This window comes from Hyperolius riggenbachi, chromosome 7 (assembly GCF_040937935.1).
Source record: "Hyperolius riggenbachi isolate aHypRig1 chromosome 7, aHypRig1.pri, whole genome shotgun sequence".
NCBI classification, from domain to species: Eukaryota; Metazoa; Chordata; class Amphibia; order Anura; family Hyperoliidae; genus Hyperolius; species Hyperolius riggenbachi.
This window is the reverse complement of record NC_090652.1, coordinates 119,073,987-119,218,165: the sequence shown is the minus strand read 5'-3', so window position 1 is coordinate 119,218,165 and position 144,179 is coordinate 119,073,987. Positions and strand designations below refer to the sequence as shown.

The 144,179-nt window shown below is 44.1% G+C and overlaps 2 protein-coding genes across 3 annotated transcripts in view; one reads left to right on the top strand and one right to left on the bottom strand.

Annotated features, from left to right (window-relative positions):
• The window catches only part of BAIAP2L1 (BAR/IMD domain containing adaptor protein 2 like 1), a 149,787-nt gene extending 87,614 nt beyond the window's left edge, over nucleotides 1–62,173 (top strand). For both annotated transcript variants that reach the window (XM_068244575.1, XM_068244576.1), the window contains exons 4-14: nucleotides 20,292–20,353; nucleotides 31,278–31,349; nucleotides 35,916–36,053; nucleotides 36,911–37,063; nucleotides 39,298–39,459; nucleotides 41,327–41,477; nucleotides 46,506–46,713; nucleotides 51,551–51,622; nucleotides 52,864–53,053; nucleotides 60,252–60,304; nucleotides 61,895–62,173. In XM_068244575.1, coding sequence (XP_068100676.1) covers nucleotides 20,292–20,353; nucleotides 31,278–31,349; nucleotides 35,916–36,053; nucleotides 36,911–37,063; nucleotides 39,298–39,459; nucleotides 41,327–41,477; nucleotides 46,506–46,713; nucleotides 51,551–51,622; nucleotides 52,864–53,053; nucleotides 60,252–60,304; nucleotides 61,895–61,970 — 1,337 coding nt within the window. In that variant the 3' untranslated portion in view covers nucleotides 61,971–62,173. The remainder of the gene's footprint in view (nucleotides 1–20,291; nucleotides 20,354–31,277; nucleotides 31,350–35,915; nucleotides 36,054–36,910; nucleotides 37,064–39,297; nucleotides 39,460–41,326; nucleotides 41,478–46,505; nucleotides 46,714–51,550; nucleotides 51,623–52,863; nucleotides 53,054–60,251; nucleotides 60,305–61,894) is intronic.
• Nucleotides 62,174–93,218: 31,045 nt separating this feature from the next.
• BRI3 (brain protein I3) lies at nucleotides 93,219–139,367 on the bottom strand. The gene is made up of 3 exons (XM_068244574.1): nucleotides 139,102–139,367; nucleotides 116,285–116,387; nucleotides 93,219–93,865 (listed from the first exon to the last, which is right to left on the bottom strand). Exons 1-3 carry the CDS (start codon nucleotides 139,256–139,258, stop codon nucleotides 93,733–93,735), a joined length of 393 nt encoding a protein of 130 aa, XP_068100675.1. The 5' UTR covers nucleotides 139,259–139,367; the 3' UTR covers nucleotides 93,219–93,732.
• Nucleotides 139,368–144,179: the final 4,812 nt, after the last annotated feature.

Here is a 144,179-nt window from a genome sequence, read left to right as displayed (position 1 = left end):
CATCCAGCTGAAACAATAAAAACATTAAATCTACTTTTTCATCTTTTAAAGTGTACCCGTGGTGGATTTATTTGTGTGAAATGGGACACAGAGGCATATTCCCTACTAAAAGACATGCCTCTGTGTCCCCACCAGTGTTGCCAACTCATCCCTTTAAATACGGACGCTTATGAATTATACATGTCTTGTGGCTAGTTAGAAACATTGTAGGAACTGATTATCTGTGAGAACCTGTATAACTTAGATGTGTCAGTATTTAAAGGGATGAGTTGGCAACCCTGGTCCCCACTCTAAGCCCCCTAAGCCACGCTGCCCCCCTCCCCCCGAATCTAGCGACAAGCAGCTTGTCGTCAACTTAAGAGGAGAGGCTATTCTGTAAAACACCTTCTTGCATTAAGAATGCTTCTTCCCTGTTCCTCCCTGGCTCTTCACTGCATTCTCCATGTCTCTATACCTCCTCTCCCCCACCCCATGCCCTCTTCTGTATGCTCTGTGCTCTTGGATGGGAGCACAGAGCTGTGTATGCAGCGCAGCACAATAGAATAAAGCGGCCGGGCACCTCCAGTAAAAACGCCAATTTATTAGGATTCCATTAAAAATACATACAGCACAGACAGGCACAGCTGCATGGAGAGAGCACAAGCATGTACAAAGGTCTGTGTATGCAGCACCATGACCCTGGGGTTGTGACCATTTTTATTTTCCTAATACTAAACGATTATGGGAAGTAGGAGCGGTGGTAAGGCATTCTACCTGATCTGGCTGACCCTCCAGATCAGGTGGTGTGGGGTTTTTTTTTGTTTTTGTTTTTTTTCCTGGTTGGGCACTGGTTTGGGATTTAAACGGTCTGTGATTAAAAAAAAAAAAAAAAAAAGTCATATTTAGGAGTATGGAGAATATTTCTCTTCATTTTTCAGTTTAGGTTTGCTAAGTTCTCTTCATTGATGTGATGCTGGACATAGTACATGTACTGATGTCTAACACTTTTTTGAGGCCCCTTGTAGGCAGATGGTGCCCAGGATGATGTGTTGGAAATATGATATGGTGTAGGCCCAGAGCCAATATTTGTTGAGTGCTGTAGCGGAAACTGTATTTTGCTTTAACAAAAGACCTTTGGAACAGTTAGTAAGAAATACAATGCACAGATGACAGGCTATAGGTGCTGATGGCGAGAGGAAGCTAGGATTAGTTTTATTCATTAGGGAGCCATTCTTCACTAGCAGTGTTTATGTAATCTGTCAGCACCTTTATTAAATATGGTGTTAAGCAAACTTATTTTAGTACCCACTTAAGTGAAGAGGGATATAGCTGTAACTAGATCAAATAAATTATCCTCTTTCAGTCTATCAAACATTACTATTATATGTGGCCTCTTATCAGGTACACAACCAATATCTGAAATTGATGGTTCTTCTGGATTCCACCGTGTACACTTGATATTACATTATATTAATTAGATGCTTTGTCATTCTGACCGCTGCTAGTGCTATATGTGTACTGCTCTATGCAGTGCAAAGTGTGTACATGTAAAAAGACCACTGGAGAAGGCTGCTAGTAGAATGCAGTATCTGTAAAATTATTGATACTACCTACTACTTAATACCAAAAGTAAAATATCTGTAATCTTTACCAATATTTTACTATGACCTAACCCTAGTCTCACACAGAACCCTCCCTCTACCCTCCCTCTACTGATGCCTAACCCTAAGACCCCTTTCCTGTGGTGCCTAACCCTAAGGCCCCCCCTTATGGTGGTGCCTTACCTTAAAGGAGAACTTCAGCCTAAACAAACATACTGTCATTAAGTTAAATTAGTTATGTTAATTAGAATAGATAGGTAATATAATCTCTTACCCACCCTGTTTTAAAAGAAGAGGCAAATGTTTGTGATTCATGGGGGCTGCCATCTTTGTCATGGGGGCAGCCATCTTTTTGGTAGAAAAAAAGGAGGTGACAGGGAGCATGAGACACAGTTCCAACTGTCCTGTGTGCTGATCACCCCTTCCAGCTGCACACACTAGGCTTCAAATGTCAAATTCAAAATGTAAAAAAAAAAAATTGCACCAAAACAGCAGAACAAGAACAACATCAGAAATCCCATCATGCTTTGCACAGCATAAGGGGAAAACTGCCCGGGCAGTTTTCTTCTGTGCAGCTAAAAATGAGGCTTTTATAAGAGAAACAAAGTTCTGATGCTGTGAAACTGTTAAAGAAACACCAGGCCGTTTCAGTGCTGCTGAGTCGATTTTTAGTCTGGAGGTTCACTTTAACCACCAGCCCCCGTTATCCCGTGGTGCCTAACCTGGTGTGAATGGGTCACTCAGAATGTGTGGTTAAGAGGTAGTGTTGCAGGTGCCATGTGACCAGGGCTTTGGTGTCAGAGCGATTTTTGGGTACCTGGAGTCGGAGGTGTCATAAACTGAGGAGTTGGAGTCGGGTGATTTTTGTATCCACTCCATAGCCCTGCAAGGGCTGTGGAGTCAGTCGAGGAGTCTGAGCAATTTTGGGTACCTGGAGTTGGAGGTTTCATAAACTGAGGGGTCAGTCGGATGATTTTTGTACTGACTCTGCCTGTGACTGCAAGATAGCCTGCCGGCCTTGTGATAACAAGCAGCAGGGACAGGGCACTCTTGAAAGTGTAATTTTAGGTCTCTTTTCCAAGTAGTAGCTTCCTTCATTGCTGGTGCACATCTCAGTGCACACTAACCCTGTGGCAGTAGGCCTCCGCAGACTCCTATGGCAGCTATGCTGACTGTAATCACAAATGCAGAATACCCAAACTGCCCTTATCAAAACTATTTTCAGCCATTGCTTCTATGGAGGTATTAATTACAGTATATACCCAGTCCTACCTTCACCATCACATCCATACCACACTGTGTAACGCTCCTCTGTAAGTTTCTAACCCAGAGGTCCCCAAACTTTTTCTGTCAAGGGCCGGGTCAACATACTTCAGACTGCCGGGGGAGGGGGGGGAACATGCATAAAATGATGTTGAAAAACATTACATTGAATCTAGGTATTCATTCCCCCCAATTATGCCCGGAGGAGAACTCCCAGCAGCAGCCATTCAGTCATGTGGCGTCCGAAGAAGGCTTTTATGCACCAGACAGTGAAGCATACCCAGGTGACAACCTGCCGTCCAATTGGACAGCAGTGTTACCTGAGGCAAAATTGGATTGGAAGCCAGCGAATGACTCCTCACTGGCTTCTACAGTATGTGGATGGGTGATGCCCACACTGCTATTCTATATGCAGGCTGCTGATATTCAGAGGAGCAGTGGGACACATCTATAAGTTATACATTTTGTGTTTGGGGGGCCTGTGAAGAAACCTCAGCAGGCCGCATTCGGCCCACGGACCTTAGTTTGAGGACCACTGTTCTAACCAAACCTTGCCTAATTTATTTGTTTTCAATCCAGCCAAAAATATTCTTGTAATAATCTAATAGACTGAATTGTGACATTTTTTTTTAGCCTCTTGGGGATTCAATTAGCATGATCTCCCCACTTTAGTTCCCGACCCTATTCCAACCATGGATTGTTAATCCTCTACTACAGCTCACAAGTTCTTCTGGATCTTAACTCTCTCTTTGGCTTTCTCATATTTAAAAATAATAAACTAAACCTGTAGATTGCAACGCCATCCTTTGTTACTCCTACAGAAGTGGAACTCCAGTCAGAAATGTAGTAACTTGACATACCTGCCTTACAATGACACCAGTCACCTGACCATCCAGTCTCCACCCTCTTAGTTCTGGATGCAGCAATCCTATTTCACGATAATGATATATTATTCATCTCTGTTGGCGGAACAAAATGTGCACAGAATGTCGCAGAGCATGCTATTCTACGGCTTTCTAGAAACTATTCAATCATCTCTGCTGGTATTTTCAGAACAAGCCCTTCCAATTGCATGCTATGCATGTTGGGTTTTAGAAGTTTAACATCGAAAAGTTCACCTTTTCTTCAAGTTGAAATCCAGCATTTATATGGCAACACGTGGGATTCTTTCACAATTCCCTTCCATTCTAGATGCCAGTGCAACAGACAACCATGTCTTTTTGGAGACAGGTGAGGCCTATGCTGCCTATTCCTTATGAAAGAGGGCACATCAAGGGCTGCTACTCTCCCACCTCTAAGCCTTATTAGTGGGAACAAGGTTGGACAGCCACTTATCCTCTGTCCTGTATCTGACTATGGAAGGGGTGTGGCCCAAGGAGGGAGTGTGGCCCAAAGAGGGGGTGTGTTCGATACAGCTAGTCTAATGGAGTATGTAGGAGGGAGTCGGGCAATAGGCTCTAAGGGGTGGCCCAGGGTTAGGCTTCAAAGGACAACTGAAGTGAGTGTGATATGGATGCTGCCATATTTATTTCCTTTTAAACAATACCAGATGTGTCTAACTAACACCAGAAACAAGCATGCAGCTAATCCTGTCAGAAACACCTGATCTGCCTATGCTTGTTCAGGGTCTAGGGCTAAAGGTACTAGAGGCAGAGGATCAACAGGATAGTCTGGCAACTGGTGTTGTTTAAAAGAGAGTAAATATGGCAGCCTCCGTATCCCTCTCCTCATTTGTAAACACAGGATGGTAACAATGTCTGCTTCCATGAAAGCAGGAAATAGACACGCTGCAGATTTATTGCAGGATTTGTATCAGCTGTAACAAAGAAATGTGTTTTTCTTTAAAGCTTACTATGCTTTTGCTTATCTTTTAGAGCAGAGGAAGTTCTGAGTTCAGGCTATACTCCATGCTGCATGTAGGACAGTATTTCCTTCTGAAACCTGAATAGATCTGTGGTGTTGGGGGCAGTATATTGATATCGGACAGGGTTAACAAAGCTTTGTGTAGAAGTAGATGAATGGCAGGTAGTGGAACATTTTACACCCTGCTCAAAATGTTAATCTGATGAAAGATTTTAATTCCCATTCTGACTGTTTAATCTGATTATAGTCTGCAGGTTATTCTAGAAGCTGCATTGTTCATTACGTTGCTTCCCAGATACTGAACTGTATCACACTTTGTAGTGTTCCTACCTCTTTTTTTTTGTTCACAAAATCATTGTTTCAGTAGATATTTGCTTTTGGTGATTTTCCTCGGAACATCCAGACAATGCAAGGCTCTCCGTTTCCTTTACCAGATAGAGATCGCATAGACTGTTCACATAGACTGTGCTTGAGAAACCGCATGCTTGGATGTGGAGGATAACTAGGTTGACAAGAGGGCAGGGAATACTAGAGTTGCATCTGCAGGCATTGTCTGTCCAATGATTGGGTCTCATTGCTGTTCATTGGCAGGAGATCAGTGGTCAGGATTGAACTGACACTGCGGATTCTTGTTAGATGAATTGAACACTAAACCTTCCTTCGTTCCACAGTTTTTGTTTTTTTTACGATTGCTAATACTGGATGGTGACTGGAAACCTGTTACTCAGATCATTTTCCTCTAACTACATACTATGACAATTTTAAAGGGTTCGTACACCAGACTCTGGTATTTCAATTTTAGCTGGCATCTGAGGGTTGGCTTTCTAATAGAGTCCTGTAACTTGGGGACTCAAGCGGTGAGATATTCTCATACTTGAGCGAATAAATCATAGTTTTCATTCTGCTTTCATCCTCCACAGAAAATTCCTCAGACTGACTAAAGTTGCCCATACATCAGACTATGTATGGGCAGATCGACCAAAACTCTGTCTGATCAAATCTGATTGGAGAGAGATCTGTTTCCTGTCCATACACCACAGGCCGATTCCCAATTGATGTCATGCTGCATCTGCCGCCTCGCCTCTGTTCCCACAGTGCATAAATGTACGTGTATGTGTGCATTTATAAATTGTGAGGTCACACCTCCCCCCCCCCCCCGACATGTGCCAGCAGCATGTGTGGGGCTAAGGGAAGGACGGGCACCGTGACACAGGACAGGTAATGTATAAATGCACACATACATGTAGGTTTATACACTGTGGGAACCCCGCTCGGGGGGTTCTTCACGTTCATCCCTCGTCCCCATATCACTCACCTTTACCACTGGGTACCCGATCAACCACAGCAGCTCGACATCTCGCAGCATGTCCGATCGACGTGCTCGTCCGAAATTGGTCACATCGTCGATCAGGCATGCACTTGGCCGCACAGATTTTCTTCTGATTGGATTATTATTGAATTGGATGGTTGATCAGCCTCTAAGTTGCTAGATGTATGGGTACCTTTAGGCTTGTATGCAATATTGCTTTAAGCAGTATTACAATACATTACTTGCAATGTATTCTACTCTACTCATCGTACAGTAAAACTTTACACATGTTGTTCTGCTTAACCCAGTTTAGTGCATACACCTGTATGACCCTTAAGGTGCATACATGCTTCCAGTTTTGATTGGCCAATCACAGTCCAATTTTACCACTTCCATGTGGTATCAGGCCCTACAGACTTAATGAGCAGATTGTGCAGGTAAACCCTCATATTCCATGGAGGTGGTAAAATTGGACAGTTGAAATTGGATGTGTGTAACAGGCAGCTAAAGGTTTGCAGGCCTCTGATTTCAGACAAGAGTTGAGGATTGGAGACCGTGGCCCTTCTCTTTTCTCCCAAGATTATATATTTTACTTCCTACTTACAAAATAACTTCACAAGAGAGCCATGTGTCACAATTAAGTGTACACAAAATGTGATGCTTAATACTTGTGCACATTGTCATCTCAACCTCATAATATCCTTGAACTATTGCAGGCATGGTGGCACAGGTAGTCCCCGAATTACAGATGTCTGACTTACGGACGACCCACAGTTTTTGAGAAAATAGATTTTTAAAAGTTCAAGTATTAAATGTTTTTTAAACTTGGCAAAATGACATTTTTCTGCAATACACTATACTATTTGGCGAGTTCCGAGTTCTGCATACACAAGTTATATATTTTAAAGCAAACCTGCGATACAGCACTGAAACCCTCTGGAAGTTTGCGTGGATTACGTAAAATCTGTTCAATTTCAAAATTGTAATTACATATAACATAACATTACATATAATAATCATAAACGTGAGCGAAGACATGAGAGAAATTAGCACATTGCTATCACTAGGACAGAAGGAGGCATAAAGTGGGACGGGGGAGCAGCGGTGACACTGGAGGCACAGGACGACACAGAGGAGGTACAGGGGACAGAAATGGCACACTGTTCCAACTTAAGATCCTATGCAGGTTAATGCTGTGAATATTATGAATAAAGGTGGGGTTGTGCATCCCTAAAAACATGCTGCAATTGACTGGTTAATCGCTCAGGCATGCAGCACCTATATTAGGCTGAAAATACATGCCCTGCGTCCAAACCAAATGCTACATTTATTATACTATGGAGGAACTTTGGCTTCCACCATAGTTTGCATGCAAAGTATAATATACTAGACACTTGCACCAGGGTGAGGCAGACCTCCGGGCGAGTGGCCTAACCAAAATTAAAAACAAAATATGTATAACCTTGGGAGCAGCTAAGCAAAAATGTGTAACTTACATTTTAATGGACAGCGTGGAGAGGGCCAGCGCATACCACAAAGGCTGCATCTGAAATGACCAACAGCTCACATGTGCAGCACCTCAACTAAGCTATCGGCACACTTTGCATTCAACTCAGATGCAAATCATATGCATAACTACTATTACTTACCATGCAAACAGGAAACTCAGGAATACGGGCTAGAGGCGGGAGCAGCTAACGCGGTAGTTACATACTAGCAAAATTAGGAAAAAAGGGGGGGTTGCGCATCCCTAAAAACATGCTGCAATTGACTGGTTAATCACTCAGGCATGCAGCACCTCAATTAGGCTGAAAATGCATGCCCTGCGTCCAAACCAAATGCTACATTTATTATACTATGGAGGAACTTTGGCTTCCACCATAGTTTGCATGCAAAGTATAATATACTAGACACTTGCGCCACGGTGAGGCAGACCTCCGGGCAAGTGACCTAACCTAAATTAAAAACAACATATGCATAACCTTGGGAGCAGCTAAGCAAAAATGTGTAAGTTGCATTTTAATGGACAGCGAGGAGATGGCCAGCACATACCACAAAGGCTGCATCTGAAATGACCAACCGCTCACATGTGCAGCACCTCAACTAAGCTATCGGCACACTTTGCATTCAACTCAGATGCAAATCATATGCATAACTACTATTACTTAGCTGCTCCCAAGGTTATACATATACACCGTGGCGTAAGTGTCTAGTATATATACTTTGCATGCAAACTATGGTGGAAGCCAAAGTTCCTCCATAGTATAATAAATGTAGCATTTGGTTTGGACGCAGGGCATGCATTTTCAGCCTAATAGAGGTGCTGCATGCCTGAGCGCATTGCAGCATGTTTTTAGGGATGCGCAACCCCCCTTTTTTTTCATAATTTTGCTAGTATGTAACTACCAGGTTAGCTGCTCCCGCCTCCAGCCCGTATTCCTGAGTTTCCTGTTTGCATGGCAAGTAATAGTAGTTATGCATATGATTTGCATCTGAGATGAATGCGAAGTGTGCAGATAGCTTATTTGAGGTGCTGCACATGTGAGCTGTTGGTCATTTCAGATGCAGCCTTTGTGGTATGCGCTGGCCCTCTCCTTGCTAATGCTGGGAATACACCATACAATTTTCTGTTAGATTTTCTGTTAGAATGCATAATTAGATTATTTTCTGTAGAGAATGGTCATTATCTCTGGTGCATTGTCTTCTGTTTATCTCCTGCTGAGTAGAACAATGCCTAATTGCTCGGCAGATAGATACATTTCCAACATGTTGAACTTTATCTATCTGGCAGGTAAATCTAACAGAAAATTGTATGGTGTATTCCCAGCATAAGAATAAACCTACAGTCCCCATCTCGTTTAACTGGGACCTACCTGTATTCATTTAAAAAACTTGCCTGTCTCCTGAAACTCATACTTTGCTTCCTGACTGTCTTGACTTATGCTTTTGAATGGTTGGACATTTTTTAATAACGCTCATCCCAGAGCAACTTAATTGGATTGAAGACAAGTGACTGGGTAGGTACCCTTCTCACATCTTGGAATTATGTTTGAGATCATTGTCTAGTTGGATTTAAAATTAGCACTGACTTGACATAGACCGGAAGGGAGTGGTTAAGCGCTGCAATTTAGATTGACAGTCATTCCTGTTTAGTTTGCCATTCACATGAATCACCAACTTTCTCTGCTCCAAAACAATGCCAAACCCTAAAGCCTCGTACACACAGTAATGGGTTCTCAGCTGAGCCAGAGCAGTCTCTACCAAGAATCTAATGTGTACAGCCACCTCAATGCATTGCCGAGACATCGGGTGCAAGAGGGGAATGGTCCTTTCTTCTGGGTCTCGGATCTTTTATGCTGGGCATACACGGCGAGGTGCGCTCTTATCAATCAAGCCGCTGATGGCTTGATTGATAATATCCAACAGGTCCGATGACCTGCCAGATTCCCCGCTCGATCACCGCTGGCGGACAATAGTGGGGAATCGAGCGGCTGATGAGGAGCGCCGGCGGGGACGAGCGGGAATCGATCCGCGCGGATGACACGTGTATGCCCAGCATTAGACTAGACTGCGTAAACAAGGTGATGCCTCTCCTAGACTTTATAGGTGCTCACCGAAGGATACATCACTTACTTATGACAAAGCATTACAGCCAACTCTTCTTTCTCAGGACCCTGTGACCATGTCTTATTTTTATACCTGAAACTTTTTAATTGAAGCAGCAATGAGAACCCTTGTTTCATTCTTTCCCAATGTTCAAACCAAACTCCTGGCACAAATGGTCCTTGAGTTGAGTGCTGAATGTGAAACTGTGTATTAGAGCTAAAAATTGATACCGGATTATCTTTCAGGAGCCTCTCCCGTATTGAATAATCTTAATCTGCTCCCATTCTGGCAGGTAGGTCTACACCACACTGGCTTTTGAAAGTGGGAAGGCACATTGCATCTGATGTACGATCCACTGTCCATCCATGCTAGTATTTGTTGGTGTCCACCTCAGAGCCCTATGAAACCCTAGCAGTCAAATCCATACTCAGTTGGGTGTCCGGAAGAGTCATGTAGGACAGGGCTTTGTGTTCTGTTACTGCAGCTGAACCATTTAAAGTGGACATGTGTGAACAGATCTTGTAGATTACACAATTCATCATTCTGCAAAAAATGTTCCGGATTGGTCTCTAGTGTGGACCTAGCCTTAGTGGTAGAACTTCTTTTGCTTTTTTTGTGTGTAGAGGCTTCTTGGTTAGCCTGTCACATATATTTTGTTTTATGGCTGGTCGGTAGCCCTTACCCTGCCACTACCTGCAGCCCAGATTATTAGAATTTGTAGCCAGAAATGTTTGTCGAGAGTTCAGTCCGTGTTGCTCAAACTCTCCCCTTCCCCCTCTACCACAGGCCTAATGATGCTCGCAGGGGTGTAATTGAACTTAACAGGGCCCCCCCTGCAAAAAATGGTAGCATGGGATCCCCTTGGTCCCCGAAACCCCATGCATGTCACGTGATCAAGAGCCAGCGAATGGTAGCAGGGAGAGTTCTGCTGTTAAGCGGCCTCTGAAAGCAGGAAACATTTTTTTACATGTTTGGATTGTGGTGTGCGGACCCTTCTCACTGATGTCTGGTGTGTGGACCCTTCTCGCTGATGTCTGGTGTGTGGACCCTTCTCGCTGATGTCTGGTGTGTGGACCCTTCTCGCTGATGTCTGGTGTGTGGACCCTTCTCGCTGATGTCTGGTGTGTGGACCCTTCTCGCTGATGTCTGGTGTGTGGACCCTTCTCGCTGATGTCTGGTGTGTGGACCCTTCTCGCTGATGTCTGGTGTGTGGACCCTTCTCGCTGATGTCTGGTGTGTGGACCCTTCTCGCTGATGTCTGGTGTGTGGACCCTTCTCGCTGATGTCTGGTGTGTGGACCCTTCTCGCTGATGTCTGGTGTGTGGACCCTTCTCGCTGATGTCTGGTGTGTGGACCCTTCTCGCTGATGTCTGGTGTGTGGACCCTTCTCGCTGATGTCTGGTGTGTGGACCCTTCTCGCTGATGTCTGGTGTGTGGACCCTTCTCGCTGATGTCTGGTGTGTGGACCCTTCTCGCTGATGTCTGGTGTGTGGACCCTTCTCGCTGATGTCTGGTGTGTGGACCCTTCTCGCTGATGTCGCTGATGTCTGGTGTGTGGACCCTTCTCGCTGATGTCGCTGATGTCTGGTGTGTGGACCCTTCTCGCTGATGTCTGGTGTGTGGACCCTTCTCGCTGATGTCTGGTGTGTGGACCCTTCTCGCTGATGTCTGGTGTGTGGACCCTTCTCGCTGATGTCTGGTGTGTGGACCCTTCTCGCTGATGTCTGGTGTGTGGACCCTTCTCGCTGATGTCTGGTGTGTGGACCCTTCTCGCTGATGTCTGGTGTGTGGACCCTTCTCGCTGATGTCTGGTGTGTGGACCCTTCTCGCTGATGTCTGGTGTGTGGACCCTTCTCGCTGATGTCTGGTGTGTGGACCCTTCTCGCTGATGTCTGGTGTGTGGACCCTTCTCGCTGATGTCTGGTGTGTGGACCCTTCTCGCTGATGTCTGGTGTGTGGACCCTTCTCGCTGATGTCTGGTGTGTGGACCCTTCTCGCTGATGTCTGGTGTGTGGACCCTTCTCGCTGATGTCTGGTGTGTGGACCCTTCTCGCTGATGTCTGGTGTGTGGACCCTTCTCGCTGATGTCTGGTGTGTGGACCCTTCTCGCTGATGTCTGGTGTGTGGACCCTTCTCGCTGATGTCTGGTGTGTGGACCCTTCTCGCTGATGTCTGGTGTGTGGACCCTTCTCGCTGATGTCTGTTGTGTGGACCCTTCTCGCTGATGTCTGGTGTGTGGACCCTTCTCGCTGATGTCTGGTGTGTGGACCCTTCTCGCTGATGTCTGGTGTGTGGACCCTTCTCGCTGATGTCTGGTGTGTGGACCCTTCTCGCTGATGTCTGGTGTGTGGACCCGTCTCGCTGATGTCTGGTGTGTGGACCCGTCTCACTGATGTCTGGTGTGTGGACCCGTCTCACTGATGTTTGGATTGCGGTGTGTGGATCCTTCTCACTGATGTTTGGATTGTGGTGTGCAGACCCTTCTTACTGATATTTGAATGTCCAATTGGACTAAATATTGCCCAGCTCTATGCAGGTAGTGTTAGTTAATGGAAGAGTAGCTGGAGAAGGTATGTAGACTATCAGTAAATGTAAGCTTTGCTGCTGTGCTGGTGCATGGTAGCTCTAGTCCTAATAAACAGCTGATGATGGGAGGAGGCTGTGCAGAGCTGTAAGCGTGCCAGAAGACTCTTAAATATTCATCTTGCATTGAATTGGAATGGAAAAGTACATAACCGGGTAAACAAGCACGAAGCAGCTCAGCAAGTATGAGCAACTTCTCTTCCTGATGGTTTGGTCACACCTTTCTCTTTCTTCAGCTGAGGGACAAGACAAATACAAATAAACAAATGTCATATCCATTCTACCAGTCTAGGCAAATCATCCCTTTTATTTACTATATGCTGAACGGCAGCACTTGTCTGTATTGAGAAATGGAGATGTATTACAATATATTCTGTCAAGTGTGTTAACTTCAATTAAGTTGGATACAGACACTACTGATGTCAGGTTGATCATCAGTAAGGCCAGGTAACTGGTGTTGTTTAAAAAAGGGCTGGGTATACTTTAAGCGGCCCGGACTGTGCGCCTTAAATTCTAAACCCACCCCCCCCCCTCCTCCCTCCAGAGTTGCTAGCGGGCAGCGGGGCCAGCGTGTAACATAGTGGCACGTCCTGTCATGTGACACCTTGTTACCTTGGAGACGTGACGCGGGAATCTGCGATCAAGGTGAGTTTCAATCCCGTGCCGTCTGCTCACAACTCTGCAGGGGGGGGGGGGGAGGAGGTAAATCCGGTCGCCTGTCAGCGGGCCGGTGATGCAGCACACGCGGGCCGTAGTTTGCCCAGCACTGGTTTAATAGAAAATAAATATAGCAGCCTCCATATCTTTCTTATTACAGGTTCCCACTAAGCCAGTTTGTATTTATACTATTGTAATTAATAATATACCCACCACTTTTGATCGGCTCAGTAGTGCTTTCTTATGCTTTCTAATGAATACTAGTTTCAGCTAAGGCTCCGTTTTTAGTTGGGGAATTGACTTGAAAGTGAAACTACACTAAATACATATTCATGGCTTTGCCAATGATTGCACCTTGTTGCTTGCACTTGCAGATTAGGCTTAGGGTTAACATGTATGGCCACCCATCATCTCTGCACAATACCGAGTGGCAACACAGAGACATGGTTGTACAGAGCACGCTGAGGATGGTTCATGATTGGCAGATTCTCACTAACATTGGCCCCAACCTCTGCGGCGATGCAAGTGGCAGAAACAGTCTTGTACGTATAGAGGGCAGCTCTGACAGCACTGTCGTGTGGGGGTCAGGGTCAAGCAGCAGTCTTGGAACAAGCAATCATGTGGCAACTGAACTTATTTCCTGTTGCTCCCACCAAAGCATAGGGCAATCGAGTATTTTCTTCCAGACCTGTCTGTCTTTGGTTAAGACCCCCTCTTCTGTCCAGGTCTCCCCACCACTCCTAGCTACCGTATCTGCAATATTTTTCTAAAGCATCTGCAAAGTGCAGATCTCTGAGACAGCAGCAATTGAAAACAAGGGAGTGGAGCTTAGAAGAGATTTATGGCAGGTTAGTATGCATGGTGCCAGTGCCCTCCCTGCTAACCCTTTACTGCATTGCACCACGAAATGAGGAGTATTTACCTGGTCCTTAACCACTATCCTAAGGAGGTAAAAATGTTCAGAAACTAGGTCATTTAAAGCACACCTTAAAGAGAAACCGTGACCAAGAATTTAACTTCATCCCAATCAGCAGCTGATAACCCCTTTTACGTGAGAAATCTATTCCTTTTCGCAAATGGATCATCAGGGGATCTGTATGGCTGATATTGTGGTGAAACCCCTCCCACAAGAAACTCTGAGGACCATGGTACTCCTAGCAGTTTCCAGTCTGTGAACCTTTGCATTGTGGGAAATAGCTGTTTACAGCTGTTTCCAACTGCCAAAAAAGCAAGCAGCAGCTACATCATCTTCCAGCAGTAAAAATGTCACCATATGATAAATGTCAGAATGTAAATCAGGGAGAGGAAAGATTTTACAATGGGCAAACACTGACTAAATCATTTATACCTAATTATTGTAAAAATGAAGCACATTTTTTATTGCATTATTTACACTGGAGTTCCTCTTTAAGTAAGAGGAATATGGAAGCTGACATGTTTATTTCCTTTTAAACAATGCACACTGCCTGGCTGTTCTGCTGATAATCTGCATCATATACTTTTTAGTTCACAACTAAAAATCGCAAAATGCTAGCGATTACCGCTAGCGTTTTGCGGGAGTGATTTTGCTGCGATTAACTGAGAAAAATCACTGGACACAGTAGTTTTGAGAGCGATCACGATTAGTGGTTCTATACATGCTAATTGTGATTGCTCAATCACCGCCAAAACTATGCAGGTAACTCATTTGCGATTATTGCTAATTGCAAAACGCCCGTGATCGCGGCAATGAGAACACTGCCATAGGATAACATGTGCTAAGCGGTTTAAAAAATGCTGGCGGTTTGCAGTGATGTGAACGGGGCCTTAGCCATAAACCCTGAACAAGCATGCAGATCAGGTGCTCTGACTGGATTATCTGCATGCTTGTTTCAGGTGTGTGATCCAGATATTACTGCAGCCAAAGAGATTACCAGGACTGCCAAGCAACTGATATTGTTTAATGCTGGGAATACACAATGAGATTTTTCAGCAGTTTTGCTGATCAGAAAAAAAACGATCGAAAATCTGATCGGACATGGCGTAAATTATCTATTGAACCATCTATCTGCCAAAAAAAAAATCTCATGGTGTTTTCCCAGCATAAAAGGAAATAAATATGGCAGCCACAATATCACTCCTCGTTCAGGTGTTGCAACTACTCCGTGTACTAGAAATGATCACTGGTATAGGCCACATTATGACGCATAGGCACACCATAACAATACGACTACTACACCCCCCCCCCCCCCTCCTCGTGCCTTCACTAGTAGGCTTCCTGAGCAGTGTGATCTAAAGTCTGCTATTGTAATAACTCAGCTTGGATGAAGAACTACAGCTGCTAGGTGTAACATATCCATGTAAATTGTGCCTAAATACCATTGTAATTTCTGGTTCAAACCAGGGCGGCAGAGCCAGTACAAAAATTCTGACTGCTCAGTTTATGAAACCACCAACTCGGAGTCCAACGCTAGGTACCCAAAATGACTCCAAGGCCTCGACTACAACACCACAGGCCTTGCAAGGAGTGGGTACAAAAAAAATCATCTGACTCCTCATTACATGAAACCTCCAGTTCCAGGTACCCAAAAATTGCTCCAACTCCCCTGGTCCAAACTATAATAAAGACCAGGCTCGCACAATAGCTATCATTTAGTTTTCAAGTTTACTCTTTAAAGTAGTGGCAATATATTTCCAAAACTAAAATGTCAGTAACTACTCTTTGTTACATAAAAGAACATTTAAAACGGGCCAACACTTTCTGTGTGTAAAAAAAAGTATACTCTCACTGCAGAGAGCTGGTCAAGATAGCTTAGTCTCATTGGCAAAGGCAGAAGACACTCTCTGCCACTGTTTTGATTCTGCTTCCTCTGCTGAACAGACACATCACCCTTCCAATAGCTGAGTCACTTCAGCAGAAAAGAAGGGGGGCAGAGTGAAGGCACATGCCTCAGAAAGCTTCAGACAGCAGTGATTACATTCGCCATTAACTCTCTGCTGTGAAAGTATGTTTTTATACGCAGAGAATGGTGGGATTGCTTTTTTTTTTTTGGCCAGTTTCATTTCTGTGTCTCTGAGGGTTCTCCTTTAACCAGTAAGTTATAGCTAGCAGAAAAAATGTCAAAACCTTGTGTTGAAGTTTCACCAACAAGCCATGTAGCTTCCTTGGCTGAATTCAGTCACCTTATTCTGGTTGAACTCGATGGACACATGTCTTTTTTTAACCCAAATAACTATGCAACCACGTAACTATTCCTGACACCAAGATGCCGCAGACTGAGAAAGCCTAGGTAATAAATAATGTGTGTGACTAGAAGACTCCACCCATAAAGTATAACTGATGCAAAATATGACTAAAAATAAAGAAGACTGAGGAAGCCGCTTGGATTAGTGGCAAAGCATAATCTTAGAGTACTTAAGAAGTCTAGTTGAATTTGACTTCTTTCCTTTAAATATGTCTGTATGTGACGGAAGAATAGTATTACACGGTCCGTTCACTGGAAGACCTTCAAATCTACAACTCCAAATTTTCATAAACTGGTTTATGTAAAAGAGGCTTCACTAGTATTAGTGAGTAAATATAAGAAAGGCTCAGGAGATTACCAGTGCAGGATATATGTTAAACCACCTTACCATAGGAGGGATTGTGTTTTTCAATGCAAGGGTCACGTTTCTGTTCTACAGTCATTCATACAGTCATTCATTGTCATTTTACTGGCCACTGTCTATTAAAGGGGAACCTGAAGTGAGAGTAATACAGAGGCAGCCATCTTTATTCTTTGATAAATAATGCAAGCTTGCCTGCCTGATGGCCAGGCAACTGGCATTGTTTATAGGGGAATGAAGATGGGAGCCTCTGTGTGCCTCTCATTTCAGGTTCCCTTTAATTGTATGGTCTGTACAGACTTCTGTTGGGTGCTCGGTTGGAATCCAGTAGTGAGGCTGTCTAATGTGGCCCCTGTTGGTAACAAAGGCTCAGCCCTCCTCCTTATGTTCTTATTCCTACCAACATTGGTCATCCATGAAAAATACTGTAATTTTAAAAGTGTGTTATAAATGAGCCTAGGTAATTGATTTACTTTATTTCTGACATACGAACTCTGCAGTGACAAGAGGCAAGACAGGCAAATGAAAAGACCAGTTATCTCACAGGTAAAATGTCATTGATAAACGGGCATAAGAGGGAATTTAGCTTTTAATGGTTGTTCAGTGTTCTTTAAACACATTGGGCTTGATTCACAAAGCGGTGCTAACTGTTAGCACGCCTGTGAAAACCCCCTTAGCACGTCTAAACGAGTTTTCTTTGCGCGCAAAGCTTTATGTGCGCAAAACTGTATGCGCGTAAAACTTTACGCACGGACTGCACAGAGCGCAGGGCGCTCTGCATGAAGTGCCCATTAAAGCCTATGGGACTTAGCGTGCGCATAGGACTTTGCACGCGCGCGATCTGATTGAGAAATCCGGTGCTAACCTACTAAGCACCCTGGTTAGCACGTCTAAAGACTTTAGACGTGCTAAGTAGGTTAGCACCGCTTTGTGAATCAAGCCATTTGTAGGCTGCATAGCAGAGCTATATTAACATCATATACTTTCCTTTCACTGAGAACTTCTACCTACATAGTTCTGATTTTTTCAATAGACCTTTCACATGACTCTTTTTTTATTGTTTTTTTTTATTTTGCAATACAGAGTTCTTTTATAGCATATCTACCATAAAAACAGTGTAATGTGGCATAGTGCATATTAAAGCAGGAAGCATAAAGCACACACGCATATCTTGCATTTTTATTTCCGGGCTCTGGAGGACTAGACAGGAAAACTTTAGATAGAAAATGTATTTTGGCTTATTCAGGTTGTATTGTATATACCGTACTTGCATATTATGGAAAACACTTATTAGAGCAGGATTACCCACCAGGCAAACTAGGCAGGTGCCAAGGGGCTCACCTGCCACCTTCTCTGACCTCTCTCCTCTTCAGCTTACCAAAAGGACCGCAAGGAGGCCCCAAATCTACAACTTGCCTAGGGCCCCGCTATTAATTATTCACCTCTGCTTATAGGATGTCTGAAATTAGGTCTCTCGTTTTGAAATTACCTCATAAACCTGGCTCCACATATAGACTTGTGTGTTCTGAAGACAGCAGCATTGCTTGACTAACTCTGCAGTGTAAACAAACCTCCAGCAGGGGAGCAACAGAGACTGGAATAACCATTAAATGTCTGCAGCAGCTGTCTGCTGTCACCCAAGAACACTAAGAAAGGTGAGGTAAGGTCATTTTCAGGATTGCAAAAGAAAGAAATTGTGACCACAGCTCTGGCCAACAAAGTGAGATGACCTCACTTTACAAACACATAGTGTTATCTTGGTTTGTAGAACATGGCAGAGGTGGGAGGGTTAAGGTAGAGAAAAGTTTCGCTCAGGTTTTCTTCAAAGCCAGCCTATTGCGGTTTGAGGTTGCAATGCTGTCACTTTTATTACTGCTGTTATTGTTGTACTAGTTATTGGTGTCCACAAACCTGGTTGCCAGGCCCATTAATATCAGCTTGCTAATGTTATACCTTCTTTTTAACCCTTTGAGCACAACAGTGTTGCAATGTGTGGTAGAGGTATTCATGATTAGAGCAAGTAGAAGGAGAATATTAGCACAACAAAGTAAGTAGCAGGAGAGGGAGGTAATCAGATTTGGGAATTGCAAATCCATTATATTAGAAGCCCGAATGAGGAGCAGTTAGTGATGTGAACTGTTCAGTTACTTCATAAAATTCTGATATATGGAATGAAATCCACCCTTTAGTGATGCTGGGAAATGCATTTTCTTTCTTCTACCTTAGGCCAGTTGACAGCATACATTTTGTATAGATGTTAATGAGTTTACTGTGAGTAGCTGATAGTATCAATATTGGTAATTTTAGATTACTGATACTATTCATCACTACTACTCACATCAAACACATCTCCTAAACCCTCCCTTCACTCTTACACTACTAACACTCCTTTACAGCTAACACTCAGGAGCTGAGCACACTAACTCTCTTCTATCCCCTTGTGTCCACCTCTCTCAATCTGTGACATTGATGTGTGGATGGAAAGTGTGCTCAGGTTCTTAGGCTTAGTTCACACTATGGGCTTGATTCACAAATCTGCACTGCTACAACAGAGCAGCTTAATGAGTCTAGAGAGAGTTATAGTTGCCTGCGCACACTATGCAGCCATAGCGTGTGCAGTGAAATTACACTGTGATTAGCTATTGTAAAGGGCGCTTCGTTACTCTTAACGAGCACTTCATTGAACCCACCCAGAGCCCGACGGGTGCAGTAGGCAAAGTGCAGGAATCTAGTACTTTGAAGCTACTGGACCCGCCAGCATTCAAAATATCAGGCTATGGTACTGCCAAGCACGCCACTTGCCGCCTGCTCTCCAAAAAAGCACTTTGCAGATGACCACCCACTGGTCTAGCATTTGGACAGCAGTTTCCTACTAAGTGGTTAGTATTTACCACCTTCATGTTGGTCGTACCTAATTATGGCTCGAGTGACTGAGAGGTTTGTAAATTAGCGGTTATATGGTTACAGTTGTATGTAGCATCCACAGTAACATGTACATGAATAAACCTGTGACAGCCTGTGTTTAAAAAAAATGACAAATAATACAAATTCTCACAATGGGTACTAGGGTGAGTTTGTAATGACAGTGTCCGACTTTTTTAGGTACTCCCACACAGTATTTTTTTTTGTTCCACAGATGAGATCTGCAATATTATACCACACAGTAGCTTGCTATTTTAAATAATCCAGAACAGATTTCCTGGTCCAGTCAGTGCATTTCATTTATGAAGTAATATTGCACTGCAGTATGTATTTCTGTGTATTGCCCCCTTCACTAAGGTTAATGGGGTAATTGTCTCAACAAACAGCCTCACAGATGGCTGTGCTCCAGGAAAAAAATGATCAAAAAGGAGGGAATTAAAAATCTTGTATTTGGGACTTTGAATTGGTGAATGTTTAGTATTTCTTATAAGTCCAGAACAAGTTTTTATGTGTTGACTGTCAATAAACTGCAACTAATGACAAACACATTCTAACATGGGACATTTCTGAAACTAGTCATGTGACACTGCACTGCTCCAGATAATTTCATGACATGACCATTGCTTTTACTATAAGTTGTGTAATGTGCACGTTATCTAATCGTACACATGGAGATGTGACGTGTGCTGGCGCCATGGGTTCACAGCCCTTTGTTCTGATTAAGGCTAATGCTGTCCGCGAATAAGAATTGCAGTAAGACTAACTGAAATGTCACCTGTCTGGAATTTCCCAGGAAATATGGGAATAATATTCAAAAGCTTGTGTATTAATATACAGGTGGAATGGTTTGCTTTTCCTGACAGCAGCAGTCAGTAGCCATTTGCTTTGTTTCAGTATTAGTTCATGTTCTGTTTCTTTTGCAGGTACAGTGCTGCAGGATATTTCAGCTGTACACAAAAAGCTAAATGACAGCTTAGAGGAAAATGTAAGTATACTGATTATATCGCATGCATAAAACTACTACTACAGCCCAACATTGATACCTCAGAGGGAGCATTGCACTCTCTGATGCACAGAAAACTTGTATGATTTCTCTCAATGTGCGTTTACAGTCAACCTGTTTTCAGCATTTGTGCATTATATACCGTATATACTCGGATACAAGTCGACCCCGTGTATAAGTCGACCCCCAAAATTTGACCCTCACAAGGTGGATTTTTCCAATTATTCAAGTATAAGTCTATAGGTAAGTCTATAGAGTCTATAGGTAAGCCAGCCAGGTATCTGCCTCCAGTATAGGTAGCCAGCATAGGTAGGCAGCCAGGTATAGTTGCCCCCGGTATAGGTAGGTAGCCAGTATAGTTGCCAGTAGCATAGGTAGGTAGCCAGTATAGTTGCCAGTAGCATAGGTAGGTAGCCAGTATAGTTGCCATTAGCATAGGTAGGTAGCCAGTATAGTTGCCAGTAGCATAGGTAGGTAGCCAGTATAGTTGCCATTAGTATAGGTAGGTAGCCAGTATAGTTGCCAGTAGCATAGGTAGGTAGCCAGTATAGTTGCCATTAGTATAGGTAGGTAGCCAGTATAGTTGCCATTAGTATAGGTAGGTAGCCAGTATAGTTGCCATTAGTATAGGTAGGTAGCCAGTATAGTTGCCAGTAGTATAGGTAGGTAGCCAGTATAGTTGCCAGCAGCATAGGTAGGTAGCCAGTACAGTTGCCCCCATGTATAGGCTGCAGCGGTGGGGAGAGTGGGCATGGAGGCAAACATCTCACCTTCTATCCTCCATCTACTTCCTCTCCCAGGCATCCCATGCGTTGATACCAGCGTTTCCTGTGATGACATCATCACAGGAGACGCTGGTATCAGCACAAGGGGATGCGTGGGAGAGGAAGTAGATGGAGGATAGAGGCTGTGGAAGGTGGGATGTTTGCCTCCATGCCCGCTTTCCCCGCCGCTGCAGCAGTCTCCTCTCACCATCCACCGCTGAGCGCAGTCTCCTCTCTTCTGCTCGCTTCTCCTCCACTCGCGCGGTAACTTCCGGTCCCGACGTCATGTGACATCGGGAGCCGGACCATCTCTCTTAAGGGGGCAGACGCGCGAGTGAGGGAGAAGAGAGGAAAAGAGGACACTGCGCCCAGCGATGGATGGTGAGTAACCCCTCCACACACACACACCCCACATCCATGACACACACCCTCACCCCACTCAGGCTGTAAGTCGCAAAATTTAGGACTATGCGACTATAAGTCGACCCCCCCACTTTTTTACTTTGAATCAGTCCTAAATTTTGCGACTTATACCCGAGTATATACGGTAGTTACATAGTTAGTCCATCGAATTCAACCAAAGAATAAAGTACAACACCAGCCTGCTCCCTCACATATCCCTGTTGATCCAGAGGAAGGCGAAAAACCCTTAGAAGGCATGGTCCAATTAGCCACAAAAGGGACAAAAATCCTTCCTGATTCCAGATGGCAATCAGATAAAATCCCTGGATCAACACCACTGGGAATTACCTAGTAATTATAGCCATGGATGTCTTTCAATGCAAGGAAAGCATCTAAGCCCCCTTAAATGCAGATATAGAATTTGTCATAACTACTTCCTGTGGCAATGCATTCCACATCTTAATCACTCTTAAGGTGGCCACTAATGATCCAATCTTTTTCATCCAATCTTACCATTTCTATGTAATATAAGGTAACTGCTTGAAGTATCCATTTAGTATATTCACTCCATTTACCCTTATACTACATAGATTTGGTAAGATTGGATGAAAAAGATTGGATCATTAGTGGCCACCATTACTATAAAGTATCCTTTCCTAAATAAATGGCTTAAACATTTTTCCTCCATGCGCAGATCATGTCCTCTAGTCCTTTCAGAAGGCCTAGGGACAAAAAGCTTATCCGCCAAGCTTTTATATTGCCTTCTGACGTATTTATGCATGTTAATTAGATCTCCTCTAAGGCATTTTTTTCTCCAGACTAAATAAGCACAGTTTATCTAACCTTTCCTGGTAACAACAGAGTAACCAAGCAGCTCAGGGTGACCCAAACTACTAGGAATGTATAGGGGGATAAAAGGAACCCCAAAGCCCTCCTACTAAAAAAGCAAAGCTTGGTGTAATTGCCTTCTTAAAACAGAAGGAAATTTGCAATAATTCAGTTATAAGTGAACATTTGTGGTTACCCACAATGCACTACTACTAAATATGCAAATTATCCCTTTTCACCCTTGTTAAGCAAAGCAAGCTTTCCTGGTAAGTGAGACCTTCCATCCCTCGTATCCATTTTGTTGCTCGTCTCTGCACCTGCTCTAAAACTGCAATATCTTTTCTGTAATGTGGTGCCCAGAACTGAATTCCATATTCCAGATGTGGCCTTACTAGAGAGTTAAACAGTAGCAATATTATGCTAGCATCTCGAGTTTTTATTTCCCTTTTAATGCATCCTAAAATTGTATTTGCTTCAGCTGCAGCGCCTTGGCATTGAATACGATTATTTAACTTGTCGATTAGTACTCCTAAGTCCTTCTCCAAGTTTGATGTCCTCATCTGTTTCCGTTTATTTTGTATGGTGCTAGACCATTGTTAAGACCAAAATGGGTGACTTTACATTTTTCAACATTGAATTTCATCTGCCATTTATGTGCCCTTACAGCCATCCTATCCAGATCTTGTTGCAATATGTCACTATACTCCTGAGTAGTTGTTTCTGCACAATTTTGGATCATCAGCAAAAATGGCAACATTGCTTTCTACTTCATCTACTAGGTCATTAATAAACATATTGAAGAGCACTGGACCCAGTACTGACCCCTGTGGGGCCCCACTGCAAACAGTCACCCAGTTTGAATATGATCCATTGACCACAAGTCTTTGTTTTCTGTCCATTAGCCAGTTCTCTATCCATGCAGACTTTTCCCCAGTCCTTGCATCCTCAACTTTTGCACCAGGCTGTTGTGGGGAACAGCATCAAAGGTCTTTGCAAAGTCTAATTATATCACATCAACAGCATTCCCAATATCCACACTAGCGTTCACCACCTTAAAAGCTGAGCGTGTTAAACAGGTCCTTAGTAAACCCATGCTGATGTTGAGAAATACGTTTATTTTTTGCTATGAAGACTTGAAGACTTAGTTTCCCCTCAAATAGTTTGCACACAACTGACGTTAAGCTTACAGGTCTATAATTTCCCAGATCCAATTTTTTTTGCCCTTCTTAAATAATGGGAAAACGTGAGCCATACGTCAATCTATTTGAACTCTGCCCATTGAAAGAGAGTCACAAAAGATAAGATACAGTAAATGGGTTTATCGATAACTGAACTTAATTCCCTTAGGACCTGAGGATGCATGCCATCCGGGCCAGGTGCCTTATCCATTTTTATTTAGCCTTTCCTTCACTTCTTCCCGCATTAAGTATTTAATATTACAATTGGAAGATTGAGGCCCTTTCTCATCTGTAATTTGCAACAGTGATGTTTCCTTTGTGAAGACAGAAGCAAATAAAGCATTTAATAACTCTGCGTTACCTTGGTCATCCACCATTGGTTTCCCTCCCTCATGCTGTAGGAGTCCAATATTGTCTACCTTTCTTTCTTTTTTTTTTTTTAATTTATTTATTTATTTTTTTTAGTTGATGTACTTGTAAAACTTCTTTGGGTTAGATTTGATATCCCTAGCGATTTGATTTTCAGCTTCAATCTTTGCCAGCCTAATTTATTTTTTACAATTTTTATTGCACTCCTTATAATTGCTTAACCTCCCTGGCGGTCTATTAGAAACCGCCAGGGGGCAGCGCAGCACTATTTAATTTTTTTTTTTTAAATCATGTAGCGAGCCTAGGGCTCGCTACATGATAGCCGCTGTACATGGGCAACCCCCCACCCGCTTCGATCGTCTCTGCCGATCTTTGATCAGGAAATCCCGTTCAAAGAACGGGATTTCCTGAAGGGCTTCCCCCGTCGCCATGTCGACGGGGCGGGATGACGTCACTGACGTCTAAGGGTGTCCCGATCCACCCTTCAGCGCTGCCTGGAACTGATTGGCCAGGCAGCGCACGGGGTCTGGGGGGGCGCGGCGATCGAGCGGGAGCGGCGGCGATCGGAATGCACACGCAGCTAGCAAAGAGCTAGCTGCATGTTGCAAAAAAAGTTAGTAAATCGGCCCAGCAGGGCCTGAGAAATCCTACTGCGCGGCATAGCCCGAGCTCAGCTCGGGCTTACCTCCAGGAAGGTTAATACAGCCTCGGCCCCCTCCTGTTTTAGGACCTTATAGGCATTCTTTTTCCACTTCATTTTATCTCCAACCTTTCCATTCATCCATAGAGGCCTTTTTTTATTCCTAGACTGCTGCTTAAAGAGAACCTGAGGTGGAGTAAAATAAGAGATACTTGCCTAAGAAGAGGGAGCTCTCTGGATCCTCTAGAGGCTTCCTACATCCTCCTCCAGGCCGCTGCCCAAGACCCTCTAGAAGTTTTGATCCACGCTCATCTTTGTGCACAAACATGGCCGTTCAACACCCATGCGAGTTTGACCATGCCACGCCAAACAGTAGCACAGGGCTGCATGTTATAGAGAGTCTGAGGTGGGATAAAAAAAAAAATGGGCTACCTGATCCGGGGGGGGCTGAGTGGATCAGGTAGCCGCAAAAAACGCCGCTCTCAGCCACTTCTGTGGGGCACACTGGCCCACTTTCACTTTCGTAACCTCTGGGTCACGACGCTAGAATGAAAGATTCATACTCTCATTCAGCGTGCAGGGAGGCGGGGGAGTGGCAGGAGGCGCTGCCAGGGAGAGTGAAAATCCTGTAAGAACACCCCTGGTGGCCAGTTTGAACAGGGAATCCTTCTCCCTGTGTTTACCATCGAGATAATGTCTCCAATCTCGGGGGGCTATAGTGCGTGGGGGGGGGGGTGGAGAGCAGCAGTTGGGGGGGACACAGAGGCATGTCATGAGGCAGAGAAAATGCCTCGGTGTCCCATCTTCCCCCATCTGCCTTTCTTTAAAGAACATCTCCGGCTTACTGCTCAGCAGAGGCTATACCCATGCAGGTGCAATACGACCTCGCTCGTGCATGAAGAGGAGTCCATCCGTAAGCCACGATAACGTATCCAAGAAGCTCTTGTCGGATATGTTCCTGGGGTCTGCGTGCGGTAATGGTGGGGGCCAGGAGGACATAGGAAGTGTGCAGGATCCACAAGCTTCCCTCTTAAGTGTTTTTCTTTTGTTTCCTTTGGGTTTGCCTCAGGTACACAAGAGAACTCTAGTATGCGCTAAATAAAATCACCTACCTAGTTATGCCCGTTTTATAAATATTTCAATATTGTTGTCTCTTGCTGATGGCATATTTTAAGGTATTGCTGAAAACACTGAATCGTTGAGGGTGTTTAAATGAGGGTTATGGAGGCTGCCATATTTATTTCCTTTTGAAATAAAGTTGCCTGGCTGTCTTGCTTTTCCTCTTCCACTAATACTTTTAGCCATAGATCCTGAACAAGCATGCAGATCAGATGTGTCTGCCTGAAGTCTGACTGGATTAGCTGTATGCTTGTTGTGGGTGTATAATCCAGATACTACTGCAGCCAAAGTTATCCGCAGGATGGCAGGCAACTAGTATTATTCAAAGGGAAATATGGCAACCTCCATATTCCTCTCAGTTCAGGGGTACTTTTAAATGGATTGTTAAGTCTCCAGTTGAGAAATAATCTTTGATTCATGGACAGATGCTGTATGGCTTTGGCCTTCCTGTGTTAGAAACGAGTTGGTACAATTTTCTTACTACTAGACTGGGAGTAAAAATTAGGCATGGTATAGCCAAACAAAAATCAAATTGTTTCAACTTTTAAACCTTCACAGTGTTTACTTTTGGTACCATCATTAAGTTAAAGCGGACCTGAACTCAGAACTTTCTCACTGCTCTGAAAGATACGCAACAGCATAATAATCTTTAAACAAAAATATTTCTTTGTTACAGCCGACACAAATCCTAAAATAAATCTGCACTGTTTTTTCTTCCTGCTTTCATGGAAACAGACATAGGGTTAACATCCTGTACTTTCAAATGAGCTTATCTGCCATCTCAGTCATGGCAGTCAGGTGACACAGGAGAGATCAAATTACAACTTTTGATTATACACAGATGAGGGGGAATTAAACAGGCTAAACTCTGTAAATACAAACAGGGTGCATTTCTCTCGGTTTTCCTTCTGCCCTGTGAAGAGTTCAGGTCCACTTTAATGACTTCAATAGTGCAGACCAGACCAATAATAGCAGGGGAGTTAATGTGGATAAGAAAAGTAGGACAGGTGGGTTAAAACCTGTCTAATGGGGAACTTGCTCAATTGAACAAAGCAGTCTTAGCCCAGAGATTAAATTTGACTTACTTTAACACCCAGGCACATTTCATTTGGGGATGTATTCTGCTGCTCATATTATTTATGTATCAGTGGATTAACTCCTCCACCTGAATTTCTGCAATTTTAGCTAATGCTAAAGCACATCTGCTAAACTGACCATGTAGAAAAGGGAGGCCCTAACATTTCTTAGAAGGGGGTCCTGACATGACCATCCTAGCAGTACCAAAGGAGAAATGCAACGTGCTTAAAGAGACTCTGTAACAAAAATTTCAGCCTTATTTCTTCTATCCCATAAGTTCCTTTACCTGTTCTAATGTGGTCTGTCTTACTGCAGCCTTTCCTAGCGGCACAGTGGCTGTATTATCTCTGTAATCTAATCCTCTTTCCTTTGTCGTCTTTTTTTCGGGCTCAGGCACTCAGGCAAGAATGTGCTGCTCTGCTCGTTATAGGCAGAAGCTATACACACCCTCTCCACACCCCCTGCAGGCTCTGTATGAGTCACAGACTGAGCTCCTTTCAGCCTATCACATGCTGGTTAGCAGCCATGTCTTTTGTTTGTAAACACTGCCTAAAACTGGCAATTACAAGCCAGGATTGCAGCAGGGAGTGGCAGAAACAGCACAGAGGGGACCAGGAGAACATAATGAATAGAATGGTATGCTTTTTATTGTAAGAATTTTAGAGTACAAATTCTCTTTAAAGAGAAACCGTAACCAAGAATTGAACTTTATCGCAATCAGTAGCTGATGCCCCCTTTTACCATGAGAAATCTATTCCTTTTCTCAAACGGATCATCAGGGGGCTCTGTATGGCTGATTTTGTGGTGAAACTCCTCCCACAGTCTGTCAGCGCCTCACAGCTCTGAGGTCCTGACATAACACTGTGGGAGCCTTGTTGCATTGTGGGAAATAACAGCGGTTTCCGACTGCCTAGGGGACTGTTTCCACTACACGCAGATTGGATGCAGAATTGATGCAGAAAAACTGACTCCAATGTATGCCTATGGGAATATCTGCATCAGAAAAATCGCGTTTAGTGGAAACAGGCCCATAGGCTTTCATTGGAGTCAGTTTTTCTGCATCTAATCTGCATGTAGTGGAAATAGGCCCTAAAAAGCAAGCAGCAGCTACTTCCAGCGACATCACCTGCCAGCAGTAAAAATGTCACCATGTGATAAATGTCTGAATGTAAATCAGGAAGAGGAAAGCTTTTACAATTGCCAAACACTGACTAAATCATTTATTCATAATTGTAGAAATTAAGCACTTTTTTTTACATTATTTTCATTGGAGTTCCTTTTTAAAAGGAACTTGAGGTGCGAGACCTATTGAAACTGCCATATTTATATTATTTTAAACAATACCAGTTACCTGGCAGTCCTGCCGATCTTTCTGGTCAGTAGAGTGTAAATCACACACCTGAAACAAGCATGCAGCTAATCTTGCCTGATTTTTAACTGACATCTGATCTGCATGCTTGCTCAGGGGCTATGGCTAAACTGCTTTCGGACCAGCTCAGTTAAAATCTACGCCCTCTATATGTCTGCCTAAGCCCGCCAGGGCATGGATTTCAACTTACACATTCCACGCGCCAGTCGTTCGCCCCGCTCTCTTGACGCTGCAGCCCGCTTGCTCTGCTGGTATGCTGACCGCAGAGCTCCGTATCATGGGCAAGGAGCTCCTGACCTCGTGATTACTGAGAGCCAAACACAGTAATCACCACTTACAGAGGGAAAGGGCGGCTCTGGTCCATCCCGAAGTGCTTAGAGTATTAGAGACTGAGGATCAGCAGGGCAGCCAGACAATGTGCATTATTTAAAATAAAATAAATGTCGGCCTCCATATCCCTCTCACCTCGGGTTCCCCTTAACTTTTTTAAATATCACTCCAAAATGACGGCACCCCCAGTATTTCAAGCACCTACAAATTAAGTAGGGGATATATGAGCATACCAAAAAAAGTATTTGAATCGTTTCTGAAAAGAGCAAAATGTGTACAAACCTAGTGACCAACTACAAAAAGACACCAGTAAATACCAATATACAACACAATGGCTTGGAAAGTGAATTGAGAAAATACAAGAGCTGTTTAGCATGACCTGTGCCATTTGAAACAAATACGGTAGATGGATTTAGGACCTCTGATGCAGGCTCTTGTCACTGTTGTCACTAGTGGTATGAGTAGCTGCTATGTGCACCATCCCTTGTGCAAGATTTCTGGGCTAAAATGTAATTTGTGCAGAAAATGCTTCCTTATTTGTACTTGTCTCACAATTAGAGGGAAGTTCACGATTCAACCTTGAAGCTCTTTAACCACTTCAGTCTTTCAGTCTTCAGTCGTTTTTCACCTTGTGCATCCGAGCAATTTTCACCTCCCATTCATTCGCCAATAACTTTATCACTACTTGATCTATATTTGTTTTTTTTCCGCCACTAATTAGGCTTTCTTTGGGTTGGCACATTTTGCTAAGAATTATTTTTTTCTAATTGCATTTTAACGGGAATATTGAGCAAAAAATGGAAAAAAAATTTTCGCAGTTTTCGGCCATTATAGCTTTAAAATAATACATGCTACCATAATTAAAACCCACGTATTTTATTTGCCCATTTGTCCCCGTTATTACACAATTTAAATTATGTCCCTATCACAATGTATGACGCCAATATTTTATTTGGAAATAAAGATGCATTTTTACAGTTTTGCATCCATCACTATTTACAAGCTTATAATTTAAAAAATAATAGTAATATTCCCTCTTTACATGCATCTTAAAAAAGTTCAGGCCCTTAGGTAACTATTTATGGTTTGTTTATTGTATTTTTTTTTATTTAAAACATTTATTTGGGTATTTTTTGGGGTGTGGGGGTAAACTGTTAATTTTAAATGTAATAAATTGTACTTCTTTAAAAAAACAAAAATGTGTGTAGATGTAGTTTTACTAATTGGCCACAAAATGGCAACAGTCCCCAAAAAACTTTTTAGTAAAGGGAGGACGGGAAACTTTTTTTTTTTTTTTTTAAGAAAGATCATGGCTTCTGAAAGAAGCCTGTCTGTCTTTCTAACGGGGACTTCGATCAATGAATGGGAACTGTGTTCCCATTCACTGATCTCTGGGCTAACAAGCGGCGGCACGGGAGAGTGCAGACGCCTGCAACAGAGCAGCAGCAGCCTTTTGGACGTAATCGCAACGTCCAAAAGGCGAAAGTAGTTAAAGTGAACCTGAGGTGAAAATAAAATTGAGATAAACAATTACATTTATCCTCCTGCACCTAAAAATGACCTTTAAGTATCCCAGGGTTTCCTTTAATACTTAAACATTTACAAAGTAGGTTGAATGTTTTACTGTCTCCCAACAGTGGCAGCCTATTAAGTGTCTCAGAATTAGAAAAAAGTCAATAGTTCATGTATTTTATCTCTCCCTGCCCTCAGAAGTTGTATTCTACCAGGAAAACTTTTATGGTTGTAATTAGCTTATCCATGATGTTTACTGTATTTCCACAAGGTACAACAAGATAGAAGCTGTCACTTCCAAGCCTAGAAATTAACGCTTTCAGACAGCAAAATAAAACAAGCACAACAGCCTGGTTATTAATGTTTTGTACTTTATATACACTTTTATCTCATCATGTCACTTATTGCCTCGTACACTTTAAAGCCGACCCAAACCAAACATTTTTTTAATTGAAAATATTTAGTTGCACCACTCTGACACATATAAAGATAAACACTCCTTCAATCCTATTAGCATTTCAGTGCATGCTTTTCACCCTTCTCTTTTCATAACTAGGGTTATGCAGTGGGCAGCCATTAGCAATTCCTCCTTTGCTGGACACCATCTACTCCACCAGTTTGCCGGATTCTGTCCCGGCAATATGAAAGGAAGGGAGGGTTCCTCCAATAAATGTAAAATATTTTATATTTGTCATCATGCAGCTCAAAAAAGGCTGTTATTTATTATTATAATTTAGAAAATAGATTTTATTTCTGAAATCTTGTATTTTTAATTTGGGTCCACTTTAAGAACACATTCACACTTGTCATTGTGATTACTGCATGTGATTTCCCAAATGCACAAATTTACGGTTTAAAGATTTTTGGGGTGTATTTATCTTTGTTTTTGTTTTGTTGGTGCGTACTGTTTACCAAATTTCATTTTTACAATCAAATTCGTTTTAATTTTTTTGTGAATATTAATGAACTTAATGTACATGAATATGTATCAAACATTACAATCGTGCATTTTTTTTTTTTTTATGCAAGTTTTCTATGTTGCCATTGACTTGCATTGAAACATGATTCACATATTGCACACACAAAGAAAGCAGGGCTGCCACATGAGTTTTAAACGCAGAAAAATTGCAAAACACAAATCCTATACGAACACATGACAAATTGTGATGCCATTGAAATACACTAGATGTGCCGCTATCCCAATTTAAAAAAAAATTGCTTAATTTTGTTTAGTTTACTGTTAAATCATGACTTTATGTAAGATCCATTGAATGTTTTCATGTGCTCTGAAATTATTGTAATTTTTATTTTAATCCAGTTCAAAAAATTCCACAGAGAAATAATAGGAGAACTAGAGAAGAAGACAGACCAAGATATTAAATATATGAATGTAAGTAACAAGTTTTCCATAGCCTTTGTGAGAACACAGCATGCAACCTCATTACATATTCACATGTAATCATACAGTCTCTCCTACTGTATTCGACATGTTGAACTAAACTTTGACTGCAGGAATTCTTTGTTTGTTTTAATGCTCTTTGATCTTGTTCCAGTGTATGCTATGCTGTTGTGTTATAGAACTAATCATTGTAATGTTTGCTGGGAATTTAAAAGAAGGTCAGAGATACCTGAGAATCCAGGCTGTAAGTTTAGCAGATGGAGCGAGTAAGGATATGCATATGTGTGTGTCAGAACACTGTGACCAATGGTGTATAAAAGGCAGGTACTTAGTAAAAACAGTAATACAGTCCTTTAGTTGGCAAAAAGGATACATTATTTAGTTTCAAAAAGTGTCCAGCAATTTCTCAAGTAGTGGCTTGGTGTGCAGACAAATATATTCCAACAATTTTAACAAATAGTTGGGCGGCACCAGTCCATTTCTGGCTTCCACTAGCCATTTTTCAAGCACTTTCATTAGTACAATGTTGATTTGATGACGAATCAGATTCCCATTTGGGTTGCTTTCACAGTGAGACGTTACAGGCGCACGTTAGTGCAGCCTGTAATGCACCCCACCACACAGCAATGAAAAATCAATGGGCTGTTCACAGGGCCCACGTTGCGTTACATAGTAACGCTGCACGTTCGTTTGAAGTGCAGCATACTGTGCGTTCTAGAGGCTTAAGCCGTGTTAGACTGTTTGCACATGCTCAGTATGTGTTTTTTATTTTATTTCAGAGGCGGAGAGGAGGCTGGGAGAGGCCGCTACGTAGCCAGGCACATGGCTACTTGACATTCACTGCACTTGCAGTGTTTACTTCTTAGAGCGGCCGCTGATTGGCTGGCGGGACCACGTGATGCGGAGAGCTCCGCTCGCGTGATCTCTGCAGCACCTCCGACAGAGCAGGCACACCAAGAGCTGCTTGTAACGCGGCTCTTGGTAGCGTCCTGCTCCAACACCACCAGGCGTTGCGTTAGGGGCACGTTATGTGCCCTATAACGTCCCCTAAACGCAACGTCTTGGTGAGAAAGCAGCCTTAGGCTACATGTGAAGCAGTAGTCAGACCTGATTAGTCCTCCAGTCACCTGATCAGAACACCTGCTTTTCCACAACAGTTAATGCAGAATGAATTGGTCACGTGCATTGAGTTTGGTTCAAGGTAACAATGTGGTGGGTTCCTTGCACCAAGTGTCTATGGCAGTATATGGAGAATTCCAAGCTGCATTGTTGATACCCTTTGCTTGAGTACCTTTTGAAACAGAATCCGCACAACATGCCACATGGTTTCCTTGGGCTTTTTGGCAGTGCAAATGGTAGGCCAACTTTAGGTGGCTTCTGCCTTAGCAACTGCAGACCAAAGTATCGTGTATCCATGGCCAGCTTTGTTCTTCTTTCTTCAGAAAGATTAGAGATTCAAACTCTCCTAAATGATTGGCTAAACTTTCTGAAGAGAGCTGCCACAACAGGGGCGTCGCTAGCCCTATTTTTTTTTTGGGGGGGGGGGGCGTGCCCCCAATCTGTCCTGGGGTGCCACGGATCTCCCGGCCGCCGCTGCCCTGCTCTGCCCTGCTGTCCCCGCTGCGCTGCCATTCAGACCTCGATCAGCGCCGGGCGACCAGATAGAGCGGGCGCTAGGACCTAGCGGACACCGCTGATATGCGGAAGCGACATCACTTCCGCATATTTGTGCCCGGCGCCCGCTGTATCTGGTCGGGTCGCCCGCTGATCCTGAGGTCTGAAGCGGCAAGGTAGGTGAGGTGGGGAGCGCGCCTGCCACTCACTACCTAACGGGGGTCCCTTTCACTCACTCACTACCTAACGGGGGTCCCTGCTGTCACTCACTACCTAACGGGGGTCCCTGCTGTCACTCACTACCTAACGGGGGTCCCTGCTGTCACTCACTACCTAACGGGGGTCCCTGCTGTCACTCACTACCTAACGGGGGTCCCTGCTGTCACTCACTATTTAACTGGGGGTCCCTGCTTTCACTCATTAACGGGGGTCCCTGCTGTCACTCACTATTTAACTGGGGGTCCTTGCTGTCACTCACTATTTAACTGGGGGTCCCTGCTGTCACTCACTACCTAACGGGGGTCCCTGCTGTCACTCACTACCTAACGGGGGTCCCTGCTGTCACTCACTACCTAACGGGGGTCCCTGCTGTCACTCACTACCTAACGGGGGTCCCTGCTGTCACTCACTACCTAACGGGGGTCCCTGCTGTCACTCACTACCTAACGGGGGTCCCTGCTGTCACTCACTACCTAACGGGGGTCCCTGCTGTCACTCACTACCTAACGGGGGTCCCTGCTGTCACTCACTACCTAACGGGGGTCCCTGCTGTCACTCACTACCTAACGGGGGTCCCTGCTGTCACTCACTACCTAACGGGGGTCCCTGCTGTCACTCACTACCTAACGGGGGTCCCTGCTGTCACTCACTACCTAACGGGGGTCCCTGCTGTCACTCACTACCTAACGGGGGTCCCTGCTGTCACTCACTACCTAACGGGGGTCCCTGCTGTCACTCACTACCTAACGGGGGTCCCTGCTGTCACTCACTACCTAACGGGGGTCCCTGCTGTCACTCACTACCTAACGGGGGTCCCTGCTGTCACTCACTACCTAACGGGGGTCCCTGCTGTCACTCACTACCTAACGGGGGTCCCTGCTGTCACTCACTACCTAACGGGGGTCCCTGCTGTCACTCACTACCTAACGGGGGTCCCTGCTGTCACTCACTATTTAACTGGGGGTCCCTGCTGTCACTCACTATTTAACTGGGGGTCCCTGCTGTCACTCACTATTTAACTGGGGGTCCCTGCTGTCACTCACTATTTAACTGGGGGTCCCTGCTGTCACTCACTATTTAACTGGGGGTCCCTGCTGTCACTCACTATTTAACTGGGGGTCCCTGCTGTCACTCACTATTTAACTGGGGGTCCCTGCTGTCACTCACTATTTAACTGGGGGTCCCTGCTGTCACTCACTATTTAACTGGGGGTCCCTGCTGTCACTCACTATTTAACTGGGGGTCCCTGCTGTCACTCACTATTTAACTGGGGGTCCCTGCTGTCACTCACTATTTAACTGGGGGTCCCTGCTGTCACTCACTATTTAACTGGGGGTCCCTGCTGTCACTCACTATTTAACTTGGGGGTCCCTGCTGTCACTCACTACCTAACTGGGGGGTGCCTGTCACTGCCTACACTGGGGGGCTCCTATCACTACCTAAACTGGGGTACTCCTGGCGCTACCTAAACTAGGGGGCACCTGTCGCTACCTAAACTATCCAGGCCAGCCAGCCCAGCATCACCACCAGCCAACCAGCCCAGAATCACTATCAAAAAGGCCACAGCATCACCACCAGTCAGGCCAGCATTTACTTCAACCAGCCAAGCACAGCCCAGCATCACTGCCAGCCAACCCAGCCACAACATCGGCCACAGCATCACCGCCAGCCAGGCCACAGCATCACTGCCAGGCCTTTCAGCTCACACATCATCCCCAATCCAGCCAAAAACAGTATTGCCAGGTACAGCAGCCAGTAGAGGAGAATTCAGAAGCCAGGTGAGAGGTGGCTACCATATTAAGGGGCATTCTGCCTATTTATGTGAAATGCTGTCTATTTATGTGCCTCATGACTGCTGAATTTGTCTTGTTGGGGGCCTCATGATTGCTGAATTTGTCTTGATGAGGGCCTCAAGATTGCTGAATTTGTTGGGTGCCTCATGATTTGTTGGGGGCCTCATGATTGCTGACTTTGTCTTGTTGGGGGCCTCATGATTGCTGAATTTGTCTTGTTGGGGGCCTCATGATTGCTGAATTTGTCTTGTTGGGGGCCTCATGATTGCTGACTTTGTCTTGTTGGGGGCCTCATGATTGCTGAATTTGTCTTGTTGGGGGTCACATGATTGCTAACTGCGAGACTATGGAAAAAAAATGAATCATCATCATATGAGACAATAGCATTAAACCTACTTTTTTAGCTTTTTAAAACAGAAAATAAAACTGTGAGGTTCTAAAAAAAATGAATATATTTTTTCAGGAGTAGGATGGATGAAATTGTTTATCTTTTCAGTTTTTCAACTTGGATTTTCCATAATGTTCATGTATGTGCTAAAACGTTTGTATAGTATTTAGTTTAAATTGCTGTTGCCACTTTGCGATAGATAAGTGACTTGTGGGTTGCAGTTTGGGCCTCCAAAAAGTTCGCCACCACTGTTCTAATCTAATGTACGATTGGCCCCACCCATGGCCATGCCCACTCACTGCATGACCACGCCTATTTTTGCTGCGACGCGCTGCGTGCGCCGCACATAGCCCCCACCTAGTGCCCCCAGGTGCCACTGATCTCCAAGGACCCTAGGAACGCCCCTGCGCCACAACTTGATGTTTTTATCACCAGCAGTTCTTTCACCTGATAAACAGAACCACAGCCTACCATTAATTCCAAACTTGAGATATCCCTAAACTGGGTTAATATGTTGAAATATATGATTCTGTTTATCTCCAGGCTACACTAAAGAGATTCCAGACAGAGCACAGAAACAAAGTGGATTCTCTTGAAAAGTCTCAGTCGGAACTGAAAAAATTAAGAAGAAAAAGCCAAGGGGTCAGGAATGCTACCAAGTATGACATGAAGGAGACAGAGGTTTGTGTGTAAATATTTTCCGTTTGAAAAGAAAGACTTACAACCTGCTGTACACGTGTGAGACAACACCCTCTTCACTCACTCAGCTTTCTCTCTGCTCCATGTGGTTATGCTCTGTCATTCATTGCCCTCATTTCCCATCATCCAGGGGCTACATCTCAAAAACCCTGATAAAAAATTGCTAAAGGAGTTTCGCCAATTTAACCACCTTGCACTACTTCATATCAAACCATTTCTAGCAAAAATCTGGTCAACTATTCATTAGAACGTCACCACCACTAGCATTATACCACTGATAAAATACAAAGCTATGGATTTATTGATCCCTCCTGCCTGCAGCCTTTTCACAATCAATGATTGATAAGATGAGCAAAAGTTCCTAAAGTGGACATTGATTAACATAGGCTGTCATATCTGATGCAGTTTACCATGTGGGAAAACCAAGTGGGATTCCTCCAAGTGTGACCTCTGCCTTATACAGATATGCAGTATTGTATAGTAAGTACACTTTATATACATCAAAGCAGATTCATTTTAAGTGGAAGACCTAAATCCAGTAATAGGCTGAATTAACAAATAGGGCAGCACCATTGTGTCCTGAGAACAAAATACGGTAAATATTCATCTTCACTCATATGATTGTTTTTTTACTGCTTTCATTTAATTACTGAGTGAAAATGACCATTGTTCAGCTTAATATATATAGAACACAGCTGACTTGATTCTTGCCTGAAACAGAGGTAAAGGCTCGTACACACACGCTACTTTTCCACACGATCAACCTAACGACATGATCGAATGCACAACCAAGCAAGCCGAACCACATTAACATGTATTTCTTCCCTGTCTACACACAGTACATAGAGACCATCACATCCCGCCAGAACGACATGCAGAAATTCATAGCCGACGGCTGCCGGGAGGCTCTGCTAGAGGAGAAAAGGCGTTTCTGCTTCCTGGTGGACAAACACTGCAATTTTGCTAATTATCTCAATTATTATTACATACAGGTGAGCTCTCCGATCGTATGATGTTGTTGCTACTGTTAGGGAACAGGTCAAAGGATTTGCAAATTTCAATTCTGTTGAGATATCCTGGGAATAATTTGTTGAAGGAGATCCATGTAAACAGAAAACATTTTTTTGACACTTCAAAGGTTTATAGAGTTTTGTAGCCAGCTTGGCTGCTTGAATGATCAGTAGCTAACCATAGAAGCATCTGGGTGGATTTACAGCTATACAGACAATAGTGTTATTGTTATACACAGTAGAATGAATTGCTTCATTCTGTGAGGAGCTGCTTATCAATGTTAGCGTTACAGGAGGTGCTGATATGAAGCCAACATGCAATAATTCTGTATGCATACTGTTGTCATTACCTGGACCTCATCGCACGCTGGAGTAAATGAGTACAGAGGACAGCTAGTCAGGAGATAGCTTCTCCTGGTAACTGACTAAAATGAATAATGCAGTTATGTTGCATGATTTATCATTTAGTTCTATTCAAAGAATTGTATCTCAAAGATCAATTCCAGAATTTGTACTTGCCTCCCCATGCATAATCAGTTATTGAATACTTGTAAAAAGTCTTGCCAGTTAAAAACTGGCGCTAGGCCACAGTCGAACAAGCACTACAGAGAGGGAGAGTGGTAAGATTATGGACTGAAGTTTTACCCTATAACATTTGAAAATCCTTGACACAGGTTTGCTTTGAGTATGTATCCTAGCATTACAAACAGATTAATTTTAAAACGCAAACCATTCGCCCAAAGGAGAATTTCATGACATTCCATTACATTTGTCAGTAAATAAGAAATATTTCCGATTAAAGCCTTCTTATATGTGTCCTTTGTAAGCTATTCGCTTGGGAAGTTTTAATTTTCTTCAGTCACCGTCTAGTCAGCTGTAACGGCTACCTCAACTGGAGCTAGTCAGATCTCCTCAAGCGATTGATAGACAGCAGACATAATGGTAGGGTCATGTTTGCCTGGGCGCTGTCAAGACAAAACTCCGTATTTGGGTAATGATATTGTCAAGATTTCTTCCAGGTTTCCTTAAGATCCTGATGGTCAAAGAGATTAGGCTTGGCTGCCGGCTGGGATCCAAGAGGGGTTTGGTGGTCAACCTGATGATGTAATTACCCAAACACGGAATTACTATTGGCATTAATCTCCCTGCAAATGGTGTTATTGGCATTGTGACATAGGATCATTAATAAAAGTGCCAGTAAGTATATGCACCCTCCTGTGATCTATCTACAAAGCTGAGGCCTAATCATTATCACTTCTCTATACAAGAGGCAGTGATGATGCCATGGATCTGGTACTGCTTGCATATTTTAGGCAAAAGAGATCCAAAGTTGAACAGCTCAACTGTTCTGGTAGTAGCTGTATGGATGATTGTCAAAACAAAAATGCCATCTGCACTTTCATTTAAAATGGTTGGAAAACCAATTGCAGTGCAGACATAGAATTGTTTTAATGGTGCACTGCACAGCTCTGTATGCTGTAAATGAAAACCGTAAAACGTATGCAAAACAAAGGGTAGAAATTGTTGAAGACTGACCTTTAAAACTGTACTTAAAAGGCAATAAAGCACTTACTGCTTGACATATCAAGTTTACGGTGTCTCTACTCAGCTGCATATTTTTCACATACTTGTGTTACTGTAAGACAAATTCATAACCATGCTAACAGGTAAGAAAAAGTAAGTTGTGCTTCAAAAAAAAAGGGCACAGATATCACACCAGGAACAGTGTGCAGTGAGGAATATGTTCATCCTATAGTAATGCTGTATGTTGATGAGACATGATATCGAGGGCTACTAGTACTACCCTACCTAACAAACTGAGATGATCATGACTCCAGCATGGTGTTGTGTTGGCTTGAAGTTTTTGCTGTAGTAATGATTGGTTCCATTACCTGTGAAGATTCTCCAGCATTTAGATGGTAACTCTATATCCCTCAGGTGAAGTCTATTGCATAGCAGGGAAACATTTTTATTGATGTAAAAAGAAAATGTCTAGTTAACCGTCCAACCCTTTGATTACTTCTTACTGTGGCAATATACTATTTATAGACAGGAGGGAAGTTTTTGTAAATGACTTTTTATGATTTTACTGCACATGCCAAGTTGAAATATACATATAAAAACATGTTCCTGGTAACTCTCTGGTTGAACGTGATGGACGTTATGTCTTTTTTCAACCAAATAACTATGTAACTATTTTTTCATATCTGTGACAGAGTTCTGATTTGCTCACCACCAAAATACCCAAATGGCAGGAAACGTGCACAGATGTCTCACCAGAAACTATCAATAATGTGATTAAAGATGTGAAGATTCCTGGAACCACTCCGATTTCTGGTACTCCTGAACCATCTCCTCTCATGGACAAGAAGGCACTGGTAAGACGCTTGCAGGGCACCCTCTTTCCCGCTACTGGGCTCCCACTGGTTTCTGGAATATAATTTACAGCAATGTTCTTCACATTTCTTTTATATCATACAGCGCTATCTTCTATGTACAACACGGGACTCAAAGTTGCTGCCAAGGTACCAAACTCCACTCTGGTGCAAACACTATCCAATAAATTCCTCAGCGCTACAGTCCCAGCGAAACTCCAAATTGGTGGTCTTGGCAGTCACCCCGTGCTCATAGAAAAAATAGGTGACCACCACTGTGAGTTGTACATTCCTACCTCCTCCCCAGCTTCTGTACTGTACTCGGTACAGTACGGAAACTGGGGAGTAGCTAGGAGTTTACAACTCAGTGGTGGTCACCTGTTTTTTCTATGACTGCCGAGACCACCAATTTGGAGTTTCGCTGGGACTGAAGCGCTGAGGAATTTATTGGATAATGTTCTTCACATGTCATAGATGGACACAGAGTGAAGGATTGTCTGCTCTGTCATTGGTCACTGTAAATCCTAGTATTTCAGTACACAGTCTTGGAAGGATGCAGTGGAAGGCATTACCGCTAGACTGTTAAACACAGGTGTATCTCAAAAACCTGTACACGGGTTGTAAACACTTGCACTCACTGAACTGACCAGCCCAGCATAAGGATAGGTACTTCAGTGGGAAAACAAGCTCATATGAAGGATGAGATAAAAACAGCCAGTCTTTTGGCATGGCACCCACTTGTCTGATAGACCACTTTTTGTACCTTTGCATATTTCTGTGATCTTTGGAGACCACAAAGCACCATTGACGCTGTGACTGCGCCTATTTTTCTCACCATCCTTCAGAGCTGGTACCCAATAGAGCAATTTTGGCTGTGTTTTTGAATCCCTGACAATCGCCAGCGGTTCTAAAAAAGGCTTTGCTATTGTATTTCAATGGTGGGTAACCCACTAGTAGGACTGAGATTAGGGATAATCTCAATCGCAGGACGTGCAGCATTTTGGGAGTGTTTGTGCACCAATGCAAACTATACGAACACCGCAAAATTGCTTATGAATCACTTTTTAAAGCGATTTTGCAGTGATTTGGGACCCAAATGTTTTTTTTTTTAATAAAGTTTTTAATATACTCAGCAGGTATCCCAATGTCCAGCTTCTGTCGGTAGCCCCGTCCCCCAGCAGAAGAGGTCACGGGCACTTCTTTGATTGGAGCTAGAGCAGCACCTAGCTTTGCTAGGGGGCAGGGCTATGGACGGAAGCTGGACATTGGGACACCTGGTAAAAATATAAAACTTTCAGTGCTTCAAAACAATGCAAATTGCAATTGCAAAACTCCTAGGAATAACTGCACACAGCACTTGTGCGATTTCAAAGTGATGCATCGATTCTTAGCCGGTTCCTGGCCTTGATCTCTGAATTATGATTGTATTTAAGGTATTCCCCAGCCATTATTAAAAAAGCAACTTCAAGTAGAGAATCCGTGGATGATTGGAGAGAACAATGCTCAGGGGAGGAGCCAATGCTCTTTGTTGGGACAAAGTTTCTCTTCAGAGTTGCATTGTGGACCTCATCGTGTATGTCCAACGTTATATTCTTACGTGTTCTAAATATTGGGGCAGGTAATATGTGCTGATAATCATACAATGTATGGGTGTGCTGACATTTACTTACTATTGAATTCCAGTACCAGTGGTGAGGCTGGGGTCTGTCACACTTTGCCTTGAGCACTGATTGTGAAATGTTATTTATATCACATTGGGCAAGATGCAGTTGTCAGCAGGACTGAGCGACTTAATCATCAGCAGATATTTTTGTGGCCACGTTCTCAGCCTCAGTGTTTTTAATGCAATGTTTTTACCCTTGTTTTGCAGGTGACGGCAGACTATGACACCATCTCCAGAAATACACTGAGGATGCCTCCAGCTCCCCCAAGCCGGGCACATCCCAGTCGCCTTGTAGATATGTTCACTAATCCAGCAAATACTCAAAAGACCACATTTGACAGGGTAAAAGTGACAAAAGGTAGGGAATGCTAGATGTTATATCTGATGTCTAATGCACTTTTTTTTCTCAAACACTCATCCGCTATAATCGCTTTGTCCCAACCCTAAAGTGGCTTCATCAGAACCCTCCAAATGTTGGGAAATTGTTGCATTATATACTTAATATTTATTATTGTCACATGAGGTTACACCACTTTTTAGTTCATATGCGATTATCAAGTAATTTACCACCTATCAATTTATAGCTGAATAATATTTTTTTATTTTAAACACGGTTTTATTGAAAAATCTACATAATAATATGCAAGAATGTCTACCATACATTGATAAACAAGAAGATGGACATTAGTCAATGTGCATATCCATCAAGCATACACATAAAAATACAACTGTACTTGCAGAGCATTATATTAGACCAAATTAACAGCAATATGTCAACTGGACATATTAGTAACATGACTATCATATCTGAAGAAAAAGATACAGCATCACAATGGAGGTTATCAAGAACATTGCCATAACGAGGAGAAATCTACATAACTGTTAAAGGTGACAGTCTATTTACCCCACACCTTAGTAAATTTGCCAGGGCAACTCCTGTGTTGATAAACAAGCTTAATAAAGAGCAGCACTTTGCTAACCTGAAGCACCCATTCCGAAGTTACTGGGATTTGCGGAGTAATCCAACACATTGTAATGGTTCTACGTGCATATAGAAGTGATTCTCGTAACCTAATACTCTAAAACTTTGTAAACTGGTACTCGGGAATTAGTCCCAGCAGACAAAGCGTAGGGCATAGGGATACCTGCTTCTCCAACACCTCAGTGCATCCTAATAATTTTAACACTTCTATTTGCAACCAATCTTACAAAGAACCTCACACCGACCAATTTCTCCTCCCTCTTGCTTATCCACACACACATGTAACCATCCTAGTCCCTCCAAACACTCTTCACCACACTCAAACCCATTCACCTTGCTCCCCCTATCAGACCCCCCATTAAACCCTCTCAGATCCACCCTTGACACACGAACTTAATAGCAATGAGAATAATGGTGCAGTCTGGCAGATGTCTAATGCTGGGCAGAATAATTTACAATAGCATTTAACCCCAAATGGGTATATTTATTAAAATTCGATTGTTGCGCATATCTCCTTTAAAGGACATCTGTCACAAAAAATTGTCAAATGTAAAATACATACTTATAATTGTATATTTTTCCCAGAGTAGAATGCATTATATATATTATATATATTTTCTCCTACGAGTTTTGCTGTCACAGTAGGTTGAAAAAAATCTGACATCTTTCAGGTTTTACCTCATAGGGGATTCTCTTTTACTTCATGTACAAAAGAACTTACTGAACGGCAGTTGCTCAGTAGAGATGGCCCGAACGGTTCGCACGCAAACGTATTCGCGCAAACTTTATGGCGGTTCGGCCCACCTCCTATACTACATCATTAGGGTCAACTTTTACCCTGTACATCACAGTCAGCAGGCACATTGTAGCCAATCACGCTACACCCCCTCCTGGAGGCCCTCCCCCCCCCTCCCCACCTTATAAACGGCAGGCAGCGTCGGACTATTTACTCACTCGTGTGCCTGCAGTAATTAGAGAAGGGAGAGCCGCTGCAGACTCACATAGGGAAAGCTTAGTTAGGCTCTTGTAGGCTTGTTAGCTTGCTCCTTGCTAATTCTTATTGATAAAAAAAGCACCCCTCAACCGCTCTTTTGAGAGCTAATCTTGTTCTTGTGATATTTTTTTTTTTTAATTTATTTATTTATTTATTTTTTTGTGGCCCACTTGCATTATATACAGCCCTGTCAGTCAGTCGTAGCTGGCCTTTGGCCCCTTGGTGGTAATTCCTACTGTGCCACTGTCAGGCCCAGCACATTCAGTGACTACCTGTGTGTGTGACAGGTGCACATTTGTAATACCCATCACTGCATATACCTACCTGTGGTTCAGTGCACCCACCTACCTACGTGAGCGCACGCAGTGTGATATACCACTCCGTGCATACCTGTTAACTGCACCTGTGTGACTGCACATTGAATTAGTCAAGTCAGTGCATACCTTTCACTTCATCCCCCTCCCCACCCCACCCCCCCCCCCCCCAATATGGACAAAACAGGTAGAGGCAGACCCAGATGAAGGCCACCTGGCAGGTCTGTTCGAGGTCGTGCTGATGTGATTTCATGCAGCCCTGGACCAAAGTACAGTGTTCAGAAGAAGGCACGTGCCATCAACCCCCAATATTGTCAGGACGTAGTTGACTAACACAGAACACCTCCTCTTTCTCAGCTTCCGCACGGAAGCGTGACATAGCTTCCTCCTCCTGCTCTGATTCTGGCACCCCACTTAACACTCAGTCGGCCGCCACCACCAAAGTGCCATCACTGGAAATTTTGCCTCAGATGAGAAGAATGCCATCTGTACTCTCTGCCACCGAAAATTGAGCCATGGAAAGACCAAGACCCACGTAGGGACAACTACCTTATGAACACACATAATAACAAAGCACAAGCTGCAATGGGATGACCACCTGAGGAAAATCAGCACACAAAAGCAAAGCCACACACCGCAGTGTAAGATACCATCACACAATTATTTCTCAAAAAAGGCAAAACCCAAACTGTACTGTGATGTAGAAAGTCAAGTGGTGACATCTCTGGCACACAGCGTTGGGTCAAGGGTCCATCTGACCACGGGTGCCTGGTCTGCAAAGCACGGTCAGGCCTGCCCGAAGACTGTCAGTCCCCACACACAGCATCTCTGCCTGCACGCCATGTGACTGCCTTCTCCGCCACCACCAACAGGGTCCGGGACTGCAGTTGGATTCCTGAATTTTTAAGGCCTCTGCTAGCAGCGGTCGCTATAATAATTTTTCTGGTTCGTGAACATGCCTTCCTAATTTTTCTGGCTGCACTGCGCCTGCAACAACAAAACAAAAGGCATGTACATGTGTCAATTCCCCTTCATGATCCCCTTCATGAGTGCGTTGGGGTTGGGGTCACACCTGACCCAAGAAGATAGATAATAAGGTTGCTGCTTCATTGTGGACAGACCAAGTTCGATCAGCTGGACACTCAGTCACTGTTCTATCATTCAGCTACCTCAGCCCGACCATATGGGCTTGAAAAACATCGCCTGCACTCTCGCCATGGTGCACGCCAGTCCAGCACGACCGTCACAACACAAACAGCTGTTTGCGGTGCGTTACACAGTGAGTTTGGTGTGTCAGTGTGAAGCAGTATTCTAATTACACTCCCTGATTAATGTATACACATGCAAGATGTTTTAAAGCACTTTAGGCCTCCAATTTAGCATGCAACCTGATTTCTGTCCTCAAAACGCTGCTTTGCATCAAATCCAGATTTTTCCTCGGGACTTTTGACGTCTATCCCACTCATCCATTCCCCCCTCCAGGTGTTAGACCCTTTGAAACATCTTTTTCATCACTTTTCTGGCCAGCATATATGTTTCTAGTTTTCAAAGTTCGCATCCCCATTGCAGTCTATTGCGGTTCGCGAAAGTTCGCGCGAACCAAACTTTTGAGGAAGTTCGAGAACCGAAAATCAGAGGTTCGAGCCATCTCTATTGCTCAGTTCAACTGTCATAGTGTGCGAATGAGTAGGGAAGTTGACTAACATCTTTGCATAGATCCATTCTAGGGATTGCTTTTGTATTTTTTTAAAGAATAAGGGCTTGTTCACACGGGCTCTCTGATGGTGTTAAACGACGGCTGCGGCGCTCCTCGCTCAAGGGTGTCCATTCAAATGAATCGATGGCATCTGTACCATAGTATACCATCATTTGTGCAAAAGCCGCACTCGATCCTGTCACTTCTCGTCATCTTGTTTCATCCTGGATGCTACATGTAGTGTCTAAGATCGTCTAAGTGCTGCAGTTCCATGTCAGAAATTATAAACGGGAAGCACCGCTAAAGGTTGGACACCTTTATACACCACGTGACGCGCATCTGTACTGGCTCTAAAGGTAATCCTGAGAATCCTCCATGAGGAGACTGTCTATTCCATAATCTGTCAGATTTTTACTACTTTAAGTGACAGCATCATAGGAGAAAATTATTTATAGTGCATTTTACTCTGGGAGCAATGTACATTTTATATTTATGCTTTTAACATTTTTTTCAAAATTTGTTCTTGAATTAAGCCCCAAATAATAGCAACCCCATGGCTGCTAACTCTGTTTTCAGTGCCATAACCTTTAAAAAGTGTACATCTACAGACCTCCTGGACCTTTCTCCTTTTCTAAATCTGCCATTGTGAAGAGGGGCACTGATCAATGAGTTTGTGATGTAACACTACCATATTATTGGCCTGTAAAGCAGCATACAGGACTGTCCCATCATCACTACTTTTCAGAGTATAAAATGCATACACTGTGGCTATTTTTAGTGCATTTCTGTATATTTAAGTGCCTAAGGTCCTGTACATGCTATTCCGATTTCGTCAGTTTACTGCATTTCCCTGTAATGAATAGGCCGAATAAGTGGATGCAAATGGCAGCATCAAATCTTTCCGTGGACTGATGAATTGCAAGGCTTTTGGAGATATTTTTATAACCCTTTACCAGCTTTATGCAAGTCAACATTTCTAAATCCTAGGTCTTCTGAGAGCTCTTTTGTGCGAGGCATCATTCACATCAGGCAATGCTTCTTGGGAAAAGCTAACCCAAAACTGGTGTGTGTTTTTTATAGGGCAGGGCACTGTAACCAACACCTCCAATCTCATTGGTTGTACTCCAGCTGGCTGACACCTCAATGTTTACATGGTGTGTTCAATAAAAACATGGAAACATTTATTTATGTGGTATTAGTTTAAACAGACTGTGATAGTCTATTGTTGTGACTTAGATGAAGATTAAATTTTATGACCAATTTCTGTAGAAATCTGTATAATTCCAAAGGGTTTTTATATACTTTTTCTTGCTACTGTAGTTGCTTGGTGAGTCAGGCCAGAACCTACGGTGAGCTTTCCTGTATGTAACCTGTACACCTCACCCTTTGTTCCTGCACAGCTGAAGGCAACGATGAAAACAACTTGCCACGATCCATGTCTGTTGCCACAGGACTGAACCTTATGAAAAAGCCAAAAGTCAAAACCATCTTCCCTCACACCGGTAATAACAAGACACTGCTGAGCTTCCAGCAGGGAGACATCATTGCACTGCTTATCCCAGAAGAGAAAGATGGATGGCTGTACGGAGAACACGAAAAAACAAAACTGTAAGTCTCCTTAGCTCATTGTAAAGCTTTGTTGTGGACAGCTAAGCCTGCTTCTTCCTTAAACCAGGCGGATTAACCATACTATGCCAGGGAAAAAAAAACACATATATAAGTAGATAAATACTTGATCTACTTACATAACAGATGTATTGTACTGTCCACATTTAGATTTCAGTGAATTTTATATGGTAAATGAAGAGCATTCTGTTCCTGGTGGGAACCATGTCTTTTGCCCACAGTTTGAGGCTAAATGTTGATGTCATTTCTTCCCTTAACTTTTCTTTCTTTTCTCCTCCAATCGCTGAGTCACCTCAGCCTTGCTTGTAAACACAAGTGAGCAGAGGATCACGTTTCAGCTAGGCAGGGAAATAAAGTGAAGAGGAGGAATATATTATAGATAAAAGTAATCCCCACCATGCAACTGTTTGGCAATGGCTATTAAAGGGCCAGTGCTCTTAAGGTATGTGATAACTCCAAACTATAACAGCAGAAAAAGTTTTTAATGCAGGATTAGCATCTTTATCACTTAATACACAATATAAAAAATATTTGTATGAGGTACAAGTGGTAAAAAAAATAATGGCCAAACGATAAGATTAGTCACATTAACAACCGCTCCAATGCGAATAGCTGTCATGAGCAGTACAGTCGAGGGGGGAGCCTGACTCAGAGGTGTCCTTGCAACAGCCTGTTCTACAGTAAGCGGTGTAGCAGGTAGGGCTGAGCTCTCGGATTCCGAATTTCGAGTTTGCCATCGGAATTTGGCAGTTCCGAGTAAGCACTCGAAACTCGAAAATTCGGCAATTCCGAGTACCGAATTTGCGTTTACATTGAAGTCAATAGTGCTAAATTTCGTGGTTAATTGTGAAGCCCCCTTACATGCTATCATCACCAAATTTGGCATGTATATTAACCACTTTACCCCCGCCCGTACGAATTTCTCTGTCCCTTTTTCCATCCTTTAACCCCCAGGGTCGGAGAAATCCGTACTTTCCGCGTTCCCACCACTGTCCGCGCTCACGCTCGTAAACACGCCGCCCGCCGCTAGTAAACACACCGCCGCCCGCTCGCCCGGAGATCAATGAACGGGAAAATCCATTCCCGTTCGTTGATCTAAGCCCCACAATGATCCACTGCTCTCCGATGGGCAGCGCGATCATTGTGAGAAAAAACAAACACAGCCTCCTACTACTTCCTGCGAGCGTCCGAAAGTTACTGTTGCCATCTTGTGGCCAAATAGTAAAACTACATCCTAAGCATTTTTCACATAGAAATAAATGAGTGTTACACAAAAAATTAACTCATTACCTCCCACACTCAGGCTGGGATAGCCAGAATGCGGAGTCCTGGCCATGTGGGGCTTCACACCCTGAGCTATACCAGCCCGCATGGTCCATGGTATGGGGGGGGGGCTCTGGAGGAGAGGGGCGGCCAACCTCCCCCTCTCCCCCCGAGCCCTTGTCCAATCCATGGACAAGGGGCTCTTCCCCGCCTCCGGTGCCCCAGGAGGAGGTGGGGGCCGCCGACGTCCTGGTGGGTTCATGGTGCCATCCGGGGGTCCCCTTTAACAAGCAGACTCCGGAAGCCGCCCCCTCTCCAGGAGAAATGTACCCATTTCAGCAGAGAGTTAAAAAAAGAAATAAAAACACAACGAAAAAAGTCCTTTATTGCTCTGGATTAACCAGGGATACTTACCTTGCAATAATCCCACGCCAGTATCCTCAGGAGTGGTCCCACGCCAGTATCCTCAGGAGTGGTCCCATGCACCCGCCCAACTCCCGGGGCTGAATGGCTATAGACAGCCTCTGCAATCTGCATTGCATAAGCTAGAAACGCGAAAATTGTTTTCTAAAACAAGAATTTTCGGCAAACAGTGGCATAAACAAAATGGCTGCTGGGTAATCCCCGTTCCCCGGAGGCCACCTCAGAGTGTCAGATTGAGCGTTATTTCACATAAATAGGTGGGTCCAGGGGACCAGGGCACCTCCTGCTCTGGTCACCTGGACCCACCATCTATGTGAAAAATGGCTGGTTTCGCCACTCTAGTGTGGCCTCCAGCGTTCCGGGATTTCCCAGTGGCCATTTTGATCTCATCACTGTTTGCCGAAATTTCTTGTTTCAAAGGCAACATTTTCGTGTTCATAGCCTCTGCTATACAGATGCAGAGGCTGACTGTGATCATTCAGTGGCGGGAGTGTGGTGAGATGTCCTAAGAGGATACTGGCGTGGGACCACTCTTGAGGATACTGGCGTGGGATTTTCGCAAGGTAAGTATCCCTTGTTAATTAAGAACAATAAAGGACTTTTTTCCATTGAGTTTTTTTTTTTTTTAACTCTCTGCTGAAATGGGTAAGTGGTACTGTGTACCCCTATACTCATTTCTCCTGGGGAGGGGGCGGCTTCCGGAGTCTGCTTGTTAAAGGGGAACCCCGGATGGCACCATGAACCCCCCAGGACGTCAGCGGCCCCCACCTCCTCCTGGGGCACCGGAGGTGAGGAAGAGCCCCTTGTCCATGGATTGGACAAGGGCTCTGGGGGAGAGGGGGAGGTTGACCGCCCCTCTCCTCCAGAGCCCCCCCATACCATGGACCATGCGGGCTGTTATAGCTCAGGGTGCGAAGCCCCACGTGGCCGGGACTCCACATTCTGGCTATCCCAGCCTGCATGGGAGACAAGGGGTTAAGGAAGCTTGGGAGGGGGGGACCCCACGCTGTCTGTTTTCATGAAATGTATACAATATGTATACAGAACTCGGAATGCAGTAACCTGTACTGCAGCAGTGTCATTTTACACAGTTTAAAAAACATTTTTCCTATGAAACTTTGAAATCGATTTGCTCAAAAACTATAAGGTCTTTTCACAAATTTTTTTTACCATGTTCCTACTCGTCTGCTTAATATACATGCCAAATTTGGTGATGATAGCATGTACAGGGGCTTTACAATTAACCACAGAAGTTGGCACTATTGACTTCAATAGAAATGCACTCGGAACACAAAAATTCGGAACACGAAATTCGGTTTTCGCATGCGGTACACAGAATTTCGGTGAAATCGGAATTCAGCTGTTCCGATCAGCGTGCTATGCTGCTATAAAAACAGCATACCGTTGCTAAGAGGAATTACATCACCAGACTAATGTTAAAAATTATCTTTACACTTAACTTTGCTCTCTTCTGCTTGTCTTTTTTATGTACTGTGTACTCTTTTCCTGTACTTTTTAGTGCTGTGTGTAAAATAGACTCCCTAGAAAAAGCCTCAGAAGCTTTCCTCTTCCTGCATGTGTATCAATGCAGCTTGTCTTGCACTCTGGAGCAGCATTGCTTTATCAGAAAACTGACACCCCTTATTCCCACTGTGCTGGAATAAAGGCTGAGTTAAGCATGTGGTTGTCTCTACACATTAAACCAGGATAAAAAATAATTGCGTATGAAAAGTCCCCTGTAGATCGGAACTGAGGAGATTTATAAATTAAAGTAGAATTTCAATTTAAAGGAGAATTATAGTTTGGCATACACACATTGAACACGTTTCCATGCTCTTTCTTGCCCATGCAGTTGTGATTTGTACACAGATGACATTGGTCAGTGTGATTTAATGCAAGAACAGTATTATGATATTTAGCATTGATAGTCATTCATTGAAATCACAAGTGACAGACCCTGGTTTTGAGGACTTGTTCATGAAGAAAAATACATTGTTTCTACTACTTTAAAGAGAACCTAGACTGAGAAGGCTATGGATTTTTCCTTTTAAACAATACCAGTTGCCTGGTAATCCTGCTAATCTCTTTGCTGCAATAGTGGCTGAATCACACACCTGAAACAAGCATGCGGCTAATCCAGTCTGACTTCAGTCAGAGCACGTGATCTGCATGCTTGTTGAGGGGCAGTGGCTAAAAGTATTAGAGACACAGGATCAGCAGAGGAGTCAGGCAACTAGTATTACTTTAAAAGGAAAAATCCATATCCTTCTCGGTTTAGGTTCCCTTTAAATTATAGATTAACATCAGTATTGGGAGATTTTTAAGAACACAAATGGGGGATGTAAATATACATTTTAAGTTAGTGATTTTTAGTTTAGAGGATTTTAGTGCACCTACCGTATGTTTCTTTCCAATTATTATTCAACTTTAACCTCCCTGATGTTATGATTATTTCCAGATTTAGGGTCTAAAAGCTATGCAATGTTTTCTCAAGATTTTAGACCCTAAAAACAAGAAGAAAAAAAAAAACATACAGAGATCTCTGCAGCAGCTCCTGCATATAACTCACTCAGGCACGGGATTACTGCTCTAAACTGCAGATTTCTGTCCCGAGCCTGACTCAGGATTACTGCTAAGGAGGGTCAACAGGACAAGAAAATGGTTTAGCTGGAGTATGCTGAAGTCAAGAAGTGCCCCCATTTGCGTCTGATATAAGCTCATCTATTCACCAAGGGGCTCTATTGGGCTCAGCTCACACAATGTCCACTGCCCTGAACTTTGATGGACTAGGCAGTGGACTTAAAGATTAACCAGTCAAATACTGTGGTGATTTTCTATGGGCCAGTTCACATTGATTTGTTTAGTTTGAATCATTTGAAAAAAAATGTACAGTTGGATTTTTCTGCAGACAGTGATTTGTTTTGTCATTCATTTGATGAATGCCTGAGCTGTGGAGTGGCAGCAGGTCCTGCAACTGACACATCCCTAGAAATGCTGGAATGGTGTAACATAGTGTGAACCAGCTATCTACTTCCTGACCTGGTGCTGTGACTGTTGTATTTATGTAGGTGGCTCATTTTTGTAGAGCTATATTATTGTATTGTTTCATGATTTCTTTTCTTGCTGTTTGCAGTAAAGGCTGGTTCCCCTCCTCTTACACCAGGCCACTGGAAGAGAATGGAAGAGAGCCAACACAGGTGCCAAGGTAGGCATAAAACTCCACAGTGTGACAACAGTCATCCCACCCACATAAGATATTTTTTTAAGTACACCTGAAGTGATTAGGATATGGAGGCTGACATATTTATTTCCTTTTAAACAATGCAAATTGCCTGGCTGCCCTGCTGATCCTGTGCCTCCAATGCTTTTAGCCATAGACCCTGTATAAGCATGCAGCAGATCAGGTGTTTCTGACTTTGTCAGATCTAATAAGATTAACTGCATGCTTGTTTCTGGTGTTATTCAGACACTTCTGCAGCCAAATAGATCAGCAGGGCTGCCAGGCGACTGGTATTGTTTAAAAGGAAATAAATATGGCAGCCTCCATATACTTCTCGCTTCAGGTTCCCTTGATGCTCATTGGTCATATCACTAATCTCACATGACTAGAGATAAGGACATTTGCCCAATGGGTGTAGCTTAGTTAGGCAGGAAAGATCTGAAACCTTTTTAAGATTTTAGAGCAGAAAAACATTACACTGACACCAGACATAAGCAATAATAATAAGCGCTGGGTCCCTGGTTCAAATCCCAGCCAGGGCACTATTTTGTATGTTCTCCTCGTGTCTGCATGGGGTTTCCTCACACATCCCAAAAACTAACAGATAAGTTAATTGGCTTTCTCCCTAATTGGCCCTAGACTACAATACATACACTGCATTATACATACATAGACATATGACTATGGTAGGGATTAAATTGTGAGCCCTTCTGAGGGACAGTTAAGTGACAAGACAATATACTCTGTACTGCGCTGCGGGAGATGTCAGAGCTATATAAATAATAATAGGCTCACTTTAAATGGTTAAATATCATCATGTATTGTTGAGTGTAGCATACACCAAACTAAGTGACTAAACACAAACTACATGGCATATAATGTAACACTCAGCCATGTTGTACACAGCCACAAGCTGCTGCAAGACAGCAAGTGCGGCTATGGGTGCAACTTTAAAACAATATGTCGGCTTTGTGGCTGCACCTGGAACATGTCTCCCTGCAGGCTATGGCACAAAGCCACAGATCTGTGGTTGTTTCAATAGGACAATAGGCAGCTGGCATGCTGGCAAGACAATGACTGAGCAACTCTGGTCTGCTTTAAGCAAGATCTGAAATACAAACTGTGCTAATGTGACTGTGCCAGATTATAGCATAGTGATGGAATACTTAGCTTGATAATTGCTGACAATGCTTCTATACTAACCATCCACTTGTGTTCTCCTCCAGTGTGAATGCGAGTCCTGCCCCCGTGAGGAGTGTCAGCTCTGCCAACCTTACTGAGAAGCATGACGTGTTCCTTCCTGAACCAGACTACTTAGACTCCTCTTCTCTCAGCAGCTCGAGTGACTGGGAGCCGAGTTCCTTCACTCCAACTCTTGCCAAAAAACCTGCCCCAGTGGCCAGTAATGAATCACCTGTAAGTAAGGCTTCAGGCCTAGCAACAATGGAAGCCATTCTATGAAATGTGACAGATTATCCAACACCTATTTTTTGGTTTTGTTTGCCATCTAATCTTGTTTCATGTGTAGATGGTGCTTTCTTTTGCTTTGCTGCAACCAGGCCAGTTCTAAATGGTGTACTTCCTGAAACTAGGAGCTTTGTCTAAATTACAGAGAGGAAGCACAATTACCTTATCTGGTCCATTGCCGGGTCCTCTCCTCTTCTGCAGTGGAGCCTATCACCATTTAGAAGGGTCCCTCTGTAGGCTGCCAGTGTCATGCATCTGGAGCCTATGGATGGATTCTTTTGAACCGTGATAGGTTCAGTGAAGAACAGGAGCAGACCCATCGCTGGACTCAGTAAGATGATTGTGTTCCATTGCGGCCACTGCTATTTAGATGTTTGCCGGCGCTGCCATAGATTCAGGTGCCTTTATGAGCGGGCTGGCTCTGGGTGCAACGCATTAAACCTAACCGAAAAAAAGCATCTTTCCCTTAAGTTTTTAACTGGAAAACATGCAAGTCAGCTATTTTCAAAGTTATCTAGAATCAACAGAGATCTCTTATATACTGGGCTTAAATAGATGTGTAATTTTTTTTTCTGTAAACTGTGGTACCTACCCTTTTTTCAAACTGACTACAATAGGATATTAGGAGTATGTTATAAATGGCATAGCCTTTGCCTCTTGTTATAGTAAGGAGAAAAGTATTCTACCAAAATCCTATTTACCTTCACACAGGAGATAAAAGCCAGGGCAAGCAAATGGATCAGCTGCTAGAAGCTTTGATTGGCTAACCCAGACTTTTGCCTCCTGGGTGGGGCTAAGCAGTAGACTTCTTTGCTCATCATTAAGCTATGATGCGGATCTGGTTTGGCTGAGGCTGCAAGCTGTTTGTCGTTAATGGATTGGTGCCGACCTGGAATTACTTGCATGACGCTAGCACTGGCCTTTCTGGAATACTGAAGCATTAACTGTGTGTTGCAGCACTAAAGCTGGCCACTAACGGTCCAATTTCTAGCGAAAAATCGTTCGAGCAATCAGAAATTCTGATCGGACAAAAAATCGTTCACTACACCATCAACTAACCAATCATTGCTGCCTATCTATCACGACCACCAAGAAAATCCAAATTTTCGTTCGACGAAAATTCATTCGGGCGACATTTTTTTCACTCGTTCATAATCGATTGTGTCCACCAATGGAGATTATTTACAACCAATCCGATCAGAATTTCTGATCGCTCGAACGATTTTTCGCTAGAAATTGGACCGTTAGTGGCCAGCTTTAGCTTGGAAACCACTGCTGGAAAGAACTTCAGCCAGCTGATCTGTGTAATGGGAGTTAATATGACCCATCCGTGTGGTCTCGGTTCCAAAACTGAAACATCACACTTTGGGACTTAATTATTTAAACAAGCACAGTGTATATCCTTTTAAATGTGAGGCAGTAGCCCAGAACTAATAAGAATTATTGTTCCATTACGTGAAAGTAAAAAAGGGGATGAGGAAACCCCTCCTCTAAAACCATCAATTGTAGAATTGAAGATTTTGAGCAGGGGTGTAACTAGACATCACTGGGCCCCCTGCGAAACTTTGGAAGGGCCCCCCCACCCCCCTCGCTTTCTGCACAGGAAAACTGAGGACCAATGTGTTTTCCCCATGAAGATAAAAACACATAGACTTAAAGGAAACGTCAGGCAATCTATGCTACCCCCAGATCTACTTACCCAGGGCTTCCTCCAGCCCCTTGCAGCCGACAAGTCCCTTGTCGCAGCTCTGCGCCCAGTACATACATACATATACACACTCAGCCGTATTATTTTACTATATGGAGGAACAACAATGATATGCTGAACATAAGATATAGTATTCACTGTAACTTTGGCAAAACATTCAGAATGTCACTGATTGATACTGTAATTACTGTTGATGCTGTTACTTGGACAGGATGAGACAACAAGCTCTCAATGAGGCAGTGGCAGTCAGACATCAATCTTACCCATTCCACATTGTCCAGTAATCAGACATCATAAGGTCACTAGACTGTGTGTGATAAGGATCGAGGAATCTCTTCTGAGGGACAGTCTACAACATTTTTTTTCAACGTGTGACTGCTTTGTTTGTAACGTTGTACATGAAGTCATCAGAACTGCTTCAGTGTGAGAGAGATGTTTTTTACGAACCCTAGGGAGCAGGGACAGTGTACAAATTCCAAAGTGTGTATGATTCCTTATCTGTGTGGTAGACAAATGCAGTCAACATAAGAATGGTACAAGAGTAGAATATGTTTTCTCTCCATGCCCTTAGTTGTCAGTCTCTCAAACTTTTCCCGCCACGGGGCCCCCTGTGGTTTCTGGGCCCCCCTGCAGAGGCATCCCTTGCAGGGTCTATTAGTTCTGCCCCTGATTTTGAGGCAACACTTGTATATGTTATGGCCAGAACCCGAAGTCTGGCCACTTCAGGTTCTGGCCAGTCAGAATGCTAAGTGGCCAGCTCATGCGGCCAAAGTAAGAAACATCTATGAATTTTGGACTTTGGCTGGCCAGAACGCATTGACTAACGTGGCCGGCCAAGTCCTGAAGCTCACCTCTCCCCACTGCTGCAAGCGTCCCTCTATCCGCCCTCTGCTCAGCTCAGCTGCAGTTCCCCGCTGTGTCCCTGCTGCTGCTGCCGCCGCCTTCCCCGTAGTCGTCCTCACCCCTCTCCTGCATGGACCCGGGGCTGGCCTGTATGCTGCCGGCTGCAGCCTTCCTTCTCCAACTTTAACCCTGCTCGGCCGCTCCATCTATCCCCGCTCTGCTCAGCGCTCTTCAAGTACGCGCTGTCCCCGCTGTGTCCCTGCTGCTGCCTTCCCCGAAGACCTCATACCTCTCCTGCAGTGACCCGGGGCTGGCCTGTATGCTGCTGGCTGCAGCTGATTCCACCTCCGCCCTCACAGCTCTCCACGCCGTGGACCTGAATTCTTGGACAGAGTAAAAGGAAAATATAACCGAAATGCACCCTGTATGTATTTAGAGAGTTTAGCCTGTCTAATTCCCCCTCCTCTGTCACTAATCACAAGCCCACCCTCAGCAAAGCTCCCACAGCCATGCACAACCCCCTAGCCGTGCACAGCCCCCCAGCCAAGCACCCCCAGCCAAGCAAAGCACCCAAAAAATCCCCGCAGCCATGCAAAGCACCCCCAGCCATGCATCCCCCCCCTCATCTGTGACTAATCACCACTGTAATTTGATCTCTCCCCTGTGTCACCTGACTGCCACAGCAGAGCAGCTAATTTAAAAGCACAGGATGTTAACAATATGTCTGGTCCCAAGAAAGCAGGATGTAGACACACTGCAGATTTATTGCAGGATTTGTATCAGCTGTAACTAAGAAATGCTTTTCTTAAAAAAAAGATTATGCTGTATCTTTCAGAGCAGAGAGGAAGTTCCATTCATGGTGCTGGGATTTGTGCGTTTTGGACTTTGGCCGTTTCTAGAACTGTCCAGCCAATGTCAGAAATTCACAGCATTTTGGACTTTGGCCGACGTCAAATCGGCCAGTTCTAGAAACGGCCGGCCAATTCTAGAATTGGCCGATTTCTGGTTTTGGCCGTAACATATACATAAAACATACAAAAACCTCAAACGGGTGATTTTTTTTTTCCCAAGGTGATCATTGATACAAATACATAACTAAATGCAAAGGATCCAAAATATTTCTGTTTTATTTAAAACCAGTTTAAAAACATGGGTTAAACAAAGCATGAAAAATTCCAAATGACAACAATAGTACTGATGAGTTGAATAGTAGCATATGTTGTAACATGTGCGACATCTGTAATTCCAAGTGTAAAACTGACATTTTGTAGCATTATTCAAAGCATTTTGGAAGCAAGGGAAACCACATTCAAAAATGAGTTGAGAAGGCCCAGTTCACATTGGCAGTAAAGAACCGTTCACGAATCGTAAAGGAATGGATTGTAACAGGTGCAAATGGATCCAATGTTAACCCTTGGATCCGTTCTCATTGGTCCCTTCGAACAGATAGATTCCGAACGCTCCTCTGAACAGACCGCAAGTTTGGTGCTGCAGCAATTTTTCTGGACGGCTAAGCCCAGCAGAACGGAAACTGATGCTGAAGCGCTGCATTGGGGGCAATGAGAAACATGATACTGCTAAACACACTGGCTAGAAAACGGAGCATTCTAGCCAGCAAAAATTTACTTTGGTAGTGGGGACCTGGGGGGTGTATGGGGAAACGGAACTGAACCGATGGCATGGACACAGAACAGAAATAGATCCGTTGGAACCGAAATCTGATCCGTTCTCACTGATCCGTTTCCCAGAAAGTGCCAGTGTGAACCGGACCTAAGTGATATCCCCATAATATTATTTTTTTTTAAGCACATCCTGGATTTCCACTTTCAAATGGACCTTTAGGGGATTTACTGTAAAACTCACTGTCCATTCTGGCATGTTGTTGACTGCAATGTGATGACAAAGTTCATTTTTTGGTACCAAAAATTAATAGTGAAAAAGACCCTCCCAGGATTCTGAAAGGACATTTCTTGTTGGATACACTAAATTGGTGGGATGGAGGGATGACAGTGTGGCACACGAAGGAAATTGAGATGGGGGAGGGATTATAAGAAGGAGAATGCTGAGATGATCCAGCACACACTCTAGATTCTCAGCAGAGGAAGCCCTATAAGACTTTAGTGCTCACTGTGGGAGTTCCACTGGACTACAATAACTGCTGTTTTACACCGCAGGTGATTCCATGGGGTTTGCCGGTGATTGTCAAATCACTAGCTTTATAGCTTTATCTGGGAAGAAGCTCAATAGTACATGGTTTTGATTATCTCCTCTTTAGTGTCTGCCATGAGTAAGGATGATGTAATTTTATTGGCCAGTTCAAAAGTAAGATTTAGAAACACTTTATGTATCTTCATCAGACATGATTCAGAGCTGCATGATGAAAAAGCCGGAAGGGCTTCAAAGCTTTAACTGGTTGTTACCAAAGTGCAATCCTCTTGCTGACATAAACCTTGACACGATGTGCGTTTTGCAACACTGCCACGTTTTCAGTCATAAATACCAATAGATCCGTGCAATGAGGGCTTTGTGACGGAGTTGTGTGTGCAGCAGATGTGATGGAATGTTGTCTCTCAGTGAACTTTGACTCACAGATTGCATTCCATTTCTCACCTCCTCTGTCCAAACTCCAACTAGGCTATAGATCATGTGCTCCTCTCCTGTATGGCATGGTATGCACACAACCCGCTATACACCTGCAGGTCAAGCATATGCTCTACAAATGGATTGGAAAAGATGCATTCATTTAAAAGAATGTGTTCATTTTCTACAAAACATTGTTTCACTTAAACTGATCTTACAGAGTAACTGTAACAACATATAGTAGAATGCAGTAAATAATTGAGGATATTGTGCTCAGTGTCTGTGTGCATTTCCTCCGGTCACTCCAATATACTCCTACATCTCAAAAACATACAAGTTAATTGGCTTTCCACTAAATTGGCCCTAGACTATGATGGACATATGACTATGGTAGGATTAGATTGTGAGCTCCTGTGAGGGAAAGTTAGTGACATGAATATTTGATGCATAAAATGCCTCCCTGCGTCTTATAAGATTCCCTGTTTGGGGATTCCCTGTATTAGTTCCCCCGTGTCCCTGGCTCCCGCTGTGTGGTCTGCAAGCCCCTCCCCCCCCCCTTGTAATTAGCAGTATAGTCATGTCTTACCTGATTCAGCAGCCCCCACAGGGATCACAGACCTCTCTTCTCTCTCACGGCTCCCCCTAGTGATGGCTTTTGGTGATGATGCAGTCAGCAAAAACCATCACTAGAAGCAGAAACAGAAGCAGTGTGGGTGAGAAGAGAAGTCTGGGATTCCCATGGGAGCTGCTGGATTAGGTAAGACATGCTGCTACACTGCTAATTACACCAGAAGGGGGGAAACATGAGGAGGGGGTTGGCGGATCACACTTGGGGAGCCGGAGGCACACTGGGGACAGAAGGGGGACACAGGAGGACACCAGTAATGGGAAAAACATCTACAAGACACTCCTGGAATTTGGACGCACCAGGTTTTTCCCTCTAACCTAGGTGGGTGTTATATTTTGGAGCATCTTATAGGGTGGAAAATACGGTATTTCTTATTGTACTTTGGGGTCAGAACTTTTCTCTATTTATTTGGAATTCCTCTACTATAACCTCCTGCAGAGGAATAAAAAGGTGTTTTGTTTTTTGCATAGGCTCCTGGCTGTTGGTTCTTTAGAAGCCCAACAAACAGTAGTTGTTCTAATAATAATAATAATGATGATGATAATTATGAGCCCAGTGTAAATGGAGGCAAGAAGCATTGTGGCTACTAGCACTGTTGCATTGGGGCCTGGGTTTCAAAACATCCTAGTAATTAAATAGATATTTGACAGAATAGGCCCTAGTATATGTACCTGTATGTATGTTTTTATGAAAACATTAAGCCATATCACAGACATTCCTCTGCTACCTACTAAAACTATTGTTTGAGTTGACTTTGGCTGACTTTGCTGGCCACCTGTGACATTTCATTTACTGTCAGCTTGACCCAACAACCTGTACTGTTCTGCTGAGAAATAAGGGGAGAAGCAGCAGAAGGCAGCTCTCTATGCAAGTGGGTGTAGCGACTGGGTAAAAAACACAGCCGATTGATGGGAGGGAAATGCCTGAACAGACATCATGAACAATCGTTTCATCAATCAAATGTCTATTTTGTGTATGTAAAGAGTAAAGACCTTACAATCCAAGCTGCTTTGAAAGCAGGATTGAAGGACTGTGGATAGGATACTGTGCAGCACTTTGCTGCCACCTAGTGGCCAGTCCTTCCTGGACGTGAAAGAATTACATTTAATTTGTTTTCCATTTAATTTCAGCAAGAGATCATTTACTGTAGTATTTGGATTGGTAGAATTGTAATGCTAGGTACACGCCATACAATTTTCTGACATATTTTCTGACTTTCAGATTGATTACTTCCAACAGGTCTGATCTGATTTCCGATCGATTTTCCATAAAAGTTTAAAATAATCGATCGGACACTAAATCTGTCAGAAAATTGTATGGTGTGTGCCTAGCATAAGAGACCTTATAAGGAACATAACCTGTATTTGTTTTGTTTTTTTCTCCTTTAGAGAGTAGCACAGAAACCAACACCCAATGGGGTTATGAACCATCCGTTTTTAAGGTATGTAATGAACTCTAATACAAATGTCATACCAGGTTTGTGGCTAGTAACCTCTTTATCGTTAACCTAAAAAAACAAAAATAAAAGATGCTGTTTTGTGGTAATCCTGAGCCTTGGTCGGGGGGTGGGGGGTTGCTGCCGAGAGGTATATGCAGAGCCTGCAGTGGTGCGGGCGTTTGTAACTCACCCCCTCTGGGATCTGGACGCTTGCTGCTCGTCTTCTTCCTGTTCCCAGAGGCTCTTTGGATGAGATCTCTGTTTGTCACATGACGACAGATGCCTGTCTCACTGTAGGGTAGAGCACCACCCAGAGGACAGAAGGAAGAATTGCAGCGCTGGATCCTGGGAAGGTTAGTAAAGTGCAAGGCTGCTGCAGATTAATCTGTAGTACAATGTTTTTTCCTGCTTTTAGGGTGTAAAAGCTCATGAAAAATTGGTACCACTTTTAGACCCAGTGATGGAAGAGTCTCTTCCATCACCCCCCTTTACCACTGGGTGGTACTGCAATGCAGACACCATCCCCTGGGTTACAATCACATCATATCTTGTGATCAGAACTCTGAAGAGGAAGTCGGCATTGCAGCGCTGCCGGTGGCCAAAGAGGAAAAGGTAAATATAAAGAAGCTCCCTGACATTATGTGTATGTACAGTGCCAAGCACACAAAATAAACTGTGTTGCTTCTCTTTTCTTCTCTGCCTGAAAGAGTTAATATTCCGCTAAGCAACTGACAGTTTTTCTCCAGTTGGGACCCAGTCAGACTATAAGGGCCCGTTTACACTATAGCGTTTAGGAATCGCCGGCGAATCACCGCAGGCAAATCGCATGCGGGTGCGATTCCGCATGCGTTTTTTGCCGCGATTTCGCATGCGATTTCGCATAGGTAAGGCTGTATGCGAATTTAACCATGTCACTGCCTGTGTAAATTAACATTAATACCTATGCGAAATCGCGGCAAAAACGCATGGGGAAAACGCATGCGATTTCCCTATTAAATACATTGCAAGCGATTCGCCTGCATTCCACACGCAGGCGAATTCTGAGGGCCCTACCCTGCAGATTTTTCCTGCACAGAAAAACGTGCGGGGAAACGCACAAGTGGAAACAGTCCCATCCACTTGTACTGACTGTGCGAATCCGCATGCGATTCGCGATAGTGGAAACGGGCCCTAAGGATTTACAGCTTTCCTAGCAGAGAACTGGGCTTCTGAGAGTAGGGGTAGATAAAAAGGTCAATAGTTCATATATTTAGCACTGCGAAAAGGGGCAGACTATTTCATTAACTTATGAACACCCAACTTACGAACAACACGTTGATGCAAACAGCCTGATTCTGTGGGAACGTGAAAAATATATATTACTTTAAAAAGCCATTTTGCTGCGGAACACTGAGTGCACAGGAGTATACAGACACACAACTGAAGCAGTTGACATTGCAAGCTTTAGTAAAATGGCATTCTCACCCTCTCCTAGCCACACTTGGAGGAAGGGCAAAAATCCATTCTGGGTTAAAGAACTTATTATGAATGTTTTTTCTTCATGCTGCATGAACAAACTGATCTGAAATGAGATGTTTTTCTCTTTTCTTACAGTGGGGAAAATCCATTTGCTACCGTTAAGCTCCGACCTACTGTCACAAATGACCGATCAGCGCCAGTCATTCGATAAACAGAACCTGTTAATTTAATTTTTGTTATTTTTAATTCTTTTATGCATCTTCAGTTATGTAAAGTAATTGTTTGTTTTTCCATTTTTTTTGTGTTGATTGTGCAGTGATTTTGGCTCCAAAGACAAAAGGAAAAAAAAAAAAAGTCTTGGAAGAGAGACTGATGTATAGTAGCCGCAACTAAAATATAAACCTCAGTTTGTAACTTACTGATACTTCCTTTATTATAACTTATGACTGATGTGTCACACTACAGGAGGGTTCCAGAAATAGATGTCTTTACAAATTACTTTCTCCCCTCCCTGCTGCAGGTGGCAGTGCTGTACTAACCCCCCCCCCCCCCCCCCAACTTGTAAATACAAGCATTTTTGATCCCAGTGAGCGCACAGGTGGGACACTTGCTCAGTGTGTAGAAATAGGAGTGAGAGAAAGAAGCCAGTGGTAGCTCAAGAGTACATTTTCTAGGGCTGAACAGGTAATTACAAATACTTAAGTGAGTTTGGAATCTGCTACTATGGCATGGAGTGGACGAGCGTAATACGTAAATTCATTCATTCTGAGGAGATCTGCTTTAACTAAGAAATGCTGAGCTCCCAATGGGAATGTAATGTTGGAGGTGCCTTTATGCACTTATTTTTTTTTCCTTGCAGCACCATGGAAAGTGCTAAAGCCCAAGATACTCTTATCCGCATGGAAGCTTAGCTCAAGTCCACCTCAGATGCCTCAGCATTTAAGTACACACATGCGAGAATTGGTGTCCTTCTGGGGTCCGTAAATAACCCTTCAGGGGACAATTGGGGGTCTGTTGCTGTACAAACACATCACTAGCCTTAAGGCTAACGAGGCATCCTGTTGCTAAAGAGGAGGGTGGAGTTATGCGGATTGGCACATGATGGGGCAAACTCTCATAGATGGGGATAGTGGAAGTAACATTGCAGTCGGTCTTGCTCGGGCATCATTGAGGATCTGGTCCGAGCATTATTGAGCGGTGGCCGATGTGCGCATTGAAACGGTTGTTATCGTCGGCTATCGCATGTGTGTGCATACATTGACTCAATAGCTACTCCTCACAATGATGCTCTGATAAAGGGGCATGAGTGGTATATGGAAGTGGGCCTGAGCTACCCTTTCCTATGGAAAGTCAGGATCTGCCCATTACTACTCTCCACGTTTCCTGAACCCCTGAGCATTGAACTATAAATGTGCCTGCACCACATTCCTCACCTGAGCAGTTTAGCACTTGCTAGTTCATTACAGGTGCACTAAAAGTGCCATTTTGAAATGCATGAATCGATACACGATGTTTTACTTTGGCACTTTGAAACGGTTGTTGGTCTTCGATACAAGATTTCATCATTCCACAGAAGTATGCATAAATATGTCTTGGAAGGGGTAGTTTTAATTATTCAAGATCAATGCACTGCTGGCTGGTTACATTTACAAGGAAGTTGCTGCCAGTAAAACGACTCATGTTGGTGCAGGTGAGGAACCAGGAGGAGCTTATTCAGGACATTAAGGTCTTTTCAGTTAAAAGGCTGCTTAAAGGGACACTTAAGTAAAAAAAAAATGAGTTTTACTCACCTAGGGCATCCAATAGCCCCCTGCAGCTGTCCGGTGCCCTCGCCGTCTCCCTCCGATCCTCCCGGCCCAGCCAGCAGCCACTTCCTGTTTCGGTGACAGGAGCTGACAGGCTGGGGACGAGAGTGATTCTTCGCGTTCCTGGCCACAATAGTGCCATCTATGCTGCTATAGCATATATCATGTACCATATAGCAGCATAGAGGGTGCTAATGTGTCTGGGAACGCGACGAATCACTCGCGTCCCCAGCCTGTCAGCTCCTGTCACCGAAACAGGAAGTGGCTGCCGGCCAGGAGGGAGACGGCGAGGGCACCGGACAGCTGCAGGGGGCTATTGGAAGCCCCAGGTGAGTAAAACTCATTTTTTTTGTTTGACTTAAGTGTCCCTTTAAATTAATGTAGATTTTGCTTTCTATGGACAAGCTACTGATGAGTCTAAAATATATGTGTGTGTGTGTGTGTGTGTGTGTGTGTGTGTGTGTGTGTGTGTGTGTGTGTGTGTGTGTGTGTGTGTGTGTGTGTATATAGATATATAGATAGTACATTTACAGTATTGCATAGCATAATGATTGCTGTAGAGCAAGCTGAAGCCCATTTAATATTATCAGCCATTTCAGACTCAGAGCCTGACTGCAATAAGGCAGTCAGGGAGATTATGAAATAGAAATAAAACGGAAAAACCGAGAGCCCGGTATAGTGTAGTATGTATTGGATTAGGTGGAGAATATTGACAAGTAAGTATTATAGTCACAAACATGGGTTGCCGTCCAGGCAACCACTATATAAGCAGGTGGGGAGATTAGACCTGTCCCCACTCAGGATTAAGATGTTGCTCTCTGTGAAGGAAGAAAAGGGTGCAACACCCTTCCACCAAGGGTGGAAAACTTGATATAGCGATGTACAGAGGCGCCAATAGGATAAAACACGATAAAAGGTTTAAAATATTCAGGTGGTAGTGGTGGACCGACCAACCCAAAACAGACTCGATGCTGTCGCTTAAATCAAACACAATTTATTCACATACTCCAAGAACAACTGCGACGCGTTTCACGGGCAAGATCCCGCTTCTTCAGGCATTAAACAGGAGTATCACACTACAATACAAATGACAGAGATATGACCAAATCAGGGAGCTGTATATATACACATGTATATGGGACATTAATGATATTGATATATGCTATATTGCTAGGTGTGGTTGGCGTTTCAATGGTAGTGAACTATATTTTGTTATTAACTAGCAAGAGTGTGTATAAGCTTGCTGTACCAAGGCTAGGGTGGGCTAAGGTGGTGGAAGGAGGAGGGAAAAAAAACGGAAACATATTTAGAATAACATAACTGTGGGGAAAAATAAGGGGGGAATAGATGGTGTCCAAGAAACAGTGTTATAGCAGGTGGGGAGGTTGAATTAATTTGTGATATACTATTCTCTTAGGATCTTCCTGCATCTCTCGCTCTCCATTCAACCTCCCCTCTTGCTATAACACTGTTTCTTGGACACCATCTATTCCCCCCTTATTTTTCCCCACAGTTGTTATTCTAAATATGTTTCCGTTTTTTTCCCTCCTCCTTTCACCTCCTTAGCCCACCCTAGCCTTGGTACAGCAAGCTTATACACACTCTGGCTAGTTAATAACAAAATATAGTTAATAATATCAGATAGCGCTAGTAAATGGTAAGCATCATATAACAAAATTTATTAAAATCATAAAAATTAGAAATTCTGTGCAACTTAGTCATTGATTAAAAACTAGAACATAGATAGGTGTTCATGAATCTAAATTATAGAAACAATATTTGTAATTAGCTCTTGAGAATATTATTCCGTTTAAAAATGGTATTCTGGAGCATAGGATTTTTTTACAGAGAGAATACTCTTTAGTGGAAGACGCTCAATAGCACAGTTTGCACTCGCAGCTTGTAAGTTGAGTGATTTGATAATAAGCGTCAGATAGGTACTCCGTGCTAAATTAATATTTGACATGCAGTGATGTTTCCACTGGTAAGTTCTGTGCCTTGCAATTTGATTGTATGTTCATAATGCTTCGCTAAGCTTAGCCTGCTGTGATGGTGATGGCAATAATAAATGATGGTGAGTACTCACCATAGAACTTACCAGTGGAAACATCACTGCATGTCAAATATTAATTTAGCACGGAGTACCTATCTGACGCTTATTATCCAGAATACCATTTTTAAACGGAATAATATTCTCAAGAGCTAATTACAAATATTGTTTCTATAATTTAGATTCATGAACACCTATCTATGTTCTAGTTTTTAATCAATGACTAAGTTGCACAGAATTTCTAATTTTTATGATTTTAATAAATTTTGTTATATGATGCTTACCATTTACTAGCGCTATACGGATCGCCGTCCTGTACCGCCCATAGCAAGAGGGAGGGAAACAGAGGGAGGGCGGAAATCGCTGCGGAGGGGGGCTTTGAGGAGCCCCCCCACTAACCACAAGTAGCCGGCGGCGATCAGACCCCCCCCCCCCCAGCAGGACATCCCCCTAGTGGGGAAAAAAGGTGGGGGGGGGGGAAGTCTGGTCGCCCTGGCCTCCACACAATCTGTGTTGTGGGCTGGAGAGCCCGCTCAGCACAGATCACCGCAAATGAGCCCTGTCCTCAAGTGGTTAACCCCCTGTCTCCCATGCACACACCTGAATCAATTAAGCCTCATTAGAATCGCAAATTCGGCTAGTTAACTACTCGTGAGCATATATAGAGGGGATATTGCCCTCCAAAATTGATCATCTGAGCGTTGTACTGCATGCAACTTTTTGGGACACTTGCGGTGCGACTTTTTTACTACCACTTCTGTAACGTGACACATTTGGTGTTTATGGAACCTAAAAGGCAACGATTATTATCCACGTAAACTGATCTGTCCTGACATATTGGTTCAGGAGATAATCTGAGTTAGTTGTTCATAAAGAATGATAAAAGATTGCGCCAATCAAAGTGCTCCGGTCTGGCTAGTTACTGACTTCTGGTTCCTCTTTGTGGCACTAACCCTTCATGGCTAGCCATCAGGTAACTCATTGATTTGTCACTAGCCATTTTGGGATTGCTGATTTTACAACTATGGTGGTCAAGCATGTGTTCAATGAAGCTCAATGCATTTTGCATCACCTTACAGTACAGCTTGTCAATGTTGCTGATCACATTCATGACCTGTCATTTATAGCTCATTACAGAGGTACATATTGCTACTTTGATTTTGAGATAATCCACCTAATCTTGACCACATCCTCCTGGTATCGGGTGTGACTCCTCCTGGCATCGGGTGTGATTTCTCTCCTCTGAATGTAAGCCTTTTCTTTTTAAACACAGTTCTTGTAAACCGTTTTTTTTTTTTTAAATGTTTTTCTTACGCTCTGTCATTATCACGCAGTGTTTATCGCTTCTAAGTCCGAGAGAATGACAGCCATTTGGTTAAGTTATTGTTGTTGGTTATTCAAAAGTGAAATGCCTTTATATATAAATATATATAATATAAATATGTATATGCATACAGCCGTGACTTCAGAAAAAGAAATCTATATTTCTTTGGATGAGACCTGATTCTTCTTGTAAGAACGTCACAAATAATAAATATTCTCATACAAAACTGGAGAGTGTGGTTCTGCTTTTATTGATATCGGGGTAACCAAATAACTTTTAAGGTTGTATTAACTGGGATTTTCTAGACTTACCTCAAAAAGAACTTCCTCTTCCCCTAGGTTACTTGCTGCTGCTGCACCGGGTAATTTCAGCGCTATGACTGGCATGCTTCCATGTACTACAGTCTGCTGTGGCACGCCCCCTTTTGCTGCTGCTTCCTCCTTTCCTGTACCATAGCTGTGTTTCCTGCACAGCACAGGCCTTGCCCACTTCCTCCTCATACTATGAGAGTCTAAGGCACCGTTTGCACTTAATCAGTTGGTACGCATTTTCTTTTTCTTCTCCATAGCCGTGCATTGTGAAAAAGATTTCAGTGAAAACGCGTTAAAGGGGCACTATGGCTAATTTTTTTTGCCGTACCGTCCACCACTCATCCCCAAACCAATTGCAGGCTGGCAGAAGCATGGGGCTCCCTGTTTGTTGGATTGTAAAAAATCAACAGGAGTCCTACCTAGCAACAGGGAAGATTCATTGGTCCACCATGAACCAATGCGATTTTTCCCTGCTGAAGCAGCATTTTTTAATTATTTTTTTTTGTAATCCAATGGGTTGTCTCATGCTTCGACTGGGCTCCGATCTGCTTTGGACCAAACAGCAGGTGTCAGCGATGGCAGAACTAAATCCATGGGACAGGTTAACTGGCGCTCTGCATGCAGTGACCAGCCTAGTAGGAACAGACACTGTCCATTTACATAAGCTTCCATTGCGTACGCTTTGCTCTGCAAGCGCTATACATTTGTGGAAAAATGCACCAGGTTGTGATTTTGCATTTGCGGTCTAGTCCATGTGCATTGTGTTTGCATCCTGATTGGCAATGTGAGTACATGCTATTAACATAGGATGACTTCACCATCCGAGTTTGCGTTATCCTACATTCTGGAAAATGCAGTGTTTTGAGGGGTCTTTTGCCTGCGGTGGGAACAGGCCCTGAATTTAAATGGTCACGCTTTATACATAGGTTTCCTGATATTTTACTTGAACCAGGTCAGTGGCTGAGAAAACAGCTGCATAGCCCGGCAATTACCATTTTCAGAAATAAAGGTCCACAGTGGAAGAAAGCCTCATTATTTCTGAGAATACACCATTCCTTTTATACACAGTTGCATTGCAGGAGGTTACATTTTTACAGTAGTAATAGAGATGTCTGCACACTAGCCTAGCTAGTTTATCTTCATCAATAGACAGCATGGCCCTTATGCAATTAACATTTTCTCCTGGGAGATTATTTTTATATTTTTAAAAAAAAAGTACAATTGAAAAAGAATTCAAAAGTTTTTGAAATAGTTGTCCAAATTATTTTGAGTATTTTCTTGCTTGCTGGAGACTTAAAAGGGTTTTTTTATGACACTATGCAAAAAGATCACCTAGGAGACATCTCAGGAAAAAATAGTGAATTGCATATGGGCGCATGTGCTTTGCTGATAAGCGATTTGTGGTCTTACAAAACAGGAGATCTACATGTTTTTCTGATCTGTTGGAATAGGGGTAAATAGTTTTCATGGTTCCCCTCTCCATCCTGTATGTATTTTTGAAGTCTACACATACAGTATCTCACAAGAGTACAGCTCTCTCACAGAAGTTTTATTATATCAGAGTTTACTATACCAGGTGTTGCGCCCACAGACTTCTAATGGAGAAGTAGTTTATTATACCCAAATGTATTATAACGAGATTATACTGTACAGTGTAAAGTAGTCAGTGTACAGCTTGTGTAACAGTGTAAATTTACTGTCCCATCAAAATAACTCAACACACAGCTATTAATGTCTAAACTGCTGGCAACAAAAGTGCGTACACTCTAAGTGGAGAAAGTCAAAAATTCTGCCCAATTAGACAGTTTCCCTCCTCAATTACCTAGTGTTACAAGTTCTTAGGTGTAAATCCCCCTCCCCGGGGCGCTTCAATCCTCTGCTGGTTGGTTCAGTCTCTCTGGTTATCCCAAGTCACGCTGTACTGCGTATGTAAAGCATTGCTGCGCATGCCCTTATTGCGCATGTAGATCAAAACTGCATGTACAGAAAGATGACAGTACCTCCAGATAAGCACAGTTGGAAGAAAGATGCCCACAACCCACCCATTGCCATGTCATTAAGGCATTGCCCATGCACCATAGACAAGTGAAGATTGAGGCCAGGGTGGGCAGAACAGCCAATGCCAGAGATCTATTGTAATACCGTTTATAACAATAAAAAAGCACCAATTTTTGAAAACTACCACCAGAAAAAGGACAAGTGTTTAAATGTGTGCGTTACATCACACACACAATGTCAATAATTGAATCACCACTTCACAAATAAGGGACAGCATTTGTGCTGTATAGTATACACAAAAAATATATACAGGTATAAATACATCTGTGCCAAAATGCATTTTATGATGCCAACTTTTTTTTAAAGTAAAAGAAAAAGGGGGCTGGGTTGAGGTGGAAGAGCTGGGGGGGGGGGGGGGTAAAAAAAAAAAAAAAGGGGGGGGGGGGAAGAGAGGAAGAACAGGATGGGGAGTTGGGGGTTATGCAGCAGTATCAGAGCCCGAAGGGAGGTTAAAGAAAGAAAAACTTGCAAAGAGATGTTAGGCCTCAATGATGCCCTCAATTTATGTTTTTTTTTCCTTCCTGAGTGTATAGTGGCTCCAAGTAAATCCACTAAGTCTCTTTTAGCTTCAAGAGTCTCCATGAATATTTGGGTGAATGCAATCCAAAACAACAAATTATATAAAATTGGGGGCACCTTTGCAGATGGTGTTAACATGAATCGCAACAGATGATTTTAGGTCAAACAATGCCATGTTTAGTCATTTGTTTTTTTGAGTTCATGACGTCTTGTCTTCCCAATATAAAAGCAGCCACAATAGAAAATAGACCACTAAGAAAGTACAGTATTGCAATTGCCGAAATGAGACAAAACGTAAGTATTCCCATTAGGCAAGTCAATTCTGGTAGACACCTGACACGAGCAGCCACTGAATGTATATATATCATTGTTGCAACAGTGAAGTGTGGCTGGGACATCTGAAATATGTCTCTTAATCAGAGTGTCTCGTATGGTTGTTGGGTTGTGGAGATATAATGCTGGAGAAGAGAGTAACGTCACCAAAATTGTGCTCAAGGCCAAATTTTTTTTAAGAACGGTACTCTACACCTACACTGTGCAGGAGTTCTGGATATATACCCAAGCACTTTTGTTTTTGAATGTTATATCCGGATTTTGCGTCAGGCCAAGGATTGTGCATACGGAATACCAGATTCATAAGGATTTATTGTAGCTGCACATTTGTATGGATCTCCCTATCTGTTATTTGAACTGATAGATTCCAGTCATGTGAATCTTTCTTGGCGTGGTGTTGCACTTAGTGTCCGTGTAACTAGATTTTGCATTCCAGATTTTATATTCATAGTGACTTTGAAAATTGCCTGAATAAATATTTTGTAATTTGCACATGTTCACTATGAAAAGACCCCCTTTCCCCCCCCCCCATAGTCTTCCCCAGAAAATGGCATGCTGCTCCCACATAAAGTACTCCCCCAGTGCAGTGCACACTGTCCTCATATACTGTAGTATAAAATACCTCTGTAATACAGTACACAGCCTCCCTTCCCCAAGTACAGAGCACACTGCCCCCATACAAAATTCACAGAACATTTACCCTTTTTTAACTACATGCAGAATATCTGTCACTCTCAAAGACTTGCTGATCAGTGCCTGCAAATGGAGAGAGGGATAACATTAGTAATGTCTGCGATACCTCCGAAGGCGGGACCTAGAAGTCCCGCTCAGCCACTCGGCATCTAATACAGGGCCAGCAGCCAATCCTGGAGGGGGCTTTGGAGCAGGGCTGTGGAGTCAGAGTCGTGGAGTCGGGGCAATTTTGGGCACCCGGAGTTGGAGTCGTGGTTTCAGAAACTGAGGAGTCGGAGTTGGAAGATTTTTGTACCGACTCCACAGCCCTGCTTTGGAGCCCCGCGTGACATATAGGATACCAAAGCTATAGGAGCTGGAGATGCCCGTGCAGTGTCCGGTGGTCCCGGTATGTGTTCCAATAGCTGGCTCCCTCTGCAATTTGCCAGCCATGCACGTCCAGCTCTCGCAGCACTTCGGGCTCCAGTGCGCGCGGCTCCCCTATAGAGACGTGTTAAGCCATACTAGTGGATCGTCTCCAGCATCAGCCAGAGACTCACAACGGTGCACGGAGAAACTGTCGCCGTGTGTGTGTGTGAGCTTGGAGACCCGCAGGGCTGATCACAGCTGATAACAGGTACACTGTGGGAGTTGAGGGCTGGAGTAGTGTGCCTAGCTGGGGTATCCTGAAAGCATGCAGGGAAGGGAGGCACAAGCTGTGCTTCTCTGCACTTTGTATCCAATGAGAGTTAGCCAGGGGAGGACATGGCAGGGGATGGGGAGGCATATTTGGTAATCCCACGCTGGACTTAGAAAGTTGTTGCAAAATGAAGCAAAATTATCCTGTGGCTGCAATCATGTACACGAACATGAAGACTCATGGCATGCAGGCACTAGGAACAGGTGGGATTAAATTACCCACTAATGACCCTGGATTAATTGTTAAGGCGCCTGTTTATGAATGGGTGGATGTGGGAGTGCTCCACAGTAGTGAGACAATGTTTAAGTGTTTGGGGAAGAAGGTCCACAAGATACCCCTGCACCATAGACATACTAGGTTATGTATTTTTTTTCCCCCTGGATTTTGCCCTCTAAACCTAGGTGCGTCTTATGGTCCGAAAAATACGGTACTTATCCTTTTTCTTTATGTGACGACAGCTCCAGGAAAGCCATAGCTCTTACCTTGTACCTCCCTCAAAAGCACTTTTAGAGAAGTAGGATGCTACTCGCACTGCTAAATCTGCCAACCAGCAGGAAAGGAAGTGCCCGTTCTCTTGTGGAAAAATCTTTGACTGTTATTGATGTCAGGGCTGTTTCTTAGGCAGTGCGACCACCCTGGGCGCAGACCGGCAAGTAGAAGGGGAGCACAGGCAGAAGGACATAACCGCTAGGGAGCTGGTGACACACGGTGCAGCCAAATGGAAGATTACCAGCTCAATCACCTGCCTGCGTAGACATCAAGTCATCATCATGTCACCACCACGTGATGAGACCTGATGTCCTGTAGTGGTACTGCAGGCTGTCAGTGTGCGGCGCCCATGGAGGAGTCTGCTTTCCGTGCTCTCTTTGCCTGTGTGTTTTCCTGGTCCCTGTTTCCTCCTGGATGAGCGGCTGGTCACTAGTAAGTAGGCAGATCTACTTCTGACCTGTGGCTGTGTGACTGTCCCTAAAGAGTAAGGGATTTTACAACTTAGCTGAAAGGCTTCTTTTACGCTTCAGTTCCAATTTCCACTGGACAATAGCAACACAAGAAGAAAGAAAATGCAGCATGCAGGACTTTTTTTTTTAAAGGGACTCCAAGCACCTCTCATGGGCATGTCTTTAAAGGAGTTCCCAGGCAAATTTTAACAAAATAAACGCTACTTACCGGGGGCTTCCTCCAGCCCCAAGCTCCCAGGACCTCCCTCGCCGCAGCTAACTCTGCCCGCAGCCGTTTGCCGGAGCTCCGACCCAGTCCCCGGCGGGACTTTGTAGGAAGTCGCATGGCTTAACCACTTCAGGACTCGGCCTTTACCCCCCCCCCCCCCCCCCAAGGACCAGCGCTGATTTCTAAGATCTGTGCTGGGTGGGCTCTACAGCCCCCAGAACAGATCAAATAACAGGCAGAGCGACCAGATCACCCCCCCCCCCCTTTTTTCCCCACTAGGGGGATGATGTGCTGGGGGTGGTCTGATCGCTCGTGCATGCGTGTGGGTGGTGGGGGGGCACCTCAAAGCCCCCTCCACCGCAGGATTCCCCTTCTCCCTCCCTACCCCGGAGATTAGAGGCTGCACAGGAACGGATCTGTCCTGTGCAGCCTCTAACAGGCTCCTGCCTGTCATTTGACAGCGATCCCCGGCCGCTGATTGGCTGGGGATCGCTGATCTAGTACAACGCTGCTACTGTTAGCAGCGTTGTAAAAATGTAAACACAGCGGATTATTTCCACTTGTGTTTACATTTAGCCTGTGAGCCATGATCGGCAGCCCGCAGGCTATTCACGGAGCCTGCGCCGTGAATTGACAGGAAGCTCACGCGAGCGGCTGTTTCCTGATTAATTAGCCTGCAGCCGGCGACTCAGATGTGCGTCGCTGGTCCTGCAGCTACCACTTTGATGACGCGCGTTATGAGTGGGCGGTCGGCAAGTGGTTAAAGGCATGCCCATGAGAGGTGCTTGGAGTCCCTTTCACCCATTAGCATCTTCAAAAAAAAATTAGTTTGAAGAGGTTGCACCTATTTTAGCCTCAGCCGGCAAGTCATGAGTTCCGATCACATATTACATGTGATAGGCCTTAGAAGAGTGTCATCGGTGCATCACCACCAGGTGGTAAAAGGGGGTAATGAAAGAGTCTCTTGCATCATTAAATGGCACTGCACTGCTAACAATATCCTCTCTGCCCATATCACATGTAATAACGTGTTCGGAAGCCAGAAAAGGATGACGGGAGTGCAGCACCGCGGTTGGAGGAAAAGCCTATGCAGAGTTTGGACAGGTAACTCTGACAGCTCCCTGTGCCGCTCTGCATAGCCTGCTAGGCTGGGGAAAGCACACTTCCCCAGCAAAAGTAGTAATTTGGTTCTGCAGCCAAAAGTTTTACTTTATGTGGCTGCTAAAAGGTTAATCACATCAAAAATCGGAAAGCAAAATTACGTTGTGTAAAAGAGCCCGAATGCTGATCGCCTTGCTATAATGCTTTGTACTGCTAATGATCTGCATGCTTCTAGGAAAGTCACAAGATACAAGTCATAAAACCAGGAAGACCTCAAGCTGACAGCCCACAGAGCTCTATTACAAGACATACTGCAAACGTATTTCTTATCCATTTGCATTAAAAATCCCAGAAAAAAATAGATAATACTTTATTGTGAAGGTTTGTGTCACAGTGACACCACTGTAATTTACAGAATTATATACAGCGATCTGTCCCAATTCAGACATCTTTTCCATAGCATTCATGGAAAGTGCAGTTTATATTAATGTTAGCCTTTTTATGTCTGTTATATATGGCTCTTATTTGCAAATTGACTGCTTTGCTGTGATACATGTACATACACTTAGGCCCAGTTCACATTAGTGCAAAAAACGGTCCGTTCCCAGTTCGGAGAAGATGCGAATGGAACCAATGTTAACCTATGGATCTGTTCACATCCGTCCATTCAAATGAATCCATTCTGCACGGACCACAAGTTTCCTCCTGCAGCTATTTTTCTGGAATCTGAAACACTGCGTTTGGGGCAATAAGAAAACTGAACGTTCTAAGGGGCAAAATCCACTTTGCAGATGGGGAGGGAGGGGGGATGTGGGGAAACGGAACAGAAGAAGCTGAGTGGCAACGGATCCAATCGACCATTAATCAGACCTGTTTTTACGGATCCGTTTGCCAATTAACGTAAGTGTGAAGTGGGCTTAATACAGGTCTTCACAGTGTGACAACTGCTACAAAAGTAGCAAGCTGGGGGGTACATAAACAGGTTCTGATATCACCGACGTGTATTAACATTTCTGAAGGGGATTATCAGAACAGGATGATGTTTTAGTACAAAAAGCTGACCGTCCCTGATGAAGCAAAAAACCAACACGGTAACATATTTATGTAAACTCCGTATTTAATGTCCCTTAAATAAAACCTTACAAAAATCTTACAAAGCTTCATGGATTCCCAGACTTGTTCTCATTTTCCAGCTATAATATTTAAAAAAAAAAAAAACAAGCACAGAAAACGCAGTTTCCAGCTATAATATTTAAAAAAAAAAAAACAAGCACAGAAAACGCAGTATCACATGCCAGGCAACTTGCATTTTAAGATGGTTAGCAATGGCCGACAACACATTCCTGTCTTGCAAGGTTTACTTTAAAATGAACATATTCACTTGAACATGCAGATGTCTAATGGTTGTGTTACACAGCCAACTTAGTTGTGATTACTACTCACTAGTAATAGAGCAACTGCCACCAGTAGGGATGGCCAATAATTCTTAGGATTGTGCAAATGTATGCAGCTTAAAAATGGACCAATTGGTCCTCACTTCGGCAGGACTAAAATTGGATTGAGATTTGGGATTAAATGGATAAAACGCATCATCACTGATGGTAGATTATCCTCTTGATGCCCTAAAACAGGAATTTTTGCTAACCAATAAAATGTTCTTTTGGTACAATCAAATTAGACATGCAGCAAACACCCAATTCCCTAGCACCATCACACTGGAGATACTATTACTGCAAAAAAATTTAGACTCCTCTCTCGGCTATTTATTCAACTCTTATTGATAACTCCTAGAGTAGATATGGCATTTCAGGAGTGGTGTACTGATGTACCCGATCTTGACGAATCTGAATGGAGGGATATACGAGATCTTATCTCCATCAAGGATAGGCTCATACAACTCAAATTAATTTACAGAATATATTATACTCCTATCCGATTAGCACGTATGTATCCAGACAGATCTGACTGCTGTCCTAGATGTGGTCAAAATTCTGCAAATTTTATTCACGTGGTTTGGATCTGCTCTACAGACATACTGGAACCAAATTAACACTTTCCTCCAAAACAAACTTTGAAAGACCCATTGTCATCAGTCCTAAAGTTAGGTACACACATCAGATAAGTCTTTGAAAAATGAAAGATCACAGACCAATTTTACCCCCATCCATTTGGTATGAGAGCCATACCTACACAGTCTATTCTATGGAGCTAAACTCCCTATCAGATAAAAATCTTTGCAAGATACTGAAAACAAGGATGCTGTACACATGCAACAGATCAGTATCTGCAAAAGATCAGTTCCTGCAAAATGCATTCATAGTCTATGATATCTGCAGATCTCATACACACCTTGTTTAACGGAAATACATCTGCAGAGCAATTATCCACAGATCTGAAGATCCATCCTGGTGGATCTAATTTGCAGATGAATGTCTGTTAAACAAGGTGTGTATGAGATCTGCAGATATCAGACTATGAATGCATTTTCCAGGAACGGATCTTTTGCAGATACTGATCTTTTGTGTCTGTACAGCATCTTTGTGTGCAGCATCTTGCAAAGATTTTTATCTGATGGGGCGTTCAGCTCCATAGAATAGACTGTGTAGGTGTGGCTCTCATACTACATGGAAGGGGGTAAAATTGGTCTGTGATCTTTCATTTTCCAAAGACTTCTCTGATGTGTGTACCCACCTTTAGACTCATTTACTGGGAATTGTGGGAGAAATAACCCCTAATAATAATAATATTCACACTGTCTGTCCTCGTATTGTTTTTGTTTGTTTGTTAAGCAACTGCCAAGACAAATTCCTTGTAGGTGCAAACTTACTTGGCGAAAATAAAATTGATTCTGATTCTAATGGAAGACTAATGATACTCTGTGCTACTTTGCTCGAAAAACCTTTGTATTGCATTGGCTGCGGCAGAGAGCTCCCACAATAGAGTGGGTGAAAGTGATAAATACAGCACTTCCGTTTTACAAACTGACCTATACGCAAAGGAATTGTCCTCTGAAATTCGATAGTATTCGGATTCCGTGGATTGAGTATTTCAAAGACCAAGGTATTGATTATGATATACAAAGTGTGAGGATCCGCTCGGCTGCCTGCGCAGGCAGGCAGCCTTTTGACCACTGTTCAGGTCTGCATTCTGCAGGTCTCTGGAAGAGAGACCTTTTGTCAGTTTTTCAGCTTGCTGCTGAGGAATTTGCATACGTTTGTCATGCAGATTGCCTAGCCACATCCTTTGTAGGCCTGCTCTATATATACCATGAGATATCACAGATCTGGGCTGGTCATAAGGGTTAGTCCTGTGAAACACTCCCGGAGTGTCAGCCTTGCTCATTGTTTGAAGATTAGAATAGAGTAATTCCTGGGACTGCACTAGGCAGGTTCCCTAGTGCAGTTAGGATTGCATATCTGTTTTGCTTGTCTGTTGCGATTGTCCTGTCCCAGCGGTGGTCGACAGGAGGTCGTTCTGATCTTTGTTCTTGGAGTATAGCTGGAGCATCGGTTGCTACCAGCTATCTCATCTGCCTGTCTAGCTTGGATCGCACTCGCCTTGCGCTAGTGCTGTGCATCCTTCTGTTGTCTTCCTGGATCGCACTAGCCTCTTGCGCTAGTGCTGTGGATCCTATCTCTCACTTATTCCTGTTTCCGTGTATCTGTCTTGTCTACTACGAATGCTTGCTGGAGGCTCGGTGAGGTAACCGTTAAGCAAGCGCTCGCGTCCTCTGTTTCATGTTTGTCTGTCGGTGGTTAGTTAGGCGTGCTTGTCTCTGTTGTGCTTATCACGCGGAGACCGCGCATAAACGCATGCACTGTTGCGAATGAGTGCGGTGTTCGCGTTTAGTTAGCGTTTGTTGTTTTCCTTGTCTCCTTATTGTATTATTTGCTGTGCCTTTGCTACTCTCGTGCTCTGCCTTGCTGTAGCCTTGTCACCTCTGGCAATCGCCTCTCTCGCGATTGCGTTCCTACTTCATATCTGCTGTTGTGTATGCACCGTCGCGGGTTGGCGACTAGTTTGGTGCACACACATACAATCTGTCCCTGTGCTCATTCTCTTCCGCAATCGCTTCTCTGGCGATTGCCTTCTCACTTTGTCTTCATGGTTGTGTGTTCATCGTCGTAGGGTGGCGACTAGTTTGGTGGACACACATACCCTCTGTCGATTTGATCTGTCTTTCAGGGCTATCTTGCCCTACGTTTCTACCCTTCGTGCAATTCCTGTCTGGCGTGTGTGGCAGGGCAGAGGAGCTGTTCCTCTGCACTCCACAGCTCCCTCTGCCGACAGGAATTTCCCTCTACAGGTGCATTGCACCTTTTGCTGGGTTCCCTCAAATTATACGCTTGTGGAGGATTTCCGCAGTGTCGGCGCACGTCTTGTGCGCTGATCACGGAGAAAATTCCACAATCGTTACATAAAGTTAGTAGGTTGCTTAAGACACCTTGGGGCTTGAGTCACAAAGCGGTGCTAACTGTTAGCACGCCTGTGAAAACCCCCTTAGTACGTCTAAACAAGCTTTTCGCGCACAAAACTTTATGCGCATAAAACTTTACGCGTGCACTGCGCAGGGCGCTCCGTGCGAAGTGCCCATTAAAGCCTATGGGACTTAGCGCGCGCATAGCACGCGATCTGATTGAGAAATCCGGTGCTAAACTACTTAGCACCCTGGTTAGCACGTCTAAAGACTTTAGACGTGCTAAGTAGGTTAGCACTGCTTTGTGAATCAAGCCCCTTATGGTGTCTGACCGGGGGGGCAACACCGTGAGAGAAGAGGGTGGGTGAGGAGGAGTGGGATACTGAATGTTTATATATGTATTGTATACTACAAAATTCAATAAAAAAAAATTATGTAAAAATAAAACTAAAAATGGAAGAATTGAATACCACCTTGGCGGGAAGTCGATATGTCGGTTTTCAAGCTGCATATATTTGCTTACAGAAATGTACATATCCCTGCATCAACTCCTGCATCAACTCACCGTCCCTAGACTTCAGTAATGAAGACACACGTCAGAAATGCTGAGGAGCCTTAAAGGTAACCTGAAACGAGAGGTATATGGAGGCTGACTTATTTAACTACTACTGGACCAGCAGTAGTATTAAAACATTCAATTGGTCCCTGTTAATGGACGTTTTAAAACGTCCAGTGTTTAAAACACTCGTGCACGCACGTGAGCACCCATGGGTGCACGCACTAATGTGCACCTTAAAGTGACAACCTGCCCCTATCGCATTACAGGCCCTTCTATGGTCCACATATAGGCCCCTCTCCCAAATAAAAACCTTATCCCCACTCACCTACCACTCGCTCTCCATTTGGTATGCCATGAGAAAAAACGGGGAATTATGCTCAGATTTGCCTCCGCTTATGCCGCTATTTGGTAACCCATCCTTCCCTCCGGGCCTAAATCCCAGGGCAATCGCCTGGTGAAGGCTAAATAATATTACTCTCTTGCCACATCTTTTGGTAAATGAAAAAATACCCTCATGGGAACAGTTCCGATCTCATACTGCTTTCTCTCCATCAGAATATTTTCAAGCTCTCCAACTACACCACTTCATTAAATCCATCCCACCTAAAACTCCTATAACCGCTTCCAAAACCACCTTTGAATCCTGGTGTCAGATGCCCTCTTGAGGGAGACCTGATCTCTTATTTGTATTCCCTTATCTCGCAACCCTCCACACTCACTAAGCTAAAAACTATTGATTCCTGGGAGCAAGATTTCAATCTAGAAATCCCCCCTCAACAATGGTCTAAGTGCTGCCTTACCCTTACAAAGGGAAGCAGCTATTTTTCGCACATTGAGGTAAACCTGAGAGTTCTTCACAGAACTTACATAACACCGGAAAGTCTCCATACTCACCCGCAACTTCAAACCTCTGCTTCCGCAACTGTGGAAATATAGGATCAATTGCCAACATGTGGTGGTTTTACGCTTCTGGTCTGAAATAGCTGCCCTAATTGGAAGGGCTCTTGAAATTACTCACATACCAGACCCAATGTCACTACTACTGGGGAATAAACCCAAAGGTTGGAAATGTCCTCCCCACAGACTACAGCAACATATTGCCAAGGCAGCCAGACTCCATATCGCACGTCGATGGCAGCAACCAACCTCATCTGTTGAACTTACAAAAAAAATAATTAATGATATTATATCAGAAAGATTGTTGGCCATAGTAAACAACACAGTGGAGTCCTTTGCTAGAACATGGCAACCCTGGTTATCAATCTTGGACAACCCAGAAATTCGCCCCTTGGTCCTTTCAGTCTAACTTACACCACCAGCTGGGACTTTTACTCTTTCATTGCCTTAACCACCCTGGCGTTCTGATTAAATCGCCAGGGTGGCTGCGGGAGGTTTTTTTTTTAATAAAAAAAAAACCTATTTCATGCAGCCAACTAAAAGTTGGCTGCATGAAAGCCCACTAGAGGGCGCTCCGGAGGCGATCTTCTGATCGCCTCCGGCGGCAAGAAATAACACGGAAGGCCGCAATGAGCGGCCCTCCGTGTTTCGCTTCCCTCGTCGCCATGGCGACGAGCGGAGTGACGTCATGGACGTCAGCCGACGTCCTGACGTCTGCCGCCTCCGATCCAGCCCTTAGCGCTGGCCGGAACTGTTTATTCCGGCTACGCTGGGCTCGGGCGGCTGGGGGGACCCTCTTTCGCCGCTGCACGCGGCGGATCGCCGCGCTGCAGCGGCGATCAGGCAGCACACGCGGCTGGCAAAGTGCCGGCTGCGTGTGCTGCACTTTATTTGGTGAAAATCGGCCCAGCAGGGCCTGAGCGGCAGCCTCTGGCGGTGTTGGACGAGCTGAGCTCGTCCAGACCGCTCAGCAGGTTAATATCTCCTCCGTAATTTTCAGTAATTATTGCACATAGTGACTGTTATACTGATGTATTGCAAGCATTTGTTTTTCCTTTCTCTCTCCCCCCCCCCCCCCCCCTCTTCTCCCTTCCCCTCTTTAAATTATTATAAACAACGTTTTGCTATGTAAAGCTTTATCTTATAATTGTCATTTTCACTGCCCCTAGTCGGGCATACATCTGTTGACTCTTATTTCTCTGTTATTCATCAATACAACTTTTGAAACTAAAAGTGACAACCTGGGCCTCCTCCAGCTCCTGGCAGCCCATCAGTCCCTTGCCGCAGCTCTAGAGACCCGGGATCCGCTCCGATGCAGATGCTTTGTGCCTGCGCAAGCTATCTTGCTCGCTCACAAGGCCTGGAGCGTTCTGCACAGGTGCAGTACTCCTGCGCCTGTGCAATATGCTCCAGGCCACGTGAGCACAATCACAAGCGTCATGGCCAAGCACTCGTGCAGGCGCAAAGGATAACGACCTGACCATGTCTGCAACGGAAGCAGAACTGCGGCGAGGGATAAATAGGTTGCCAGGGAATGGAGGAAGTCCCAGGTAAATATCTTTTTTCACCTTACACCTGTTCTTTAACCTGCCTAGCGTTCTGGACGAGCTGAGGTCGTCCAAAGAAAACTTGCTGGAAATGTTCTGGACAAGCTCAGCTCGTCCTGCACTTTCCCCTCTCACGCTGTGATCAGCAGCGCTGCAGCAGCCTCTGAAGGCTGCTGCATGCTTCTCCCTAGGGAGAGAATGTGCTAGAGCGAGCGGGGGGATCCCCCTTCTGTGCGGGGTATTTTGGGCTGGGGGATCCCCCTTCTGTGTGGGGTATTTTGGGCTGGGGGATCCCCCTCTGCGGGTGGGGGGGATCCCCCTTCTGTGCGGGGTATTTTGGGCTGGGGGATCCCCCTCTGCGGGTGGGGAGATCCCCCTTCTGTGCGGCGTGCGGGTGGCCTCTACCCCTCCCCCCCCATCCTCGCTCCCCCCTTCCCTGTCTAAGCCCTTTGAGCAAATAGAACTACTCACCCAGGGGCCCTCTCCAGCGCAGCACTTCTTCCTCCATCGCAAAGTCCCGTCTGTTTACAGTTACATTACGAGACTTGGTGACGTCACCAAGTCTCGTAATGTAACTGTAAACAGACTGGACTTTGCGATGGAGGAAGAAGTGCTGCGCTGGAGAGGGCCCCTGGGTGAGTAGTTCTATTTGCTCAAAGGGCTTAGACAGGGAAGGGGGGGGGGAGCGAAGATGGGGGGGGAGGGGTAGAGGCCACCCGCACGCCGCACAGAAGGGAGATCCCCCCACCCGCAGAGGGGGATACCCCAGCCCAAAATACCCCGCACAGAAGGGGGATCCCCCACCCGCAGAAGGGGATACCCCAGCCCAAAAGTGAGGATCGAGGGGGGGAGATCGGGAGGGAGGGGACATCTGGCACCCTATACTCCTGGCTACACCTGGCACCCTATATACCTGGCTCCCCTATATACCTGGCACCCTATAACTGGCTACACCTACCTCCCTATAACTGGCTAAACCTGGCACCCTATATACCTGGCTACACACTTGGCTACCCATAACTGGCTACACTCCTGGCTACCCTGACATCTGGCTACACTCCTGACATCTGGCTACACTCCTGGCTACCCTGACATCTGGCTACACTCATGGCTACCCTGACATCTGGCTACACTCCTGGCTACCCTGACACCTGGCTACATGTGGCTCCCTATACACCTGCCTTCACATCTGGGTCTTATACTCACCATTGGCGTGCTGATCCCTCGTCACGTACCTCTGATAGCTTCCCCAGTGCCGTCTTCCATGTCTGTGTACGGATTTTCCTTCTCCCTCAGCGATGACATGTCCCCCGCCGATCGGCGTTGATGACACCAGGGTCACACAGCGTCAACATCTCACTGCAAACATTTTTTTTTTAAGTTGAATTCAATACAATAACCTGTATTGAATTCAATATTTTTAAAAAATTGATTGGGAAAAAAAAAAAGGTTGAAAATTATTGGAAATTAATTGAACCACTTTTTGCACGGAAATCCTGGGGAATCAGAACGCCAGGGAGGTTAAAGAGACTCTGAAGCCTCCGAAAATCACCCTTTTTGTAAGCCAGTCTTGTTAAGCACTAATGGTTTAGCTGAACCGCTGATATCCCGCGGCAAAACGAGGCTTTATTCACCCCCACTTACCGGGGCAAAAATCCACTACTTTCCTGGTCGTGGAGTTTGCTGCCCGGGGAGGCAGAGCTTTGAGCTGCATCTCCGCCTCCATTCGGTTCAATCTCCCACAGATCTCCGCCTCCTCCCCGCCCCTCTCAGTGAAAGAAGACAGAGGGGAGGAGGCAGAGATCTATGGTAGATGGACGCAAATGGAGGCAGAGCTGCAGCTCAAAGCTCTGCCTCCAACAGGAAAGGAGCCCCGCAATTTACCCCGGTCATTTCGGGGTTTTGCCGCAGGATAGTGGCGGTTCAGCTAAACCATTAGTGCTTAATCAGTTCAGCCTATCTGGACGAGTAAGTTCGCCCAGATAGGCTCTGCTGCTCCCACCGCCTGCTGCTAGCCCCCCAATCAGTGAATGGGAATATAATTCCATTCACCGATCTAAGTCCCCCACAGAAAAACTGATGAAAAAAAAAAAATTTCCATCCTCTTTCTAGTTCCTGGATGTGAGATCGTTCGCATTCAGGACATTTTTGACTGTAGCCATCTTGTGGCCAAATAGTAAACTACACCGACATACATTTTTTATTAAACAATTACATTATTTTACATTTAAAATGAGCCATTTCCCTCCCACACCAAAAATTACCCAAATAGTTACCTAAGGGTCTGAACTTTTTAAAGAGATACTGAAGCGGAAAAAAAAATGATATAATGAAATGGTTAAGTAATACGGATAATTACTAGAATTTTAGTAGCAAAGAAAATATTCTAATAGTAATTTAGCGTGTTTTAGAACATTGCATCATTCTCTAATATTTGCAGTTTAGACACTACTCAGCATTCTAAATGGATTCAAAAGTTCACTAGCCTGCTCTGGAAAATCTTCCCTGCAGAGGGGGAAAAAAAAAAAAAAAAAGATATATTGTCTTTTAAAGCTTATTATCTCAAGAGTCTGGCAGAGTTCTCTGCGACTTTGAAAGTCGTGGAGCTCAATAGCTAATTTGCATAGATAGCCATTGGAGTTTCTTAGCTCTTCCTTTACTGGAAACAATATTAGACTTGTGTCTCAGCTGCTATTGGTTTTTTTTTTTTTTTTTTTCTTAGCTGCAGTACACATACAAATTATATCAATTTTTTTTCGCTTCAGTGACTCTATAAATATGCATGTCGAGAGTATATTATTATAATATTTTAAATTATAAGCTTGTAAATCGTGATGGACGCAAATTGAAAAAATGCACCTTTATTTCTAAATAAAATATTGGCACCATAAATTGTTATAGGAACATCATTTAAACAGTGTAATAACCGGGACAAATAGGCAATTAAAATACATGAGTTTTAATTATGGTAGTGTATATTAATTTCAAACTATAATGGCCAAAAACTGAGAAGATTTTTTTTTTTTATTTCTTAATCTTCCTGTTAAAATGGATTTAGAAAAAAATAATTCTTAGCAAAAATGTACCACCCAAAGAAAGCCCAATTGGTGGCGGAAAAAACAAGATATACCAGTAGATCAATTAATTGTGATAAGTAGTGATAAAGTTATTGGTGAATGAATGGGAAGAAAACGTTGCTCGGATGCATGAGGTTTTCGATACTGTGGGGCTGAACCGGTTAACAAGACTGCCTAAAAATAAAAAAAAAGTGATTTTCAGAGGCTTCAGACTCTCTTTATAGGACTTACGAGGCCTGTTTTGTAAAAAAAAAAAAAAAAACATAAAAAAAAGTTAGATACCTGTGTCTGTTTGTAAGGCACGGAGGACGCCGTCCGTGCCGTTACACCGGGTCCCTGCTGCACAATATCCCCCGAACATACCCCGACCGCGCGGCCCGGGTCGGGCTCCCCAGCCTCACTCGCGGCTATGCGTACTGTGCAGCCGCGGCCACCTCCAGCCGCCATCTTTGTACAGGCTTTGTACGTTTTTTTTTTTTTGTCTTTTTTTACAAAACAGGCCTTGTAAGTCCTTTATGGCAGGGTACACACTTTCAGGGCCAATTTAGCCGTGATTCCTGGGTCTCCATCGGCTTTTGCGTTCACGCTTAACGTGTACGTTTTTCCGGGAACGTTTCCACATTTCTTACTGCATGTACATTATGTGAATGTGCACGTTATGCAGAAAAAAAGCAGAGTTGTGCAATTTGCAAAACAAACAATCGTGACACTTGTTTCCCGCACAAGGCCATTGACTTCAATAGCCTGTAGAATAGTGTGTGCTTTACCGTCCATGGGAAAATGTGCACAAATGCGTCTAGTGTGCTCCCTACCTAAAAGGGAACCTGAACTCCTGCGCATTTTTGAATCGCAAAGCTTTCTGCTTTTTTTTTCCACACGACACATGTTCGCATACAGTACATGCGGCCACAAACGCAGAAATGCGGAAACGTTTCCGCAAAAACCTTTGCATTAAACACAAACGAAAAAGCTTGCAAAGACCCAGGAATCGCAAGGGAAAACAGCCCTGCAAGTGTTCCCTGCCTTAACCTCCTGAGCGGTATGGACGAGCTCAGCTCGTCCATCACCGCCGGAGGCTGCCGCTCAGGCCCTGCTGGGCCGATTTTTATCAAATAAAGTGCAGCACACGCAGCCGGCACTTTGCCAGCCGCGTGTGCTGCCTGATCGCCGCCGCTCTGCGGCGATTCGCCGCGAGCAGCGGCGAAAGAGGGCCCCCCTAGCCGCCTGAGCCCTGCGCAGCCGGAACAAAAAGTTCCGGCCAGCGCTAAGGGCTGGATCGGAGGCGGCTGACGTCAGGACGTCGGCTGACGTCCATGACGTCACTCCGCTCGTCGCCATGGCGACGATCTAAGCAAAACAAGGAAGGCCGCTCATTGCGGCCTTCCTTGTTTATTATGGGCGCCGGAGGCGATCGGAAGAACGCCTCCGGAGCGCCCTCTAGTGGGCTTTCATGCAGCCAACTTTCAGTTGGCTGCATGAAATAGTTTTTTTTTAATTAAAAAAAAACCCTCCCGCAGCCTCCCTGGCGATCTCAATAGAACGCCGAGGAGGTTAAAGTGTGGGTGCACATGCGAATGCACGTGCATGTGCATTGTAGAACCGTGCACGTTTTACTCTCTGTGGCAAAATGCGCACAAACGCGTCTAGTGTAATCCCTACCTAAAGGGAACCTTAACTACCATGCATTTTTAAATTGCAAAGCTTTTTGCATGACACACCTATTTGCATACAGTACGATGCCGCAAACGCAGAAATGCGTAAACGTTCACAGAATACGTTTGCATTAAACATTAATGCAAAAGCCAACAGAGACCCGGAAATCGCAGGGGCAAACAGCCCTACAAGTGTGTTCCCTGCCTTAAAGAGCACGTGCGGGAGTGTGCATGTGCTGAAGTATGTGCTTGTGCACTGTAGAATCGTTCGCGTTTTGCTATCCTTTGCAAAACGTGCACAAACGTGTCTAGTGTGTTCACTGCCTAAAGGAAACCTTAACTAAACTAATAAAAGCGTTTCACTTACCTGGGGCTTCTACCAGCCCCCTGCAGCCGCACTGTACCTGCAACGTCCTGGAACGATCCTCTGGTCCCCGCAGTGTCTTAGTTTCGATTCCGGCGACAGAGCCATTCGCCTGCAAGGCCTTGGCCACGTGCGACTTCGATCATCCACCCGCCTCTGGGAGTGTCTTGTGCATGCGCAGTAGGAAAAAAAAAAATATCGTACTGTGCATGCGCAGACCGCTCCCAGGGGATGATCCCATTTTAGTTTTCAGAATGGTACCAGTAATGACATGTATCAAATGTTCTGTCACTCCAGGGCCTTTGATAAGAAAGAATGACATTATTAAATTTGGTGGGAAAAAAAATAAAAGGGGGGGCCTTTAGTGCTACTGGTAGTTTACAGTCTGCCATGTGCCCAAAAACCTAACAGATTATGTATATGTATATAGGTTATGATTTTAGCTGTGACAAGTGAGAGAATAGAATTTGGGGCGTTTGAGAGATGAGGCCTATGTAATTTATTTATTTATTTTTTGTGCCAAACTGAAAAAAAAAAATGTAAAAAAAAAATACCATTTTCAAAGTTATGGTACAATTGCAGCAAAACCACATGTACAAGTGTTACAAAATATGTATATCTGAGTAGGCATGGGTCTAGTTTTCAGAATGGTGACATTTATGGCTTTTCTTGACTGTGCAGCTGCTCCATTCTACTTTGTACCAAAATGAAAATAACACTTGTAAAAAAAAAAAAAAACACAAAAGTGACAGAATTGAAAAGAGAATACATAAATAGCTACTTTAGGGCCTCAGTTTTTTAAATATGTATGCCATGAGGGTGTATTACTTTAATTTTTGCTAATAAGGGCTAGCAATCCTTGGTAGTGTGCAATGAGAAACAAAATCCACAACAAAAATACACCTTAAATTCCAAATAATATATATTGTCACCATACTTTGTACTAGGGACATAATTCAAACCTTGTGATAACCAGGACAAATAGGCAGATAAAACGTGTGGGTTTTATGTATGGTAGCAGTGTTTATTTTAAAACTATAGGGGATGGAATTGGAGAAATTGTGTAAAGTAAATACTGAAAATATATATCACCCTCAAAAAGCCCAATTTATGGTGAAAAAAACAAGGTATAGATAATTTTGTTGTGATAAGTATTGAAAAAAAGTTATTGGTAAATGAAAGGGAAGAGCACTAACAGGTGCAAATTGCTCCGGTCCGTTAGGGTAAAAACCCTTGGGGGTGAAGTGGTTACTTTGAAATAATACCAGTTGCCTGGCAGTTCTGCTGATTCTCAGCTTGTAATACTTTTAGCCATAGACCCTGAACAAGCATGCAGATCAGGTGTTTCTGACTAAAGTGTGACTGGATTTGCTGCATGCTTGTATCTGGATCTGGTGTGTGATTCAGACACTACTGATGCCTGTAATCAGGAGGCCACAGTACATGTCAAGACAGGATTAACTTTACTGAGAAGGGTGGGTATGAGTGTGAGGAAACAAATTACATGTTGAGGTGACTACTGAAAAAAAAAAAAAATTCACTCACCTGGGTCATCCCTCAGCCCCCTGAAGCTAGATGGTGCCCTCGCAGCCCCGCTCCGATTGTCCTGTCCCCGCCGCCGACAGGCTGGGAACGCGAGTGATTTTCCGCGTTCCCAGCCGCTATACCACCCTCTATGCTGCTATAGCTTATAACATATATGATATAGCAGTGATGGCTAACCTTTCAGAGGCCGAATGCCCAAACTACGACCTAACATCGACCTAACATCGACCTAACATCGACTTTTTTTTATCTCCGAGTGCCACTGGAGGGGAGGGGGGGCGCAGCGCGCTCCGTGGCGGAAAATGGGCATGGCCATGATATTGTATGGGCGGAGCTAAAATAATGATGTAACAGCGAGGCATAAGAAAGCAGTGTTTTCCGCCATGATGTGGTGAAACGAGGATTCGCATCATGGGTGTGCAGAAACTGTATGATGCCATTTATACCCGCCGTAACCCCAAAAGCAGCAAATAGCCAACTATGACCATTAAGGGCTCATTCACACTATATGCTGCACTGTCAGTTTTGACGCAACGCACATAATGTAAGATTCATATGGTAACATGAAAGTCAATAGACTTCCATGTTACCATTCACACTACAGGTGTGCGTTCCCATGCGTTACGTTGTAACGCATCTGGGAACATTTTAACGCACAACGCATACGTTTCCCCGATGGGTACAGCTGCCGACGTCCACGCTTTAGCGCACCACAACATGCATTCCGTGCGATCACTGTGCGTTGGCAGCGCATGCATGAAATCGCATTCGTGCATACGTTCTGTAGTGTGAATGAGCCCTTAATAATAAATGCAGCAAGTTACCCCAGACACCAGAAAATAAACGCAATGTGTGCAACATTTCAGCAGAAAATAATGCAATGTGGGCCACATTGCACCAGAAAACAAACGCAGTGGGCCACATTGCACCAGAAAACACAGAGGGTAGAATTTCACCAGCAAACAAACGCAGTGGGCCACATTCCACCAGAAAACGCAGAGGGTAGAATTTCACCAGCAAACAAACGCAGTGGGCCACATTTCACCCGAAAACAAACAGTGGGCAGCATGTCACAGGACATAAACACAATGTGACAAAACATTTTACCAGAAAATAACAGTGGGCCGCATTTTACCTAAAAAAAAAAAAAAAAGTAATGTTCTCACCTGACAGAAGTCTTCTCTCTCGGCTGGGCTCTGGCGCGCATCTCCCCCGGACGTTCCTCCTGCAGTCTCCCGCTGACAGGCAGAGTGCAGGGCTACGGGAAGATGGCGCCCGAAGCCCTGTACTGGAGACACAAATAGTCTCCAGTACAGGGCTTCAGCAGCCATCTTGCCATAGCCCTGCACTCTGCCTCCCGGGAGACTGCGGGATATGAACTGGTGCGGCGGCGTCTAGTAGACGCTGCGGCCAGTTCATAAGCAGCGGTGGCGTGCCAGCAGATTAGGCTACGCGTGCCGGGCCCGGCACGCGGGCCATAGGTTCTGTAGCATAGAGGGTGATATAGCGGCTGGGAACGCGGAAAATCACTCGCGTTCCCAGCCTGTCGGTGGCTGTCGCTGACCCCAGAAGTAGCCACCGGCGGGGACAGGACGATCGGAGCGGGGCTGCGGAGGGCACCATCCAGCTTCAGGGGGCTGAGGGATGCCCCGGGTGAGTAAATTTTTTTTTTTTTTTTTTTTTTTTTTTAGACTTAAGTATTCCTTTAAGGAAGGGGGATTTGCATGATAGGTAGATGAATGACTGAGTTCACATAGTAAATGCATACAGGAGAGTGTTTTGGTGCATCACATTAATCAAAGCATATAAATATTCATTTATTGATTCCATCCCCCTCAGCAGAGAAAAACAAAAAACAAACTCACAATACAGTAACACCAGCAAACAGACAGGGTATCACCAGTCAAAAATGCAGAGGTGGTCGAAGATAGTTTCACCTCACATCAGTAGTCCATATATAGAAAAGTGACAGCCACTAACATCAAACAGACCACCCAACCCAGAGTAGTCTGCTCCACTTTCCACAATTTGCATGACAAATGTGGTCATAAGCAGGGGACTGTGATCTTTATGTGTGACAAAAGCTAACGTAATGATGTGTATGGCCTCCAAAAGCCAAAGATCATGTGATCAGTGGCCTAGGCTGTACATTACATGAGTACACTCCAGTGAAGAAACGACACTTGGCACACAGCTGGTTACGTGGGGGGTACAGCTAGCTCCAGAATACCTGCATTAAGCATCACCCATTCAGCAGCGCCCAATAGTTAGCTCACAGTCCAAACATTGGGAAGTGCAGCAAGCTTTGGGGTAGTGCAGAGCACAAATTCAAATGCAAAGTACACACAGAGAATGCTGTGCACCTTCCTTCAGTATGTTTATTATTTCCGTTTCACAGCCAACAGCCAGCATGGATGACATTTGGAAAAAAAAAAGAATTGCCAAACCTGGATCGATGAGGGTGCCGGGGTGAGCAGGGAAGAGGTGACCAAGGGATATGTGGACGGCACTACAGCCGTTTCACGCCGTCTGGCGCTTGTTCACGTGCGTGTGTCCGATAATGGGGCAGAGCTGAACGGCTTCCTACATAGTCATCAAGCCGCGCCCCCAGCGCTGCCCCATTGGTGTGAGTTGCGTGATGGTGGGGGTCGGGGGTAACGCAACTCACACCAATGGGGCAGCGCTGGGGGCGCGGCTTGATGACAGTATGTAGGAAGCCGTTCAGCTCTGCCCCATTATCGGACACACGCACGTGAACAAGCGCCAGACGGCGTGAAACGGCTGTAGTGCCGTCCACATATCCCCTGGTCACCTCTTCCCTGCTCACCCCGGCACCCTCATCGATCCAGGTTTGGCAATTCTTTTTTTCCAAATGTCATCCATGCTGGCTGTTGGCTGTGAAACGGAAATAATAAACATACTGAAGGAAGGTGCACAGCATTCTCTGTGTGTACTGTACATTACATGAGGCCCATTGGGGCAGTCTTTTTTTTGTTTAAATTGTACCTGAGGCGGCATGTGACATAATGAGATAAACATGTGTATGTACAGTGCAAAACATACTAGTAACCAGGCTGTTTTACTTTATTTTGCTGCCTGAAAGAGTACATTTTTAGGCATGGACATAACAGCTTCTGTCTTGTCAGTACATTATTGGGAATATAGTAAACATCACTGATAAGCAGATTACAGCCATAAAAGTTTTCCTGGCAGAATACAACTTCTGGGGGCAGATGAGAGGTGGAAAAAGGTCAATAGTTCATGTATTTTTATTTTGGGACTCCTAAAAGGCTGCCACTGAGCAGAGGCCACAAAACATTCAATCTACTTTGTAAATGTTTAAATATAAAATAAAGCCATGGGATATCTAAAGTCGTCATTTTTAGGAGGATAAAAACAATAGTTTATCATTAATTTTCACCTTGCGTTCACCTTAAAGAGAACCTGAACTGAAAATAAGTCTAAATAACCATACACAGGTTATACTTACCTCTCATGTAGTCTACTGTACTCCTCAATGTCTTTCTTCTCTCCTGCGTCCCTTTTGTCCACAGTGATCAATGGAATTCTCCATTTTCCATTTTGAAAATGACTATTACCCCCATAACAGCTTCCTGGCCAGCACCATGTTAAACTGTAATATCACTCACTTGAGCCATAGGGAAACATGGATATTACCTTGCACATTCAGTTGTAACTGACAGCTGCTATATATAACGGACATCTGCTGATATAGAACTGATACATTTCAGTTCTGACAAAACATTGTCAGAACTGGAAGGGATCACTGTAAGAAGAAAATGGTGAGCCTCAGAGGAACTGACGGTGAGGTTAGTATGCAATATTCATTTGCAGCTACGTCATGTGTTTATTTTAAATAATTTTACTCGCTTCAGGTTGCCTTTAAATCAATGGCAAAAATGATATACATAGCATATTCCGAATAATGTAGTTTGGCCATGCAGATCTAGTGACAGCACTGCTAGAATTAGCAGCTTTTTAATATATGCGACTTACATGTTTTAAATGACAGTTTCATATTAGATGAAAGAATGAAGTTCAGTAAACCTCAGATTCGGTCAGCATACGGTCTTCCATTACTTATGCAAGAGTCTCATGAGCTTGTCTCCTGCTGGTCACATGAGGAGCTGCCATATGACATGACCATTCCTCCAAGTGACTCAGCACTGATGAGAAAGAAGAAGAAAGAGCTGAGCATCACAGTGGATGGCAACATAAAATGCAGGACACACAATACCACAGGACCTCCTGCATGAAACCCTGAGAAACAAGCACACTGTCCATTACAGCTGCCATGACAAGTGTCCCTATTCTTCCACAGCTTAAGGGAACTAAATGATAATAAAATTAACGTAAAGAGTAACTGTCAGGCGTAAAATCAAGTCTCTATTTTTATCTGTTAATAAAGTAATAAGGGTGCTAATCAGGCAATCGAAAGGTTCAAAATCACTCTTTTCTCTTCCATAGAATATCATTCCCCAGGTCCCCTGCCTCTTATTTGGTACATTGCCGGACAAAGGAAGTTGCAGTGCATGCTGTTTTTTTTTTTCTTCTTTACTTTCCTCCCCTTCATTCAGTTATTCCCCTCAGACATATCTAATGCAGCCTGATTAGCGGAGGCCTCTTTGCCTCCTGTTTTCCCCACCTCTTTTCCTCTCTGGTGTGTCAGAGTGTCTCTACTAAACAGCAGTAATAGTAGATCACTACACAGTCATCCATTAGCAGACTTATCCTTAATAAGCATAACTACTAAAGCTGAGTACCCACGATGCAATTTTCCCAGATGACACCTTGAGAGACAAGCAATCACTTCCACGATCATGGGTACCGACGCACGATCATGCGGATGTTTAGCATCCCGCAATGATAACAACTGTCATGCCGGATCAGATCTTTAAGATCCGATGACTCCCGTGCGAAGTACCACGATCACTTGACTGCCTGTTCATGCCCGTCATGTAACGTCACACAATGCTGCTGGCCAGAAGATGGATCGTGGGCTGCTTGTCGTCAAGGAGACGTCGCTGGATCCATCTTCCTCATCACTGCCATGAGTATTCAGTTTTAGGCTCGGTTCACAGGGGGACGTTCATTGTAAAGTTGCAACAAAAAAGTGGTAAAACTGCAGCAGTGCGTTACCATAACGCTACACGTTACCAGGCAATGCAAACGTCGCATAAAGTTTTAATTGCAGTACGGTAAGCTTGGTTATAAGACTTTATAACGCAGCTCCGCAACGTCCTACTGTGAACCTAGACTCAGCAGTACACATCCCACACGGGTGAAATACTGGCCTAACAATTATAAATGCACACACATTTCATCACCCAGACTCGATACTTAGCTTGGTAATCACTTTATTAGCTCCCATAGGTCTAGGAGGCTGCTTTATCTGCTGCAGCTACCAGACTGGATTCATCCACTGTGAGGGGACGACAGGTAAAGGGCTTAAAACACATAAAAAATATGCAGGTGCATAACAGAACATTTGTTCATCTTAATGAGGACATAAACATATTTTTCACAGTGCTGTATTTTTTACTATAAAATAACAGATTTCCAAAGACATCTTACAGACCGAAGAAGGCAGAACACAAATAAACAGAGAAATAGATAAAAGGTGAGTGATGGGAACTGGTCGTCCTATGAGAGGTGGTCTGGGCTATTGGTACAGTCTCTGAAGGCACTGGTGTCTGGAAGGGTCACACTTCCAGTGGTCTCTATGGCACAGAGCTCTCCCTCCCCTTTATTCAGATGACACAGCCACCCAGGTACAAAGATGCTAATTACAGAGAAGGATTGTGCACTGAGAGAAGATTGAGAGGTGGAGGAAAGAGGGAAATGCCGATCCTTGTTAGCCAAACGTGGCACCACAGTTGGGGCATCGCCGTTGCCTTAGGAGGAGGCAGAAAAGGATTCCAATTGGGAAGAACACGATGGCACATAAGATGCCCAGGCAGGTAAAGGAGTCTTCCAACACACCGACTCTGCGAAAGATTCAAAAATACTATGTTATAAGGAGACAAGGCACAATCCAACTTAACATGGCTTTAATAACCGGTTAGAAAAGTAGGTTAATATACAAAATGCAGCACACTGGGCTTTGTATCCGCCCTTCTTCCACAGCAGGTGATTGATTGTAAGTCCCCTTTTACATTTAATCAGCTGGTGTGCGTTAGTACGCGTTTTTTCCATAGCAGTGCATTGGGAAGAAGATTTCAGTTAAAAACGCGTTAAGTGTAAAAGGTGCCATAGGAAAACATGGGCATTACTTTGAAAATCAGTTTGCTTTCCGTTTTAACTGAGAGCAACTGATTAAGTGTAAAAGGGCCCTAAGCAGGACAAAATGCATAAGCTCCGACATTTGCCTAATGTGGGCAGCAGGTGAAGAGTTCCTTAACAATTAACACAAACCTGAAGAGGAGGGGGAAGAAAAGTAAGATACTGACCTCAGTAGATGGAAGCCTCTGATAGTCCAAAGGCTTCCTCAATTCTCGTAGAGCCCATTGTTCTAGCATCGTAAAACACCTGCCCACATTATGCCAGCAACCACGTGGGGAGTGTGTATGCAGATTGCGGATGGAGCCCAGAGCCAGCAGCGGACACGGACAGATAAATAATACTGCACCGGGTTGGGAACATTTTACATAAGATGTGACAGCACCGGGGGCTCGTCACTTTTCCCGATATCCCTTGTTGTCGCCATGCACTCAATCACGATGGCCCGACATCGGGCAGCATGTCTGATCAATGCATGCCAAATTGGTCGCATCATCGATCGGACATGCTCTTGGCGGCACCAATTTTCATCTGATTCGATAATTATGGAATTGAATGATCGGCCACCAAGTCGAGAGATGTATGGCCACCTTTAGAAATTTACCAGCTGATCACATGATTCTCCATGACGACTGGTCCACATGAGCAATACTGGCAAGCATGGAATACTTAACAGCCATGAATATATCACCAAAACAATATGGCAGCCTCCAAAACTATTTTTCAGACAAAAGTGATGAGGCATAAAGAGAATGACTTAGAACAAAAAGATATAATATGATAACATACCACAAAAAGCAGAGTCTAAAAAGGCGTTGCCCTTAGACTGAAGAAGCAGCAGGAATCAGAAGGGCAGAGGGCACTCATACAGCAATCTGTATATCAATTTTCAGGATAACACTAAAGCTGGCCATACACTAGGCCGATTACCCGCCGATCGACAGCAGATTCGATCACTGGGGGAGGGAGGGTATGACAGGCGACAGCAGCAGCTCAGCAGATGGTGAATCGGTTTCAGGCTGAAATCGATTCACAATCTGATCGGAGAGGGATCGTATGGCTGCCTTTACTGCAGATTCGATTAGAGAGGGATCTATCTGTTGGTCGAATCTGATGGCAAATCGACCAGTGTATGGCTACCTTAAAGCATTTTATAACTAGTGCTTTTAGCTACAAGTAGCTTCTTGTAATGGAAATTTTTTTTTTTTCAAATACTTTTATTGAAGCTTTGAGCCATCATACAGCAGAAAATATAATGTGCAACTTTCTCATATGATAATATCACATTGTACCTAACAGAAAAATAAGTCTTGCACCTATCACAGCTCCTGCACTTGCCTATACAGTTACAGACCATAGATTGATAAGTCCACCAATATCAGTTCCGAGAGAAGTTGTCTAGTTAATATCGTAAAAAGTAGTATTTGGCTGTCTACTCTATCCACTTCATGGCCTGCATTCTTATGGAGAGTGATGCTCAAAGATTTTTATCAGTAGTATCATTAACTTTAGCTTCAGTATAAAAGTAAACATAAACACAACGAACTAACTAGGTCCATGGCTTCCAAGTTAACCTCAAGAATGTGCACTGTACTCTGATATTGTTCTTACACTTTTAGTTCAACACCTGTGGGGGCCTAAAAGATCAACGGCATTCAATCTAATGTTTGTACAAATTCTTCTGAATGTCTAAGGACCATCCATATACTCCACATTTTGGAGAATTTCTCTTCCCTCCCCTGTATCGTATAGACCATTCGTTCCAGATCATATATTTTATCCATCTCCTTCACTAGCTCACGAATTGTGGGCAAGTCTGTCGTCCCCCATCTTCTTACAATTACATTCTTTGTAGCATTGAGTATGTGTCGTACCACCGAGCCCTTATATGCTCTCATGCTCCATGTATTTAGATGGAGCAGATATGTTTGGGGATCAAACGTCAGGGGTCTATTAGTCATTTCTTTGATCCACTTCTCCACTGTACTCCATAACTGAGAAAGAGCTGAGCATCCCCAAAAAATATGGAGCAAAGATCCCTCAGTTACTTTACATCTCCAGCAGAGAGGATCTCTGTCTGGGAAAATTTTTGCCAATTTAGATGGAATATAATATCGTGCCAATACTTTGTAGTTAATTTCCTGCATGCGAGATGCAATGGACGTTTTGTGGACATATATGCACATTTTTGATCTTTGGGATTCGGATAATGTAATGCCCAGTTCTCTCTCCCAAGCCTCAAAGAATGGCAGATTAGCCACTTCCTGTGATACGAGCATTGAGTACATTAAGGACAGCGTCTTTTCTAAGGGCCCGGCGGTCTGGCACAGTTTTTCGAACTCTGTTGGGTCCCGTAGTCTCGAGGGGCGCATACCCACCGAGCGCAGCAAATGTCTGCACTGGGTGTATACCCACCAGTCGAGCCCAGGCTCACCAATTTTGGTTCGTAGTGTCTCCAATGAGTGCCACTCCTCCGTAGTACAGAAGTCTCTAGCCCTCAGCGGTGTGTTGCGCCTCCATAATTTAAGAGAAGTAAGGGAGCAGCCGCTTGGGAATTCTGGATTGTTTATAATCGGAATTAATGGAGACGGCCAGGGTGAGAAGCTAGGAGAGTCTCTTATTTTCGAGAACACTTTAAGAGTGGTTTGCACTAGGCTTGAGGAAGACCAGAGGAGACGGATTATAAGACGACCAAGGCAGGTCTACTAGAGGGAAAGATGTTGGAGACTGCTCGACCCCCACCCACTGTTTAAGCTGGCCATGTTTGTGCCAGTCCACCATCCTAGTGATTACTGCAGCTTGATAGTATTTCTGAACGTCTGGGAGTGCTAGTCCCCCAGCGTATTTAGGTCTAAATAACACGCTTCTACTTATCCTTGGTGGTTTGCCTTTCCAGATGTATGTATTGAAGATCTTTTGCACTTTCCTCAAAAATGCGGTAGGTATAGAGATAGGAAGAGTTTGAAATAAGTAGAGTAGTCTTGGCATAAGGTTCATTTTGAGGATTGCTATCCTGCCCATCCAAGAAAACTGCGCTTTGTCCCACTTTTTCAGGTCAGAGAAAGTTATCTAATAAAGGCGGGAAGTTTTTGCTAAATATATCTTCTAATTTCTGTGTGATTTTCGTACCCAGGTATGTTATATATTTTCTGTTCCATTTGAAAGGGAAACTAGCAGTGAGAGAGTCTTGTACATCATTTGGTAGGGATATATTTAGGGCCTCACATTTATCCAGATTAATTTTAAAGAGGGCCAGCTTACTAAAGGTCTCAAATTCCTTTAACAGGTTTGGGAGCGTGACTATGGGATTGGAGATATAAAACAGCAGATTGTCTGCGTATGCAGCGATTTTATAAGTTTGTCCTGCAATGGAGAAACCAGAGACATCTACATTCCCTCGAATTTTACACAGGAAAGGCTCCAAGGCCAGGGCGAATACTAGGGGGGAGAACGGGCATCCCTGTCTTGTTCCGTTGGAAATTTGCAGAGCTTCGGACAGGAGCCCGTTAACCCTTACCCGCGCTGTTGGTCTGGAGTAGAGGGCCCGAACGCCATTCATCATTTTTTCCCCCAGCCCTATATGTCTTAGCACTTCAAACATCCATGTCCAGTCTACCCGGTCAAACGCTTTTTCAGCATCAGTAGATAGTAGCATCAGGGGAATGTTGTTTCGCCGGGCAGACTGGATTATATTCAGGGTTTTTATGGTGTTGTCCCTGCCCTCTCTTTTAGGGATGAATCCCACCTGGTCCCAATGAACCAGATGACCCATCCATTCGGCCAGCCTATTGGCCATGATCTTTGAGAAAATTTTTAGGTCAAGATTTAGCAGGGAGATAGGTCTATAACTGGCGCAAGCTGCAGGATCCTTTCCTGGTTTATGGATTACCGATATGTGAGATTCCAGTGTCTGAACTGGGAAAGTTTCTTGTTTATCCGTATCCAATATATTGTTGAAAGCAGTGCACATATGAGGGATCAGGAGGTGTTTAAACTGCTTATAATATTCTATCGGCAGGCCATCTGGCCCCGGAGCCTTCCCTACTTTAATCTGCGCTATGACCTGTGCGATCTCTAATGGGGAGATGTCTTCTTCTAATGACTGGATCATTTCAGGTTGCAGCTTTGGCATTCCTGCATCTGCAATGTAATCTCTCATGACGTCCCTTATGTCTATGGTATGATCCCTCCTGTCCTGAGAGCAGATTGTATAACTTATGATAGAACGTTTTGAAAGTGTTGGCAATAGATTCGCTGCGGATGTGTTTTTGCGCGTGGGAGTCTATCACATGTGGTATATAGTTTCGTTGTTGCTGTTTTAAAGCCCGGGCCAATAATTTACCTGATTTATTACCGGACATATAAAATGTAGATTGGCAGCGGAATGCTGCTCTTAACATTTTATCTTTCATTATATTTTTTATCCCCTCTCTAGCCTTTTGTAATTTTTCTAATGTCTGTGGTGCTCTGTTTCTCTTATGACTCTCTTCCAGTATGTATACTTCTTGTATTAGGTTATTAAGATCTTTTTCTCTCTCTTTTTTTAGCCTTGATCCCAGTTGGATCAGGAAGCCCCTTAGGACACATTTGTGGGCCTCCCATATGGTCGTGGCGGGGATATCCCCAGTGGCATTCAGCTGGAAGTATGACTCAATTTCCGCTTCTATTTTGTTTACATTTTCTTTGGCGGATAGCATAGAGGAGTTAAGTCTCCAGTTGAATGGCAGCTGTGTTTTATGTTTACAATTTAACTCCAGTGTAACCGGGGCGTGATCAGAGTAGGAAATGATACCAATACCAGCCGTGACAGTCTCCGATAGAAGATTATGCGAAATTAGAATAACGTCTATTCTAGAGTAAGAATTGTGGACGTTTGAGTAAAATGTATAATCCTTAGTAGTCGGGTAGAGCAGCCTCCACACATCTACAAGTTGCCTATCTTGGAGTGCCTTTTTAATTTTATTCAGTTTGGAAAAGGGGAGACTCGACTTGCCACAGGATGAGTCGGATTCAGGATTCAGAGTTACATTGAGGTCTCCCCCTATTATGATATTACCTTCCGCAAAAGTGTCTAGGACATCTAGGAAATGTAATAAAAATGTCAGTTGCTCAATGTTTGGGGCATAGATGGAGCTTATGGTATATTTACGTCCTTGGATCAGTCCCTTAATGATAACGAATCTGCCCTGGTCGTCTCTCTTCACCTCCACGTCTTCTATAGATAAATTATTGCTTAATAGAATCGCCACCCCTTTTGTTTTAGAGTCAGATGAGTTGCTTGTGTATATTTGGGGGAATCGCCTATTTGTTAGCCGAGGGATATCATTTCCCTTAAAGTGTGTCTCCTGCAGGAGAACTATTGCGGCTCTTTGTTTCCAGATATCGTTTAGCAGCGCTGTGCGCTTTTCTGGTATGTTTAGCCCCTTAGTGTTGATAGATAATATTTTTACTTGTGCCATTCATGTATCTTCACAGTGGCTTTAAGATTTGGAACTTCCATGGACCAACTACTACGATTAAACTCAAACTTAATTTGAACTATACATAAAGGATTATGTCTATTGAATAAATTAGTACACAGCTTAGGCTGTGAACTGAACCTCAAGGTTAACACAATGCAGTAACTCATAGTCACTAGGACTGACCTATGTGGGAGAGAAGGGACCATGGTAGGCCACATCCCAAGTCAGCTCCCCCGCTCCACTATGAACATTATCTTGTCACTGGTGTTATACCCCTTTTAGACCTCCTCTCCAGCTAGGCCCACCCTTATCTCTTTGTAATACCCCAAACTCCTTTAGATTACATCCGGAGTGCAGTGTGCATCCGCGACCCTTCCCCACCGGAGACATCTATCACACGGAACCCAATATTACCAGTATAGGTAGAATGCGATCAGGTCTTGAATAGAAATGCTTATTTTATCGTTTTAGAGATATTCTCACTCATCTAGTGTCCAAAACTACGTGACCACCCAAATAATAGGAGGTTGCTTTGAGTTCGCTATAGGGATCCTCTCGTAATCCGCCTCTCTGTGTCTCAGATCGCCCATGCACACCACACCAAAATCGCCCCAGATCATACATATATACATTAAAGAGAAGCGACACGCAAAAATATAATCAATCATTTACAAGAATCTCCCTATCTTCAGCAAACTACCGATCTTTATGTCTTGGTATGTCCCTTTAGGCCACCATTTTGTTGCTAATGTACTGCTGTTCCAATCGCAAGTTAGGTGTCCCAATATGCAGTGCATACATCTGGGCTTTATACGAGGTTTATATTCGCTGGATGAGTCTTGGCGGCTCCTGCTGTATAAACGGAGCCTTTTCTTTACAACCGCGGACGGCCGGCAATCCCTAGCCCGCCCAACCTGCACTAGTTCCCCTCCTTATGCGTATTGTCTCTCCCTATTCTATATTGCACCCAGGGTACGCTTCATAGCCTGCACTCTGAGGATTCCTTAGGTGAGTTTTCCCCCCCCCCCCCAAGATGTTTGTATAGGTGTTAGATCCTGGTCCTCATGTTCATGCGGCTACCATGCGTTTTATTACCGATTGGGGGTCTTCTATCATGGTAACAGCCTCAGATGAATATGTCAAGCGTATATGGGTACATAGTGCCCGCTGACCAGGGGGCCTGGGAGGAACCAGGCTCGAACAACAGCGTAGCTAAGACGTGATAGATAGATATCTATCTATCTATCTATCTATCTATCTATCTATATATATATATATATATATCAGTAACTTATCTGGGTCCAGCTGGCGAGGAAGTCTTTCAAGAACTCAGGCTTATGCTTCTTCCTGCGATTTTCTCCGGTTCTGTCTCTGCCTTTTTTGACGCTGTGGGATGCCTAAGGCAAGTTGGTCTGGAATCCATTCTGGGACCTCTGTGGTGGGAAGATCCAGGGTGCGAAACAGCTCGGGTAACTGTCAGATTCTTCAGGACAAAGGATTGAGCTCCCTTCATGACGACCAGCTGAAAGGGAAACCCCCAATGATATGTGGCTTCATTTTCATGTATCATCTTTAGAAGCGGTTGTAGGGCCCTTCTTTGGGCTAGGGTGCTCGGTGCTAAGTCCTGGAAGAAGGTAAGAGGGTGACCCTCGTGGTGAATTGCCACCCGATTCCTTGCCGCTTTCATAATACATTCTTTTACTCCAAAATAATGTAATCTGCAGATTATGTCACGGGGTAGCTCTCCCTCCCTCGGCATGGCTTTGAGTGAGCGGTGTATTCTATCTATCTTTATTGCCTCGTCTGCCGGGTTTCCCAGAAGGCCGTTAAAGATGGCGGTGACTGTGGATAGCAGTTGTTGTGAGGTTACGGTTTCGGGTAGACCTCGGAGCCTAATGTTGTTTCGTCTACTCCTATTTTGTAGATCCTCCAGACCCACCCGAAAGTGGGTATTCATCGCTTGCTGTTGTGAGTATGCTGCTTGTAGCTTAGTGAGGTCTGCCCGTGCTGTCGCCATGTCCGCTTCGAGTACTGTCAGCCTACTATCATGCTCTGTTACCTCAGTTCTCAAGGTCTGTAGGTCCGCTCTCGTGGCAGCTGTTATTTTCTCTGCTAGCTCGGATAGGTCATTTTTTGTCGGCAGACTATGGAGGTAATCTCTGATTTCATTCAGTGAGCGGGTCGTGGCTTCTTGTTGAGCCGTCTCGGAGGCCTTTCCGCTCTTTGCAGCAGTGGCAGTGTCGGCCATCTTAGGCTGTGTTTGGTCCGCAGATCTAAGGTATTTAGTCACGGTTTGCTGTATCGTGGAATCTTTTTTCGCCTCCCGTCTGTGTATTTTTCTTCCTAGAGGCAGTAGCCATAATTCGGAGAGTTTTCGCCAAGGAAATCTTATGTTTTAAGGGGTATCTAGCGTTGTAGAGCGGGGAGCTCAGCTCAGGCACGTCTTTACCCGCTCATGGCAGACTCCGCCCCCCCCCCCCCTGCAATGGAAATTTTAATTAGATAGCGCTGCCCACAGCAGAGAGGAGGCGTTAACTTACCTATGCTGCCACCTATAGTAGAAGCATTTCATTTGGGCTCCACCCGGAAGTAGTGGCATTACATGGACTGCATCGGCTAAAGACGGAGGCGTAGGTAAAACAAACTCCCTCTTCTACAGGCAGCGTTAAGTTAAATTCCGAATAGGAGTAGCTACGTATTTCGTAATGTTACATCACTAGTAACGACAACAGACTTAAATTCTAACCACACAGAAAGCAATGCTGTCCAATATCTGTTTATTGTTCAGTGCTGTGTAATATGTTGGCGCTTTCTAAATATAACAATAATAATAATAACAATAATAATAACAATAATAATAATAATACATCCTCTGGATGTAAGCACTGGATATTCCAGCATTTATTATATGAGCAGCTTCTGGAAGCCTGCAGCAAGTAGGAATGTATCAGAGCTTATGGGAAAATGAAAGTAACCATATCAGGCGTGCGATAGGGCCACTGACCAAACAGTAAACACACCTGTTCCTGACACACAAAGAGTCATAAGCCAAACCTCCTGCACATTTCCTGGAAATTCAACTATTGTATACGCTCAAAGTACTTCCTCCTCCTCCCTGCAGCACACACAAGCCACAATCACAAGTGCTTGATGAAAGGAATAAAGACACTGGTAAAAACAAGGCCTCTTGCACACTACATGCGATTCCGATTTTTAATCTGCTGCATTTTTTCTGCCATTTTCTTTTAATAGCATCCATGAAAAAAATAAATACGGTAACAAAAAATAATTCGGAATTGCAGATCGGATTTGCAGTGTGCAGGGGACCTAAACCATACTTTGTACAAGTGGCTGTTACATTGGTGTAGACTGGAGCATGGACAACTTCATCGGATTCTCCCTCACACCACCATCACTGCTGAAGTAGTTTCAAGGTGGAGATCCAGATAGGCTATATTTGACTGGGAATGTGTCTATTAAAAGTTCTACACATACATATACTCCATTAATGTTGCCTGTCAGGATTGAGCGCAATCCTGCAGGCAGCACTGCAGTAAATGATGCCAGCACATACAAGTCACTCCGGTATTAACCCATTAGCAGCTTCAATAGAGTTATCCAGTTTTCTGTAAATTCTTGGAATGCTTTGATCTATCACTACTAGCAGAACATATAGAAACTGAAAGCAGAAGTCCTGTTATAGTCTCACACTACCCCCTAGTCACAAGTGGCCATATATACACATGAAAGCAGTAGTAAATTAGAAGCAGGCAAATGTGACAAATAAGAAAAAAAAATCCTTATCCATAAATACATACACATACACACTAAATTAAATTGGCCAAGAGCACTTGCAACCCTCTGAATAGATTGGCTGCCAAAAGGTTAAGGGGACCATTAATGGTACAATCGCAATGGATGATTCAATCAGAAAATTGTAATTCTACAAAAGTGGAAAAAAAAAATCATAGTATCCGATCGATCTTACAGGATTTTGTACCTTAAATGAAACCTAAAGTGAAAGGGATAGGGAGGGATATATTCACTTCCTTTTAAGCAATACCAGTTGCCTGACATCCTGCTGATCTTTTAAAGTGAACCTCCAGACTAAAAGTCTACTCAGCAGTACTGAAAAGGCTTGGTGTTTTTTTTAACAGTTTCACAGCATCAGAACTTTGCTTTTCTTACCCAAGCCTCATTTTAGCTGCACAGAAGCCAAGCTCTGCCCCATCAAAGAAAACTGCCCTGACATTTTTCCCCTGATGCTGTGCAAAGCATGATGTGATTTCTGATGATGATGTTCTTGTTGCTTAGCAACTGAGAGGGGTGTTCAGGACACATCATGCTCCCTGTCACTTCCTTTCAACCAAAAAGATGGCTGCTGCCTCCATGAAATAAACATTTGCTTGTTCTTTTAAACAAGCATGGGTAAGAAATATTACCAACCTATTTTAAATTAACATAACTAATGTACCTTAATGATAGTATGTTTGTTTAGGCTGAAGTTCCTATCTAAGCTGCAGTAGTATCTGAATCACACACATGAAACAAGTATGCAGCTAATCTTGTCAGAAACATCTAAGCTACATGCTTATTCAGGGTCTATGGCTAAACACAGAGGTAGATGATCAGCAGGGCTGCAACACAACTGTTTCAAAGGAAATAAATATGGCAGTCTCCATATGCTTCTCACGTCAAGTTCCCTTTAAAAGTGATAGGTGTTGCTATGGGGAGGAAGGGAAAGATAACAGTGTGATGCAGCAGCTTCTGGCGGGTGAGGTATAAAAGGGGAACGAGGCACTGGTGAGTTTGTTATGGTTTAAAGATTGGGTGTGCTGCATCTTTAAACAAACTCAGGGGACTTATAAACACATTGGACTTTAAGCCAAGATGGCAAGAACAAGTCATTGAGTCTTATAGACCAAATACCAGATTTTCGGACTCAATTTTCCGCTGTCCTTCGCCCCCCTCCCATCCAGTGTCCACTGTCCTTCGCGCCCAATGTTGCTGTCCTCCGTCACCTCTGCCACCTCCAATGAGTGTCCCCCTTCCCATTCCCTCCGGTGTCCACCACCAGTTACATTCAGAAAATGAAGACCGCTGTTACCCCAAAGCTGCCTGATTAGCAAAGGATGGGCTTTAGCAGCAGGAGACCATCAAGGGTGCCTTTAGGGTCACAGAAAAATAGCAAAAGACGCCTGTTGTGGGCCTTTGCCACCGTGCTCGAGCAGTCTCCATTTGGTTTGAGGACCAGTCAGAGTTTAACCTGCTTCCATGACCAGCTCAGTCCCCTGACTTCAATACTTTTAAGCATTTGTGGGACTAATTCGAAAGATCACTTCAAAGCTTGGAAACTCCACCATCCAATCTGACCCAACTTAGAGCTGCCACTATGTCAGCATGGTCCAACATTCCTCAGCAACAGTATCAGCATCTTTCTGAGTTCATGCCAAGTAGAATATCGGCTGTTATTATAGGGATCAAAGGTGGACCAATTCTTTATTAAGGTGGCCATACACTGGTCGATTTGCCATCAGATCGACCAACAGATAGATCCCTCTCTGATCAGAGAGGGATCGTATGGCTGCCTTTACTGCAAACAGATTGTGAATTGATTTCAGCATGAAACCGATCACCATCTGTGAAGCTGCCGCCCCCCCCCCTGCATACATTACCTGATCCGGCCAGCGCGAGCCCCCCGGTCTCCGCTGTCTTCTCCACGCTCGGCTCCAGCTTCACTTCCTGTCTGGGGAAGTTTAAACAGTAGAGAGCGCTCTACTGTTTAAAACTTCCTGCCGGGACAGGAAGAAGTGAAGCCTGCCAGACTTGAAGCTCAGCAGAGAAGAAGCAGCGGTGACACGGGCCGGCGGAACAGGTAATGTATTGCGGACATTCAAACGCCGATATCGACGCACTCCTAACCCGCCGGCGATCGAGTGAAATCCTCCGCACGGACAGAAACGACAGGAATGATTGATTGATTTCGGTCGGAAATCGAACGTTCGGTCAACTTTTGCGCAACGATTTCACAGCAGATTCTATCAGTGATAGAATCTGTTGTATATCGGCGGGAAAATCGTTAGGTATATTGGCCCATTTAGAGAGTGTCAATTTTTTGGCCCCTTGGTGTACACACATACAGTATACACTAAAGAAACCTAATGTTTGGGTGCTGGTTAGGTGACTGCAAGAAAGCCGTAAGCACCTGATTACAGACAACGGCTGCCATACTCAAGCTCCTAATTCTGATACGATTCAGAATTAGGAGCTTGAGTATGACTGAAAGGAGAACACAGGAGCCTCTCGTATTACTTCCTCACGTGTTTTCCCATCATAGGCAACCATGATATGAGACAGCCACACAGTGTCTTTCCATGTCACAAAGCTTATAAAAATGTTCCTGTAATTCATGCGGATGTCAGAAATCACATATACTGTATATAAAAAGGGAGCAGTAAACTTAACTGGCTACAATGTAATGTACCAGCTGCTAGTCATGTGAACTAACGTAATAGAATTCAGAGGGCTGGACATTATGAGAATGGGAGTATTTAGCTTCTCACAGTTAATTCATTATAACAGGCTTTTATTTTCAGAAACTTTGACCATGCTGACAACTCATTCAGCTGGGCTGCTTAACTACTAGCCGATAGGCGTGGACATGGCAGCAGCCCCAGGACCGTCTAACGCCGATTGGCGTAAGGTCCTGCTGCCCGTTTTGCTGGAGATCGTGCATGCATCGCCGCTAGAAGACTGTTAGACAGCAAAACTGCCCTCTATTTACATAGTACAGCACTGCGATCTACGGCAGTGCTGTACTGGGGACAGCCGTGTGACATGGCTATCCCCCTGGGGCACACAGAAGCGATCCGCTGTGATACGCTGAAGCCTATCACAGCCGATCGCTGTAATTGGTTGACTGGGGGAGGGGAAAAAAAATGTTTCAAGAAATACACAAATTTAATACAAAAAAAAAAAAAATTTAAAAATATTTGGCAAAAAATAAACATTGGGGGACCAATCAGACCCCACCAACATAAAGTTCTGTTGGTGGGGAGAAAAGGGGGGGGGGGGGGGAAATCACTAGAGTGCCGAGTTGTGCGGCCCTGCGGCGAGGCCTTAAAGCTGCAGAGGCCCATTTCATGAAAAATGGCCTGGTCTTTAGGGGGGTTTAACACTGCGGTCCTCAAGTGGTTAAAGAGTCAGCCACAAAATCAAATTCCATCTACCTACTGCAGTGTGTTCATTATGCAGCCTGGTACCTCACTCTGCATTGCAAGCACTCCAATCTCATCAGAAAAGTTTCTGCTATAATAGAACTTATCCGTCAGCCTGGCTCTATTTGGTAGATTGCCGTCAGAAGGAACTTGTCATCACCCCTCCCACATTCCTGTTCCTCACTGATTGGCTGAGGGCAGTTCAGTGTGAAGATGTGTGAAATGTGATCTTGCTGTGCTCATGTTTACAAAGCAAGCAGCTATGACCAAGCAGAGTAAAGCCAGAAACCCACTAGTAGCGATATCTAATCGCTAGCGATTTGAAAAAGCTCTTGCTAATGCAAATGCTATGGGGAATTTTATAAAATCAAATGGCTCAAGTGGGATCACACTCATAGCATTATACTGGCAAGAGTTTCCAAATTGCTCAGAAAAATATATAGGCCAGATCCACACTAAGCGCTTTTCTGAGCAATTTTTAAAAACATTTCTTCCATTCACGTTCATTAAAATTGCGGTAAAAAAAAAAAACAAAAAAAAAAAAACAGCAAAGCTCACAAACTCCCTCATTGGTCAATATGGGACTAAAAAGTTTAAGGCTGGGTGCACGCAAAGCAGAAATGCTAACGTTGCGTAAAACGCTGCATTTTTGCCGCTAATGGAAGTCTATGGGCCGCAGGAAAGAGCAGATGTAAAAAACGCATATGCGTTTTACAGTATGTTTTGCAAAACGCTGGTTCTGTTGCATAATATGCAGGATGGCTGCCAAAATGCACATAATGAAAGTTAACGGGAACGCAATGGTATGCATTTTTCATGCGCGTTTGCTTAAAAAAAAAGAAAAAAAATTGTTTAGTGATGCATTTTCGCTTCCTGTTGCTTTCCTAGTGATTTGCATAAAACGCAAAAGAAAAAAAAAAAACGCATGAAAAACGCATACAAAAGGCATATGCGTTTTGTATATGCAAACACGTAAAAACGCACGCAAATCGCATAAAAAAAAAAAAAAAAAACTCCACATACCAAAAAACGCTACCTTTCACGCTGCGTCATATGTGATCCCAGCCTGAAGGAGTGATACTACCTCCTGACACTATTAGCAACAGTGCCAATCTGCAGGTCTTACTCCAGTAGACAAATACATATTTCTCATGCACTTTTCACTGACAGTAACCTCTTAGCATGCATTTCATCATCACTTGCTCAGTTTACCTAAGCGTGACTTTAAGGTCACGTAACCATTTTTTTAAAAGAGGAACCATAGCTGCAGAAGCCTCCTTTCACATAATAAAGGTAACACTTGGGCACACAGTTCACCAAGCTATCAGATGCTACATTTACAACAGTGTCTGAAGTTGGCCTATAAATGGGTATGAAGAGCTGAAATGAAGTTACTAGGTACCTCTAAGGCAGGGGTCACACTTGTTGAAATTGCATGCGGTTTGCCACAAGTAATGCTTTCCTATGGGGCCGATGTGTTTTTTCAGGAGCCATTTGTGATCCTGTATAGTGTTTTGTTAAAAAAAACAAAAAAAAAAAACCTTGCACTACTTTTCCACATATTCGGCATGATTCACAAAGCTTTTTCACCAGTTTTCCTGTGTTTTCATTATATCTATGTTACATGTTTAAGCTTCTAAAGCGCAAAAACATAATATAAAATAAGGTAAGAATTGTAAAATTGAAATGAAGTTAATCAGGAATAACTTACTTTGAGTGATTATTTTGCTTGTAAATGTGCTGAAATGTGATTTTTTTTATCAAATAGGTGATAAGTCAATTATGGGAAGTTTTGTGAATAGAGCCCAATGCGGCAAAACACCTGTGTGGCATCATCTGTGTTTCCTGTGGACGCAAGTGTGATCCCTCCCTTATTGTACGGTTTACACATCGTTATTTCTAGGTCTCGTTACAGAATGGCGGGGGAAAGAAGTATTTTTTTTTCCCACTTACAGGTCACACACCAACACATGCGACGAACAGAACTGATTACATCTTATTCTACATTACTCTGATCACTGAATCTACTAAACCGCTATTCCTTAAAAAGGAACCTAAACTGAGAGGGATATGGATGTTTCCTTTTAAACAATACCATTTGCCTGGCTGTCCTGCTGATTTCTTTGGCTGTAGTGGCTGAATCACACACCTGAAACAAGGATGCAGCTAATCCAGTCTGACTTCAGTCAGAGCACCTGATCTGCATGCTTGTTGAGGGGCTGTGACAAAGTATTAGAGGCACAGGATCAGCTGACTCTCCGTCAGGTAACCGGTATTAATTTTAAAAGGAAAAATCCATATCCTCAGTTTAGGTTCCCTTTAAAGGACCACTATCGCGAAAAAGTGTCAAATTTAAAATAAATGTAAAACACATGCACAATAGAAGTACTTTTTTTTTTTTTACAGAGTAAAATGAGACATAAATTACCGTATTTTTCGGAATATAAGACGCTCCGGAATATAAGACGCACCTAGGTTTAGAGGATAAAAATCGGGGAAAATAAAAAATACAGTTTACCTAGGTGCGTCCAAGTTCCAGGAGCGTCTTGTGGACATTGCCCCCTTCCCAAGATCTCTATCTAAGCTACACTAATGCCTGCTACCTTACAAGCTACACTAACCCCCTGCCACCCCCAGCAGCTCCATTAACCACATTCATTATGCTTTTCCGGTTTTTTTGACCCCCTGTTGGTAGCCAAAGAGACCCCTTTAGGCAGCCAGTGGGCCTCAGCCAGGCAGTATGTGCGGCCATTTGTCCCCCTCTTATACGCAGCCCTGGAATTATAAGAGCCACCAGTCAGATGCGGGTCAGTGCAGAGCGGCAGGTATGGCAGCATACTGTGGCCGCGATCGGTATGTATGTCGGGGAGGCGGCCGGAGATCAGCCTGCTTGGCACTAAGTAAGAGGCATGCTATTCATGCAGAGCGCAGCGGAAGGCGTTATTACCGATCCGGGATCCAGCCGACGAGTCCTCCATCTGCTTCTCTATCTTCAATACCGGCTCGCGCTGATCCCCGTCCTGTTACTTCCTGGTCTGACGCTCTCTCACTGCGTGACCTCGGCGGCTCACGTGCGTCAGGGTCACGCAGTGAGAGAGCGTCAGACCAGGAAGTAACAGGACGGGGATCAGCGCGAGCCGGTATTGAAGATAGAGAAGCAGATGGCGGACTCGTCGGCTGGATCCCGGATCGGTAATAACGCCTTCCGCTGCGCTCTGCATGAATAGCATGCCTCTTACTTAGTGCCAAGCAGGCTGATCTCCGGCCGCCTCCCCGACATACATACCGATCGCGGCCACAGTATGCTGCCATACCTGCCGCTCTGCACTGACCCGCATCTGACTGGTGGCTCTTATAACTCCAGGGCTGCGCATAAGAGGGGGACAAATGGCCGCACATACTGCCTGGCTGAGGCCAATATGCCAGTGCTAAATTGTTAACATTTGGAATATAAAACGCACTGACTTTTTCTCCCCACTTTTGGGGGAGAAAAAGTGCGTCTTATATTCCGAAAAATACGGTACTTCTCTCCTATGTTGCTGTCACTTACAGTAGATAGTAGAAATCTGACATTACCCACAGGTTTTGGACCAGCTCATTTCCTCATGGCGGATTCTCAGCATGGCCTTTATTCTTTACAAAAGGACACTCCTTGAAAAGGATTTATACAAATATGCTAGCCAGCCTACCCACTCACTGCACAGTTTTTTTGGCAGTTGGATGGAGCAACTGCCATTTACTAAGTGCTTTTAAAAATGAAGAAAAACACTGAGAATACCCAATGAGGAGATTAGCTGGTCTAAAACCTGTCGGTTCTGTCAGATTTCTACTACCTACTGTAAGTCACAGCAACATAGGAGAAAAGTAACTTTTGGCTCATTTTACTCTTTTTTTTTTTTTTCAAAAAGTACTTTTTTGTATATGTTTATATGTACTTTAAATTGTATGATTTACGCAATAGCGGTCCTTTAACCTATTTTGGTCCAGGAACCATGTGCGCTCCCGCGGCCGATCACGTGCGTGCACACGCGCACTTCCGGCCCGCGGTTCGTTAGCCAGGCAATCAGTGAATCAGGCTATGGTGCCCGATCACTGATGCCTCTCCCCCGCTGAAAAAGCGACAGCTTCTCTCGGAAGCTGCGCCTTTTCTGGCTGTTACCTCCCCCATGCGTCGCTCTAAGCGTATGTTACGGTTAGAGTGACATAATGTAAACAAACTCATGGCCGCCATCTTGTGGCCAAAAAAGTAAAAACTACAACTAAAAGTAAAAAATAAAAAAACAACACACATTTACATTATAAACCTATAGTTTACATCCCACCCTCCCAAAACTACCCAAATAAAATGTAAAAAAAAAAAAAAAAAAAAGTTAATTTACCTAAGGGTCTAAACTTTTTAAATATCAATGTAAAAAGGGTATATTTCTATATTTTTTTTAAAACTTGTAAATAGTGATAGATGCAAAACGGAAAAAATGCACCTTTATTTCCAAATAAAATATGGTCGCCATACATTGTGATAGGGACATAATTTTAACGGTGTAATAACCGGGACATATGGGCAAATACAATACGTGAGTTTTAATTATGGAGGCATGTATTATTTTAAAACTATAATGGCTGAAAACTGAGAAATAATGATTTTTTCCGTTTTTTTCTTATTCTTCCTGTTAAAATGCATTTACAGTAAAGTGGCTCTTAGCAAAATGTACCCCCCAAAGAAAGCCTTATTGGTGGCGGAAAAAACAAGATAGATCAGTTCATTGTGATAAGTAGTTATAAAGTTATAGGCTAATGAATGGGAGGTGAACATTTCTCAAGTGAAACCGACGGAACGCAAATGGGTTAAGGTGCGTACACCCCTTTGAAGTATGTCGCCCGTTGGGGATCAGGACCAGATCGCCTTGGGCGACATTACTGGGTTGGGCTGTACACACACGTGTGGGCTGTGTAGCCGACAACGCGCTGTGTTGCTATGCAGGGGGACGACAAGCAGCACATGCATGACATCATGCAGTAGGCGGGGGAGCAGCATCTATGGGGTTGAATAGATCCCCCGGTGGATTGCTCACGGGTTGGGGGGTCACCTGCTGCCGTATACACACCCTATAAAGGCCACCTCAAGTAGGTGTGTGTACGAGGCTTTACTTTGTAATCACTCTAAAACACTGAATTTATCTCAAGGTCAGGACAGCTGGGTCTGAGGCTCGTACACATGTCCAACCAATCTGCCCAACGATCATCTAAACGCGGTCTGTTAGACAGTTGGACGTGTGTACGGCTGGCAAACAACAAGATGAAAGGCTGTTTGCCAGATGCATCCAGCGGATCAAATATCTTGCAGGTTAGACACGTGTGGACAAGCCGTTTGAACAACTTTGTTGTTTTTTGAACATGGACATGTGCAGTTTGTCGTTTAGCTTGCACATGCAGTATTTAAGTGAATTGGTTGGTTAGTTGATTGGTGTGTGTGTGTACGTACTTGTGTAAACGACTTGTCGTGCGGTTGGTCATGTTGTGCATTATGTTGGATGTGTGTATAAGCCTTGAGAGCTGAAGTTTGAAAAGCTGGTAATGCTCATCGTGCTGAGGAGGTTTGTGAAATACAGTTTTAGATAAATGGTAAATATACAGAAGTCCTTGAACAGAATCTGTGCACTTTGCCATTTCTTTTGTTGCAGCCTGAAAAGCAGCTGTGTGAAAGGTTCACTGAACCCCATTTACAGTACTGTAGCAGAGTACACCAGCATTTTACAATGAAGGAATCTCAAATTCAGCTGCTTTGAACAGCATTAGGACTGGGAACCACTTGCCAATGCAAAACGCTCTCAAAAATATCGATTTTGCAACTTAAAAAAAGTGTAACGATTTCAGGAACCATGGTTTTAGGAACTGCTGTCCCCAAATCGTTCTGCAAATGCTTCTCCATCAACTTTCATTAGCCTAGTGCTTTTATCGCCAGTGATTCCAAATCACGACTGAAAGCGCTCTAGTGGGTCCCAGCTGGATCAATTTCCATCTGTGTATAGGTTGTCAAAGTATACAAGTGCTGGTGCAAACACAAGTAGCAATAGTCAACAGCCAGAGGGTTCCAATCCACAATGAAAAAAATAAATAAAATTATATAGAATAATATTGCTCACAGAGCTTTCACTCCAATTTCCTGATAAAGGCGAAAGGCTGAAACCTGGTCAGGAATGAGAACAGGCACTTCCAGATACTTATTAAATGAAACCCAGCATTTCTTTGCTCTAAAGGATTATTTACAGCATATTATATACTACCACCATTTTTTTTTTCTTACTAGGACAGCATTCAACTAGTTAAACACAGGATTTACAAGCTCAGTGCAGAGAAAGCTGGACGCATCCGAACTGGAGATGTTATCTTGTGTTTACCTAATTGTATCAAGTGAGAAATGTGACATTATCCGATACTGCAGACTCTCCTAAACAGACAGACACATTAGGGCTGGGGCACACCAAGCGGCCTTTTGAGCATTTTTAGCTAGGGTAATGTATTTCAATGGGGGTGTGCACACCACAGCGGGAGGCGTTTTGCAGAAACAAAGCCTCCCGGGGTGAGGCATTTTTCTGGATTGCGGAGGCGTTTCTGCCTCAATGTTAAGTATTGGAAAAACGCAAACCGCTCTGAAAAACAGCAGATCAGAGCGGTTTGCCAGGTGGTTTTGTTACAGAAGCTGTTCAGTAACAGCTTTACTGTAGCAATATATGAAATATGCTACACTGAAATCCGCAAAACGCTAGCAAAATGCCTAAAAAATAAATAAAAAAAAAAAAAAACGTTTACAAATCTACTAGCATTTTGCGGATCTGCTACCGAGTTTTGGTGTGCCCCAGGCCTCAGAAAGCATTTCTGCTCAAAATTCAAGATTAATAAATTAAATCAGTTATGAATTAAATGCAAAGGCAGCTCTCAGAGAACAAAAAAAAAAAAAAACAAAAAAAAAAAAAAAAAAAGTGTACCCCCCCCCCCGTGCATTGAGCCAAGTCTTGACTCCAGCATATGTTTATGGTGACGGACACCTGTCCCTTTTGAGCACCAAGTGTCTGCAGGCTGTACAGAGTGCGGGAATTGGAGTGACAGCGCTGAGGAATATTATTCTATTCTCCATCTGTGTATACATTCATTGATCATGTCTATATATATTAAAGGTGTGAAACCTGGTATTAAAATAAGCTGTCCACACACATCCGTAAACACACGCCTATTGATTCAAAAACCTTTCAGTACCTCTTGCAGTGGACAAATGTGATCCAAAAGAGGGATGTAGATCTTGACATAAATAAAAGGGCAATTTTTTTCAGCATATACTGTAGCGTGTTTAAAGTGTACCCGAGTTAATGTGTATAGATTTATACTCACCTGGAGCTTCTTCCAGCCCCTCCTGAGCCACTCCGTTCTTGCTCAGTGTGGCCCAGTAAATTCCCCAACTGGCCCAGACATGCTCCATTGTGCATGTATGGTCCCAGCCAAACGTGCCCTTTGATCAGGCTCCCGTGGACGGCATCATTCTGCACATGCACAGTTTGCTGTAACTATGGCAGAGTGCTCCCAGCCACGCACGGCTATGAACGCGCATGTGCAATGGAGTGCCACTGGCATAGATCATGAACTCCACTGCGGGAGAACAGAGCAGACCAGGAGGACACTGATCGAGCAGATGGACTACAAGGGACTAGAGCAGTGTTTCTCAAACCTGTCCTCGTGACTCCCCAACGGTGCATGCTTTACAGGCAATCTCACCTATACACAGGTGGTTTTATTAGTGTCTCAGCTAGGTGGATCCAAAGTAGCTGAGGCACAAATTACCCCACCTGTGTATAGGAGAGGTTGCCAGGTAAGTATAAATCTAGGCACCATCCCCTGGCATCTATTGTCCCACGGACCCCAACCCACCTCAGGAACACACCCGATAAGAGAATGCTCATGTATCACTAAACAAATAACTGTTTGTTAAATAAAAGCTCCAACATTGCTGGTACTGTAGTGCCAGACAACTCTTCTTTTGAACTAGAAAAATAAATATCTATACACTTTGAAATAGTCTTAAAGCAGTAGGATCAGCCATACTATACTAGATAAATCCTTGATCTACTTACATAACATGTATTATACTGTCCACGTTTTGATTTCAGTGAATGTTATATAGTAAATGACAAGAATTCTTTTAGTGGTGGGAGCCATGTCTTTTGCCCACAGTTAAGGCTAACTCGTGATGTCATTTCTGCCCTTTACTTTTTTTCTTGTCTCCTCCAATCGCTGAGTCGCCTCAGCCTTGCTTGTAAACACAAGTGAGTAGGGGGATTAGGTTTCAGATAAGAAGCTGGCAGGGAAATAAAAGGAAAGAGGAGGAATAAATTATAGATAAAAAGAACCCCCAGCATGCAATTCTTTGGCACGACTACTAAAGGGCCAGTGTTCCTTAAGTATGTGATAACGCCAAATCATAACAGCAGAAAAAGTTTTGGAAATTTTGAATGCAGGATTAGCATCTTTATCACTTAATACACTCAGACCAGTTGCTGTTGAAATTTGATTTTAATGGTGACGATACCGCTTTAAAAAGGAAACCTGAGAAACTAGTTACGGTCAATAAGATGCAAATAATTTCAAACTGATGCAGGATTATGTAAATGCAGGATTATGTAAATGCATGAAAATTTCTGCAGCTTTAACCACTTCAGAACCATAGGCTTACAACCCCCTAGTGACCAGGCTATTTTTTTTTTATTTTTACAATTTTGGGCTCTGCAGCTTTAAAAGCTTGCTGCAGAGCCATACAACGCAGCACACCAGTGAATCCCCCTCCACACTTTTCTGCCCACCAACAGAGGATTTCTGTTGGTGGGCTCTGGTCGCTCCCACAAGGTTTATTTGTGCAATTTTTAAAATAAATTTCCCTATATTTTTTTTTAGGCGTTTGACATTGTCAGAACTGACCAGATTAGCCACATGCTTGTTTCTGGTGTCATTCAGACCCTACTGCAGCCAAATAGATCAGCAGGGCTGCTAGGCAACTAGTATTGTTTAAAAGGAAACAAATATGACAGCCTCCATATCACCCCCACCTCGGGTTCACTCTAAAAAAGGGACCAAACAAATCCCAAAGAGGTGAAATTTGATTGGTCGCTTTTTAAGCTGCATACATGATTTGCATAAATGCTGCACAAACCCTATTTGCATCTCACTGACCATTCCCAGTTAAAAACACAGTAACTTGCAGCAGCAAGCCAGGCTCCTGGTTACAAAAGAACAGAAAAGGGGGGGGGGGGGGGGGGGATGTATAAAACGATAATGATCAATTGCTGTGGTTTACTGCTTTCATTCTTTGAGGGATCTTATTTGATAGTAAAAACAGATGGGATGTTATGGATAACATTACAAAACTTTTGGCTAAACAAAGTCTTCTGTTCTGTAGATTTACCTGCAGGCCGGACACCCTCCAACCACTACCACAGAGGTTGTTGCTGTTGGCTGTGCGACTATGGGATAGATGGCGGGGTAGGTAGCTGCCGGTGCAATGTATCCTGAAATGGGAAAAAATAATTACACCTGTTATATAAAACAAAAACACACCTCTATTAATGCAATCCTAAAGATAAAGTACAAACAGTCATTCAGACTATTCTTCTACAGAGTGTACTATTCTATAGGATGCGCCACATAGTTTGTTGGGGAACAAAGTGCCCCTGGTCTGGAGTGCCCACTGCACGACAAGGAAGCCAACCCGTGTTTCATCCTCTGATTGGCAGAGTCCACTGTCACTTCAAGGGAAGCAGCAGGACACTACACACCCAGCCAGCAGAGAGCTGATGTATCCGTCTACGAGTTGCCCCACAGGTATTGAAATACATACTGACAATAACAGGTAATTTCTTAATTCATCACTTGCAGTAATATAAAGCTTATATAGCCATATGTAGCAATATAAAGCTCAACTTTAGCCGAAAATGTTTTTAATTTAATTTTAGATACATTAGGAAGGGTTTCAACTATTGCTGTTGTAAGTCCTTGTTGGGTAGAGATAGTCAGTGGGAGGCTAATAACTCCAGAATGTACAAAAATGTAATGTAGCTGGGAATTGTGCCAATTATAACTGACAGGAAGCTAATTTACTAAACAAGATGCGACATGAAAAGTAGTGCAGTGAACCAATGTTGCCTTCATCCAAACATGCACAAGCAGATAACGGGGAAAAAAAAAACCAAAAACAAAAAAAAAAAAAACCCGGACTACTTAATCAAGACAGGCGAGCCTTACTTAGCTTCCGCCCAGTGAGGGTCTTGGAAGATCAGACTGTTCTCCCCAGGCTTTTAGCCAGGTGCTGCACCCGGCTAGTTTTGGTGAGCACCCGGCTGTCATCGGCTCACCTTCTCCTATGCTGTAAGCAGAGTTGCACACAGAAGCACCGGCCCTGCATTCTCTCATATTGCCCCACCCGGCTACTTTTTCATGCCACCCGGCTAGAAAAAAATTCGGGGAAAAACACTGAGACTATATGGTAGGAGAAAGACTGAGTTCATGTGAGTTACTCTAATGTGCAGAAGAATATATTAGGAGCCCTTCTCCACTGCAAACCGTGATAACAATCATGCTGCATCACAATTTTTCACATGGTCGTTATGTGCAGCACGATTGTGATTTTTGGGGCTTAATGCCGCATGGGGGGGGGGGGGGGGTACGAAAATCATATAGTGCCATGCTTGCAATGTGTTTTTCTTATAGTCCCATAGCGCAGAGGTTCCAAAAAGATTAGAAAGTCAAAATGATCTACCCATGTACAATTTTAGGATCACAATTGTATACAGAGTGGAAAATGTAGTGTGGTCAGGATCTACCATGAAGTCCTTCGTGTGTTGGGAGGGAGCCTCTACCAAGGTAAGCATCTAAATTTTTGACCTAACAATCCTATAGGTTTTCTTTAATAAAATCGTTCTGCTTGGCAGACTTCTTCACAGGGCTGTGGAGTCGGTCCAAAAATCCACCGACTCCGACTCCTCAGTTTAGGATTCCACCGACTCCGACTCCACGACTCCGACTCCTCTAATTTGCATATTACAATTTTGTTGATTAAAAGTATGTAACATGAAATTCGTCTCTTAACTGCCAACGCTTAGGAATTTTACAAGACAACTGAAGTGAGAAGGATATGTAGACTACTATATTTATTCCCTTTAGACTAAAACTAGTCCTTGGTAAGAGTACTTGTAAAAGGTACAAACCGGAACAAAGAACATCTATCAGGCCCTAGGCAATGTAAGTGTGGGTACATGTAAGAATGATGTGCAGGTACTCTGCAGGGGAATGAGGAGATTGTAAACAGACAACACCTCTGTGTTCAATGTGCACAGCATTCTCAGTGGATTCCCTGCAGCTCTGTGGGGAGTGCATATGCAGAGTATAGTACTACTGTGTAACAAAGTAAACCTGAGACAGATGAAATTAAAGTTTTATACATACCTGGGGCTTCCTCCAGCCGCCTTCAGGATAATCAGTCCCTCGTTGTCCTCCTCCACCACCTGGATCTTCTGCTATGAGTCCAGGTACTTGAGCCAGTGAGGCGTAGTGCGCATGCACACACTCCGCCGCCAGGAGCATACTACACCTGTGCAGCACTATTGCGCAGGTACAGAATGTTCCTGGCTGTGGGAGCGGCATGCGGCCGGACAGCGCTGACTGGCTGAATTACCAGGACTCATAGCAGAAGATCCGGGTGGTGGAAGACAGTGAGGGACTGATTAGCCTGAAGGGGGCTGGAGGAAGCCCCAGGTATGTATAAAACTTTACTTTTCATCCGTCTCAGTTTCCCTTTAATTTGTAGTCACCAAACCAAATTTTAATAACATATCAAATTATTTGATTTCATCAGCAAAGGGAGTGCATACATTTGCATAAATCAGCATCAATGCAGAATTATTTCCATCTCGTTGACCATCTCTATTAGTGACACAGCTACACATCAGGCTTTATTCTTACAGCATAGATGTTATTTAGTATATATAAGAGATTCCTGTGTACACATCATATATACAGTCACAATCAGATATGTATATCTGACTTTAAAAATATGGGGACTGCTTTATTGAAGCAGCACAAGTAACTAATTTTGATTGGTTTATTTCATTTTTGTAGACTAAGCACAGCTATTACTGTATATATACATTATTTTTAATGACTTATCTGAGAAATAAAACATTTTATCATATTTTCTATTTTAATTACAGTTACAAATTCATTAGGAGTCGGAGTCGGAGTCGGTGCATTTTTCCCCGACTCCGACTCCAGGCACCCAAAATTGCCCGACTCCACGACTCCGACTCCGACTCCACAGCCCTGCTTCTTCACAGATGTTATATCTCCACCAGTCATGATCCCAAGTTAGATGCTTTAGTGGAGTACAAGCTTTTTTTTTTTTTTTCGAAACGGAATGATCTTATCAAAACTATGATCATTCACTAGAAAATTGAACCCCCTTCCCTGGCTGCACTCAGCTGGCAGTTTTTGCAGACAAAAGTGAGAATATCACCCGACCCAGGCACTGGAATTTCATGCCTGTAGATACTTTTGAGAACAAGGGTTTCATTCCTCCACTTATTTTCTGGCTTCCTCATCACAGACACTCCACATACAAAATATGTCATATTATGTCTTTTACAAATTGTCACATCCAGGGCATACTTGGCTTGCAATACGGACAAATAAGCGCCCTTTCTTCAGCGGTCAGGTGACTCACTTTCTTCAGGAACCTCGCCCACTCTCAGGACAAACAAGTCTAGTTTTTCCACAAATATCCTCTGTACACACACAGGGCAGATTCTAGCATTGAAGGAGAATAGAAACTACGAAAGTCAAAACCTCCTCTGGAGATGACTGAACAAGACAAGAGTGAAAAAAGTCTGCTAAACTACAGTTTGCTATAATTTCACCATAATTTTCATGTCAAAACATAAAAAAATAAAAATTAAAAAAAATATCACCTGTTTGCCGCATATGCATTGCCCCCCCCCCCCCCAGCTAGTGACACTGCCTGCTGGGAAGGAAGTTCATCACTGGGATTCCTGTCGGTGCATGCATGCACCGTTATTCACACTTGCTGTGTCACCCATTGACTTGTGGTGTAAAAGGCACTTTAAGCAAACATTAGCGGAAACTTCCTACAGATGGAGACCGTTGGATCCTCCAGAGGCTTCCCACGCTTCCGCCACTGCCCAAGAGCCTCCAGCTTAATGGCCCGCACTCCTCTTCAGGCACAAGTACAGCTGTGCTGCAGCCACGCCTGCGCTGGAGCCTCTCATTCAAGAGCAGCTCTGCATGGCATGACTGTACTCGCGCTTGGAGTGTGGCCCTAACCAGCTGTACCATCCCGGGCAAGGGCAGAGGACAGCATGGGAAGCCTCTGGAGGATCTACAGGTTTCCCTCAAGTATTTGATTACTGAAAAGCCCTTGCCAGTAATTTTTGGGGGTACACAAGCAACAATGGGGGACCCGAGGAAGGTGGAACCTTCCCTTTAGTGTATGTGATTTTTTTTTTTTTGCAAGGTGCAAAACTAACATATTACCTCCTGGTCATACTCTACATACGGATCCATCCCCCCCACCACATTGCACTCAATTTTGCATTTAATATGCCTCACCCAGCTGAAAGCATGCGTTGAAAAGAAACTGTGCACAAGAGGAGAGCAGATGAGTGTTTAGGAGTACAGATGGTGGTTCACTTGAAGCCTGGATCTGGTATTTCCAAGTACGCAAGTTTCGTACACATCTGTTTACCACTTGTTATACGTGCAACTGAATCATGCCCAGGGCCTATTTGAGGGCAGTAGAACAGGAGTTAGAATTATGGTTAATATTGGTTTGTTCACTGAAGGATCCCAAACAACCTAGATCATTTATAACAATTCTCCTTTAAAATAACTGTACACCCACCAAAATCCACATTGCCAAGTGATGTTCATGCTTTAAAGAGAACCCGAGGTGGGTTCTAAGAATGCTATCAGCACACAATCCAATCAGCAGGGAGGAAAGGGACGCAGGCGGGGAGCGGCGAGATTGACACTGCCAAAGGTAAACAGCCGATTGTGACACGCTGTGTGAGACCGGGGGGGCGAGCAGTATAGCAACAGAGGCTGGGCATTATATGCAGACCCAGCCTCTGTGTGCTGATAGCATTCTTAGAACCCACATCGGGTTCTCTTTAATAAAATTCTGCAGGCTAGGAAAAAAAAAAAAAAAAATAATAATAATTCACTTATCCCTTGAGTGTAACTACACTCTACCCAAATTCCAGATAACAGACAATTGCCTACAATACCACTCAAGACATTTGACTAAGCACCTCTGCAGACCAGTTACTGATGCAAATTGCTGAACATACTCCTGTAAAGGGCTGCAGAAAATGTGTCAATCTTAAAGGGGTTCTTTCATGAAAAAAAGTAGGCAGTTAAAAAATGTGACAGATGACAGGTTTTGGGCCAGTCCATCCTTTTAAGGAGGATTCTCAGGTCTTTCTTTGTTTTCAACAGCATTTCCTGAACAACAGTTGCAAAATCTAACTGACATAATAGTGTGCAAGTGATTAGGGAGGCTGGCTGGTATCTTGCTATTTTGGCAGTTAAACTGCTGTTTAGGAAATGCTGTTGAAAACAAAAAAAGCCCTGAGGCAGGGAACACACTTGCAGGGCCGTTTTCCCCTGCGTTTCCCAGGTTTCCGTCGGGTTTTGCGGTCGCGTCTAACGCGTGCGTTTTTCCGCGTGCGTTTCTGCGTTTGCATGGCATGTAGTGTCATGCAATGTGCGGAAAAAAGCAGAAAACTGTGCGGCTACAAAACGCGGAAAAAAACGCGAACGCAAACGCGCACAAACGCATGCGGCGCAGCGTTTCCCGAGCTAGGCTATTATTTTCAATAGCCTCTAAAATCGTGCGCGTTTTGCCGTTCGCGGCAAAACGTGCAGAAACGCATGTAGTGTGTTCCCTGCCTGAGAATCCCCCTTAAAAAGATGGACTGGCCCAAAACCTGTCATCTGTCACATTTAACTGCCTACTTTTTTCGCGAAAGAACCCCTTTAAATAAATGCAAAAGAATAATGAACTGAAGTTTATATTTCCTTTTATTACCACTGAGCAAACATTTAAGTTAAATATTTGAGTTAAATATTAGCCTAATAAACATTGTGCACGCAAAGCAGATACTTAAAGGGAACCTGAAGTGTGAGAGGGAGGCTGCCATATTTATTTCCTTTTAACCAATACCAGTTGCCTGGCTATCCTGCTGATCCTCTGCACATAGACCCTCGCCAAGCATGCAGATTAGAGTTTCCTGACTAGATGAGCTGTATGCTTGTTTCAGGTCAAGGCGGACCTTGGAAGCTTCTGCAGTGTTCCCCAACCCTGTCCTCAACACCCACCAACAGTGCACGTTTTGTATAAACCCAGAGGGGTAGTTAATCAGCTCTGCTGCAACACTCATTGCCCCACCGATGCATGGTTGTGGTTTCCTGCAAAACATGTACTCTTGGTGGGCCTTGAGAACCGGGTTGGGGGAAACACTGCCCTATAGGATCCAGATGCTTCCCTCTTCTAAGTATGCATTTCATTTGTCCTGTTTCACCTTGAGTTCTTAATACATATTCAACACTTTACAAAACAAAACCAAAAACAAAAACAAGGGGTATTTTCCTAGGGGTATTTTATTGAAAATATTATCATATGAGAAAAACTTTTTTTTTTTTCTTCAAAAAAGTGTATTGAATAAGGGCTAGGATCCCTTAACGATTTCAGCCGCCCGGACGTGATCCTCACGTCCAGGCGGCTGCTCTGCTGCAGAGGCGCGGTTCGGTGCGGGCGTGCCCCATGCTCTCCCCGGTAGCACTGGGATCAGTGTACGGGAACATGGTTCCCGTTCACCGATCTAAGTTGCCAGCAGAAAAACCGACGGTTTCAAATCAGAGACCGCAGATTAATAAATAATATATCCCCGTTTCCCCGTCATCCTTGTGCTTTCGGTTAGCGAGAAGCACAAGGAAAAAAAACCTCAAGATGGCCATCTTGTGGCCAAATAGTAAAATTACATCTACATACATTTTTCATGCCAATTTACACATATAACATTAAAAATTAACCATTTCCTAATACCAAAAAAAAATTACCCAAATATAAATTTTTAATGAAAAAAAAAAAATAGTTACCTAAGGGTCTGAACTTTTTCAATATGCATGTGAAGGGTGTATACTACGAAAATTTTTTAAATTATAAGCTTGTTAATAGTGACGGATGCAAAACTGAAAAAAATGCACCTTTATTTCCAAATAAAATATTGGCGCCATACATTGTGATAGGGACAAAATTTAAATGGTGTAATAAGTGAGACAAACGGGCAAATAAAATACATAAGTTTTAATTATGGTAGCATGTATTATTTTAAAGCTATAATGGCTGAAAACGGAGAAATTATGTTTTTCCATTTTTTCATAATATTCCTGTTAAAATGCATTTATAAAAAAATTCTTCTTAGCAAAATGTACCACCCAAAGAAAATAGATCAATAAATTGTGATAAGTAGTGATAGTTATTAGTGAATTAATGGGAGGTGAAAATTGCTCTGATGCATAAGGTGAAAAATCCCCATGGGCTGAAATGGTTAAAGGAAACATCCGAGGAAAAAAACAAAACAAAAACTACTTACCTGGGGCCTCCTCCAGCCCCTGGCAGCCAATATGTTCCTTGCTGCAGCTTTGGTGTGCCCTCCGTTGCAGATGTTGAACTCGCCATCTTCTGCAGCTGCACGAGAGCATGTCAGCGCCACTCTCTAGTGCTCGGAAGTGTTCTGTGCCTGTGCAGAATGCTCCAGGCCACATGATCGTAAGCGGTGCGGCCGCACGCAGGTGCAAAATATGCCAGTCTTGCAAGGTCGGCATCTGCAACAGAAGGGACCCACGGACACCGGAGCTGCGGCGAGGGACAGATCAGCTGCCCGGGGCTGGAGGAAGCCCTGGGCATATCTCTGCCCCCCCCCCCCCCCCTCGGACCTGTCCTTTAAGATTTTTTCCCAGATTTGCTTCAAACTTTACACATTGGCTTCAATTCACAAAGGGCTGTTTGTTGTTACAAAAAAAAATTAAAATAAATGATGAAAAAAGAAAATCAGGTTGGTAAAATACCACATTCAGTATTTTAGACTTTTTGGGCAATTCATCAAGATTTTTAAAAGGTGTGGTAGAAGTTCGGTAATTTACAGATAATCATGACTTCAATTCACAAAGACCTGTTTGGTAATGATGGCGTAACAATAGCAAAAAAAGGCATGCCTGAAACCCGTTATATGTTCATGTATGTTCTTCTCCCTCTGAATAATGTGCTGTCTCAGGCCCGGTGCACACCAAAAACCGCTAGCAGATCCGCAAAATGCTAGCAGATTTTGAAACGCTTTTTTTTATTTTTCTATGGCGTTTTGCTAGCGTTTTGCGGATTGCTGCTGCGGTTTTCAGTATAGTAGATTTCATATATTGTTACAGTAAAGCTGTTACTGAACAGCTTCTGTAACAAAAACGCCTGCAAAACCGCTCTGAAGTGCCGTTTTTCAGAGCGGTTTGCGTTTTTCCTATACTTAACATTGAGGCAGAAACGCACCCGCAATCCAAAAAATGCCTCACCCCGGCATTTTTCGTTTCTGCAAAACGCCTCCTGCTCTGGTGTGCACCACCCCATTGAGATACATTGACCAAGCGAATCCGTAGCCGCAAGCGGCTGCAGAAACGCTGAAAAAGCCGTTCAGTGTGCACCAGCCCTGAGTGTTCTCCCCAGAAATTTTTCCCAGCTGGGTGGCATGAAAAAAGTAGCCGAGTGGGGTGTGAGGGGGGAAAATACAGGGTCGGCGCAACTCTGCTTAAAAGCATAGGAGGATAGGGAAGCGAGCTAACAACAGCCGCGCGCTCACTAAAATTTAGCCGGGTGGAGCACCTGGCAAAAAGAGCCTTGGGAGAACACAGAGTCTACATTAACCTGCTGAGCGGTCTGGACGAGCTCAGCTCGTCCAGTACCGCCGGAGCCTGCCGCACAGGCCCTGCTGGGCCGATCTGGCTCAAATAAAAAGCAGCACACGCAGCCGGCACTTTGCCAGCCGCGTGTGCTGCCTGATCGCCGCTGCAGTGCGGCGATCTGCCACATGCAGCGGCGAAAGAGGGTCCCCCCAGCCGCCTGAGCCCAGCGTAGCCGGAACAAAAAGTTCCGGCCAGCGCTAAGGGCTGGATCTGAGGCGGCTGACGTCAGGACGTCGGCTGACGTCCATGACGTCACTCCGCTCGTCGCCATGGCGACGAGGTAAGCGAAACACAGAAGGCCGCTCATTGCGGCCTTCCGTGTTACTTCTGGCCGCCGGAGGCGATCGGAAGAACGCCTCCGGAGCGCCCTCTAGTGGGCTTTCATGCAGCCAACTTTCAGTTGGCTGCATGAAATAGTTTTTTTTTTTTTATTACAAAAAAAAAAAAACCCTCCCGCAGCCTCCCTGGCGATCTTAATAGAACGCCAGGCAGGTTAACATTGTATTTAATGGCCAGAGTTTAGATGGACTTCCAAGAAAAATAAGAAAGGCCATGCTTAGATGATTTCCTCACTAACTCCTCTGCATCTTCAGACTGGAATGTAACGGGTTAAACGTCTGAAGGGTTGCATGGGAAATCTCTTGCACCACCTTTCTCCTCCGCTGCCTGGGGGGTAGAGAAGCTCGACCCTCCCTAGAAGGAATTGGAGCGTATTAGAGAAACTTGCAGGAGAAAGTTGCATGTGGTGCGGTATTAGTCATTTCCATTAGGCTGTTCCTATTGGCTCTCTGCTTCTGTCAGTCATGGGCTACCCCTCTCCGTCAGTCATGAGCTACCACAGACACATCAGAAATGGCGGTGACTACCGAACAGGTTACTGGACTAAGTTTACCGCATGTTCTAATCTTTATGAATTGCCATTTACTGACATGTGCTGATGTATTTACCACACAGATTGGCAATTTACCTAACGGCTCTGTAATTTCAGCTTATATGAATTTAAATTTTCCTAAATGATCAGTAAAATCATTTTTTTGTATTACCGAATGCAGTACTCCTTTGTCAATTGAAGCCTGTATAGAGTATAAGTTACTAGAATTCTATTAGCAAAGCACAGCTGCACTTATAGGCTAAAACCAATCTTCCTATCCTGGGGTAGCATTTGTAGTGTGGACTCATGACTTGTATAGTTTATATCAGAAGATTTGGACGATGCATTTGTCAGTTTTTTTTCCAACATGTTGTGTGCTTTGTTTACTAACTTTACTGAGTACTAACCATGGTCTGAGGCTAAATGCTGTATATGCTTAAAGTGAACCTCCGGACTAAAAATCGACTCAGCAGCACTGAATAGGCTTGGTGTTTCTTTAACAGTTTCACAGCATCAGAACTGTTTCTCCGCGGCCCATTTGCGGCCCTCGATACAATATTTTGTGGCCCCCGCCAGCAAAAGCTTATAGTTCACTTCAGTGCTCCCAAGTAATCCGCCGCATCCCTGCCGCTAAACGAGGGCTGCAGAGCCCCCAAATCGCCCGGGGGGCAATCCGCCGGCATTTCCTGGAAGGGGCAGAGCTTTCAGCTTCAACTCTGCCCCTTCTGACGTCAATCGCCCGCCCCCTCTCTGTGAAGGAAGAGTGAGAGGGGCGGGCAGAGGTGGCGATGCGCCGCGATCGACGTCAGGAGGGGCAGAGCTGAAGCTGAAAGCTCTGCCCCTTCCAGGAAATGCCAGTGGATTGCCCCCCTGGGCGATTTGGGGGCTCTGCAGCCCTCGTTTTGCGGCGGGGACGCGGCAGATTACTTCTAATGGGAGCACTGAAGCGAACTATAAGGTAAAATAGGCAAAATAGTTTGCTTCAGTGTGAATTTGATTTTGAAATAAAAATCAATGAAAGGGACCCAGGGGGGGGGGGGGGGGGGGGGGGGGGTTGGAGCTGCTGATTGATATCCTTATGCGGCCCAGCCTCATCCTGACTTTGCCTCCTGCGGCCCCCAGGTAAATTGAGTTTGAGACCCCTGCTCTTATACAAGCCTCATTTTTAGCTGCACAGAAGAAAACTGCCCGGGCTTTTTTCCCCTGATGCTGTGCAAAGCATGATGGGATTTCTGATGTTCTCGTTCTGCTGTTTTGGTGCAATTTTTTTTTTTTACATTTTGAATTTGACATTTGAAGCCTAGCGTGTGCAGCTGGGAGGGGTGATCAGGACACAGGACAGTTGGAACTGTCTCTCCTGCTCCTTGTCACCTCCTTTCAACCAAAAAGATGGCTGCCCCCATGACAAAGATGGCAGCCCGCATGAATCACAAACATTTGCCTGTTCTTTTAAAAGAGGGTGGGTAAGAGATTATATTACCTATCTATTCTAATTAACATAACTAATGTAACTTGATGACAGTATGTTTGTTTAGGCTGAAGTTCCCCTTTAACTCATTTGGGACCATGGGCGTTGGCCCCTTTAGGACCAGAGCCTTTTCTTTTTAATTCTCTACTTCCTAATCCCTGGGCTTGGCTCACAGGGATCAAGGGGTCAGGAGCCAATGAAAATTGCTCCTGACCAAAGTATAGAACTGAGTTGTCTTTAGAGAGTGTAGTTTTGTGCTGGCGGGGTTGCACAATCACATCCTGTGCACGAGAGTTGCCGGCGTCCGCCAAATCGGTAGCTGTATGGGTACCTTTAGTGACATGTATTGTTTTATGGCCTTTGCAACGCAGAAGATGTTAGACCTATGTAAATACATAAAAACTGAAATACAATCCAGTTGGTGTTAATCATTAACACTGATGTTAAAGAGAACCCAAGGTGTGTTTAAAAAATGTTATCTGCATACAGAGGCTGGATCTGCCTATACAGCCCAGCCTCTGTTGCTATCCCAAACCCCCCCTAAGGTCCCCCTGCACTCTGCAATCCCTCATAAATCACAGCCTTGCTGTGAGGCTGTGTTTACATCTGTAGTGTCAGTCTCAGCTGCTCCCCCGCCTCCTGCATAGCTCCGGTCCCTGCCCCCGTCCCTTCCCTCCAATCAGCAAGGAGGGAAGGGATGCAGGCAGGGACTGGAGTTCTGCAGGAGGCGGGGAGAGCAGCAGACTGACACTATAGAGATAAACACAGCCAGCTCTGACAAGCTGTTTGTCAGCAGCGTGGCTGTGATTTATGAGGGATTGCAGAGTGCAGGGGAACCTTAGGGGGGGGTTGGGATAGCAACAGAGGCAGGGCTGTATAGGCAGATCCAGCCTCTGTATGCAGATAATATTCTTCAAACCCACCTCGGGTTCTCTTTAAAGAAAACCTGTACTGAAAATTAAAAGTCAAAATAAGCATACACAAGTCATACTTACCTTCCATGTAGTCTACTCCTCAGTGTTTTTCTTCTGTCCCGCGTCCTGTTTATTCACTGTGATCAAGGGAATTTTCCGTCCTCCATTTTGAAAATGGCCATTACCCATAACAGCTTTCTGGTCAGCACACAGTTAAACTGTAACATCGCCCACTTGAGCCATAGAGAAACATGGACATTACCTGGTACATCAGTTTTCCTCTCAGCTATAACTGACAGCAACTGATATTTTACATCTGACAAAATATTGTCAGAACTGGAAGGGATTATTGTCAGAAGAAAATGGTGAGCCTCTGAGAGGAACTGATGGCAAGGTAACTATGTAATGCTCATTTGAAGTTACCTCCTGTGTTTATTTTAAATATTTTTACTCAGTACGGGTTCTCTTTAACCTTTAAATTGTTAGTTTGGTCTAACTTTTGATGACGTATATAATTAATCAAAACTACTGGATTAGGTTAGCATGAGAGTGAGCTCCTCTGAGGAAATATGACTATGTAAAACTTTATACTGTAAAAATCAATAATACGCTACAGAAGAGGTTAGTACTATATAAACACAAAAGTGAAAACTTTCTCACCCAATCTTGGCTACAGTGGGGAAGGGGTAGAACTCGAGTATGCATTGTACAGGTGCTCAGTCACTTGGGCACAGAGTACAGATATTGTGCTATCTAGGCGAATCTCAGCTACTGTCTATAAAAGCTGAACCCCTGCTACCGGCTGTACAATAGCCAAGCGCTGGTGCCCAATATAATCAGTCACCCCACTTGTCACATTATGATGCATTTATACAGCACTGACATATTCCACAGTCCTTTACAGAGTAAAGCCACCACCTGTCTATAAGAAGCTAACAATCTAATCCATACTGACAGGAAGTCAGGGGCACAGACCATTTAAAGCAGAATTGTAACAAACTTTGAATCTCTTTCAGTTTTTAAGTGTGTCTCATGAGACATTTCTGGTAACAGCCAGAATGGTTGGGATGGCAATGCGAAGGAGAACTCATGGAGAAGCATGTGATCAGTTCTGATTTGCTGTGCTGACTTCCTGGTTTAACACATGATCATGACCAGCAAATCATAGCCTTACAAACTGATCACATGCTTCTCCATAGCATTGCCATCCCTACAGAACAGGTCTTCCATCTGAGGTTGCATGTACTGCTGATCCTTTGTCCCTAAGCTTTAGAGTCAGTCACCAGGAACAAGAATGCAAAGAAGATTCAGAACATCTGAACTACTAAGTCTGTTCCAAGTAATCCTGTTGAAAGCAGAACAGAAATGTTCAGGATTGCTCCCATTTCTCTCTCAAGACATTAACATCTTTTGCCTGCTCCAAACTGCATTGGGATTGGGCAGCTCTGTACTAGCCAGCAGTGCAGGCACAGCAATATGACCTATGGGGATCCTAGAAGCCCAATTACAGAAACTTACCAACACACTGCAAAGTCATTTTATACCAAATATCCACATCTTCATAAAGCAGGACTAGCACTGGAATGGCTAATAGCCCCTGGCACACAATGCATGCAGACCTGCAGACGCTAGCCTGGTTTAGGGGAACCAGCAGGAAACATAAGGAACAGTTCTCCAATCACAGCACACTCCAGCACAAAGCATCATGTCTGGCCAATTAGTGTGGGCGTGGTTTACTACAACCCATCTGAAACCTAGGAGTTCAAGAGGATGCTGTCCACCTAATCACGTTAGCTGGCATTTCCCTATGTGGGTTCCTGCTGGGTCTTCTAAACTAGACTGGCACTAACCTACTAATAACTAGTAGTGCAATGCTTGTAGGCAGCAAACCAAGATCATACTTCCTGAAAATAACCTCTACTCTGTACAAAGAAAACACAACATCAGCTGTCTTTTTAGACAGTGTGAGCTCTGTAATAACCGTATGACTGGAGACAAAGTTCACATGACAACAGATTACAATCTGGTAACAACTCAGAGAAGAAGAAAAAAAAAAAAAAAAAAAAAAAAGGGAAGAAGGAACAAAATTAGATTTGGTAAATAGTAGTCATAACTTCTCACTTTTAAAAAGGAAGTGAACATATCAGATAACTATTAAAACATGTATCCAAAGTTGAGATAGTGGCCCACCACCCTCCAACCTTACATACTAGGCTCTGCAATAGAATTACAACCAAAAGCTACTTCTTCTAAACAAATACAGACAGGTAGAGAAGGTGGGTGTTTTTTTTTTTTTTTTTTAATGTACATACTTACAGAATTGCTGGGGTGATATATGAAAAGCCATCATGGGACTTTCAGTCACCCTGGAGATAACAATGAAGGTAAAGAAGCACCCAGGGGTTTATAAAACTGAGTTAATAACAGTAAAAACGATAAATGAGGTGGCTTACCTCAATAAGGACATGCTCATAGAAAAAAAAAATATAAATAAATAATAAAAAAAAAAAATTATTTTTGCACAGGCAACGCGTTTCACTGTTCTAAGCCCGCTTCCTCAGGCCAATAAGAGTGCTTGAGTATGTAGAGCCAGTATGCATGGAGTGCTGCATGCACACCGATTGGCGTGAGCGGAACAGCAGCCCCAGGACCACTTCACGCCAATTGGTGTGAAGTGCTAGGGGCGGAGATTGCAGGGGATCATGCACGCATCCCCACTTGAATGACAGAGCTCAGCTCCGTCATCAGCCTCCCAGCAGTGATCGCCGCTAGGAGCCTGTTAGATGGGGAAACTGCCGTCCAATAGCAATCTAAGGCAGCGCTGTACTCATGACAGCCGTGTGACAATTCCTCTTTGCCACCACCGTTAAATTATTAGGGATTGGGGTACAACCCCTCGGGCAACATTTTGTAGATTAGGCGCACGATGGAGGGAGCAAAGCACGTAAGAAAACAAGGCAACAGAGCAGTGTTTGGGCGGGATGATCCGGCGTGTTGCATAGCAGCTGTCTCAGACAAATTTGGTCTAGTGTGTATACTGGCCTTTAATATGTGACAGTGTGACTTGGCAATCTCCTGAAAGGGGGTGGAGCTACACTCCAGAAGCTGGCAGACAAGGGGCTCAGTTAGTGAGAACAAAAAGACCCAGCAAGCGATTATAAACTTTATCTGAGGATAGGTAGAATGTTAATTTTATAAGGAATCTTTTTAAAAAAGGAGGATTTCACACTATGCATGTTGCAACGCTTTATAAGGCAAGTTAAAAATCGCATAGTAACAGGTTACAATGCTGCCACAACGGACCCATTCAAGTCAGCGCATTGTCACCGTAGTGCGTCAAGTTACGTTGTAATAACGGGAGGAGAGCTGTGCGCCACTGGAGAATGCGCACATTACAAATGACTGGCGACAAAGTTCCGTGCCTTGCATGTGTTACTAGAATAGACAAATGTTTTGTTCCGTTGTGGTGTGCCACATGGGTTTCACAACAAAATTCCAGGGCTGTGGAGTCGGAGAGTCAGAGTAATTTTGGGTACCCGGAGTTGTAGTCGGAGATTTCATAAACTGAGCAGTCGGATGATTTTGTACTAAATCCACAAAGGCTGTGGATTTAGTACAAAATCATCCGACTGCTAAGTATTAAACTAAGGACTCAGAGTCGAATTGTCTGAGCTATTTTGGGTACCCAGAGTCTGAGTTGGAGTCGGTGGTTTCATAAACTGAAGAGTCAGAAGATTTTAGTACCGACTCCACAGCCCTAACAAATTCAGTGTGAACTTACCTTTAGGTAGGGAACACACATCATTGCGGTAACAAATGTTTTTCATGTACGTTTTTTGTTTATGTGTGTGCGTCATCCACGGAAGCTGAACTTTGTACAATTTGGAAATAGCCAGTGTTGTGTGATTTTTTTGCTGTAGGCTATCTGGGTTTTTTTTCCCTGCATCTGAAACCACATTTTCTATGGAGCTTTTTGGAAAGCACTGAACTGTTCATGTCTAGCTGCCCCCCATAGCTCACAACCCAAACCCTTACTAAAGACAGACAAGAAGGGAACAGGACAGGTCGAAGCAGGTCATTTCAGAGCCTGGCGCTGAAGCTGGGCACGGTCATAACACTAATGCTATGCTACGTACCCCCACGCAAGAGTACTTTGGGGATACGGCAAATTACAGGCCCCAAATTACACCTCCCTTCAAGCTGCTACAACTCGTAAGGGGAAATTGTATTGAACGCCACTGGGAATTTCAGTGGCAGCAGGGGGAGCTGTCATTCGGCTCACCCTGCCCCCACCGGCGTCATAATACGTACAACGACATGCCTGGTGAAATATCTGTGAATAAATGGGTAATGTCAATAATATACCGGTAACTCAAAATTCCTGGTTGCCAAGTGCAAATTAATTTGGGGGCAATTTTTCTTTCAAAGGTTCTCCAACTGGTCATGATAAGTCCTTAGCTGGTCCCACTCTTAAAAAGGAACCCGAGGTAGGGGGATATGGAGGCTGCTTTAAACAATACCAGTTGTCTGTCAGTACTGCCAATCACTCAGGCTACAGTAGTGTCTGGATCCATCACCTGAAACAAGCATGCAGCTAATCCAGAAACATCTGATCTGCATGCTTGGTCAGGGTCTATGGCTAAAATTATTACAGGCAGTGGATAAGCAGGACAGCCAAGCAATGTGCATTTTTCAAAAAAGTAGTAATATATATATATATATATAAAAAATAAATATGTCAGCCTCCATGTGTCTTACCTTGTGTTCCCTTTAAACTCTGTACACATGGTAGCCCGCAGTCATTAGAAGACAAATGGTCACAGATGACAATGGCCTCAATTCACGGAGCTTTATCAAACACTTTATAAAACGTTTGATAATTTACCTCATGGGTAAAATCTAATTTTGAATTCACTAAGGTGTTATAAATTTATTGAACTTTTACCGATAAAATGTTCAACAAATATATAATACCTTAGTGAATTCAAAATTAGATTTTACCCATGTGGTAAATTATCAAACGTTTTATAAAGTGTTTGATAAAGCTCCGTGAATTGAGGCCACTGTGACAAATTTAACAACATCTGGAAGCAACATGGCATGTTTGAAAACAGTTATCCCAATAGAGGGTCCACAAATATGCAGATATCATCCAATATCTGTGTTCCATACCAAGTAAGATTATCGTCCAAACAGATCTGCCAGATTGGATTGATCTACATGGATGATGACTGTGGTTTGATGATGTCTTTTTACACCCATGTGGCTCTTTTTGTCCCTCAGTGATATTTAAACAGCAAGTCGTTTCTCGTTCATTTCAGACAACATCGGACTTGCATAAGTACAGAGCTTTAAAGAGACTCCGTAACAAAAATTGCATCCTGTTTTTTATCATCCTACATGTTCCAAAAGCTATTCTAATGTGTTCTGGCTAACTGCAGCACTTTCTACTATGACAGTCTCTGTAATAAATCAATGTATCTTTCCCCTGTCAGACTTGTCGGCCTGTGTCTGGAAGGCTGCCAAGTTCTTCAGTGTTGTGGTTCTGCTATGAACTCACCCTTTCTGGCCCCTCTATGCACACTGCCTGTGTGTTATTTAGATAAGAGAGAAGAGAGAAGCTGCTCTAATCAGCTGGATAAATCGTCCTCTGAGCTGGCTGGGATTTCACATACTGACAAATTACAAACAAGGGTAAAGCTGTTTGCAGGAAGAAAAGAGCAGCCTGAAACTTCAGTGCATGGGGGAAAGAAACACACAAATGATCTCTTGAGATTCAAAAGGAATGCTGTATACAGCCTGCTTATGTATGGATGTATTTTCTATGTGTGGACATACTATACATCAACCTACTTCCTGTTTTGGTGGCCATTTTGTTTGTTTACAAACAAACTTTTTAAAACAGTTTTTAACCACTTTTAATGCGGCGGGGAGCGGTGAAATTGTGACAGAGGGTGATAGGAGATGTCCCCTAACGCACTGGTATGTTTACTTTTGAGCGATTTTAACAATACAGATTCTCTTTAAAAGAACATGTGAGCACACTTTACATATTTTAGACCTTTTAATGAAGAAGTAGACAGCAAGAGGTGATTGCATTGTAGTATAATCAACTTGCTCTTTATATCTAAAGCCCCATTCATGACATAGGCTAGTGTCGACCAATTAGGGACAAGTGTCATACTTACCGCCGTTCAGCATGTCTTCCGGGTCGTAAGGGCATGCGCTGGCAACGTCATGCTCTTTTATTATTGTTCTGACACGTGACGACACATGGTGTACTTCCGTACATGTGCACGCGGACTTTGGCGGCGGGCCTCTGTAACGGGTTTCCGCGTTCACACGTAGGTCCGTTCGCGTCTGTGCAGAAGGTGGTTGGTTTGCGAAAGTCCGTGACTGGGCATGCGCAAATTACGAAAGTTAGCGCCAAAGGTCCTCTAGACTGTATAGAAGCCAGTGTTCTCCAGGCGGCCATTGCTGTTAGTTTGCTTTAGCTTGGTTAGCCTGTAGCCTCGTGTTCTGGCCCTCCTTTATTCTGATCGACTCCTGTGTTTGACCCTGGCTTGTTTATTGGATTACGATGGTCTTCAGCCTGCTCCGACCTCTGGCCCGTCTCAACATCTACGATTGTACTCAGCCTGCCCCGACCTGTTGACTAAGTCTCCCGTCTGATCCTTCGATACCTTGCCCAGTTTTCTGATCTCCACATTGCAGTGTTCCCCGTTCTCCAACCCTCTCTTTGGGTGACCTGGGTGTGCAACCTGGTGGGCACTAGGCAGCAAAGTCCATCGACCCTTGCAGGACGCTCTGGTGAAGATTCGTGTTCACTTAGACTCTGCACCCTGGGAATCCCTCACCTCAGTGGGAAGTTAAACAGTACACTCTAAGTCATAACATGTCAGCCAATTAGGGACATTTCTCTGCCACAAAACTAACATGAGTACATGTGGCCCCAAGGTTTGCCAAGGTTGCTTAATGATCTAGCATACCAGATCTTTAAGGGCCCTTTTCCACCAGCGCGTTTGCGCTGGCTGAATCGCAAAACCGCAAACAGCTAGCGATTTTACAATCGCTACGGTTTGCTTTTTAACATAGGAATCGCGGTAGGTCATTTCCACTACCGCGATTCGCTTTTGTCGGGAACGCGAACGCGCGGCGGAGCGATAATTGCCGCGATTTTGCTATGCAGTGCATAGCATAGCAAAATCGCGGCCGCAAACGTCGGGGGAATCGCCGGTTTTGCGATTCAGCAATCGCTAGCGTTCAGCGTGAACGCTAGCGATTGCAGGTGGAAAAGGGCCCTAAGCGACAACCGAAGGTAGAGTCCATTTTCCCTGCCCTTTCCCCACCTGCGGAAGCAAATGCATTATTCCTGACACTGTCATGCCTCCTCCTTTCTTCACAGACACTGGACATGTTGCTTAGCCATTTCCTAGAGATGCATCTGTACCACACTGGGGCCCCACAATGTCAAACACAGAATCAGGTTTGATCACACTAGGCAACACAAATTGAGAAGAGTGTGTATGAATCTTAAATTGGGGGGGGGGGGGGGGAACACACACACACACACACACACACACACACACACCTAAAAACCAAGACAATAATAATAATAATAATAATAATAATAATAATAATAATAATAATAATAATAATAATAAAAAAAAAATAGGAATGCTCCCAGCCACAGGAACACGACCAAGGAGGTGCGCAGTCAGTGTCACGCATATGCAGTGGCCGGTGATTCACCTAGCTTACAAAGGGGGGGGGGGGACAGCGGAGGAAAGGAGCAGGGTGGAATGACAGCATAGGGACCAGAAGGACTTCAGGGATTTGGGAAAAGCCCCAGGTAAGTAAGTGGCCATTATTTTCAGTTACGTACACCCTTAAAGCAGTCATCAGGCAATATACAGGATCTTCTAAAAAAAAAAAAAAAATAGCATATGGTGATGAAGTTCATTATTTTCTGTAATGTACTGATAAACATTAGACTTTCATATATTTTAGATTCATTACACACAACTGAAGTAGTTCAAGCCTTTTATTGTTATAATGATATTGATGATTTTGGCATACAGCTCATAATAAACCCAAAATTCCTATCTCAAAAAATTAGCATATTTCATCCGACCAATAAAAGAAAAAAGTGTTTTTAAAACAAAAACAAAAAAAAAAGTCAACCTTCAAATAATTATGTTCAGTTATGCACTCAATACTTGGTGGGGAATCCTTTTGCAGAAATGACTGCTTCAATGCGGCGTGGCATGGAGGCAATCAGCCCGTGGCACTGCTCAGATGTTATGGAGGCCCAGGATGCTTCGATAGCGGCCTTAAGCTCATCCAGAGTGTTGGGTCTTGCGTCTCAACTTTCTCTTCACAATATCCCACAGATTCTCTATGGTGTTCAGGTCAGGAGAGTTGGCAGGCCAATTGAGCACAGTAATACCATGGTCAGTAAACCATTTACCAGTGGTTTTGGCACTGTGAGCAGGTGCCAGGTCGTGCTGAAAAATGAAATCTTCATTTCCATAAAGCTTTTCAGCAGATGGAAGCATAAACCCACTTTTGAACCAGAAACAGCGGCAGAGGCACCTGACCTGGGCTACAGAGAAGCAGCACTGGACTGTTGCTCAGTGGTCCAAAGTACTTTTTTCAGATGAAAGCAACTTTTACATGTCATTCGGAAATCAAGGTGCCAAAGTCTGGAGGAAGACTGGGGAGAGGGAAATGCCAAAATGCCTGAAGTCCAGTGTCAAGTACCCACAGTCAGTGATGGTCTAGGGTGCCATGTCAGCTGCTGGTGTTGGTCCACTGTGTTTTATCAAGGGCAGGGTCAATGCAGCTAGCTATCAGGAGATTTTGGAGCACTTCATGCTTCCATCTGCTGAAAAGCTTTATGGAGATGAAGATTTCATTTTTCAGCATGACCTGGCACCTGCTCACAGTGCCAAAACCACTGGTAAATGGTTTACTGACCATGGTATTACTGTGCTCAATTGGCCTGCCAACTCTCCTGACCTGAACCCCATAGAGAATCTGTGGGATATTGTGAAGAGAAAGTTGAGACGCAAGACCCAACACTCTGGATGAGCTTAAGGCCGCTATCGAAGCATCCTGGGCCTCCTGTATGCCAAAATCATCAATATTAAAACAATAAAAGGCTTGAACTACTTCAGTTGGGTGTGTGTGAATCAAAAAAATATATGAAAGTCTAATGTTTATCAGTACATTACAGAAAATAATAAACTATCACAATATGCTAATTTTTTTAGAAGATCCTGTATCTTGACAACTACAGATGTGACCTGAAATTAGACTTCCCAGTTCAATTTTGCTTTCATCTCTTTAGCACAGCGGTAATCATATCTGTGAGGGAATGATTAACTGACAACTTGATTAATTCATCAAGTTGTCAGTTTCCAGTCTTTCCCAAATCTGAATAAGGCCAGAAACCCACTAGGAGCGATTTCTGATCGCTAGTGATTTGAAAAAGCTCTTGCTAATGCACTGCTTTGGGGGATTTTTATACAGTCGCATCGCTGAAGTGGGATCACACCCATAGCATTACATTAGCAAGAGTTTTCAAATCACAAAGCTCTCAGAAAATATATATTATGAATTAGTATTTATATAGCACCAACATCTTCTGCAGCACTTTACAGGACATATTATTGAACAAAAAAAAAAAAATTTTCACAATGTAATCCCTACCATAGTAATATGACCATCATAGTCTAGGGCCAATTCAGGAGGAAGCCAATTAACGTATCTGTATATTTTTATATATATATTTTTATATAGTGCGAGGAAACTGGAGTGCCAGGATGAAACCCTCACAGACATGGGGAGATCATACAAACTCCATGTGATTCATACTGGGGACCCAAAGCTGCAAGGCAAGAGGCATTCATATTGTCCTGGCAATGGTCAGCTGGGCACAGGGAGAAGCCAAGAGACTGATATCCCTGCGCGTGGCAAAGTAGGGTAATGTTTACCTAGCCTGGTATAATTCAGGGTCCAGCTATTGGCGGTAGCTGAATTACATGCATGCGGCTGCGGAGCTGAAGCTATTGCAGCGTTAATATCCAGCGCTGCGCGGCAGCTAGCAAGCGTTGAAAACACCTGCTTTGAGGCAGCATAGGTGCTATCCACTATGACGCCACCACGTTCCCTCAATGTTGTTATCATATACTAGTCGACCTAAGCCCCGTTTAAAAACATGCTCTAGGTCTGTTACCGCCGCATGTCAGCGCACATACACACGCCCGGCCAGAGGCGGGACAAGGTCCTTCAGCACCCAAAGCTGAGACAGCAAAGTGCGCCCCTCCATTCCTCCCACCCCAGCCCTCACACACTGATTGCTATTAGACTAATAGGTGCCCCAGGGCCCCCAACCTCCCCAACACCTTCATCTCTAGTTATCTGGCTTGCAGTCACCACCATGTAACCCCTTTTCTTATTTCTTTCTGCTTCAAACACAATTGGGAATGACAGCTGAATGAATTGTTCGCCCCCTCCTACACTGCGCCCTGAGGCTGGAGCCTCTCCGGCCTCTGCCTCGGCCCAGCCCTGCGCCCGGCCCCCTAGCAAGTCCTGTCCCAACGGCTGTCAGTGCAGCACATGCGCAGTACCACAAAAGCGGGGACATGGGATGCAGGGACACTTGCCAATTTTATAGGATACTGAGATATATGAGAGAGACACTTGCATATGTAAATTAATAGGATTAATATTCATGTAGCTTCCTGATAACCTAGATGTCTGGATAATAGTATGTATGTATGTATGTATGTATGTATGTATGTATGTATGTATGTATGTATGTATGTATGTATGTATATATAAACATACTCAGACACACATACCAATCCCCACACATACATGACTTCCGCTTGTTCTCCCCCTGTGTACTGCATACAGCTATGATGTCAATAGCGGCAGATACGCACCCGTGGCGGCGGGATAGGGGTAAGGGTAGCTGGGATCAGTCTGGGCTCCAGGGATCGCTCCGTAGTTGGGAGGCGGTGGGTGCCCGTACTCATATCCCGGCTGCGCGGCGGGGCTGTACGCTGGGGGTCGGTCCTGGAGCAGAGGCTTGTTATCCATGCTGGGTGCACTGATGACTGTTGTCCTGGCTGATCGGTGCAGTGGACAGAGCAGCGCACCGCCAGGTGTTCCTCCTCCTCCCAGTAATTAGTGTTGTCCGGATCATGAACGATTCGGATCTTTGATCCGAATCTTTTTTATGAGTCGATCATCCGAATCATCAAAATGAACGATTCGGATCGCAAAAGGGGCGGGGCCAGGAGCGACACGCCCCCTCTCAGCGGGCAGCGGGGTCCTGGAAGCAGGGATCGCTCTGTTGGATGGGAGGCAGCCTTGCAGGGAGACAGGTAGATAAGAGAGAGTGGACATGGGTGCCACTGCCAGATATGTGTAGAGCACACATACTGGCTATAACGTGCTGCCCATTATAGGCTGGCTGTTCCTTAGTTGTACACAGTGATCACATGGGAAGCTTTTGGCTCAGCACAGCTCAGTAACTTTGCAGACAGTGTGATTGAAAGGCAATATAATCCTCCTGCACTCGGCACTGAACAGCTGCACTTATCTTCTGGGAATGCTTTCTTTCACTGTGCGACCTTTTCTTTCAAAGTGTACAGATGAGCATATAGGTGAAATACATGTAAAGCATATGACTTCAGCATGTGGGTATTACGTGCAAACATTTCTGCTCTCTGCTCGTCCCTCCTCCCATCTCTGTCCACTCCCTGCCCTCTGTATCTTCTCCCCTTCTCTCTGTGTCCACTCCCTCCCCTTCTCCTGTCCACAGACCTGCCCTGCTGTTCATTTCACCCCCGAATGCTTCCGGTAGTAAAATGATCCGAGATTCGGATCAAAGATCCGGATCTCTTCAATGATCCGATTCGAATCATCCGGATCATTGAAAAGATCCGAACTTCCCATCTCTACCAGTAATGTGCTCCGAGCCGCCACCAGTCACAAGACTCAGGTCATGTGACCGAGCACTGCTGCATGACTCGCCTAGGCAGAAAGCTTCTCTTAAAGGCGCAGCGGGCAGCTGTAGCCTGATGTCACTTGATGTCACTTGTCAAACAGCACGAGAAGGGTTACAGCTTGTCAGCCTGGGATCAAAGTGACAATGGACTGTCATTTATGTGTACACACAGATTTATTTATTTAATTTTTTTCGAAGAAGAGCTCCTATGTTTGATAATAAAGCAAAGTACAGTGCTAAAAGTGCTAAAATAAGGAAATGCTCAACCCATACTAGTGTACACCTTGTAAATAAATAAACATGGAGGGAGGCAATCAGGGGCGTAACTAGACATCACTGGGCCCCCCTGTGAAACTTTGGATGGTGCCCCCCCGCAAAACTTTGCATGGGGCCCCCACCCCTCTCACTTTCTGCACAGGAAAACTGAGGACCAATGTGTTTTTCCCATGCAGATAAAAACACTTAGACTTAAAGGAAACGTCAGGCAATCTATGCTTCCCCCAGATCTACTTACCCAGGGCTTCCTCCAGCCCCTTGCAGCCGACAAGTCCCTCGTTGCAGCTCTGCTCCCAGTACATACATACACACAGCTGTATTATTTTACTACATGAGAGCACATGCTATATGGAGGAACAACAATGACATGTTGAACATAAGATATAGTATCAATGTAACTTTGGCAAAACATTCAGAATGTCACAAGCTCTCAATGAACAGCAGCAACTGAAAAACATCAATCTCCACTCCATTGAGTTGTAAAAGTATTCAGAGGCCATAAAGTCATTAGCCCATGTGATAAGAATCTTGGAATCCTTTTGCTGAAAAGGGAAAGTCTACAACTTTTTTGAAAAATGTGACTCCTTTGTTTGTAAAGTCTTTGTCAAGTCTTTAGAACTTTGCAGCAGTGAGAGACAGATGTTTTTTATGAACCCTAGGGAGCAAGGACAGTGTACAAATTCCAAAGTGTGTGTGATTCCTTATCTGTGTACTGGACACATGCAGTCAATATAATGTAATATAATTACAATGCTGTGAGAGCAGAATACATTTTTTTTTCTCCATGCCCTTAGCTGTCAGTCTCTCAAACTTTTCCCCCCACGGGCCCCCTGTGGCGTCTGGGCCCCCCTGCGGAGGCATCCCTTGCAGGGTCTATTGTTACGCCCCTGGAGGCAATGCTGACTTATAAAACACTTCTACTTTTCTATTTTATTATACGTTTATGTATCATAAACTCAAGTCGCACAGCGCTTCATTTACTACTAACACGTCTTGTAGCTAAGGGCTCTTTTCCACGAGCAGCTGAATGCTCATTTGTCTGCTGGCTATAAGCCCCCTGGTTCCTCGCCATCATCCCGTGCTGCTTGGTTCCCTTGGTGTCATACCCTGAATGCTGCACAGGGCCGCCATCAGAATTATCTGGGCCCCATACTTGGCAGACCTACAGGCCCCCCCTCTCACTCCAAATAACAATCTAATAGGTAGATTGTGTGGGGGCGGAGCCACTGTTTGTGTGGTAGAGTCAAAGCAACTTGCCTGTCGCCCAGACAAGTTGGAGTGGGAGATGACCACACAACTCCTGTTATGCCAGGGTAAAGTAACTGCCAGCAGAGGCTTGAGTGGCACTGCCACTGTTTGGGCCCCAAACCCCTCCTGGGCCCCATACTACAGTCCCTCTTGTACCCCCCTGATGGCTGCCCTGACGCTGCATGCGGGTCCCATGTCTCCTCCATCACACTCCTGTAGCCAGGAGAGTTCTGTGCCTGCGCAGTAAGCAGAAATTTCTCCTGCACATAACGCTACCATCCATGGGAACACGATCAAGGAGGTGCGCGGACAGTTTTTTTAACATATATTTGTCTGCTGGGCTGGCTACAAGTGCCTTCCAGCTGCATTGACATGCAGCCAAATAGTAGTGCTTGGTAACACTGCGCGTGTCAGGTTTAACACGCGGTGGCGTTACCCGCAGGGGAGTAACAATAGACCCTGCAAGGGATGCAGCCGCAGGGGGGCGCAGAAGCCGCAGGGGGCCCCATGGGGGGAGTTAAACAGGGAGTAGTGTTAGACGTTTAAACAGAAGAACCTCCATCGGTGGAACGCATGGAGGTATGTCTGTAATCCTGCCCGCCACTGCTGCCACTGATTAATGCTGGAGGGAGGAGCGCTGAGAGGAGAGCCCAAGGTGAGGAAGGGGGGGAACTAGCCCCCCCTCCCCGCCACTGTGGGTGGCCAATGCTCTCCCCTCATGCCCTGCAACCTCTCCTGCCCCAGGCAGGCCCCTCCCCCAAGCGGCTGCATTCCTTGCAGCCCCTATTGTTACACCACTGGAGCCTTCTTTGTATGAGCAGTACAATTCTTTTGAGAACCACGCTTGCACAGAACACTTCTGGCGATGGGACCTCGATCAGGAAGGTGCGTGGATGGGGCCATACATGTGCAGTAACTGCTTCTGGAGTTCTAGTCGCAGATCTTTCAGAGGGGGCAGCAGCACAACAGAGGGCCCCCGGAGAACACCGAGGGACCAGACACACTACGGGGGCTAGAAGAAGCCTGAGAGAAGTAAAAATGTACACTTTTGGTCCAATTCAGGTGTGATTTAAGTAACTCGATGTAATACTCTTTTTATTTGTAAAAGCATAGTTTGTACTAGAGTTAGCTTTCGAAAGTTGCTGGCTTCGTAAGATCATCTGAATGAGCAACGAATAGTAACCATTATCAACATATAGAGGTAGTCATACCTACCAACCTTTTGAGATGAGAAAGTGGGACACTTTTAAGACTATCTCTTGCCACACCTCTAGTCATGCCCCTGCCATACCTACCACTAAAAAATCATAAGCAAAAGATGTAGTTTTAGAATTCAAAACACACTGGTCCTTTTTATTATCATTGGGTTTCCTTCATATTAACATTTGAAAAGGAGAAATGATATCAATTTAAACTCTTCTCTTTTGGATAGGTCTGTTACCGCTTCTTCTTGCTCTTCTTTCTTCTTTGGCGCTATTATCTATTCTTCTTTGGCAGTTGCCACCTCTACTACTCTTTTTACTTCTTTCGTTTGTATTTGCAAGTACTTTGTATCCCTGTTACCAAGTAATATGTGCTGTTTATTTCCCTTCCTCTTTTGACAACCTAAAAATCAATAAGGTATTTTCCTGTTCTTTAGTAACAACATTTAATAAGATCCTTCCTCATTCTTTTCTTTTGTCTTTTTTTCTTCCTAGAAACAATGTATTCTGTAATTAAAATGTCTTTTCTTGCTTGAAGTGCCCTGGTGTATATTTCAGGGCTGTGGAGTCGGAGTCGTGGAGTCGGAGTCGTGGAGTCGGGCAATTTTGGGTGCCTGGAGTCGGAGTCGGAGTCGGGAAAAAATGCACCGACTCCGACTCCTAATGAATTTGTAACTGTAATTAACCACCCTGGCGTTCTGATTAAATCGCCAGGGTGGCTGCGGGAGGGTTTTTTTTAAATAAAAAAAAAACTATTTCATGCAGCCAACTGAAAGTTGGCTGCATGAAAGCCCACTAGAGGGCGCTCCGGAGGCGATCTTCCGATCGCCTCCGGCGCCCAGAATAAACAAGGAAGGCCGCAATGAGCGGCCTTCCTTGTTTTGCTTATATCGTCGCCATAGCGACGAGCGGAGTGACGTCATCGACGTCAGCCGACGTCCTGACGTCAGCCGCCTCCGATCCAGCCCTTAGCGCTGGCCGGAACTTTTTGTTCCGGCTACGCTGGGCTCAGGCGGCTGGGGGGACCCTCTTTCGCCGCTGCTCGCGGCGAATCGCCGCAGAGCGGCGGCGATCAGGCAGCACACGCGGCTGGCAAAGTGCCGGCTGCGTGTGCTGCTTTTTATTTCATTAAAATCGGCCCAGCAGGGCCTGAGCGGCAGCCGCTGGCGGTGTTGGACGAGCTGAGCTCGTCCAGACCGCTCAGCTGGTTAAAATAGAAAATATGATAAAATGTTCTATTTCTCAGATAATAGTCATTAAAAATAATGTATATATACAGTAA

Coding starts and splice junctions, on each gene's coding strand:
- BRI3 (XM_068244574.1), bottom strand. CDS start 139,258: ATGGATAACAAGCCTCTGCTCCAGGACCGACCCCCAGCGTACAGCCCC. Junction 116,388..139,101: donor CCCCTATCCCGCCGCCACGG/GTGCGTATCTGC, acceptor TTCCCATTTCAG/GATACATTGCACCGGCAGCT. Junction 93,866..116,284: donor GGAGGGTGTCCGGCCTGCAG/GTAAATCTACAG, acceptor AATCTTTCGCAG/AGTCGGTGTGTTGGAAGACT.